This window comes from Bos javanicus, chromosome 1 (genome assembly GCF_032452875.1).
Source record: "Bos javanicus breed banteng chromosome 1, ARS-OSU_banteng_1.0, whole genome shotgun sequence".
Taxonomy (NCBI): Eukaryota; Metazoa; Chordata; class Mammalia; order Artiodactyla; family Bovidae; genus Bos; species Bos javanicus.
The window spans coordinates 70,188,111-70,325,785 of record NC_083868.1 but is presented as its reverse complement, the minus strand read 5'-3'; the positions used below and the strand labels follow the sequence as shown (position 1 = coordinate 70,325,785).

The 137,675-nt window shown below is 38.9% G+C and overlaps 2 protein-coding genes across 3 annotated transcripts; both read left to right on the top strand.

The window, feature by feature from the left end:
• Positions 1-9,620: 9,620 nt before the first annotated feature.
• Positions 9,621-10,941, top strand: LOC133244197 (transmembrane emp24 domain-containing protein 2-like). The gene has a single exon (XM_061411019.1). The coding sequence runs from the start codon at positions 9,636-9,638 to the stop codon at positions 10,239-10,241; it is 606 nt and encodes a 201-aa protein (XP_061267003.1). The 5' UTR covers positions 9,621-9,635; the 3' UTR covers positions 10,242-10,941.
• A 31,425-nt stretch (positions 10,942-42,366) lies between these two features.
• On the top strand, positions 42,367-134,222 carry OSBPL11 (oxysterol binding protein like 11). Of its 2 annotated transcripts, XM_061410965.1 has the most exons (14): positions 42,390-43,339; positions 69,813-69,881; positions 77,538-77,713; positions 78,534-78,613; positions 80,148-80,324; positions 85,648-85,731; positions 88,906-89,107; positions 91,452-91,597; positions 97,325-97,465; positions 103,964-104,462; positions 107,307-107,493; positions 118,790-118,972; positions 126,017-126,170; positions 132,528-134,222. In XM_061410965.1, exons 1-14 carry the CDS (start codon positions 43,143-43,145, stop codon positions 132,591-132,593), a joined length of 2,361 nt encoding a protein of 786 aa, XP_061266949.1. In that variant the 5' UTR covers positions 42,390-43,142; the 3' UTR covers positions 132,594-134,222. The 2 variants fall into 2 exon arrangements, with proteins under 2 accessions (XP_061266955.1, XP_061266949.1); XM_061410971.1 differs by lacking the exon at positions 85,648-85,731 and having other exon boundaries at positions 42,367-43,339.
• Positions 134,223-137,675: the final 3,453 nt, after the last annotated feature.

The window sequence follows — 137,675 nt, the reverse complement described above, 5'->3', positions numbered from 1 at the left end:
CCATAAATGCTATTATAGCACTTATGTTGCTGTCTTATTGTTTATTTTCATGCCTGTCTCCCTCTGATAGTGAACTACATGTAGTCAGGGTCATTACACGTTACACAAGAAAAGTGTGAATATGTTTTCTGTGTTAAATAAAAATTTTAAAAAATTACAGAGAAGGCTGAGATCCTCTTTGACCTACTTTTTGTTTAGCATCCCTGAAACCACTCACCTCAGACTTGATTTGAACCCATATGCCATTGTTGTTGTTGTTCAGCCGCTTAGTTGCATCCGACTCTTTGTGACCCCATTGACTGTAGCACATCAGGCTTCCCTGTCTATCACCATCTCCTGGAGCTTGCTCAAACTCATGTCCATTGTGTTGGTAGTACCATCCAACCATCTGGTCCTCTGTCATCCCCTTCTCCTCCTACCTCAATCTTGCCCAGCATCAGGGTCTTTTCTAATGAGTCGACTCTTTGCATCAGGTGGCCAAAGTATTGGAGCTTCAGCTTTGGCATCAGTCCTTCCAATGAATATTCAGGGTTGATTTCCTTTAGGATGGACTGGTTTGATCTCCTTGCAGTCCAAGGGACTCTCAAGAGTCTTCTCCAACACCACAGTTTACTAGCATCAATTCTTCAGTGCTCAGCCTTATTTATGGTCCAACTCTCACATCCATACATAACTACTGGAAAAACTATAGCTTTTACTAGACAGACCTTTGTTAGCAAAGTCTCTGCTTTTTAATATACTGTCTAGGTTGGTCATAGATTTTCTTCCAAGGAGCAAGTGTCTTTTAATTTCATGGCTGCAGCCACCATCTGCAGTGATTTTGGAGCCCAGAAAATGAAGTGTGTCACTATTTCTATTGTTTCCTCATCCATTTGCCACGAAGTGATGGGACCAGATGCCATGATCTTAGTTTTCTGAATGTTGAGTTTTAAGCCAACTTTTTCACTCTCCTCTTTCACCTTCATCAAGAGGCTCTTTAGTTCTTCTTTGCTTTCTGCCATACGGGTGGTATCATCTGCATATCTGAGGTTATTAATATTTCTCCTGGCAATCTTGATTCCAGTTTGTGCTTCATCCAGCTCGGCGTTTTGTGTGATGTACTCTGCATATAAGTTAAATAAGCAGGGTGACAATATACAGCCTTGATGTACTCTTTTCCCAACTTTCAGCCAGTCCACTGTTCCATGTCCAGTTCTAACAGTTGCTTCTTGACCTGCATACAGGTTTCACAGGAAACCTGTACTGGGTCTTGAACCCATGAGACCAGGACTCAAAGCCAGCCAAAACCCACAGTCTTCCTTTCAACTGAGATCACACACCTAATTTCAGAACCTAATGAACCTCAGCTTCTTGCTTTCTCATCACAGAAAGAATTCATTGAGAAACAAAGTGATAGGTAAGACGTGGATTTATTTAGAGAGAAACACACCCCACAGATAGGAGCATGGGTCATTGCAGGGGGTGAGTGCAACCTTAAAATGTGGTGTGGTTAGCTTTTATGGTCTGGGTAGTTTCACAGGTTAATGAGTGGGAAGATTATTCCAGCTATTTTGGGGAAAGGGTGGAGAGTTCCAGAAATTGGGCCATGGCCCATTTTTTGATCTCTGCTGGTTGGTATTGGAACTGTCATGGCACCTATGGGTATCACTTAGCTTGCTGATGTGTTACAGTGAGTGTATACTGAGTCTCAAGGTCTAGTGGAAGTAGACCTGGCTGTCACCTTGGACTCATTTGGTTCTAATCAGTTTATGTTGTGTCCTTGGGCTATGCCATTCTTTCAAAGGTCATGTCCTGCCTCATTGCCTCCTGTTTCATCCCCAATCCAAGTTTTCTCCTGGGGTGTAACCTGAGTTAGCAGGATGAATGGAGATATTTTTCTATGTATTTCAAATGAGTGTCATACATATATTTAGCTTACGCAAATTTAATTTCAGCCAAAACAGAACAAAACAAACAAGACTCTGAAATGGTAATTTAACTAGTGCCATTCCACCTACTGAGTCAATGGCCTGGAGAAGTGTGAGATGAATGGCAGAATCCTTCAGTTAAACCCAGATCCCTCCGCTGTCCTGGTGCTTCTTTTGGTGTGACCATTTCACCACCCTTGAGGACGATTTTAAATATTTTCAAGGGTATTTCTTTTTTTTAAAAATTATTGTTTATTTTTGACTGCACAGAGTCTTGGTTGCTGTGTGTGGGCTTTCTCTAGTTGCGGTGAGCAGGGGCTACTGTCTGCAGTCGTGATGCTTGGGCTTCTTCTGTTGCAGAGCACAGACACTAGGGTGCATGGGCTCGGTAGTTGTGGTGCATGGGCTTAGTTGCCCTGAGGCAGGTGGAATCTTCCCAGACCAGGAATCAAACCCATGTCCCCTGCATTGGCAGATTGATTGCCAGCCACTGGACCACCAGGGAAGTCCTTCAGAGGTTATTTCTGATAATACTTGATTTTTGCTTTAGACATTAACTTTTGGATCCAATCCGTATAAGAGGTATACTATATACACTCTTTCAGGCTCCATGTCATACCATGATGCCAGTGCCAGACCTGAAACACAGCAATACAGTTAATTCCTCTATCAGGACCCACAAAATGCAGGCTGCCCAGTGGCCCAGCCCTCAAATCTAAGCTTAAGTCAGCAGCACTTACAGGAAAGGCCTCACTGCCAAGGAAACCTAATACCAATTTCAGTCCTCCAGCTCAGATTTAGTTGGTTTATCCAACCCTAGAAAATAGAGCCTACTAGCCAATCATGCCTTGTTTCCACATTGCTGCTTCTAACACAAAATTTGCTCTTGTCAAAAATCCCTGGGAAGAGCCCTCCACTGCTGGTGAGGCCCTGTGGATTCCCCAGCCCATGGATTGCTTTCCCCTGAATAAAGGAAAGAACACTAACTTGTTTTTGCTTTTTTAAAAAAAAATATTTACTTATTTGATTGTGCTGGGTCTTAGTTGCACGGGGAGAATCTTCCATCTTCCTTGAGGCATGCAGGCTCTTTAATTGTGGTATGCAGTCTCTTAGTTTTGGCATGTGGGATGCAGTTCCCTGACCAGAGATTTAACCCTGGCCCCCTACATTGGGAGCTCAGACTCTTAGCCACTGGAAGCCACTGGACTTCCACCAGGGAAGTCCCAATTGTTTTAGTTTAGTCATTTGACTCTAGGAATGAATGCCCTTTAATTTTTTAGGACAGAGGAAAGGAAACTAGGGAGGATCCTGGAGTGGTGGTACCTTACAAAAGAAGAAAATCCTGGCTACAGATTATTCTGAGTAATGGCATTTCTGACTTTGTTGAGATGATATCCAGAGGGAACAACCACTCTGCTTATATGTAATATGAGTCTTAAACGGTCACCATTTGGAGGCTACCCTTCAAAGCAGCAAGTGTGGGCTTTCTGTTTTGAACATGGTATCATGCTAACAGGGCCCCCATCAGCAGTAAATACCAATGCGCTGACCCCTGTCCACATGAACTCCATGGTTACAAAACCTGACTTGAGCCAGCTATACTTTCCCTTCCACAAATGCACTTTAAAGAGAACCAGTCTGGCTGTTTTCTTTAAAAACCAGGGGAACTTTGGTCCTTACTCTCTTTACTACATTCTTGGGGGGCCTGGTCTCCTGGCAGGTACTTGGTGTTTTAAGGGTCCTGATTTGGTGATTGCTATCAACAAATCTCTCCCACCCACCAGCTCTTCCTTAACCCAGAGTTTCCCTTTACTGTCAGACTTACTGTCTTTTGGATATTCGGGGCAATGATTCCTGCAATGGGGATTTCCTTTCAAGGAAGAGAAGAAAAGTGGATGGCTGATTCTCACAATGTTAAAGATTGTCCTGGAACAAATAAAAATAGAAAGATTGTCCTGGAGTTGCACAACCAGCTCAGAACTGCCAGATAATATCCAGTCAGATCTAACCTTCCACAGGAAACAGCTGCGTTAGGAGAACATGCTAGCTCCTGCCCAGCTGTTCCGGGGGCGAGGCAGAGCTGGGCTGAGACCGTGTAGCTAAGTACCCACTGTGTAAGCCTTTTAGCCCAGCAAAGGCCCAGCAGAGTTGTTCATCCCTTCTAAGCAGGACAGAAAATAGGGATTAGAAGGGCTGGCTCCTAGAAATTATCTAATCCAGCATGTCATTTTAGGGTTTTTTTTTTTTTTTTTCAATCATTCAATAAACAAATGAAGAATTTGAGGCTCCAAAAGTGGAAGTGTCTGATTCAAGATCATGCATTTGCATTACTGGCAGAGAGGAAATGAGAACTCAAGTCTTCTGACTTCTCATTCAGTGTCCATGCCTCAACATTGTGCTTTGGAAGCCCTGAGTGAAACAAAATTAAGCCTTGTTCTTTAGCACTAGACATCTGAGCCTTTAATACGCTAATAAAGTCTTCAGACTTTCTCAAACTTTTTTGACTGGATTACTTTTTAATACAGTTTCCTATTTACATTTACAAAAGAGGATTAGAGGGAGGATTCCTCATAACAGTTGAGGAAATGCTGCCCTAGCCATGCAGTTACTGTTAAGTGCTACACCAAATAATTATTTACACATAATCCCTACAAGCCACATTATGCAGCGCTGATGCTGAAACACAGGATAATGAGCCAATGGCAAACATCATCTGTCATTCTAAAGCAGCCCTGAGCTCTGCATCTCCAAATGCAGTAGTGTGTGTGTTGGGGGAGGGGGAATATGGGCAGGACCGGGGCTAATGGTCAGTTCTTCTTTGACGTGCAGTCAGTTCAGTATATTGGATTTAGGGCTGTTCAGCCTCCATTCAGCATGCATGGTTGTGCTTCTGAGATGTGTCCTAGGTCCTTGCCCTCAAGGAGGTCAGTCTAGTAGGGGAACCAGCACATGAAGGAGTGAGCACTGTGATAATGCAATGACAGGGACTGTACAAGGTACTGAGGAGGGAGAGAGTGAAAGTTAGGCCTGGAGACACGGGTGGTGACTAAACAACTTCCCAGAGGGGTCCTTTCCACTGGGTGTTAAAGGTCAAGTAGGAATTCACTAGATGGATGAATGGGGTGAGGAAGAGAAAAGACAGCATATTAAAAAGCAGAGACATTACTTTGCCAACAAAAGTCTGTCTAGTAAAAGCTATGGTTTTTCCAGTAGTCACATATAGATATGAGAGTTGGGCCATAAAGAAAACTGAGCGCTGAAGAATTGATGCTTTTGAACTGTGGTGTTGGAGAAGACTCTTGAGAGTCCCTTGGACTGTAAGGAGATCAAACCAGTCAATCCTAAAGGAGATCAGTCCTGAATATTCATTGAAAGGACTGATGCTGAGGCTGAAACTCCAATACTTTGGCCACCTGATGCAAAGAACTGACTCATTGAAAAAGACCCTGATGCTGAGAAAGATTGAAGGCGGGAGGAGAAGGGGATGACAGAGGATGAGATGGTTGGATGGCATCACCGACTTGATGGCCATGAGTTTGAGCAAACTCTGGGAGCTGGTAATGGACAGGGAGGCCTGGTGTGCCACAGTCCATGGGGTTGCAAAGAGTCAGACATGACTGAGCAACTGAACTGAACTGAACACAGGCCAAGAGGAGAGAAACAACATGGGTTTGGGGGCAGTGAGGTCATTGAGTAGTGAGAAGAGGGGTATCATGGGGTATCTGGCCAGGACCTGAGTATGAATAGCCTTCCGCAACATGCTGAGGTGTTTGGACATCATCTGTGGATAACTGAAGGCATTAGGCCAGTCTCACTCTGTAATTACCAACCATTCTGTGACCATGAGGAAAGCCAGGGGCCTTTCAGATCAGACCAAGATTCCAAACTGCCTTGTCAGCAGATAGCCTTGAGTGTGGGGCTTCAGAAGAAAGGGGTTAGGTGGGGCTGAGTTTTATAATAGCCTTTTCTACTACAGACAATTTTAAAATGGAAGCTACCTGCAACTTAGAGAAGAGACACTTTTTGAGAAGGAAGACTTTAGAGTTAAATCTATCCTTATATCTCTTTTTTATGGTGAAGTGAAAGTTGCTCAGTCGTGTCCGACTCTGTGACCCCATGGACTATACAGTCCATGGAATTCTCCAGGCCAGAATACTGGAGTGGGTAGCTTTTCCCTTCTCCAGGGGATCTTCCCAACCCAGGGATCAAACCCAGGTCTCCTGCATTGCAGGCAGATTCTTTACCAACTGAGCTATCAGGGAAGCCCAAGAATACTGGAGTGGGTAGCCTATCCCTTCTCCAGCAGATTTTCCCGAGCCAGGAATCCAACCGGGGTCTCCTGAATTGCAGGCAGATTCTTTACCAACTGAGCTATGAGGTGATATAGCCAAAAGTATCAGAAGTAGAATGGATGATACCCTGTGTGTCCTGTATCTAAGACCAGGACTTTTTTATATATATATATAATTTGCAGTTAAGTTAGCCAAGTCAAGAGGAGCTTATCATCGAACTTGTGCCAATTTGTTTATTCAGCATCACTTATTCACTCTCCTCTATAAACCTGGTTTTAGAGACTGAGGATTCGTGTATGACAAGTACCTGTCTTAGAGGAGCCCAAATCAAAGGTGAGGATATCAGGCCATGGGAGGCTCTCATGGCTCTGAGGACTGACAGCATGTTGAGGGAAACAGGACCGTGTAGCTCAACAGGAAAACACAGTCACAAGGATAGCCTTGCCGCAGCCCTTGCCTGTCACACCAATTCCATTTCCTCAACAGTACTATTCCAACAATCCCTACCTTTGTGGATCTCACACACAATGCTGTTTCCCATCTTGATGCCTTTGCTACTGCTTCTCCTTCCCAATGCCCTGAGATGCAGTCTGTCCCTTTTTAAACCCTCCTTCACCAGGTTAGTGCCTGCTTTTTAATCATCTAAGATCCTCCTGACTCCCATGCTGGTTAAGTTCTGCCGTCTGTGCTCCTGGGATGCCCCTTCCATAAAATGATTACTCTGTTACCACATCAGTTGAGTTCAGTCACTCAGTCGTGTCCAATTCTTTGCGACCCCAGGGACTGCAGCACTCCAAGCCGCCCTATCCATCGCCAGCTCCCGGAGTTTGCGCAAATTCATGTCCATTGAGTCAGTGATGCCATCCAACCATCTCATCCTCTGTCGTATCCTTCTGCTCCCACCCTCAATCTTTCCCAGCATCAGGGTCGTTTCAAATGAGTCAGTTCTTTGCATCAGGTGGCCAAAGTATTGGAGTTTTAGCTCCATTATCAGTCACCCAGGGCTGATCTCCTTTACGATGGACTGGTTGGATCTCCTTGCAGTCCAGGGGACTCTCAAAAGTCTTCTCCAACACCACAGTTCAAAAGCATCAATTCTTCTGCACTCAGCTTTCTTTATAGTCCAACTCTCACATCCATACATGACCACTGGAAAAACCATAGCCTTGACTACACGGACTTTTGTTAACAAAGTAATGTCTCTGCTTTTTAATATGCTGTCTAGGTTGGTCATAACTTTCCTGCCAAGCAGTAAGCGTCTTTTAATTTTGTGGATGCAATCACCATCTGCAGTGATTTTGGAGCCCCCCAAAATAAAGTCAGCCACTGTTTCCACTGTTTCCCCATCTATTTCCCATGAAGTGATGGGACAGGATGCCATGATCTTAGTTTTCTGAGTGTTGAGCTTTAAGCCAACTTTTTCACTCTCCACTTTCACTTTCATCAAGAGGCTTTTGAGTTCCTCTTCACTTTCTGCCATAAGGTGGTGTCATCTGCATATCTGTGGTTATTGGTATTTCTCCCAGCAGTCTGGATTCCAGCTTGTGCTTCATCCAGCCTAGCATTTCTCATGATGTACTCTGCATAGAAGTTAAATAAGCAGGGTGACAATATACAGCCTTGACGTACTCCTTTTCCTATTGGGAGCAGTCTGTTCTTCCATGTCCAGTTCTAACTGTTGCTTTTTGACCTGCATACAGATTTCTCAAGAGGCAGGTCAGATTGTTTGGTATTCCCATCTCTTTCAGAATTTTCCACAGTTTGTTGTGATCCACACAGTCAAAGGCTTAGGCATAGTCAATAAAGCAGAAATAGATGTTTTTCTGGAATTCTCTTGCTTTTTCGATGGTCCAACGGATATTGGCAATTTGATCTCTGGTTCCTCTGCCTTTTGTAAATCCAGCTTGAACATGGTTCACATACTGCTGAAGCCTGGCTTGGAGAATTTTGAGCGTTACTTTACCAGTGTGTGAGATGAGTGCAATTGTGTGGTAGTTTGAGCATTCTTTGGCATTGCCTTTCTTTGGGATTGGAATGAAAACTGACCTTTTCCAGTCCTGTGGCCACTGCTGAGTTTTCCAGATTTGCTGGCATATTGAGTGCAGCACTTTCACAGTGTCCTCTTTTAGGACTTGAAATAGCTCAACCAGAATTCCATCACTTCTACTAGCTTTGTTCATAGTGATGCTTCCTAAGGTCCACTTGACTTCACATTCCAAGATGCCTGGTTCTAGGTGAGAGATCACAACATTGTGATCATCTGGGTTGTGAAGATCTTTTTGTACAGTTCTTCTATGTATTCTTGCCACCTCTTCTTAATATCTTCTGCTTCTGTTAGGTCCATACCATTTCTGTCCTTTATTGAGCCCATCTTTGCATGAAATGTTCCCTTAGTATCTCTAATTTTCTTGAAGAGATCTCTAGTCTTTCCCATTCTATTGTTTTCCTCTATTTCTTTGCACTGATCACTGAGGAAGGCTTTCTTATCTCTCCTTACTATTCTTTGGAACTCTGCATTCAAATGGGTATATCTTTCCTTTTCTCCTTTGTTTTTCATTTCTCTTCTTTTCACAGCTATTTGTAAGGCCTCCTCAGACAGCCATTTTGCTTCTGTGCATTGTTTTTTCTTCTGGATGGTCTTGAACCCTGTCTCCTGTACAATGTCATGAAGCTCTGCCCATTGTTCTTCAGGCACTGTCTATCAGATCTAGACCCTTAAATCTATTTCCCACTTCCACTGTATAATCATAAGGGATTTGACTATGCCAAAGCCTTTGACTGTGTGGATCACAATAAACTGTGGAAAATTCTGAAAGAGATGGCAATACCAGACCACCTGACCTGCCTCTTGAGAAACCTGTATGCAGGTCAGGAAGCAACAGTTAGAACTGGACATGGAATAACAGACTGGTTCCAAACAGGAAAAGGAGTACGTCAAGGCTGTATATTGTCACCCTGCTTATTTAACTTATATGCAGAGTACATCATGAGAAACACTGGGCTGGATGAAGCACAAGCTGGAATCCAGATTGCTGGGAGAAATACCAATAACCACAGATAAGCAGATGACACCACCCTTATGACAGAAAGTGAAGAAGAACTAAAGAGCTTGTGATGAAAGTGAAAGAGGAGAGTGAAAAGTTGGCTTAAAGCTCAACATTCAGAAAACTGAGATCATGGCATCCAGTCTCATCACTTCATGGCAAATAGATGGGGAAACAGTGGAAACTGGCTGACTTTATTTTTGGGGGCTCCAAAATCACTGCAGATGGTGATTGCATCCATGAAATTAAAAGACGCTTACTGCTTGGCAGAAAAGTTATGACCAACCTAGACAGCATATTAAAAAGCAGAGAGAGAAGGCAGCAGTGGCGGCAGTGACAACGGCAGCTCTGGAGGCTGCAGTCCCGGTCCTGGCTTTGGCCCCAGCCCCACCATGGTGATGCTTGCTGAGCTGCTGGTGCTCCTGGCCACCCTCCTGGCCACGGCCTCGGGCTACTTCATCAGCATTGATGCACATGTAGAGGAGTGCTTCTTCGAGTGGGTCACCTTGGGCACCAAGATGGGCCTCATCTTCGAGGTGGCCGAGGACGGCTTCCTGGACATCAACATGGAGATTACAGGACCTGATAATAAAGGAATTTATAAAGGGGACCGGGAGTCCAGTGGGAAATACACATTTGCTGCTCACATGGATGGAACATATAAGTTTTGTTTTAGCAATAGGATGTATACCATGACTCCAAAGATAGTGATGTTCACCATTGATATTGGGGAAGTCCCCAAAGGACAAGACATGGAAACAGAAGCTCACCAGAACAAGCTAGAAGAAATGATTAATGAGCTCACAGTGGTGATGACAGCTGTGAAGCATGAACAGGAATACATGGAAGTTCAAGAGAGAATACACAGAGCAATCAATGACAACACAAACAGCAGAGTGGTCCTTTGGTCCTTCTTTGAAGCTCTTGTTCTAGTTGCCATGACACTGGGACAAATCTACTACCTGAAGAGATTCTTCGAAGTCCGGAGGGTTGTTTAAAAGCCTTTTCCCCATAATCCCAAATTCATAATTCACTGTTTACCAAACATCTTGGTCATAATAATGTCATTAGTTTCTATGTTTTTATTTTCTGAACTGTATCTTCACAGCTTGTTTCTTTGTGATTAATAGATATTGGGGGAAAACACTTTTTTAGGAAAGCTATAGTGAAAATTTGACATTTGATTGGCATAAATTCATATTTGAATTCTGCCTCCATTATACAGGCCCTCCCAAAGCTCAAACACTGTAAGCCAGATATAGGTGTAGAGTCCTTAGGTTTCTTTCCTTTTATTTTCATTATAAAATACAGTTTGTTCAGGATAGTACTTTACTAAAATGACTCTCTTCTTGGGATCCCTTATCCTGCAGTTCAGGTCACTAGAAAGATTCATTTTGTTGAGAAACAACAATCTGAATCTTGACACTTTCTATCCAGCTTGATGGTAGAGCTCTGTGACTAGAGTATGTGACCAGGTTGGTACTTTTATACTTTGTCTATCTTATTTTTGCTTTAAAGATATGACTTAAACCAACAACCTTTACCCACCCCTCCAAAGTTTCACTTTGAACCTTAGAAGTCAATCACCTCCACTTAAAATTGTTGACACAAGCAGCTAATAACCATTTTTTGGTTTCTGCCTAACCTTGTAAGAAGTCTATTAAAGCCAATTCTCTTGGGAGTTTTAGCAAATGGTAGCTCTTTTTCTTTCTATGATGGCGCATCTACCTTTTCTACTCTTGGCATGTAGGAGGTATGCATTCATGTAACTGGAAAAATCTGGATTTCTGATGCCAAAGGGTTAAAGCCTCTTGGATTTCTTTGCAGTGATATACAGCCACTATTTTACTTTTGATCAGTGGCATTTTGGCCACTGTTTAATTAGGGTACTGAATATCACTGTCAGTACTAGGGTTTTTGTTTTTCTTGGGTCTTTCTTTTTTGGCACATGTGAATTTTGTTTTGTGTAGAACGAAACGACTTTCTTTTGGTCTCTGATGATGGGTTTAAAAATCAAGGAGCATCTGGTTTTATTGTGGGGATGATCCAGGATTATGTTGTGACTGATGTATATTGGTTACTTGTACATTTTTTTTTTTTTTGGATCTTTACAAGGGGAAAACTACAAGTAACGAGTTTTGTATAATTAAATTTGTTACAGGTTTTCATGTTCAGGGTACACAATTTTTCAACCTTGGGTGAAAATACTAGCAACAGTTTAAGGTAACTGAGTTTTACCTGAGGACAACTGTTGCATGCCAATTTGTGTGCGTGTGTGTGTGTGCAAAAACTTCAAAATTGAGTTAAAAGATGTAAATTTAAAATTGGTTGTGTATCTGATCTGCCCCAGGTTCAGTAAATAAACAGTTCTTTTTAAAAACAAACAAACAAAAAAACACATTAAAAAGATTACACACCATGACCAAGTGGGCTTTATCCCAGGGATGCAAGGATTCTTCAATATCCACAAATCAGTGTAATACACCACATTAACAAATTGAAAAATAAAAGTCATATGATTATCTCAATAGATGCAGAGAAAGCCTTTGATAAAATTCAACATCCATTTATGATAAAAAACACTCCAGAAAGCAGGAATAGAAGGAACATACCTCAACATAATAAAAGCTATATATGACAAACCCACAGCAAACATTATCCTCAATGGTGAAAAATTGAAAGCATTTCCTCTAAAGTCAGGAACAAGACCAGGGTGCCCACTCTCACCACTACTATTCAATATAGTTTTGGAAGTTTTGGCCACAGCAATCAGAGCAGAAAAAGAAATAAAAGGAATCCAAATTGGAAAAGAAGAAGTAAAACTCTCACTGTTTGCAGATGACATGATCCTCTACATAGAAAACCCTAAAGACTCCACCAGAAAACTACTAGAGCTAATCAATGAATATAGTAAAGTTGCAGGATATGAAATCAACACACAGAAATCCCTTGCATTCCTATACACTAATAATGAGAAAATAGAATGAGAAATTAAGGAAACAATTCCATTCACCATTGCAACGAAAAGAATAAAATACTTAGGGATATATATACATAAAGAAACTAAAGACCTATATCTAGAAAACTATAAAACACTGATGAAAGAAATCAAAAAGGACACTAATAGATGGAGAAATATACCATATTCATGGATCAGAAGAATCAATTGAGTGAAAATGAGTATACTACCCAAGGCAATCTATAGATTCAATGCAATCCCTATCAAGTTACCAACGGTATTTTTCACAGAGCTAGAACAAATAATTTCACAATTTGTATGGAAATACAAAAAACCTTGGATAGCCAAAGCAATCTTAAGAAGAATGGAACTGGAGGAATCAACCTGCCTAACTTCAGGCTCCACTACAAAGCCACAGTCATCAATACAGTACGGTACTGGCACAAAGACAGAAATATAGATCAATGGAACAAAATAGAAAGCCCAGAGATAAACCCACGCACCTAAGGACACCTTATCTTTGACAAAGGAGGCGAGGATATACAATGGAGAAAAAACAATCTCTTTAACAAGTGGTGCTGGGAAAACTGGTCAACCACTTGTAAAAGAATGAAACTAAACACTTTCTAACACCATTAGATCAGATCAGATCAGATCAGTCGCTCAAACGTGTCTGACTCTTTGTGACCCCATGAATTACAGTACACCAGGCTTCCCTGTCCATCACCAACTCCTGGAGTTCACAGAGACTCATGTCCATCGAGTCAGTGATGTCATCCAGCCATCTCATCCCCTCTCGTCCCCTTCTCCTCTTGCCGCCAATCCCTCCCAGCATCAGTCTTTTCCAATGAGTCAACTCTTCGCACGAGGTGGCCAAAGTACTGGAGTTTCAGCTTTAGCATCATTCCTTCCAAAGAAATCCCAGGGCTGATCTCCTTCAGAATGGACTGGTTGGATCTCCTTGCAGTCCAAGGGACTCTCAAGAGTCTTCTCCAACACCACAGTTCAAAAGCATCAATTCTTCAGCGCTCAGCCTTCTTTACAGTCCAACTCTCACATCCATACATGACCACAGGAAAAACCATAGCCTTGACTAGACGGACTTTTCTTGGCAAAGTAACGTCTCTGCTTTTGAATATGCTATCTAGATTGGTCATAACTTTCCTTCCAAGGAGTAAGCATCTTTTAATTTCATGGCTGCAGTCACCATCTGCCGTGTTTTTGGAGCCCAGAAAAAGAAAGTCTGCCACTGTTTCCACTGTTTCCCCATTTATTTCCCATGAAGTGATGGGACCGGATGCCATGATCTTCGTTTTCTGAATGTTGAGCTTTAAGCCAACTTTTTCACTCTGCTCTTTCACTTTCATCAAGAGGCTTTTGAGTTCCTCTTCACTTTCTGCCATAAGGGTGGTGTCATCTGCATACCTGAGGTTATTGATATTTCTCCCGGCAATCTTGATTCCAGCTTGTGTTTCTTCCAGTCCAGCGTTTCTCATGATGTACTCTGCATAGAAGTTAAATAAACAGGGTGAAAATATACAGCCTTGATGTACTCCTTTTCCTATTTGGAACCAGTCTGTTGTTCCATGTCCAGTTCAGACTGTTGCTTCCTGACCTGCATATAGGTTTCTCAAGAGGCAGATCAGGTGGTCTGGTATTCCCATCTCTTTCAGAATTTTCCACGGTTTATTGTGATCCACACAGTCAAAGGTTTTGTCATAGTCAATAAAGCAGAAATAGATGTTTTTCTGGAACTCTCTTGCTTTTTCAATGATCCAGCGGATGTTGGCAATTTGATCTCTGGTTCCTCTGCCTTTTCTAAAACCAGCTTGAACATCTGGAAGTTCACAGTTCACATATTGCTGAAGCCTGGCTTGGAGAATTTTGAGCATTACTTTACTAGCGTGTGAGATGAGTGCAATTGTGCAGTAGTTTGAGCATTCTTTGGCATTGCCTTTCTTTGGGACTGGAAAGAAAACTGACCTTTTCCACTCCTGTGGCCACTGCTGAGTTTTCCAAATTTGCTGACATATTGAGTGCAGCACTTTCACAACATCATTTTTCAGGATTTGGAATAGCTCAACTGGAATTCCATCACCTCCGCTAGCTTTGTTCGTAGTGATGCTTTCTAAGGCCCACTTGACTTCACATTCCAGGATGTCTGGCCCTAGGTGAGTGATCACACCATCATGATTATCTGGGTCATGAAGATCTTTTTGTACAATTCTTCTGTGTATTCTTGCCATCTCTTCTTAATATCTTCTGCTTCTGTTAGGTCCATACCATTTCTGTCCTTTATCGAGCCCATCTTTGCATGAAATGTTCCCTTGGTATCTCTGATTTTCTTGAAGAGATCTCTAGTCTTTCCCATTCTGTTGTTTTCCTCTATTTCTTTGCATTGATTGCTGAAGAAGGCTTTCTTATCTCTTCTTGCTGTTCTTTGAAACTCTGCATTCAGATGTTTATATCTTTCCTTTTCTCCTTTGCTTTTCACTTCTCTTCACAGCTATTTGTAAGCCCTCCCCAGACAGCCATTTTGCTTTTTTGCATTTCTTTTCCATGGGGATGGTCTTGATCCCTGTCTCCTGTACAATGTCATGAACCTCATTCCATAGTTCATCAGGCACTCTATCTATCAGATCTAGGCTCTTAAATTTATTTCTCACTTCCACTGTATAATCATAAGGGTTTTGATTTAGGTCATACCTGAATGGTCTAGGGGTTTTCCCTACTTTCTTCAATTTAAGTCTGAATTTGGCAATAAGGAGTTCATGGTCTGAGCCACAGTCAGCTCCTGGACTTGTTTTTGCTGACTGTATAGAGCTTCTTCACCTTTGGCTGCAAAGAATATAATCAATCTGATTTCGGTGTTGACCATCTGGTGATGTCCATGTGTAGAGTCTTCTCTTGTGTATTTGGAAGAGTGTGTTTGTTATGACCAGTGCATTTTCTTGGCAAAACTCTATTAGTCTTTGCCCGGCTTCATTCCGTATTCTAAGGCCATATTTGCCTGTTACTCCAGGTGTTTCTTGACTTCCTACTTTTGCATTCCAGTCCCCTATAATGAAAAGGACATCTTTTTTGGGTGTTAGTTCTAAAAGGTCTTGTAGGTCTTCATAGAACCGTTCAACTTCAGCTTCTTCAGCGTTACTGTTTGGGGCATAGACTTGGATTACTGTGATATTGAATGACTTGCCTTGGAAACGAACAGAGATCATTCTGTTGTTTTTGAGATTATATCCAAGTACTGCATTTCGGACTCTTTTGTTGACCATGATGGCTACTCCATTTCTTCTGAGGGATTCCTGCCCGCAGTAGTAGATATAATGGTCATCTGAGTTAAATTCACCCATTCCAGTCCATTTTAGTTCGCTGATTCCTAGAATGTCGACATTCACTCTTGCCATCTCTTGTTTGACCAATTCCAATTTGCCTTGATTCATGGACCTGACATTCCAGGTTCCTATGCAATATTGCTCTTTACAGCATTGGACCTTGCTTCTATCACCAGTCACATCCACAGCTGGGTATTGTTTTTGCTTTGGCTCCATCCCTTCATTCTTTCTGGAGTTATTTCTCCACTGATCTCCAGTAGCATATTGGGCACCTACTGACCTGGGGAGTTCCTCTTTCAGTATCCTATCATTTTGTCTTTTCATACTGTTCATGGGTTTCTCAAGGCAAGAATACTGAAGTGGTTTGCCATTCCCTTCTCCAGTGGACCACATTCTGTCAGATCTCTCCACCATGACCCGCCCATCTTGGGTTGTCCCACGGGCATGGCTTAGTTTCATTGAGTTAGACAAGACTGTGGTCCTAGTGTGATTAGATTGACTAGTTTTCTGTGAGTATGGTTTCAGTGTGTTTGCCCTCTGATGCCTTCTTGCAACACCTACGGTCTTACTTGGTTTTCTCTTACCTTGGGCGTGGGGTATCTCCTCACTGCCGCCCTTCCTGACCTTCAACGTGGGATAGCTCCTCTAGGCTCTCCTGCGCCCGCGCAGCCACGGCTCCTTGTACGTGGGGTTGGTCCTCCCGGCCACTGCCCCTGGCCTCGGGCATGGGGTTGCTCCTCCCGGCCACACAAAAATAAACTCAAAATGGATTAAAGATCTAAACATAAGACCAGAAACTATAAAACACTCTCCGACATACATCACAGCAGGATCCTCTATGACCCACCTCCCAGAATATTGGAAATAAAAGCAAAAATAAACAAATGGGATCTAATTAAAATTAAAAAGCTTCTGCACAACAAAAGAAACTATAAACAAGGTGAAAAGACAGCCTTCAGAATGGGAGAAAATAATAGCAAATGAAGCAACTGACAAACAACTAATCTCAAAAATATACAAGCAACTCCTACAGCTCAATTCCAGAAAAATAAACGACCCAATCAAAAAATGGGCCAAAGAACTAAATATACATTTCTCCAAAGAAGACATACAGATGGCTAACAAACACATGAAAAGATGCTCAACATCACTCATTATCAGAGAAATGCAAATCAAAACCACAATGAGGTACCATTTCATGCCAGTCAGAATGGCTGCGGTCCAAAAGTCTACAAGCAATAAATGCTGGAGAGGATGTGGAGAAAAGGGAACCCTCTTAACACTGTTGGTGGGAATGCAAACTAGTACAGCCACTATGGAGAACAGTGTGGAGATTCCTTAAAAAACTGGAAATAGAACTGCCTTATGATCCAGCAATCCCACTGCTGGGTATACACACCGAGGAAACCAGAATTGAAAGAGGCACGTGTACCCCAATGTTCATCGCAGCACTGTTTATAATAGCCAGGACATGGAAGCAACCTAGATGTCCATCAGCAGATGAATGGATAAGAAAGCTGTGGTACATATACAAAATTGAGTATTACTCAGCCATTAAAAAGAATACATTTGAATCAGTTCTAATGAGGTGGATGAAACTGGAGCCTATTATACAGAGTGAAGTAAGCCAGAAAGAAAAACACCAATACAGTATACTAACGCATATATATGGAATTTAGAAAGATGGTAACGACAACCCTGTATGCGAGACAGCAGAAGAGACACAGATGTATAAAACAGTCTTTTGGACTCTGTGGCGGGGGGGAGGGGGGGATGATTTGGGAGAATGGCATTAAAACATGTATAATATCATATAAAAAATGAATCACCAGTCCAGGTTCGAATGAGGATACAGGAAGCTTAGGGCTGGTGTACTGGGATGACCCAGAGGGATGGTATTGGAGCGGGGGGAGGAGGGAGGGGGATTCAGGATTGGGGAACACATGTACACCCGTGGTAGATGCATGTTGATGTATGGCAAAACCAATACAATATTGTAAAGTAAAATAAAAGATAAATAAAATGATTTAAGAAAAAAAAATAAAAAGCAGAGACATTACTTTGTCAACAAAGTTCCGTGTAGTCAAGACTATGGTTTTTCCAGTAGTCATGTATGGATGTGAGAGTTGGACTATCAAGAAAGCTGAGTGCAGAAGAATTGATGCTTTTGAACTGTGGTGTTGGAGAAGACTCTTGAGAGTCCCTTGGACTGCAAGGAGATCTAACCAATCCATCCTAAAGGAAATCAGTCCTGGGTGTTCATTGGAAGGACTGATGTTGAAGCTGAAACTCCAATATTTTGGCCACCTGATGCGAAGAGCTGACTCATTTGAAAAGACCCTGATGCTGGGAAAGATTGAAGGCAGGAGGAGAAGGGGACAACAGAGGATGAGATGATTAGATGCCATCACCGACTCAATGGACATGAGTTTGGGTAAACTCCAGGAGTTGGTGATGGACAGAGAGGCCTGACATGCTGCAATTCATGGGGTCGCAAAGAGTCGGACACGACTGAGCAACTGAACTGAACTGAACTGAATGGTCTAGTGGTTTTCCCTACTTCAATTTAAGTCTGAATTTAGCAATAAGGAGTTCATGATCTGAGCCACAGTCAGCTCCCAGTCTTATTTTTGCTGACTGTATAGAGCTTCTCCACCTTTGGCTGCAAAGAATATAATCAATCTGATTTTGGTGTTGACTATCTAGTGGTATCCATGTGTAGAATCTTCTCTTGTGTTGTTGGAAGAGGGTGTTTGCTATGACCAGTGCGTTCTCTTGGCAAAGTGCTATTAGCCTTTGCCCTGCTCCATTGTGTCCTCCAAGGCCAAATTTGCCTGTTAACTCCTGGTGTTTCTTGACTTCCTGCTTTTGCATTCCAGTCCCCTATAATGAAAAGGATATCTTTTTTGGGTGTTAGTTCTAAAAGGTCTTGTAGGTCTTCATAGAACCATTCAACTTCATCTTCTTCAGCGTTACTGGTTGGGGCATAGACTTGGATTGCTATGATATTGAATGGTTTGCCTTGGAAACAAACAGAGATCATTCTGTCGTTTTTGAGATTGCATCCAAGTACTGCATTTTGGACTTTTTTGTTGACTATGAGGGCTATTCCTTTTCTCTAAGGGATTCTTGCCCACAGTAGTAGATATGATGGTCATCTGAGTTAAATTCACCCATTCCAGTCCATTTTAGTTAGCTGACACTTGCCGTCTTGTTTGACCAATTCCAATTTGCCTTGATTCATGGACCTAACATTCCAGGTTCCTATGCAATATTGTTCTTTACAGCATTGGACCTTGCTTCCATCACCAGTCACATCCACAGCTGGGTGTTGTTTTTGCCTTGGCTCCGTCTCTTCATTCTTTCTGGAGTTATTTCTCTTCTGATCTCCAGTAGCATGTTGGGCACCTCCCAACCTGGGGAATTCATCTTTCAGTGATCTATCTTTTTGTCTTTTCATACTGTTCATGGGGTTCTCAAGGCAAGAATATTGAAGTGGTTTGCCATTCCCTTCTCCAGTGGACCACATTCTGTCCTCTGATTATATAATCTGCTTGGAGATCCTTTGTCTTTACACTGGAAGCTCTTGAGTACAAGGATGCTTCTTTTTCATTTCAGTATTTCTGGGGTTTATTCCAGTGCCTGGTAAAAAGCAGGGACTCACAAACATTTACTGAATAAATGAGTTTAACCACTTGGGAACTGTGCCATCTTAGCATATCTCTTAACCTTCCCCCGGAGTCTAAGATTTTATCTGTACAAGAAGGTAATGATACCTCCTCCCTAGAGCTCTTATGAGAATTAAGTGAGATAATGTGCATTAATGCATTATCATAGCACCTGGCTGATGGAAAGCAATCAATAATTATTTTTAGGAGAAAAGATTTAAGAAGTTATCTGTTCCAGCCTCCTACTTTCATTAAGCCAATCTCCTCATGCTGCAAGATCTAGATACTATTTTAGATTAAATGAAGAAGATAATAACCAGGTGCATCTCTTTGGGGATACACACTAGATTGGGTTTCAAAGAACAATCCTCTCAAGGGCAAGTTCTCCAGAGCACACTCTGCTTAAGCCACATCTAGGTAGATAATCAGGTTTTATATATGCAATATTCCTTTCATATGTAAACCAAGTCAAATACTCCTTTTACCCTGACTCTCATGAAACAGTAAACACTCCAGACTTCCACAACTCTTTATTACTTTATTTTATTTTTGGCCATGCCATGCAGCTTGTTGGGCTTCTTCCCTGGTGGCTCAGATGGTAAAGCGTCTGCCTGCAGTGCGGGAGACCCGGGTTTGATCCCTGGGTTGGGAAGATCCCCTGGATAAGGAAATGGCAACCCACTCCAGTACTCTTGCCTGGAAAATTCTGTGGACTGAGGAGCCTCGTAGGCTGGCTACAGTCCATGGGGTCACAAAGAGTTGGACACGACTGAGTGACTTCACTCACTCATGCAGCTTGTGGGATCTTAGTTCCCTGACCAGGGATCAAACTTGGGCCTTCAGTAGTGACAGCACAGAGCCCTAACCACTGGACAGCCAGGGAATATCCATACTTCCACTACTTTGAAAAAATATAATTTATTTATGGCTGTGCTGGGTCTTCCTTGCTGCCCACAGGCGTCCTCTAGTTGCAGTGTGTGGGCTTCTCATTGCAGTGGCTTCTCTTGTTGCAGAGCACAGGCTCTAGATTCATGGGCTTCAGTAGTTGCAACATACAGACTCAGTAGTTATGGTGCACAGGCTTTGTTGTCCTGCAGCATATGGAATCGTCCCAGCCCAGAGGTCAAACCTGTGTCCCCTACGTTGACAGTTGGATTCTTTACTACTAAGCCAGCATGGAAGCCCTCTGCTACTTATTAAATCAGGAAGGAAAAATGAAACAGAGTCAATGGTCCCAGACTATGTTCCAAAGATAAGATGTTATTCCTAAACTCTCACCCATCAATCCTTTTTACTTCCCATCCTTAAGATAATATCCATTTGCCTTTATAATTGGGCAAGAGTGAATAGGCATAGCAGAGAGGAAGAGAGTAGGTTGGATAGACTGCCAACTGTCTGTGCGTTGTAAGTTGCTTCAGTCGTGTCTGACTCTTTGCGACCCCATGAACTATAGCACACCAGGCTCCTCTGTCCACGGGATTCTCCAGGCAAGAATACTGGAGTGGGTTGCCATTTCCTTCTACAGTGGATCTTCCCAACCCAGGGATCAAACCTGCGTCTCCTATGTCTCCTGCATTGGCAGGCAGGTTCTTTACCGCTAGCACCACCCGGGAAACCAGTTGTTTCATTGTAATGACTGTAGAATGAAATCAATATATCATGTTAGTATCTTTTTCACACTTAAATTTGCCCTTGAAATAAGGGTGGAAGCTGTAGAAGGTCTTAACATCTGGACAGATGAGCCTCCCCAAGTTTTACTTAGAACCAGAAGTTTGCCTTTTTAAAGGTAAACCAAAGAAAGTTGCCCAAACCTAGAGTGCAGAGGAGCCATCCTCAGGGCGCAAGTCTTTGGACAGGTTGGACTGTCCAAAGTCAATCCAGTTCAACACATAATTAGTGCCTATTTTGGGCTAGGCACTGTGATAAGGGCTGGGGAGACATGTATTAATAAGACATGATGTCTGCCCTAATGTAGCTCCCAGGCTGGGGCCCCCTTCCTAAATGATGTCCAGGTCTATCAGTGGATGTGCCAATTGGGGATGACAGATATGCCATCTCCCCTCCTATGCCTACACTCATGCCCATTCAGCCCAATGCAGTCTCAGAATCGTTCTCAAGATAGCACATCTGACTGACCACCTGGCCAGGAGTTGACTCTAACCCTACAGTTGATAAAGTATGGGCTTTGGATAAAAACAACTCTAAATTCAAACCCCAGCTCCATGTGTGGCATTGGGAAAATTCCTTACTATTCCTTGAGCTTCAATTTTTCTCATCTGTAGAATGAGACAGACTTCACAAAATACTGTAAGGCTGGCACTAGTACTGTCCCCATTTTAAAGATGAGAAAAACGGAGGCACAGATAAGGTAGATAACTTGCCTAAGATCAAAAACAGGAAGAAGGAGAGCCAGAACTCAAAACCAGAGGTCTATTTCAGAGCCTGTTCTGGTAACTGCTATGCTACTTTCCTCTTAGGATGGTCAAATGCTCTCTAGGTGCCAAGAAGCACAGAACTGCCAGTCTCAGATGAAATATTCAATAGAGGGATTTGCTGCTACGTCGCTTCAGTCGTGTCCGACTCTGTGCGACCCCATGGACAGCAGCATACCAGGCTTCTCTGTCCATGGGATTCTCCAGGCAAGAACACTGGAGTGGGTTGCCATTTCCTTCTCCAATGCATGAAAGTGGAAAGTGAAAGTGAAGTCACTCAGTCGTGTCTGACTCTTAGCGACCCCATGGACTGCAGCCTACCAGGCTCCTCCATCCATGGGATTTTCCGGGCAACAGTACTGGAGTGGGGTGCCATTGCCTTCTCCGACAGAGGGGTTTACTAAGGGCCATTTTCCATTGGCTGAGACGTTAGCTCTGGTTGGAGACAGTATTTTGTCTTCAAGTAAAAAAGGCTGCGGTGGAGAGACCTGCTGGATTTGCAAATATAGAGGCTCACATCATATTTTAAACTATTTGGCAGAGTCTGACTCTTGAAAACAACTCACCTGATAACAGAAATATGAGAATCAGAGATCACTTGACACAGTAGTCCAAGGTCATCTGACTAAAAACTGTGCCTCCAAGAAACATTATTAAAGTCACCACGCATTTCTAAGATGATTCCACAATGACTAGGGCACAGGTTTAAAAGTAAAAAAGAAAATAAGCAAATCTTAACTCATAATTGAGCCCTAATAAATGGGCTGATATTTGTAGAACTCTTAGAACACTGTCTGGCACCTAAGTAAACACAAAGTGTTTTGTAAGTAAATGAAAAACAAACAAGTGGGCCTGGCAGAAGACCCGATCAGAAGCACCCGTGCTTGGGTGCCAGTTGATCTTTTTTTTTTTTTACACACTTCCCCCACTGGCTTTAGAAAAAATCTTTTCTGAACTTCAGTTTTCTTGCCTGTTAAATTATAACAATAACTAATTCAAGGGAATTGTAAGAACCAGATGAGACCAGTGAAATATAAAGATGAAAACATGTCAATTGTAAATGATAAAGCACCATACAGATGTCATTATTATTACTACTAGGACTAGAATGAGGTCCTAAGGCAGAGAATCAAATTTCTGGTGTTTGTGCCCAGGATCATCTGCCCTTCTCCCCAGTTCCCTCCCTGGCACAGCCCTCCACTAGCTGCTGGCCCTGCCAAGTAGGGAGTAGGGGAGAGCTGGGTCCCTGGCACCCGGGGCTGGAACACAGAGTGCCCTCTCTCCCGCTCTCCCCCTCTTGCAGAGTCAAAGACATATAGAGCTGTTGAGAGTAGCTGGATTTAATGTGCCAGGTTGGCCACATTCAGGAGTAGATAGACTTTTGTGGACTGCCCTGAGAACCCAGTGACCCAGGGTAGCCTCATTCCTGTGGGCACTGGTATTGTGAGTTTTAAATGACTGGCTTTGTAATTATACTTTGGAATGCATAACCTATTCCAGAAGTGGGGACTACTTGTGCAGAACCAAACTGAACTTTTTGAACTATGGTGTATCCTTCAGAAAACAGTACAAAGCCATAGCATTACCATAAGCTGTGAGAATTACCTCACAGGAAATTCCCTTTTCTTTCTCTCTCTTTTTTCTCATTTTCTTTTACTATTTGGGAGAAAACCATAATTACCCATTGATTTAGCTCTATGATTAAATCAAGAGAAAAAAACAAAGTGACTCCTCAGGAATATGTGAAAGACAAAACTTCATGGATGCTGTGTATTGGATTTAGCTACCTGGAAGGGCAAAAAGCAATATAAAGCCACCAAGGAAAAATGCAGCTGAAAGGTAATAAGGAGGAATTCTTATATGATCCATTAGTTCAATAGGGAAGCAGAAACCCACAGGCTGATGGGAACTCTTTGTAAATACAGGTTTTAAGCAACTCTCCAGTATGCCATCAGTAGCAGAGATCACATGATTTTTTTGATGTGGATCATTTTTTGAATTCTTTATTGAATTTGCTACAATATTGCTTCTGTTTTATGTTTTGGTCTTTTGGCTGCCAGGCATGTGGAATCTTAGCTCCCTGACCAGGGATAGAACCTGAGTCCTCTGCATTGGCAGGTGGGCTCTTAACCACTGGACCTCCAGGGAAGTCCCTAATTTTCTTACTATAAACCATGAACATGCTTGTGCAGCTAGTTGTTCAATAAATTACTTATGAGAAACACTGTCTCTAAAAAGCTAGATGACCATTATCTTATGGCTAACCTGATTTTTCCACGAGTTAAGGGATGTATTAAGATAGTAAGGTAACTCTTTAAGATTACTTCAAACCCAATTAATGTCAGCCAAAAAACAATTGAGACCAGAACTACAGAGACTACTACTCAGTCCATCAGAATAGAGTTTAAGGTAGAGAAGAAATCTTACAGCTCTGGTTCTCTGGTTCTGGTCTGAATGTTTGTGTCTTCCTCAAATTCATATGTTTAAACCCTAACCCTCAATGTGATGATATTAAGAATTGGGACCTTTAGGAGATGATTAGGTCTTGAGGATAGAGCCCTTGTGAGTAGCGTTAGCATCCTTATAAAAGGGACCCCAGAACCCTCTTGCCATTTCCACCATGTGAGGGCACAGAAAGAGGGAAGCTGGCATTTGTGAACCAGGAAAGCAGCTCATACCAGACACTGAATCTGCCACTACCCTGATCTTGGACTTCCAGCCTCTAGAACTGCAAGAAATAAACATTTGTTGTTTAAGCCACCCAGTCTGTGGTACTTTTGTTATAGCAGCCCGGACAGACTAAGACAGCTCTCATGGACATCCTTGAGAAGCAAAGGTGAACAGGACGAAAATGTGATTTATTTTTCCTTTGAGGCCTAGACCTAAAGAAGCAGCTGGTGACGAAGGGGAGAAACTGGGCTGAATGGAAGAGCCTTTCAGAGCAATGCAAAATGTGAAATTGATGGACCAGGTGGCATCCAGGAAGCAGTGTCCTACTGGGTCCTAGTAGGCAATTTGGACATTTGAGACTTAGAACAAATGCCCTCCACTCTTCCCTCTCTGTCATAGCTCTCCTTCTAGTGGTTCGTTAACACTCAAGACAACTGAAACCTTTCCAAGGTCTTGGTTAGATTTGTTTGGGGTTATACCTTCCTCAGGTTCTGTACCTGACAGATTGGTGTTAATTCTTTGCTGAAAGCCCTGCAGGGATCAAGAATTTCCAGTATTTTCCTTGTAGACTCGTCTCAGGATCCCCCATACTTTCATAATCAGAGAGACACCCCATGTCTCCCACCTAAAGTGGAGCTCAGTGTTTTTTACTTGGATTTTAGAGACAAGGATGAGAACAGGAGGTCGGTTGTGATGTCAGAGTTATGGCACTCAAGATGGGCATAGAGGCTTTTGAGTACTGGTCTAGGCTTCAGCCCTGGGATTACTTTGGAAGGAATGATGCTAAAGCTGAAACTCCAGTACTTTGGCCACCTCATGGGAAGAGTTGACTCATTGGAAAAGACTCTGATGCTGGGAGGGATTGGGGGCAGGAGGAGAAGGGGACGACAGAGGATGAGATGGCTGGATGGCATCACTGACTCGATGGACATGAGTCTGAGTGAACTCCGGGAGTTGGTGTTGGACAGGGAGGCCTGGCGTGCTGCGATTCATGGGGCCGCAAAGAGTCTGACACGACTGAGTGACTGAACTGAACTAGGCTAAAATGTCTGAAGCTCTGAAGTATGTGCAGATTTAGTAATGGTTAGTTTTCTTAACTAGTCACTTAGTAAAAACATTCTCTTACTTGAGAATGGGAACAAAGGAGTCCTAAGAACTGTCTTAAAACTGTAGTGGTGGATCCATTTTTGAATTATTTTTTCCTCCCTTCTTAAGCTCCACACAAGTGATGTGGATCACATCACTCAAAGTGTGTGTGATGCAGGCACAGGTGGGGAGATGTGGCTGAAGCCTCTTTGACCTAAGACCAGGCAGCACTTTAGTATGAAATTTTCCTTGTCGTGGATGCTTGAAACAAATGCCTTCTTTCTTGGCCCTCACTGCTACAAGACCATGGCCGTAAGGACTGTAATAGCCATCTGGCCCACATCTCTTGTTGGATGTTCCTTACGGCCAGTCTATGCCAACTGCAGCAACCTTTCTAGGAAGGAAATTTCACAGAGGCTGAGGAAAACTGTTTCAAATGACTAACAGCCCATACTTAAAGAAAATTTCATTTCCTCCATTTTTCAGAAATGAAAAATCATGGGAAAGGACATGGCATGCTCAAAGTAGATTCAGCCAAAGAGGCTTTTATATGCCTACAGCTCTGTTATTAAGTTTGAATCATGGACGGTCCCTCTAAGGTCCGTCCTTCTTCTTCTTTTCTTTTTTTAAAATATTTATTCATTTGGTTGTAATGGGTCTTAGTTGTGGCATGCAGGATCTTTAATTGCAGCATGTAAACTCTTAGTTGCAGCCTGTGGGATCAAACCTAGACCCACCTGTGTTGGGAGCTGAAGTCTTAGCCACTAGACCACCAGGGAAGTCCCAGGCCCTCCCTTCTTGTATCTCATGTTCTCTCTACTGATGGGGAAGAGAAGTGCCTGGTCCTCTTGACTGTGTCTCAGTTGTGTGTTCTCGAGATTTGGGATAGCAGAGACCACACTGTGTGTAGTCAGCCACTAACTTGTTGGGAAATTCTTCTTTTTTCTTTATTTTTTAATCTGGGTAATTCTTTAAAATTAAGGCTGCTAGAAGATAGGATAGAGAAATGTTGTGACCACAAAATTTCGCCAAATCTCTTATAACAGCCTTTCAAATTAGGAGTATGAGCTGGCTGAGGCACTCCACCACGCTGGAGGATTCTGATTGATTGGATCTATGTGAGTCCAGAGGGAAGTCTCTATCAGGCTCTGTCCTGGTCAGAATTTTGCCCATGAATTGGATGAGTACAGATGACAACTTGATGAATCTGCAGTGGACATGAAACCAAATTGGTGTAGTTCACGAAACCTACATATTAAACAATTTTTTGATAATTATTAGTTTTGTTTATTTAATTTATTTAGCTGTGCCAGGTCCTAATTGTGACAGGTGGGATCTTAGTTGTGGCATGTGGGAACTAGTTCCCCAACCAGGGACTGAACCTGAGCCCCTTGCATTGGGAGTGCAGAGTCTTAACCTCTGAACCACCAGGGAAGATCCACTTTTTTGAAATAGTGGTGAACATTTAAGACTTGAGGGGCTTTCACTTTAAAGCTCATATTTCTGGCTTCTCTTAGAAGATTTGGCTTCATTGGGCCTTGGGCCTTTCTGGCAAGAGTTTGTTGGAATGGAGTAGTACTTGTCTCTTAAGATGGAGCATACACTCTCCACTTAATACAATCCCCACCTGGCCTACTGCATTCATTTATCTGACCCTGTCCTGTGTCTACGACTCTTGTCAACTAAAAAGACAAAAAAAAAAAAAAGAAAGAAATAAACCTTTTACTCTGTACTCTGCAGAGTCATCACAAAATTCCCTGTTAATAGCAAGATACATATAATTACAAGTGTGATTATTTTCTATCACAAGTGTGATATAGCAAAGCCTATATCACATTTGGCTTTTTGGATCTTAATTAAAAGCTGAGCATGAAATAGCATGTTGCCATGAGAAAGGGTCATAGAAGCCTGAAGAACTTGGGCTTGGGAGGACTGGATACAGATCAGAGGACTACCTGACCTTGGCCTCTGGAAGCCTGACCAGACACTTCAAATAATTAGCAGCTTGGCCTGCCAACAGTACTGCTTTCGCAACGGGTACCTTAAATTGCCGAGAGCAACGAGGAATTGTTGGTGCAATCCCTCCAGGATTGAAAGAGCGTCGAATCAGACAGCTGGAATGACTGAGGACACTGTCTCTCTGCTATGCTTGAGATGAACTGATACTATTGGGCTGTGGTCTTTGTGGAATGCCTTTACCTGTTCTGTTCTGAGAACAGATGAGAGCTTGGTTTAAGCTCTGATCAGTTAAAATCTAAAATGTTGGGAATGGTTCAGAAGAGCTAAAACAGGTTTTGTTGCAGGTGAAAGTCATGAACAACTCTAATTGCCATTAAAAGTACAGCTTATGACGAAGCTAAAGTTGCTTTGGAAAATGGAAAGAAGGAGCAGAATGTCCCTGATGCTGTTGAACAACTTCTCACAAGGTTGGGTGGTTGCCCAGTACTACTTGAAAATCTATAGCCACAGTCAGGGGAAAAGAAAGGGACAACTAGGAGAGGACTCACATGCCTTTTTCTGGGCAAATGAGAGTCGGGAAATCAAGAAATGCAAACAGGTGGTAAAAGATCCATCACTTAACTCCCTCAGACACTTCAGGAAGAAGACATCCTTGCTGGAAGTTTCTCTCTGTATCTTATGGCTTGCAAGACCTGGCAGTGGAGCTAGGTGTCATTTTTCTACTTGAAATCCAGCAATGAGTAGGAACAGAAGTTTTCCTGAGAACCTAATTCAGGGCAAGAGTATAGTTAGGTCCAAAAGAAGCTAAGTCTAGAAAGAATGTCATTCTAATTTAGATGATCTAAATCTCCTCGTGTAATTAATTCCTTTGCTTAGAATCATTCAGTGACACTTCTTGTGTTTAGGAAAAAGTCTAAATTCCCTGGCCTGGCATCTGATCCCTCACTCCCTCCCTAGATTCATGTTCTGTTATACTCCTTTTGATACTTGGCCATCCTGGCCTTTAAGTTTCTCATATCTCTTCTCTCTCATCTTTGAACATGTTTTTCCTTCTTCCCAGAATATTGCCTCACTCTGTCCTCAACTCACGCTTCTAGTTTTAAGCTTAAATATCACTTTTCTCTGGACATGGAACAACAGACTGGTTCCAAATAGGAAAAGGAGTTCGTCAAGGCTGTATATTGTCACTCTGTTTATTTAACTTATATGCAGAGTACATCGTGAGAAATGCTGGACTGGAAGAAACACAAGCTGGAATCAAGATTGCCAGGAGAAATATCAATAACCTCAGATATGCAGATGACACCACCCTTATGGCAGAAAGTGAAGAGGAACTAAAAAGCCTCTTGATGAAAGTGAAAGTGGAGAGTGAAAAAGTTGGCTTAAAGCTCAACATTCAGAAAACGAAGATCATGGCATCCAGTCCCATCACTTCACGGGAAATAGATGGGGAAACAGTGGAAACAGTGTCAGACTTTATTTTTGGGGGCTCCAAAATCACTGCAGATGGTGACTGCAGCCATGAAATTAAAAGACGCTTACTTCTTGGAAGGAAAGTTATGACCAGCCTAGATAGCATATTCAAAAGCAGAGACATTACTTTGCCAACAAAGGTTCGTCTACTCAAGGCTATGGTTTTTCCTGTGGTCATGTATGGATGTGAGAGTTGGACTGTGAAGAAGGCTGAGCACCAAAGTGATGCTTTTGAACTGTGGTGTTGGAGAAGACTCTTGAGAGTCCCTTGGACTGCACAGAGATCCAACCAGTCCATTCTGAAGGAGATCAGCCCTGGGATTTCTTTGGAAGGACTGATGCTAAAGCTGAAACTCCAGTACTTTGGCCACCTCATGTGAAGAGTTGACTCATTGGAAAAGACTCTGATGCTGGGAGAGATTGGGGGCAAGAGGAGAAGGGGACGACAGAGGATGAGATGGCTGGATGGCATCACTGACTCGATGGACGTTGAGTCTGAGTGAACTCCGGGAGTTGGTGATGGACAGGGAGGCCTGGCGTGCTGCGATTCATGGGGTCGCAAGGAGTCGGACACGACTGAGCGACTGATCTGATCTGATCTGATCACTTTTCTCAAGAAGGCTTCTCTGATTGCTCCAATAGGTTAAAAAACCACCCATATACCCACAAACCTATTTCTCCTCAGGCTCCATACTGTATCTATCTTGACACTTCTCACAGTTTTTTAAAATTTCTTGTTTGAGATCTGTCTTCCCAGCTCTATACATAGACTTTGGGGCCAGAAACTATGTCTTATTTATGGTTGTTACCTTTGCAACTAGCAGAATACATGGCATTTAATTCATGTGCAATAAATATTTGTTCAGTTAATGACTACAGTGAAGGCTTTCAAAGAAGAAATAAGAAACAGTATTCATTGGCTTTGGAAATCTGAGATCATCTTATCTCCTTTTCTCTAGGCAGACTTCATTTCAAGTCAAAAAATGAGGAAAAGGAGAAACCATAACTCTCTTGATAGTTCATCTTTGGGCTGCACGTAGGCAACCTTTGAATAAATCTGACAATTACATTCTCTCCATAATCTTACCTTTTTCATACTGACTATGCATGTTACCAAACCTAGTCCTTTGCCAGTAAACTTATTATAGAAAGCTACTTTCTACATCACTAATCACTTGATCTTGCCTCTTTGTCCCCATCCCAGATAGCCATTTTCCATTTCCTGAACAACAAGCAGCTCTTTTCATTTGAACATTCTATCTACTAGTTTGATATTTAGAAAAATGAAAGTAATTATCAGCAGAATGCTGGTGGCTTATGTGCAAAAAGATATGAGGATTTGATCTCCAGGCCCTGTATGAGTGACAACATCATGTGCTATTTATCTATTTTACTCACATGCGTGCATGCTAAGTCAATTTAGTCATGTGTTTTCCCAACCCCATGGACTGCAACCCACCAGGATCCTCTGTCCATGGGATTCTCCAGGCAAGAATACTGGAGTGGGTCGCCATGCCCTCTTTCAGGGGATCTTCCCGACCCAGGGATGGAACTGTGTCTTTTTTTGCCTCCTGAATTTGCAAATGGGTTCTTTACCACTGGATCCCATGGAGGGAGGAGCCTGGTAGACTACAGTCCATGGGGTCGCAAAGAGTCGGACATGAAAGAGATACTTCACTTTCACTTTCTTTACCACTAGCACCACCTGGGAAGCTGTATCACAGTAAGTAACCTGCCCTGGAGGTGCTCATAGCCTGGGGTAGTGGTGGGATTGAAACAGTTCTTAAATGAAAGATATTACTTCTGTTCTTGCTTATCAAAGATTTACATCAAAAAATACGTGTAAATGCAAACATAGCTGCACAGAGACCTCAAATGCAGAATCCATAATAGTTATTCAGATTAAAAGACTGAAGGGGAAAAAAAAAGACTGAAAAAGACAAAAAAAGAGGGCCCAAGGCAAAACCATCAAATAAGCAATCCACTATCCACTTAGCCAAAGCAGGCCCAATTCCCTGTTGCCCCAGGCCTGTCATCACTGGGCTGATAACCCTGGGAGTTCACTTGCTCAGTCCTGTCCAACTCTTTTGACCCCATGGACTGCAGCACTCCAGGCTTCCCTGTCCATCACCATCTCCCAGAGCTTGCTCAAACTCATGTCTATTGAGTCAGTGATGCCATCCAGCCATCTCATCTTCTTGTCCCCTTCTCCTCCTGCCTTCAATCTTGCCCAGCATCAGGGTATTTTCCAATGAGTCAGTTCTTCCCATCAGGTGGCCAAAGTATTGGAGCTTCAGCTTCAGCATCAGTCCATCCAAGGAATATTCAGGACTGATTTCCTTTAGGATTGACTGGTTTGATCTTTTTGCAGTCCAAGGGACTCTCAAGAGTCTTCTCCAACACCACAGTTCAAAAGCATCAATTCTTTGGAGCTCAGCTTTCTTTATGATCCAACTCTCACATGCATACATGACTACTGGAAAAACCATAGCTTTGACCAGACGGACTTTTGTTGGCAAAGTCTCTGCTTTTTAATATGCTGTCTAGGATGGCCATAGCTTTTCTTCCAAGGAGCAAGCATCTTTTAATTTCATGGCTGCAGTCACCATCTGCAGTGATTTTGGAGCCCAAGAAAATAAAGTCTCTCACTGTTTCCCCATCCATTTGCCATGAAGTGATTGGACTGGATGCCATGATCTTAGTTTTCTGAATGTTGAGTTTTAAGCCAATTTTTTTCACTCTCCTCTTTCACTTTCATCAAGAGGCTCTTTAGTTCTTCACTGTCTGCCATAAGGGTAGTGTCATCTGCGTATCTGAGGTTATTGATATTTCTTCTGGCAATCTTGATTCCAGTTTGTGCTTCATCCACCCTGGTATTTCGTGTGATGTGCTCTGCATATAAGTTAAATAAGCAGGGTGACAATATACAGCCTTGACATACTCCTTTTCCTATTTGGAACCAGTCTGTCGTTCTATGTCCAGTTCTAACTGTTTCTTCCTGACCTGCATACAGATTTCTCAAGAGACAGGTCAGATGGTCTGGTATTCCCATTTCTTTCAGAATTTTCCACAGTTTATGGTGATCTACACAGTCAAAGGCTTTGGCATAGTCAATAAAGCAGATGTTTTTCTGGAATGTTCCTGATTTTTCTATGATCCAACGGATGTTGGCAATTTGATCTCTGGTTCCACTGCCTTTTCTAAATCAAGCCTGAACATCTGGAAGTTCACAGTTCACGTACTGATGAAGCCTGGCTTGGAGAATTTTGAGCATTACTTTGCTAGTGTGTGAGATGAGTGCAATTGTGCGGTAGTTTGAACATTCTTTGGCATTGCCTTTCTTTGGGATTGGAACGAAAACTAACCTTTTCCAGGTCGGTTTTCTGAAATCCCTAGCTCCCTTCTTGTTGCAAGCTTTCTACTACTTCACCTTTCCGAGTCTCCTCTCACAGATGCGAAAGCAGTTGAACCAAGTTCATTTGTACCAGGGTACTAGTACGGGAGTCCTTAGGATTCCCCCTCTCCCAGACAAGAGAGCATCTCTCCAGGGAAGTGCTGGGCCACCCACTGACCAGAGTAGGTAGCTTCTTGGCTTTCAGTAAAGCTCTGCTCTTCCAAGTCTTTCCAGAGTTTGCTGGAGAAATCCAAACTTTGTTGGACTCCTTTTCATTTGTTTCACAGGTTGGTATTATTTTTATTTGGGAATCACATATGAGAAACCCCATCTTTTCAATGCTTAGGACCTTGAAGTTGCAACTCCTTCACTGACAGGGGCTTTATGGGCACATCTGAGGCCCAGGGAAGCTATTTTTATGGTAAGAATTCTGAGCGGTGCAGAATCAGAGGAGGTTGTAGAGAAAAATGGTGCTAAAACTTGCAAAATAAGGTGAATTTAATCTGGGTGGGTTTCCTCATAAAATTCTACTTGCTTTCTAGGGGTATCCCAATCTTTAAACTTTGTGGACACTATTTCTGGGAGATGTTCTATGTAAAAAGAGTTCTGTGGTCAAATAATTTGGGGAAATATTGCACTTTCTATCTCCCTTTAAAAGATATATGATGTGCATTAATATATTAGATCCTCCAAGAAGTCCTGCAATAAAGGAACTGGTGTAACTTAAATGTATATAATCACAGCAAGAAAAAATTTAAATCAAGTAACATCTGTTAATATCCTGCAATATTGTGTGGCACACATATTGAAAAATGCTACCCAAGTATTTTTTCCTTTTGTGGGGGGAAGTTGGTGGGGGACACAGTGTTTTCAAAAGAGACTTTTGCACATATCCAATCAGGTAAATCAATGTTCTCTTGTCAACTGGGCAAAATGAAATGGCAACCCACTCCAGTGTTCTTGCCTGGGAAATCTCATGGACAGAGGAGCCTAGCAGGCTACAGTTCATGGGGTCGCAAAAAGTCAGACACGACTGAGCGACTAACACTTTCCTTTCTTTCTTGTCAGCTGACTTTTTGATGGGAACAATAAATTTGAGTGCTGATCCCCAGAATTCACACCCATGTGATTTCATGATAAAGCATTAGTTGGCATGCTTTAAAACATCAGTTAGCATTTCTTTCTCTCCCTCCCCAGGGTATTCACCAGTAAATGATGGCAAGGCCAAGTGACTCCTGTTGAAGGTGCATTTTTATGGGCTTCTGTCAGCAAAACATTACCTGCACTAGCCAATGAGTCTAAAAATGGACAAGCCAAACACATCATACTGAAAGAACATATGTTCTCATTTTATAACACAGCTTGAAGAGCTAATTTTACTGTCTACTGGTTATTAAAAAAAAAATACTTTCAGGTTCAATAAGGATTCAGGGGAGAGGTCTGGGAGAAGCAAAAAAAGGGAGGGGAAAAAAAAGTCATGTTATCAAAACTGATCACTGCTCTATTCTGTCTTCCCCAAGGTTCCTTCCTTCTCTCAAACAAAATCTCTGAGTATGTCTGCTTCTTTAACTCCCCCCAGGAGCTTGGCAGGGGAATATTTCCACTTTAATGCTCCCTACTTAAGCCCATCGTCAGAATCAGCCACAGTGGTCTGGGAAACTGATCAAGATTTCAGTCTAAACTGGAGGCAGGGAAGATGGGGCTCCTGGTTAATCAAAACTCTGTTTCACCAAAGTAGTAGTAACATCTATTGTGAATATGAACATTTTGTCCTCTCAGAATTGCTCTTTTTTTCTCTTTTCCTTCCTTCATTTGTATATATATATATAGAGAGAGAGAGAGAGAGAGAGAGAGAGGCATGTGGGATCTAGTTCCCTGACCAGGGATGGAACTTAGGCCGCATGTGCTTTGGGAGTGCAGAGTCTTAGCCACTGGGTCACCAGGGAAGTCCCCTTCATTTTTAAAAAAACAGAAATTTCAGGTCCACAGCCTTATTCTCACAGTGGCTCTCATGGGATTATTACTGCTCCCCGCTCCTCTGCTTCCCAATCCCCTCCTGTCCTGTTTCTCTGCAGCCTGTCAATCTCCTTATTCCAGCTGCTGTAGCTGCCACAGCCAGCTGCGGGCTCAAGGAGAAAGAAGGCCTCCTGTGCTTCTGGGAAATAAATTACCCTTCCCCTCCCTGCACACCAGGGTGAGAGAGAAAATGTGGCCAGCATTGGTTCAGTGTTTACTAGATGCCAGGCACTGTGCTAATAAGCACTTTTCGTATATTTTCTTATTTCATCCTATTTCCATTTTATAGATGAGAAAAGTCAGGTTCACAAAGGTAGTAACTTGCCCAAGATTACATGCTGAAAGTGACAAAGCCAAGATTTGAAGGCTGACGCCAATTTTATATTCCTAACCACTGTTGTAAATTCATTCATTCAACAAATGTTCCAGGCAGTGTTCCAGTACTGGGGGTGCAGAGGTGGGAAAAAAATAATTGACTCTTTCCTCATGCAGCTTACCTTTTAATGAGCAGACAGAAAATGCACAACAGAGCATATAATGTTAGGTGCTTAGAAAACGAAAGCAGGGTAAAGGCTGGAAAAATGGGGAGGAGCTGCTGCTCTGTACAGAGTGAGTGGTCAAGGAAGGCCTCTGTGAGTGGGCGACACTGAAGCAGGGATCACCTGGTGTGCCTGCCTTTTCACCCAGACACCCACACGCTGGTGATTCCAGGTAATGTCCTTAGGAGTATTTATCTCCATACCCTGACAAGTCTCTTTTGCTACCTCTGGAAACCTTCATTTCATCTGGGAGACAAAGCTGGCATTCTCCCATAGAAAAATGTGGGTGTCTTCAGAAATATGCTGGTTGGTGTGTCTTCAGAGCTGTCCAGGGGATAGGTGCCCTCGCCAAACACAGCCATTCACTGTATTTGTCAAGGAAACCCTATTCTTACAGTAACCATGGCTAACAGTTGCTAAGCACTTACCAAGTCATGTGCCAGATTTCACATGTGTCATTTCATTTAATGCTGATAACCACTCAAAAGGGAGATTGTCTTACCTTCAGCTGTCATCATAACAAAATACAGTATCTGAAAGTTAGAGTTCCAAGATCAAACTCACCAATTTCTAGTGAGAACTGTCTTCATGGCCTGTAGATAGCCTCCTTCTTCCTGTGTCTTCACAGGGGAGTTGGGGGCAGGGGCGGGGGTGGGGGCACAGAGAGAAAGCATTCTGGTGTGTCTTCTTAAAAAGGTACTAATCTCATCATGCGGAGAAGGCAATGGCACCTCACTCCAGTACTCTTGCCTGGAAAATCCCATGGATGGAGGAGCCTGGTAGGCTGCAGTCCATGGGGTTGCTAAGAGTCAGATACGACTGAGCGACTTCACTTTCACTTTTCCCTTTCATGCATTGGAGAAGGAAATGGCAACCCATTCCAGTGTTCTTTCCTGGAGAATCCCAAGGATGGGGGAGCCTGGTGGGCTGCCATCTATGGGATTGTACAGAGTCGGACATGACTGAAACAACTTAGCAGCAGCAGCAGCAGCAGTCTCATCATGGGGACACCAGGCTAATGACCTCATCAAAACGTAATAAACTCATAAGGTTCCTTCTCTACACATTGAGAATTAGATGAATTTTCAGGAGGCAAAATTCAACCCATAGCAGAAAGGTTATTACTCCCATTTTCAGGCAAGGAACAAGTATAAAGAATTTAGGTAACTCACCCAATGTCACATGCATGCAATCAGTAGTCAATCATGGTCAGTCTGACATATAAGTGCCACTTTCCACGTGCAAGGATGCACTGATCCATCATCACCCACCTGGAATCAGGGGAATGTACCTTAAACTCTTCAAAAAGATGAACATATCCTTCATTGAAGGCATTAAAAAAAGTGCCTTTATCTTCTTTGTTCAAATCATATGCCCTCTTTTCTCCTTAAACATTAAATGAAAGTCAGACTGATCAGACCCTATTGTACAACAACAAAAAATTTTTACTTAAAAAATAATAAAACACCTATGAATCAACTCTCCTGGCTCTGATTCCATGAGCATCATGTAACCTTCTGTTAATAATGTAGCTTTTCCTGTTGATTGTCTTTTATAGAAAGTGCTGATACCAAACTTGAGTACTCTGTATTGTATTTTTCATTGTTAAATAACACATCTTTCCAGTTGCTACACATCCATTTGTTGTTCATTTGGTTAGCATGGGCTAGTCCCCGAGTCTCATCACCATTGGGAGCAACAAAAAAATAGTTTATAGGTCTCAAAAGTTGAAAACTTTTCCAGACTCCTGTGCTCATGCTCAGTCTCTATGTCGTCCCTATTCTTGTTGTAGCATATATTAGCACTCCATTCCTTTTATGGCCAAGTAATATTGCATTGTGTGGATATACCACATTTTACATTTCCACTATCAGAGTATAAGGATTCCAATTTTGCCACATCCCTCATCAACACTGGTTAGCTTATTCTCTACCTTTTAGATATGTATTTATTTTTTCAGCCACACTGCACAGCATACAGGGTCTTAGTTCCCCAACCAAGGATTAAACCTGTACCCTTGGCAGTGAAAGCATGGAGTTCTAACCACTGGACTGCCAGAGAAGTCCCTCATTGTGGTTTTTTTTTAATGTTGTTTTATTTTATCTGTTTATTCATTGATGGTTGCACTGGTTCTTTGTTGCTGTGCACAGGCTTTCTCTAGTTGTGGTGAGAAGAGGCTACTCTCTAGCTGCGGTACACCGGTTTCCTATTATCATAGCTTCTCTTACTGCGGAGCACAGACCCTAGGCACTTGGGCTTCAGCAGTGGTGGCTGGAATGCTCTAAAGCACAGGCTTAGTTGTTGTGGTGCATAGGCTTAGTTGCCCTCCAGCATGTGGGATCTTCCTGGACCAGTGATTGATCTAGTGTCCCTTGCATATTGCAAGGTGGATTCTTTTCCATTGGACCACAAGGGAAGCCCTGTTCATTGTGGTTTTGACCTGTTTCCTTGGTTAGTAACGATGTTGAAAACTTCTTAATGTAGTTTTTGATCATTGCTATATCTTCTTTGAATAAATGTTCCATTCCTTTGTCCATTTAAAAATTTGGTTATTTGTATTTTTATTAATGAGTTGTAAGAGCTCTTTATATATTCTGGATATAAGTTCCTTATATATATGGTTTGCAGATATTTCCCCCCCATTTTATGGGTTGCCTTTTTACTTCCTTGATAGTATTGCTTGCAAAACAAGTGTTTTTAATTTTCATGAAATCCAATCTATTTTTTCTTTTGTCACTTATGCTTTGATGTTGTAGTCAAAAGGCTTTGCCTGACCTCTGGTTGTGAAGATTTATACCTTTTTTTCATTTAAGAGTTTTAATATTTTAGCTTTTACATTTGTGTCTTTGATACATTTTGAGTTAACTTTTGTATATGATGTGTAGGGTCCAATTTTATTCTTTTGTATGTGAATATCCAGTGTGCTAGGACCATCTGCTGAAAAGACTACAGAAATGGTCTAAAAACATAAGTCAGATCACAATCCTCCTTTATTAAAAGTCTCAATGACTTTCCATTGCACTTAAAATCCAAATTTCTCTGCCTATCTCTTCACTTTCATTTCACACCACTTTTTATTCACTGAGATCCAGGGTCCCAGGTTTCTCATTTCCCAAAATAAGTAAAGCTTGCTTTCCCCTTAGCTTCCTCTCCTTTCTTTATTCCCTCACTTTAAATGCCACCTCGTCATCAGATCAGATCAGATCAGATCAGTCGCTCAGTCGTGTCCTACTCTGCGACCCCATGAATCGCAGCTTGTCATAGATGACTTTTTTCAATTGTTCTTCCTAAAAGTAAGTTCTCTATTCCATCGTGCTTATTTTCTACATCATCTCCTTTTATTTTCTTCATGGCTTTAATTATCTGTATAACTATATCTATATTACTACTTTATTTACTTTTTTACTTTGAGACATCACCAGATGGTCAATACTGAAATCATATTGATTATGTTCTTTGCAGCCAAAGATGGAGGAGCTCTATACAGTCAGAAAAACAAGACCTGGAGCTGACTGTGGCTCAGATCATGACTTCCTTATTGCAAAATTCAGGCTTAAGGTGAAGAAAGTAGGGAAAACCACTAGGTCATTCAGGTATGACCTAAATCAAATCCCTTATGATTATACAGTGGAGCTGATGAATTAAGGGATCAGACCTGATAGACAGAGTGCCTGAAGAACTATGGATGGAGGTTTGTAACAGTGTACAGAAGGCAGTGACCGAAATCATCCCAAAGAAAAAGAAATGCAAGAAGGCAAAGTGGTTGTCTGAGGAGTCTTTACAAATAGTTGAGGAAAGAAGAGACATGAAAGGCAAGGGAGAAAGTGAAAGCTATGCCCAACTGAATGCAGAGTTCCAGAGAATAGCAAGGAGAGGTAAAAAGGCCTTCTTGAAAGAACAATGCAGGGAAATAGAAGAAAACAATAGAATGGGAAAGACTAGCGATCTCTTCATGAAAATTGGAGATACCAAGGGAACATTTCATGCAAAGATGGGCACAAAACAGGACAGAAACAGTAAGGACCTAACAGAAGTAGAAGATATTAAGAAGTGGCGAGAATATACAGAAGAACTATACAAGAAAGGTCTTAATGACCTGGATAACCATGATGGAGTGGTCACTCACATAGAACTGGGCAACCTGGAGTGTGAAGTCAAGTGGGCCTTAGGAAGCAATACTACAAACAAACCTAGTGGAAGTGATGGAATTCCAGTTGAGCTATTTCATATCCTAAAAGATGATGCTGTTAAAGTGTTGCACAATATGCCAGCAAATTTGGAAAACTCAGCAGTGGACATAGGACTGGAAAAGTCACTTTTCATTCTAATCCCAAAGAAGAGCAGTGACAAAGAATGTTCAAAGTACTGTACAGTTGCAGTCATTTCACATGCTAGCAAGGTTATGCTGAAAATCCTTCAAGCTAGGCTTCAACAGTACATGAACTGAAAACTTCCAGATGTACCAGCTGGGTTTTGAAAAGGCAGAGGAATCACAAATCAAATTGCAAACATTTGTTGGATCATGGAGAAAGCAAGGGAATTCCAGAGAAACATCTGCTTCACTATGGTAAGACTTTGACTGTGTGCATCAAAACAAACTGTGGAAAATTCTTAAGGAGATGGAAGTACAAGACCACCTTATTTGTCTCCTTAGAAACCTGTATGCAGGTCAAGAAGCAACAGTTAGAACTGCACATGGGAGGGTTTCTTTAAGATGGTTTTAAAAGGACTGCCTTGCTCTTAAAAGGACTGCCTTATTCGGTTAACACCCAGCATTTGGTAAGAAGGCAGATCCTAGAAAAAAAAAAAAAAAAAAAAGAACTGCACATGGAACAGCAGACTGGTTCAAAATTGGGAAACGAGTATGACAAGTTTTTTGTCGTACTGTATATGTCACCCTGCTAATTTAACTTACATGCAGAGTACATCATGTGAAATGCCAGGTTGGATGAAACACAAGCTGGAATCAAGATTGCTGGGAGAAATTATCAACCTCATATATGCAGATGATACCACTCCATTGGCAAAAGCAAAGAGGATCTAAAGAGCCTCTTGATGAAGGTGAAAGAGGAGATTGAAAAAGCTGGCTTGTAATTCAACATTCAAAAAACTAAGACCATTGCTGAATCTGAAGCTCCAATACTTTGGCCACCTGATATGAAGAGCTAACTCACTGGAAAAGACCCTGATGCTGGGAATGATTGAAAGCAACAGAAGAAGACATCAGAGGATATTAGATAACTTAACTGACTCAATGGACATGAATTTGAGCAAACTCTGGGAGATAGTGGAGTATAGAGGAGCCTAGAGTGCTGCAGTCCATGGGGTTGCAAAGAGTCGGAGAAAACTTAGTGACTAACAACAATACTTCTAGTGTTTCGCACATGGTATATGTTCAAAAGCCATGTTGTTAGAAACTGGAATTTACAATTAGAAAGAAAGAAAGTTTAGTCGCTCAGTCGTGTCCAACTCTTTGCGACCCTATGGACTGTAGCCTACCAGGCTCCTCTGTCCTTGGGATTTTCCAGGCAAGAGTACTGGAGTGGGTTGCCATTTCCTTCTCCAGAGGATCTTCCCAACCCAGGGATGGAATGCGGGTCTCCAACATTGTAGGCAGACGCTTTACCGTCTGAGCCACTAGGGAAGTCCTAGAAGGAACTTTAGAAATCACCTAAACGGAGAAGGCAATGGCACCCCACTCCAGTACTCTTGCCTGGAAAATCCCATGGACGGAGGAGCCTAGAAGGCTGCAGTCCATGGGGTCCCTGAGGGTCAGACATGACAGAGTGACTTCACTTTCACTTTTCACTTTCAGGCATTGGAGAAGGAAATGGCAACCCACTCCAGGTTCTTGCCAGGAGAATCCCAGGGACGGGGGAGCCTGGTGGGCTGCCATCTCTGGGGTTGCACAGTGTCGGACACGACTGATGCGACTTAGCAGCAGCAGCAAACATTCTGATTTATAGATACAAAAGTCTAGGCTTAAGGAGGATGAAAGAGTTGTCTGAGGTCAGAAAGAACATTGTCCTCAGTCCCTAAGTTGTGTCCGACTGGACTCTTTTGAGATCTCATGGACTGTAGCCTGCCAGGCTCCTCTGTCCAGGGGATTTCCCAAGCAAGAATACTGGAGTGGGTTGCCATTTCCTCCTCCAGGTAGTCTTGGAGACCCAGGGATCAAAGCAGCATCTCCTGCATTGGCAGGCGGATTCTTTACTGCTGAGCCACTAGGGAAGACCCTCAGAATAACTAGTTTTGATTCTGAGAGCTCTAATTTCCATGATAGTTTCTTTTTCATTTATAATACTGATTTGCCTTATGCCAATAAGGCTTTTTTTTTTTTTAAATTACTAACTCACCCTGCTTATTTAACTTAAATGCAGAGTACATCATGAGAAACGCTGGAATGGAAGAAGCACAAGCTGGAATCAAGATTGCTGGGAGAAATATCAATAAGCTCAGATATGCAGATGATACCACCCTTATGGCAGAAAGTGAAGAGGAACTAAAAAGCCTCCTGATGAAAGTGAAAGTGGAGAGTGAAAAAATTGGCTTAAAGCTCAACAACATTCAGAAAACTAAGATCATGGCATCTGGTCCCATCACTTCATGGGAAATAGATAGGGAAACAATGGAAACAGTGTCAGACTTTATTTTTTTGGGCTCCAAAATCACTGCAGATGGTGACTGCAGCCATGAAATTAAAAGACACTTACTCCTTGGAAGGAAAGTTATGACCAACCTAGATAGCATATTCAAAAGCAGAGACATTACTTTTCCAACAAAGGTCCGTCTACTCAAGGCTATGGTTTTTCCAGTGGTCATGTATGGATGTGAGAGTTGGACTGTGAGGAAGGCTGAGCGCCGAAGAATTGATGCTTTTGAACTGTGGTGTTGGAGAAGACTCTTGAGAGTCCCTTGGACTGCAAGGAGATCCAACCAGTCCATTCTGAAGGAGATCAGCCCTGGGATTTCTTTGGAAGGACTGATGCTAAAGCTGAAACTCCAGTACTTTGGCCACCTCTTGTGAAGAGTTGACTCATTGGAAAAGACTCTGATGCTGGGAGGGATTGGGGGCAGGAGGAGAAGGGGACGACAGAGGATGAGATGGCTGGATGGCGTCACTGACTCAATGGACCTGAGTCTGAGTGAACTCCGGGAGTTGGTGATGGACAGGGAGGCCTGGCGTGCTGCGATTCATGGGGTCTCAAAGAGTCGGACACGACTGAGCGACTAAACTGAACTGAACTGAAGATGAATTATTATTTTTTAATAATAATTCTAAATGTCATTTTAGAAATGACATTTTTCTAAGCTTTCTTCCTAAAATGCCTGGAATGGGCCCTCAAATGGAAGGCCTTGCCCAGGACAGGAAGGCCGCAAGACACCTTCATTAGGGCGCTAACTCCTTTTTTTCTGCCTGGTGGCTGGCCCACCGCTCATCCCCCAGCTGCCTGCCCCCTCCCTTTCCCCGTAGTCCACCGCCCCAGCGCCATGATTCCCGAGGCTCCGCCCCCTTCAGGGCCGCGCGCCCTTCTTCAAGATGGCGCCAGTGGCCTCTTCTCTGGGGGAAGTGAGCTCACGCTACTCCGGAAGGGAAGGCGGGGAGAGAGCGAGCGGGCGGGTGACCAGCTGTGGGTCTGTAGGGCTGTGGGTGGGGCGGTGGCCGCAGTTGTGGGTTTCACGTTTGGGCAGTAGCGAGGGTGAGGGACTCGTCCGCCGCTGGGAACCCGGTCGAGGGCTCAGGGCCGGGGGCGTTGGAGGAAATCGTCCCTAGCTGCTCGCCTCTGACTGGAGGCGAGGCGACCCTGGGAGCCGGCGTCCCGCCCCCGGCGGCCTCCTTCCCCGACCCTCCTCCCGGGCTGAGCGCGAGCCGTTCCAGCTCTGTCTCGAGAGCTGCTGTGGGAACCGCCGAGTGGGCTGGACTGAACCTTCCCGCTGAGGACCAGCTTGAGAAGAGGGAGCGAGGCGGGTCGGTCCGTCAGCCCAGAGGTCAGGCCGCGGGTTCCCGTCAGTGGACCGTACTTCGCCTAGCCCTCCTGGCTAGGGTCCGCGACCTCCTCACGCTGTTTCTGCTCCTCGTTTGAGCATGCCACCAAGTCCTCTGGCAGGGTGATGTTTTTTTTTTTTCCTCCTTGCTTTTGCCTGGAAGGAGATATATATTTAAAGGACATCTGCCCTCTTCGCTGTCCTTCTCCTCTTAAAAGTTTCCTTCAGGGGGAATGCTTGTATTCCTTCCCTGGACTATTTGATGATTACTGCTCCAGCCGCCGGCTAGTTTAGCAATTGGGAGCCCTTTCATATCAGATCTTAAATCTTATCACTTACAAAACTACTCTACAGAGTTGTTTCTCCCGCCCAAGAAGGGCAGATGGACTTTGGAGTTAAGATGCAGGGGGGTGAACCCGTGTCAGCAATGAAAGTCTCAGAGAGCGAAGGAAGGCTGGAGGGCCTGGCCACCGCGGTGACCCCGAACAAGAACAGCAGCAACAGCAGCTGTGGGGGTGGAATCAGCAGCAGCAGCAGCAGTAGCAGCCGAGGTGGCAGTGCTAAAGGCTGGCAGTACAGGTATGGCCCTTTCTTCAAGGTGATTTCCTGAGGAGGGGGTGAGTATGCTGAAGTCTGCATTCTTGCAGGTGTTGAAGGGTTAGGTTTATGCAGTAACTTCAGAAGTAGCTAATAACGTTTCATTTGGATCTGGGGGTCTCAACTTTCATTAGCAAGATTTAATACATTTATTTGTCCATTCAACAAGTATTTAGGCCTTTAGGAGAACACATAAATGTATCCCTTAACTCCCTCTACAACCGTAGAGTTAATTTTTCCTGTGATTTGAGTCTATACTCACTTTTGTTTTTTCCTATATTGTAATTTGTTTACAATAAGTCTACCTCCCTTTCTTGCTTGTGGAAGGCGGGGGACTGTTTAACTCCACTCTCCCCAGAGGCTAGCAAAATGCTTGGTGGTGAGAACTTGTTTGTCCAGTGATGGATGGAATCATTCAATCAGAGAAGATTCTTGCCCTCATAGTATTTGTGATTTAGAAAGAGAGATGTACATAAATAATTAAATACAGAGTGTGTGCGTGCTCAGTCTTGTCTGAGTCTTTGTTACCCCATGGACTGTAGCCTGCCAGGCTCCTCTGTCCACGGAATTCTCCAGGCAAGAATACTGGAGTGGGTTGCCATTCCCTTCTCTAGGGGATCTTCCCGATTCAGGGATCGAACTCAGGTACTCGACAAAAGTACAAACTCTACTCTACTCCGATACTCTAAACTAGTGAGATGTTTCAGTTTGAGTTGATTAGGTCACTCACACCCCTCTGTCTTTGAGAGATTCTACATTTATTAATTTTCATTGATATGAATGAAAAACTGAAGGAACAGAAGTGAGTGCTAGAGAAGTAATGGTAGTTTTTTGTTTTTGATAATGTATAGGATAGGTGAGCATAGCCATCCAGAATCTTTTTTTTTTAATTGAGAAATATTTGACATGTAACATTATATTAGGTTCAGATGTACAACATAAAGATTTGATATTTGTATGTATTGTGGAGTGATCACCACAGTAGATCTAGTTAATGTGTGTCCCTGCACAGTTAAATTTTTTTTTTTAATGAGAACTCTGTTAGCAACTTTCAAATGCGTGATACAGTATTATCAACTATAGTCATGATGCTGCACATTACGTTTCCACGACTTACTTATTTTATAACTGGAAGTTTGTACCTTTTGATCACCTTCACCCATTGTACCCACCCCGCCTCTGGCTGCCCTCAATCCGTTCTCTGTATTTATGAGTTTCGTTTGGTTTTTTAGATTCTACATATAAGAAGCGTTGTACAGTATTTGTCTTTTCTCTTTGTGACTTTTCTCACTTAGCATAATGCTCTCAAAGTACGTCCACCTTGTTGCAAATGGCAATATTTCCTTTTTTATGGCTGAATAATATTCCACTGTGTGTATATATACCACATTTTATTTATCTACTCATCATTGTCCATTTGATGGACTCTTTGGTTGCTTCCATGTTTTGACTTTTGTAAATAATACTGCAGTGAACATGAAGGTTCAGATATATTTTCAAATTAGTGTTTTCCTTTCCTTGGGATGAATACCCGGAAGTGAAATTGCTGGATTATTCAGAATCTTAAGAATGAATGAATGAAATTGTAATATCCTTTGTTATCGGAACTATAGGAATGAATTCTTAAATTTTGGTCAAGTAATTGCCTTGTGCCTAGCTCTAGTCCTTTTTAGCCTTTGTGATGTTTGTAGTTGTGAAATTTGTATGAAATTTGGAAGAGATTAAAATCAAGATTTTGTGAAGGCCATACATTTATCATGAATAATATCCATATATGTGAAATATGCTTGGCTGTGTTTACATATAGAAATGTAGAAGATTATAATTTTTTATTGGTAAGTGATTATGAAAGGAAAGTATAGTTACTGTGAAATGTCTAGGCTCAGTTTTGGAATGCATGATACTTGTGTGTGTGTGTGTGTGTGTGTGTGTGTGTGTGTGTGTGTGGTTTAAGACTAACCATATAAAATTATCAATAACTTGGCAGGGTTATTTTGCTATAACTTAAGGAAGCAAGATCAAGTAATATTTCATGTAGCCAGAGGTCAGTCTTCTGACATCTTCAACTGTTTGAACCCCAGTCTTTAATTGAACTGAAAAGTGAAACAGGTTTCTTAACACTGTCATAAAGCCATATACTTTATTACTATACTTTGATTCAGGATTCTATTATCCCTTACTTAGGGTATTATTTAATGGTTATATAATTTTAAACCTAGAATCTGTTGAAAGCACAAAGGAAAAAAGTTATCAGGAAATGGCAGCTGACAGAACAGTCAAAGACTTGAAAAATTAACATGCAGATTCAGCTATATTACTTCCTATTAATACAATTATAGTTACAATGACCTTGTCATCCAGGAGAGTACAATATGTTTAAGAAGGCAGACAACTGTATCATATGATGATGAACAATTTCAAGGAAAATGACTAAACTAAAAAAAATGCTTGTGTTGGCTAATTCAGTTATGTGGAACTCTTCCCCAGTGATGCAGATACATAGCGCATTACTGCATTTACATACGGACATATACTTTTACTTACATGAAGCTTGTTCAAAGCTAGTCTTTCAGCCTGTTTCTCAGTTGAATTTATCCCTTTATCCTGTAGGACATTAGTCAAACAGTTTCCTTCATTGTCTTGTGTTACTTCTTCCAGGCTTCTTCCTCTGAGGCCCAAAGTCTCTAGATTTAAAAAACAAAAACAATAATGAAAACTAATCTAAATCCTTTCCTTTTAAAAACAATTTACACTCAACTGCTTCCATTTCTGTAACTCTTATTTATTGCTCAACCCATGACAGTTGGCTCTGTCCTTACCAAGCATATGAATAAAAAATGATGAATATTTTTAGATTCTTATTCCAACTTTTTAAGATATATGATATCTTTATAAGTGTATCTGTTACTATTCTTTTCTTGCCTTTTTTGACATTACTTTCTCTTAATTTCTCCTTTATTGCTCTAAGAGAAAGCACCAAGTCATGTCCGACTCTTGTGACCCCATGGATTGTAGCCTACCAGGCTCCTCTGTCCATGGGATTCTCCAGGCAAGAATACTGGAGTGCGTTGTCATTTCCTTCTCCAGGGGATCTTCCCGACCTAGGAATTGAACCCAGGTCTCCCTCATTGCAGGCAGATTCTTTACTGACTGCTATGCTGGGAGCCCCTTTATTGCTCTGTTGTCTAATTAATTGCTCCTTTCTCACTTCTTTGGTTGGCTCTTTTACTTTAGAAGCTGATATGTTGCTTTATCATCTCCTCTTAAGCTCATGTTTTCTGTTTTCTGTCTCATTCTCTTCCATGGCCTCACCAGCCCCCTCTGGAACTTTAGAGCCATAAATGCAACTGTGCTTACCTGTAACTTGCTACTATCCCATTTTAAAAAATGGAGATTTCAGGTTATGTCTTAGGGAGTGGTTGAAATTCAGTTAAGACTATGTGATTCAGTTGCTTCCCAGGTGGCACAGTGGTAAAGAATCTACCTGCCAGTGCAGGTGACACAGAGATGTGGACTCTATCCCAGTACTGGGAAGATCCCCTAGAATAGAAATGGTAAAACACTCCAATATTCTTGCCTGGAAAATTCCATGGACAGAGGAGCCTAGTCTGTGCTCATGACTGAGCAGTTGAGCACATGCACTTGTGTTTCAGACACTGGGCTTTGGCTTTGCAGACTTAGAAGATTAATTGGCATAATGCTTTCATGGGTCATATATGTTGTAGCATATATTGTTACTTTATTCCTTTTTGTGGCTGAATAATATTTCATTTATGAATACACCACATTTTGCTAATCTTTTCAGTCAGTTTCCATGTTGTATATTATGAATAATGCTGCTTTGAACATTTGTGTTCAAGTTTTGTATGGACATGTTTTCATTTCTCTTGAATATATACCTAGGAGTAGAATTATTGGGTTATAAGGTAATTGTTTAACTGTTCAACTGTTTGTGAACCTCTTAGACCATTTTCCAAAGCTGCTGCACCATCTTATCTTCTTATCAGCAGTATATTAAGGTTTTAACTTACTTGACATTCTCATCAACACTTGTTACTGTCTGTCTTTTTGGTTTTAGCCATCCTAGTGGCTATGAAATGGCATCTCATTGTGGTTTTGAATTGCATTTCCCTGATGACTAATAATGTTAAGTATCTTCATGTTCTTACTGGTTATTTGTCTGTCTTCTTTGGAGAAATGTGTATTCAGATCTTTTGGCCACTTTTAAAAAGTTGAACTGGATAGCTGGTTTACAATATTGTGCTAGTCTCAAGTATACAGCAAAGTGTCAGATTCTTTTCCATTGTAGGTTATTACAAGATACTGAGTATAGTTCCCTGTGTTATGCAGCAGGTCCTTGTTGTTTATCTGTTTTATATACAGCAATTTGTACCTGTTAATCCCAAACTCCTAATTTATCCCTTACCCCTTTCCCCTTTGATAATCATAAATTTGTTTTTAGTGTCTGTGAGTCTATTTATATCTTGTAAATAAGTTGCTTTGTGTCTTTTTTTTAGATTCCACATATAAGTGGTATATGATATTTGTCTTTCTCTGACTTATTTCACTTACTATGTTAAAGTCTAGGTACATCCATGTTGCTACAAATGGCATTATTCTTTTTTTGCTGAGTAGTATTCTATTGTGTGTGTATGTGTATTACATCTTCTTTATCCATTCATTTGTATCAGTGGACATTTAGGTTGCTTCCATGTCTTGATTATTATAAATAGTGCTGCTGTGAACATTGGAGTGCATCTGTCTCTTCAAGTTAGAGTGTTCATCTTTTCCAGATATATGCCCAGGAGTGAGATTGCTGGATCATATGGTAACTCTATTTTTAGTTTTTTAAGGAACCTCCATACTGTTTTCCAGAGTGGCTGTACCAGTGTGTATCCTTACCAACAGTGTAGGAGGATTCCTTTTTCTCCACAGCCTCTCCAGCATTTATTATTTGTAGACTTTGTTGATATCTTTGGCCATTTTAAAATTGGATTATTTATCTTTTGATTATTGAGTTGTCAGGGTTCTTTGTGTATTATGTGAACAATTCCTTTATCAGATATTGATTTGCAAGTATTTTTTCCCACTCGTGGGTTGTCTTTTCACTTCTTTTTTTTTTTTCGGCCAAGCCTCAGGGCTTGTGGGATCTTAGTTCCCCAACCAGGGATTGAATATAGGCCCGCGGCAGTGAAAGCACGGAGCCCTAACCACTGGACCACCAGGGAATTCTGGTCTGTTCACTTTCTTGATGAAATTATTTGTAGCATAGAAGCTTTTAATTTTCATGAAGCCCCGTCTGTTTTTTCTTTTTTTGCTTATACTTGGTATCACATTTAAGAAATCATTGGCAATGCCAAGGTTGCAAAGATTTGCACGTATATTTTTTTCTAAGAGTTTTAAATTTTTGAACTTACATTTAGGTCTCTGATCCATTTTGAACTCATCTTTCTTTATGATTAATTTTATTTTTGCTCATGTTAAATATCTGCTTATATCTTTTCATTTTTTTATTAATATATTTGAAGTTTATTTTAAATATTCCATGTTAATACTTTTGCTAGTTAATATTTTTAACATCAGTAATACTGTAAACTATTATTACTTTGTTGATAGAAGAGGGATATACAGTGAAATGTTTACCTTACATACTTGTCCCAGCCACCCATGTTCCCTCCCTGGAGGCACTACCTTTTACTGATTTCTTCACTATCATTTCAGAAAATTTATATTAGTTTTTTATGTAACAAATATGTAACTACATATATCTTAATTTTGTATGGTTATAAATATTTTTCTATACTTGCTGCAAAGATTTTCCTGGTCTTTATATTTTAATCTATTACATTTTTCCAGTCATATAGAAAACCTGTATAAATCAAACTCTTACTCTTTTTTCTTTCACTTCAAATTATAGAAATTATTTTTATAAATATTTGTTTTCATGTAGTTTTAAGATAATTTGGTAGTTTTATATTTAATTTTTTAATCTTCCTAGAATTTATTTAGAAATATGAGACAGTGTGTTTGTTATCTATTATTGTGCTACAAATTATCCCCAAATGTAGTGTATTGAAACAGCAGTGTTTTTTTAATCTCACAGTGTCTGTGGGTCAGTAATATTGGTGCAGTACTGCTGGGTGCTCTGGCTCTGGGTCTTTCACAAGGCTATAGTCATTTTGAGGCTCAGCTGGGAAGGATCCACATCCTGGCTCATTCATGTTTTGGCACAGTTCATTCATTTGGCACAATTCATGTTTTGGCACAATTCATTTATTTTGGCTTGTTGGAAACAGACCTCAGTTCCTCACGAGATGACCACTGGTGGCCTTCTTTGGTTCCTGGCCACACGGACTTCTCCATGGAGTGTCTTACAACTTGGCAGCTTGTTTCGTCAGAGTGAGGAAGTGAGAAGAGAGTGCTAGAAAGAAGGAAGTCAGTCTTTCGTAACCTAGACATGGAAGTGAAGTCACATCACTTTTCACTATTCATTAAGAAAAAGATGAGGTTTAGCCACACAAAGGTTGGATACCAACAGGTAGGGATCAATGGGAGCCGTGCAATAAGGTGCACGTCATAAATGTTAATATGAATGGATTCAAGATCGTCATCTATGATTGAGATAGATTTGACAGCTACACTACTGGAAGTTTGTCTCTAAAGCTGAGAATTGGGGGCTGAATTTGATCTTTGGGGAATAAGAGGAACTACTTGGAAATCAGTTGTCATGACCCAGACATTTGATAATAAGGAAAATGTGCCAGTAGGCTGAAAAAGAAAGAACTCATTAGAGGAAGAGTGACAGGGCTTGGTGGTTGACTGGGTGATTAGGTGGAAGGCAGTAGAGGGAAATGAAGTAAAAATTGACTTTGGTTATCCAGATTCAAAACTTTGAGAAGTCTGTACTAGGAGAAACAGATTTTTGAGAGTCACGTGCTACATTTGCTTTTGGGTAAATTGAGCCTAAGTTGCCAGAATGTTTAAGTGACTTAGAGCTATGGGGCATTAGAAATGTAGATAATTGCCTTTGTAGTATCCAGAATGTTCTCTCGTTTATTATCACGTTCAGTCCTCTTGGACGAAGAGAGAGAGTCATTATTCCCATTTAGATTACAAATGGTTGTTCAAGTTCCTACGAATGCCACAACCTCCTCTACCTATTACTTGGGGCCCCTGGATCAGAGACCCTCAATATGAGGGTTAGGAGAATATGCTGCCTCAACAATTTAGGGACAATGCCCCTTCCCAGAAAGTAGTCTAAATAAGTTGGCCAAGGTTATATAGCTAGTAAATGAGAGAATTTTATTCCCAGGGAGCTGTTTGCCTAAAGATATTAAAAGTAGATGAGCTCTCTAAAGGAATGAATAATTATTGATGAAGAATTAGTTTAGGACATGGAAGCTTCTTCATTGCCTTTTCATATTGCTCATGGGGTTCTCGTAGCAAGAATACTGGAGTGGTTTGCCATTCCCTCTTACAGTGGACCACATTTTGTCAGGACTCTCTACTATGACCTCTCTGTCCTGGGTGGCCCTGCACAGCATGGCTTATAGCTTCATCGAGTTATGCAAGCCCCTTCGCCATGACAGGGCTGTGACCATGATGCAAAGAGCTGCTCATTGGAAAAGACCCTGGTGCCAGGAAAGAATGAAGGCAAAAGGAGAATAGGGCAGCAGAGGATGAGATAACTGGTTGGGTAGCATTACCAACTCAATGGACATGAATTTGAGCAAACTCTGGGAGGTAGTGAAGGAAGGACAGGGAAGCCTGGCATACTTCAGTCCATGGGGTTACAAAGAGGTGGACATGATTAGCAATTGAACAACAACAAAACTTTCATTATTTACTAGTGTTGTAACTCATGCAGCAAATAGTTTGAGTCTTTTCCATGTATGAAGCTCTCTGTTAGTTAATTCTAAAATAATGTATACTCTCAGAACAGTGGAAGTAGGGACCCCAAGGCTTATTTTGGGAGGATCATGAAAAAGGATCAGAAAAGGGAAGAGCCTCAACTATATTTGCAAAATATTAATGTATCATGATGAACTTTTTTAAAACCAAAGCTGAGAAGTGTGTTTATTAGTCTTAAAATTTCTTTCCAGGGTAATTTATATGCATATGATTTATATTCACTATTTAAAATGAAAATAGATTTCTTAATTCTATATCCTTCCTTCCTTTTTCATAGTAAATGTTCACAGTTTATAAAATGTGCATGTTTCCATTATTTTTCTTCTTGCCAGCTTTCAGAAAAATTTACAAATCTGCAAATCTGCCACTTTTTTGTTTAAAATGGAGAGAAGAGAACTACCCAGAGGAGGAACTTAAAAGCAAATTGGGGCATATGACGGGCCTGCTTTTTCTTATTTTGGACTCTGTGCTACCTGCTGCTGCTGCTAAGTCGCTTGTCGTGTCTGACTCTGTGCGACCCCACAGACGGCAGCCCACCAGGCTCCGCCGTCCCTGGGATTCTCCAGGCAAGAACACTGGAATGGGTTGCCATTTCCTTCCTGTTAACAAACAGATCTCTTTGTTAGAAAAGAGTATGCTAACATTAGCAAATAGTATACATTTCAGTAGATTGGGTAGACGTCTGCAAATGCATAGAAATAATTTTTGTGGTCAGATCTGGTGTCTTGCACTCTAAATACTCTGTTACAGGGAAAAGTACCCATTTGCAAATGGGGAAATGACATCTGCCTAAATATAACCTGGTGTTTGCTGTCTTTGAGATTTTTACCACTTTTGAGGTTGATTTGAAGAAAAAGTCATAAACGTTTGCTTTTTTTCTCTAAAGGTTAAAGGAAAGTTGAATATGTATTTCTGTACCCTAGTATTTGTTTTGTTTTGTTTTCCTTAAGTCTGCTACAGCTGATAACAAGGGGAAGACAGCTTATAGGCATAAAACTGAAAACAATAATTTTCTGTTGCAGAAATCTAGTGAGAACCCTACCAAGCTTTGAACAAGATTTGGTTATAGTATACTGTGATTTCTTATATTTTTGCTTTATGAGTTTAAATATAGTCTATTTGAGTTCATATTTCTCGAGAAGTTATACTTATTAAAACTGTACAAACAGCTTAATGTTAGAACACACAAATTAGTCTTTTTAGTATTTTCTGAATGTCATGTAATTTAGGTTCCAGAGGTAATTGCCTGTCAAATAGACTTGTGGGAAATTATGTCTTTTGTTTTTGCTTTTGAAAATGGTAGAGAAAACAGGCCCCATGGTGTAATGGTTAGCACTCTGAAAATAGTGGAGAATATTCTTAATGTAAGTTATACTACTTTGAGAGAGGGAATGTCTTTCCTAGCTAAGAATCTTCCACTGTACTCATTTTGTTTAATCAAATAATTTGTGTTCAGACTTGTTCAGGTTTAACTTAAAACTAAATTGCCTAATTTAAAAAGTTGCATTAGCGTTTTGACATTACTATCTGGGTTTTAGGAAGATTTTAGAGCAGTTTAGTTTCTGGTGAAAAAAAGATTTTCTTTTTGGTTAATTAGGTATTGTAACAAAGCATGATTTCCTATTCAGAGTCTCCCCGTACTTGAGTTGCCCTGCTTTTGCAGTTTGCTTCCATTGCTATTCTTGAGGTTGGCTGGAAAGTCCCTGGAGGGGTAGACTGAAGCCTGTGGTTGCTACTGGCTGTATCTGGAAACCCTAGTCAAGAGGGATAGAAGGAAGAGAAAATTAGAAATAGAACAAGAGGTAAAACAGGGATGGAAAAAGGACATAGAAAAGAGAGATAGACCGAGGGAGAAAGAGGGAGGGACAGAATGAAAATGATGTAAGGGATGAGATGAAATGCCACCAACAGTTGCTTCTGAAACAGGTTTCCTATCCTTGATACAAGAGGGCTTTTTAATGTAGTGTCGGAGCCTATACTCTCAATTCTATAAAGAATAAGGTGTTTATCAATTTTGTAGATATTTCACATATTTATAACTAACATAAATGAAAAATATTCTAAATCTAATTTTGGAGAATAGGTAATATGTTCACTTGATCCAGAAGAAAAACAAGATTTGTAATGAAAATCTTTCCACCTGATCTCTACCTGCTTAGGACTCCTCTCACCTACAAATAGAGGGGATACACTTGGTTTTTTGTCTTTCAGAGATTTTTTTTTTTAAGAATTAAGTAAATACAATATACATTTGCTCCACTTTTAATTTTACTACAAATGGTATCAAATTATGTATATGTATATAGTATTAGTTTAGGCTTTCATAACAAAAATGCTGTACTCTGAATGGCTTAAACAACATAAATTTAATTTCTCACTATGAAGGCAGAAAGTTTTGAGATCAGGGTGCCAGCATTGTCAGGTTCTGCTGAGGGCTCTTCTCCAGGTTTTCAGGTGGTCTTCTCAATGTGTGCTCACATGGTAGAGACTGAGGGGTGGGAGAGAGCTCTCTGGTGTTTCTTTTAAAGGCACAAATCTCATTATAGGGGCCCCAGTCTATACCTGCTGCTGCTAAGTCGCTTCATTTGTGTCCGACTCTGTGACCCCCTGAGTATCTCCCAAAGGCCCCATCTCTGAAAACCATCACAGTGGGGGTTAGGACTTTACCATATGGATTTTGGAGAGACACAATTCAGTCTACCTTTAATAAGCTCCCTATTGATGGACATTTGTTTTCCAAAATTTTGTTATTATAATGTTGTAGTTAATAACCTTCCACACATGTCATCTTGCAAGCATATGAATATATCTGTGGGAAAAAATACCCAGAGGTTGGACTTACTGAATCAGTAAGTATCAAAATTGTAATTTTGATAGTAGTTATTACCAGATTTCTCCTCATTGGGGTGTACAGTGGCAGTGATTGAGTGCTTGTTTCCCATCAGCCTTATCAGTGTAATGTGTTATTAGACTGGCAAAAATCTAAAAGTTTAATAGGTTAAAAAATGGTATTTCAGGATAGTTTTAATTTAGTTCTTTTTTATAAGGAGTGAAGTTTAGCATGAAATTCTGAGTGGGATTTTATTCTGTTTTGCTATCATTGTAAATAGTGAATCAATTTATTAATAGATCAGCAGTTGGGAAAATTCTGTACAAAATATACTTATGCCTTTAACATTTTTGTTTTTATTATTATATTCTTGGTAACCAGAGACATGGTTTCATTTTAGAGTATACTTTGTATATTTTGAAGTTATATTTTTAAAATTTCACATGATTTTATAGCTATACCAGATAACAGAATCATTTGATTATGCAAATTTGTAATTGGAGGTGATCTACTTCCTAGAAATGGGAAGCTTGAAGATTTGCTACCGAAAATTATGATGAAACTTATAAAAAAAAAAAAGATTTCTTTTTTTGGCCTCTCCATGAGGCATGTGGAATCTTAGTTCCCCGACCAAGGATCAAATCTGACCCCTTGACAGTAAGCGTGTGGAGCCCTAACCACTGGACCCCCAGAGAATTCCCAGATGTTTCTTTTATTTCTGTAATAGAGTGAGCTTTAAATTTTTCTGTGTTTTTTTTTTTTTAATAACTTACAGGTTCTTTAAGGTAAAAAAACTTGAGAGTTTGAATTTGTCGTTAAGTAATGTAAAATTTTCAAAAGAATCAACTCTTTAGTCAGGTTATATATATATATAAAAAAGAACTTTGCTTGGAGCTTCTTGTGTGGTTGTCACCTTTTTTCTCCTTTTTATTTCAAGTATGGAGGAAGGGAAATGATTTTCTGTTATTTCTTTTTACATTCAATTTAGAAAGAATTAGCACAAGGGAAGAGGAGAAGGCAATGGCACCCCACTCCAGTACTCTTGCCTGGAAAATCCCATGGACAGAGGAGCCTGGTAGGCTGCAGTCCATGGGATTGCTAAGAGTCGGACACGACTGATCGACTTCACTTTCACTTTTCACTTTCATGATTGGAGAAGGAAATGGCAACCACGCCAGTGTTCTTGCCTGGAGAATCTCAGGGATGGCGGAGCCTGATGGGCTGCTGGCTATGGGGTCTCACAGAGTCGGACACGACTGAAGCGACTTAGCAGCAGCACAAGGGAAGAATGTATTCTTTCTTGAATTATGCTGTACAGGCAAAATTTAAATGTTACTGTAAATGTGTTTTGGAACTAAAGCTAGAGAGAGGTACATAACAAAAGTAGAGAGAATAGATATTCAGTTAGGGAGACGATAGCAGGGAGTTTTAGTATCCTGCTGTTCTCTTGTTCTGTGGTGTCCAAGTCTTATTGAAATGGCTACTATGAAGACTTTTTGAGAGTATATGGGGTATAAGTAAATGCTACTATGTGAACAAGATATTGTGCTAGAAAAATATGTCTACTTTTCTCTAAAAATTTTAAATGTGAAATATGTTGCTCTTACATGCAAACTTTACTTTTGAAATAACAATTTTCTGTTGAGAAAAACCTTTGGAATTTTGAGTGATGAGTAATGTACACGCATTTTAGATTGAAAAGGTCATCTAATACATGAGAAAACTGACAGAATTTAAGTGATTTGGCCAACGCCAGTCGTGGCATTAGTCATTGGGAAAGTCAGAACTTGATCATGTATCCCTTTCAGGTGTGCATTCCACAGTATATATTACCTCACGCTTAAGCTTTAGAAACTTAATTTTTAGTATAAAGGTATTGAAAATCCTACTAGTAATTTCTGAAATTCCTGTTTATAAGTAAAGTCTTCACCCTATTTTTGTTGGCAGTGGTGCTGTAGGTTGGTGTGAGGAAACTGGCTGTTTTTGTATTGAAAGGTGGGAGTTAATATTGGTTGCAGCCTCTTTAGAGAGTAGATTGACAATATATAAAAATTAAAAATGCATATACATTTCAAGGAACAAACTTGAGTCAGTTGAAGTGAGGTGGATGAACCTAGAGCTTGTTATAGAGTGTAGTAAGTCAGAAAAAGAAAAATATTGTATATTAATGCATGTATATAGAATCTAGAAAAATGGTACTGATGAACCTCTTTGCAGAGGATGGAACGAAGTTGAGAGAGTAGCATTAACATAAATACACTACCATGTCTAAAATAGATAGGCAGTAGGAAATTGCTGTATGACACAGGGAGCCTAGCCTGGCGCTCTGTGATGACCTAGGTGGGTGGGAGGGAGGTTCAGGAGGAAGGGGATATATGTATACATATAGATGATTCACATGGTTGTACAGCAGAAACCAACACAACATTGTAAAGCAATTATCCTCCAATTAAAAATAAATTTTAAAAATGCATATCCTTTTCGCCTAGGAATTTCACTTTTAGCAAATATATACAAAGATATGTATAACTTAGTTTGTTATAGTATTGTTTGTAATAATAAAAGCCTGGAAGCAAATGTCCATCACTAGGAGGATTAGTTAAATATATAGTAATACTGCTGTGCAGTGGGTTTCTATGCAGATGCTAAGAATGAATTAAATCCATATGTGTCAAAATGAAATCATCCCTAAGAAAATTGTGAAAAAAGCAAGGTACAGGGTATGTAGTAGCAATCATTTAAAAAAATTTAGTGAGTGCACACAAGTGTGTGCACACACACTTGTAGGTACATAGACTGTCTCTTGAAGAGATGATAAAAAGTTGAGGGAAGTGCTTATCTCTGAGGAGGGGAATTGTTGGTGGAATACAAGGTTGGAAAGAGACTTTTCACTGTATATGAATGTAGCTGCTGCTGCTGCTGCTGCTAAGTCGCTTCAGTCGTGTCCGACTCTGTGCGACCCCATGGACTGCAGCCTACCAGGCTTCTCCATCCATGGGATTCTCCAATGATGTAGTTAGGGAACAGTTATTAGGAAAAAGTTCTTCATGGGATTCTTCATGGGTCGCTCATATTTCTGCTTCCCTTGTGCATTGAGGTACTGACTCTCCTTTGTTCTTTACTGTTTTTTTCAAAAAATATTTGTATAGCAAAAAGTCTTAGAGGATAGAGATAATATCTCCCTCCTGAGCAAAAGTCAGGTTTGTTTACTGTCCAATATAATAAAGATAATGTCTCCTTGCCATGGAGGTCAGATAGACTTACTGTTCTTAAAAGAGTTGGGTTTCCTCCACTCAAGGTTCCTTGTCTGTACTGCAGCCTACCACATGTGCAGGCATCTCCTGCCCTCTGCATTGCCCCATGTGACTGGGCTGATAATCTACTGGTATTGCTGTGACTACTGAAGTCTTTGGTCTCTGACGTACGAGTTTAATGTATTATGCCAGCATCCAGGAAACTGTGGCAAGCTAATTTGTTGGCTTGCAAATAGGGTGAAAGTGGAAACAGTGGCAGATTTGATTTTCTTGGGCTCCAAAATCACTGCAGACGGTGACTGCAGCCATGACATTGAAAGACACTTACTTCTAAGAAAAACTACGACAAACCTAGACAGCGTATTAAAAAGCAGAGAAATCACTTCGCTGACAAAGATCCGTATAGTCAAAGCGATGGTTTTTCCAGTACGGATGGCTGAGCACTGAAGAATTGATGCTTTCAAATTGTGGTGACTGGAGAAGACTCTTGAAAGTCCGATGTACTACACGGAGATCAAATCTGTCAATCCTAAAGGAAATAAATCTTGAATATTCATCAGAAGAACTGTTGCTGAAGCTGAACTTCCAAACTTTGGCCTCCTGGTGTGAAGACCCGACTCATTGGAAAAGACCCTGTTGCTGGGAAAGATAGAAGGCAAAAGAAGAAGAATATGACAGAGGATGATGAGGTGAGGTGGTTGGATGGCATCACCAACTCAATGGACATGAGTTTGAGCAAACTCTGGGAGACAGTGAAGGACAGGGAAGCCTGGCGCACTGCAGTCCCTAGGGTCACAGAGTTGGACACGATTGACTGAACAGCAACAAAATAGGATGATGTCTCAGACCCTTCATGGTTCTTGACAAGATACCTAGTGGACAAAAAAATTATCTTTTTCAAATAAAAGAAGTGGGAGACTCAGAGCTTTTTAGATCCCATCATTCTGACTTGAAAATGTCAGTCTAACAAGTAAGACAGATCTAGGGAACTGATCTAGAAAATGAGCCCTTTGTCTGAAGAGGAATCGACTCCCTTAAGTGGGAGAAAACCAGTATTTCCTGGGCGTTCACCATATTGAAATGCACTTCAAATATATTTGGATTAAAATATCTCTTCTTCATTCCTCATTATAAATCTGAAGTTAGGTTTTTTAATTCACATTTACAGAAAGTTATGACCAACGTAGATAGCATATTGAAAAGCAGAGACATTACTTTGCCAACAAAGGTCCATCTAGTCAAGGCTATGGTTTTTCCAGTAGTCATGTATGGATGTGAGAGTTGGACTGTGAAGAAAGCTGAGCGCTGAAGAATTGATGCTTTTGAACTGTGGTGTTGGAGAAGACTCTTGAGAGTCCCTTGGATTACAAGGAGATCCAACCAGTCCATTCTAAAGGAGATCAGTCCCGGGTGTTCTTTGGAAGGACTGATGCTAAAGCTGAAACTCCAGTACTTTGGCCACCTCATGTGAAGAGTTGACTCATTGGAAAAGACTCTGATGCTGGGAGGAATTGGGGGCAGGAGGAGAAGGGGACGACAGAGGATGAGATGGCTGGATGGCATCACCGACTTGATGGACGTGAGTCTGAGTGAACTCTGGGAGTTGGTGATGGACAGGGAAGCCTGGCGTGCTGCAATTCACGGGGTCGCAAAGAGTCGAACACGACTGAGCGACTGAACTGAACTGAACTGAACAGGTAAAGATACAGGACCAGATTTGTTACTTGCCTAAGGTCACACTGGGATTCAGACTTGTGTTTGTCTGGGTTAAGCTCCTGCTCTTCACATTATAGTAAACAACTTCCTAACTTTCTGTAGGAAAGTTGAGAGTTGACTTTCTACTTTTTCGTGTATAAGTTTCTTCTTTCCCATCTTCAGATGGCTGGTTATCTGCATGAGGGATTTAGTTGTCTGTAACTATAGGATTATATATTGAATTTTTCTTTCTGTTTCCAGTCTGTATAGGCAAATGTTTTACAGCTGTGTTTCTCAAACTTCCTTTATGAAAGCTCTCTTAATTGTGTAAGACAGTCAGTGCAGTTTGTGATTTAAAGGAGCCCATGACTGATGTAACTTTATGATCTTCGAAATTCACGAGGATTTATATTCTACCCTATAACATATCTGTTACTGGGTTTTTCAGAAATAAATAAATAACATCATGAGTTCAGGACCAGTTGAGAGGACATAAGGATCAGATAGGATGCAGTCAAATTATCAGGTTATTTTTTTATTGTAAAATGTACATATCATAAAATTTACGACTTTAACCATTTGTAACTATTTATAAGTTCAGTGGCCTTAAATATATTCACATTGTTATTGCAGCCATCTCCACTATTCATTCCAGAATTTTTTATCATCCCAAACTAAAACTCTATAACTATTAAATAACTCCTTACATCAGCCCCCGCCCCAACCACTGTTGTACCTTCTGTCTCTGATTTTGACAAATCTAAGTACCTCATGTAAGTGGAATCATAAAATACTTGTCATTTTGTGAGTAGCTTATTTCATTTAGCAGTGTCCTCAAGATTTATCCATGTTGTACCATGTGTTAGAATTTCCGTCTTTTTCTTTTAAGGCTGAATAAATATTCCATGTATATATATATATACACACACACACACACACTACATTTTATTTATCCATTCATCTGTTGATGGATACCTGAGTTGTTTCTGCCTTAAAATTTTTTTTTAATTGAAGTATCATTGATTTACAATGTTGTGTTTAATTTTTGCTCTACAGCAAAGTGACTCATATATATATTTTCTTTTTCATATTCTTTTCCATTATGGTTCACAGGATATTAAATGTAGTTTCTGGTGCTAGACAGTAGGACTTGTTTATCCATCCTATGTATAATAGTTTGCATCTGCTAATCCCAAATGCCCAATCCTTCCCTCCCCCAGCCCTATTCCCCCTTGGCAATCACAAGTCTGTTCTCTATATTCGTGGGTCTGTTTTTGTTTCATAGATATGTTCATTTATGTTGTATTTTAGATTCCACATATAAGTGGTATCATATGGTATTTGTCTTTCTTTTTCTGCCTTAACTTCACTTTGGGCGAACCTAGAGGTCCATGCATATTGCTGCAAATGGCACTATTTCACTCTTTTTAATGGCTGAGCAATATTTCCTTTGTGTGTGTGTATGGAAAAAGCAAGAGAGTTCCAGAAAAACCTCTATTTCTGCTTTATTGACTATGCCAAAGCCTTTGACTGTGTGGATCGCAATAAACTGTGGAAAATTCTGAAAGAGATGGGAATACCAGACCACCTGACCTGCCTCTCAAGAAACCTGTATGCAGGTCAGGAAGCAACAGTTAGAACTGGACATGGAACAACAGACTGGTTCCAAATAGGAAAAGGAGTACGTCAAGGCTGTATATTGTCCCCCTGATTATTTAACTTATATGCAGAGTACATCATGAGAAACACTGGGCTGGAAGAAGCACAAGCTGGAATCAAGATTGCCGGGAGAAATATCAATAACCTCAGATATGCAGATGACACCACCCTTATGGCAGAAAGTGAAGAGGAACTAAAAAGCCTCTTGATGAAAGTGAAAGTGGAGAGTGAAAAAGTTGGCTTAAAGCTCAACATTCAGAAAACGAAGATCATGGCATCTGGTCCCATCACTTCATGGGAAATAGATGGGGAAACAGTGGAAACAGTGTCAGACTTTATTTTTGGGGCTCCAAAATCACTGCAGATGGTGATTGCAGCCATGAAATTAAAAGACGCTTACTCCTTGGAAGGAAAGTTATGACTAATTTAGATAGCATATTCAAAAGCAGAGACATTAGTTTTCCAACAAAGGTCCGTCTAGTCAAGGCTATGGTTTTTCCCGTGGTCATGTATGGATGTGAGAGTTGGACTGTGAAGAAAACTGAGCGCCGAAGAATTGATGCTTTTGAACTGTGCTGTTGGAGAAGACTCTTGAGAGTCCCTTGGACTGCAAGGAGACCCAACCAGTACATTCTAAAGGAGATCAGACCTGGGTGTTCATGGAAGGACTGATGCTAAAGCTGAAACTCCAATACTTTGGCCACCTCGTGCGAAGAGTTGGCTCATTGGAAAAGACTCTGGTGCTGGGAGGGATTGGGGGCAGGAGGAGAAAGGGATGACAGAGGATGAGATGGCTGGATGGCATCACCGACTCAATGGACGTGAGTTTGAATGAACTCCGGGAGTTGGTGATGGACAGGGAGGCCTGGCGTGCTGCGATTCACGGGGTCGCAAAGAGTCGAACACGACTGAGCGACTGAATTGAACTGAACTAATGTATGTATGTGTACCACATCTTCTTCATCCATTCATCTGTTGATGGACATTTTGGTTGTTTCTATGTCTTGTCTATTGTAAATAGTGCTGCTATGAATGTAGGGGTGCATGCATCTTATTTTGTTTTGTTTTTTTATAGTAAGTTTTAACATACTGGAGAACAATTACTGAATAATTTTAAAATAAGTAAAGGTTATTAATATCAGCTTAAAATAAAATTTTAAGTAACATTTATCTGTCATTAGATAATTCTCTAATAATTAGCATCTTTTCATATGCCTGTTGGCCATCTATATGTTGTCTTTGGAGAAATGTCTGTTTAGGTGTTCTGCCCATTTTTTGCTTGGGTTGTTTGTTTGTTTTTATTATTGAATTGTAGAAGCTGTTTGTTTGTTTTGGAAATTAAGCCCTTGTTGGTTGCATCATTTGCAAATATTTTCTCCCACTCTGTAGGCTGTCTTTTCACTTTATCGTTTCCTTTGCTGCGCAAAAGCTTGTAAATTTGATTAGGTCCCATTTGTGTGATTTTACTTTTATTCCTTGGGAGACTGACCTAAGAAAATATTGGTACTGTTTTTGTCAGAATGTTTTGCCTATGTTCTTTCGGAGTTTTATGATGTCTTATCTTACATTTAAGTCTTTAAATCATTTTGAGTTTATTTTTGTGTGTGATGTGAGGGTATGTTCTGGCTTCATTGATTTACGTGGGACTGTCCAGAGTTATTTCTACCTTTTGGCTGTTGTGAATAATGTTGCTATAAATATTTGTGTGCAAATATCTGTTGGAGTTCTTGCTTTTATTCTTTTGTGTATCTACCCAGAAGTGAAATTGCTGGATATAGTAATTCTATATTTAACTTTCTGAGAAATGATTATACTGTTCTCCACAGTGGCTGCACCATTTTATAGTCCCACCAGCAACGCACAAGTGTTCTAATTTCTCTACATTCTTACCAACACTTGTTATTTTCTGTTTTGTTTGGTTTTATTTATTTATATTTTTGGCTGCACCACACAACATGTGGGATCTTAGATCCCTGACCAGGAATCAAACCCGTGCTCCCTGCAGTGGAAGCACAGAGTCTCAACCACTGGACTGTCAGAGAAGTCCTTTGGTTTTGTTTTTGATGGGTAAGGGCTTCCCTGGTGGTGCAATGGTAAAGAATCTGCCTGCCAATGCAGGAGGCACAGGACACTTGGCTTGGATCCCTGGGTCAGCAAGATCCCTTGGAGTAGGAAATTGCAACCCACTGCAGTATTCTTGCCTGGAGAATCCCATGAACAGAGGAGCCTGGTGGTGTATAGTCTGTAGGGTCTCAGAAGTGTCAGACATGGCTGAGCACTTACACACACACGCGCATTTACATATCCACCTCGTTACAAGCAGCTTAGAATATTCAGGTCCTATCTCTGTCAGAGCAAATGAGACTATGTTCTCTGGGTAGATAGTCTAGGATACAAAAAAGCGTGCCCAGAAGGGAGTGAGCTATTCATGCCTAGCTATGGAAAGAGTGAAGGGAAAGGGGAAGGCTGGGAGAGGAGGACAGGAGCTCTCTGGTGAAGTCATCATCATGAAAATACATGAGCAGGGAGTTAAGTTTCTTAACATTTATGTGAGTTTTAACATTAAAAATGCTTTTAATTTCTTACAGTCAGATAAGTTGGCTCTAGAAATATAGCCTTGTTTTACCCTGTTCTCCTAACCACCTAGCCCAGTTTTGGGTATGTGTAACCTAATTTGAGAATTAAAAGCTTATAGGAACATAGTTTTACATCCCAAAAAAGCAATGCTCATAGGGTCACATTGAAAAGTTTTTAAAAATTTAATCCATTCCTATGTTAATAAGTATAAATAGCTCTGTGTCTGGACTGTCCCACCTAGTCAATATGATTGAACATTTTAAAATGTTTTACTTGGTTATAAAAATAATGTATTAAAATTGAAAAATGTGAAACAGTAAAGGAAGCAAATTAAATCAACCATAATTCTTCTATCCAGTGATAATCACAGTTACGATTTTGTGTGCTTTTGTTCTGTGCATATATTTTACACACTATATGAAATTCTGTAATCTGCAATTTTAGGCTCTTGATAAGTGTTTCCCCATGTTAAAAACTCATAAACATTTTAACTGGTGAATACTATTCTATATTAGTTCGTCATTTTCTTAATTTCATTTGTTAGTTTGTTTTTCTTTGTTTCCTTTTCACTTCCTTTTTTTTCCAATCTATATTTTTTACTATTGTAAATAGTGCTGCAATGGACATATTTGCACATTATGTTTGTCTACATTTCTGTTGTCTGTCAGGATACCTAGAAGTGAAATTCTTAGGCCAAGGAATATTAACATTTTTAAGACTCTTTAGCAGAAAGGTGAGCATCTCCCTTGACTGTATACTTTTTGGTATAGATTAAGATAGTTGCAATTAGAATTTGTTTTATCTGGGATTTATTTCAGTATACAGGCTGTGAATTTAATTTTTTTCTGTTTTTTTGCAAGCTTCTCAGTTGTCTTATGCTTTTATAGGAAAATTTTGCTTCTGTCTTCTCATTGCTTAATTCATTCAACAGAGATGTAGTGAACACCTGCTTATATCCCAGACTATGCACTAGGTGCTGCACGGGCTGCTAGGATGAGTGAGAAGCAGTCACTGCTCTGTGGAGTATCTTTACAGCAGAAGGACGCACGTGTGTTGCAATCATTCCCATCTGTTGTCAGTGGCTTTTCCCTCAACTAAGAAGGCGGCTCCCTCCGTTCATGCTATTTATATTATCAAGGGAATGAACCAAAACTCAGCCTTTTTGGAGGACAGTTTTTGCCTAGTAGAAAGTAGGAATATTGAACTGTGGCTGACTGGCACTTTCTTTACTACAGCTTGCATAAATTTCTGCCCATAATTAAGTGTCCTAAGGTATCTGATGCCAGTTCCTCTACCTGGGCTCTGGAGCCCCCTCTCTTCCTCATTTCCATCTCTATTCTGAGTTGTGAGCCTTTTTCTCTTTACTGTATCCTACCCATTAGGCACTTTGAACTACCCCTGCCTTAAGCCCACATTGCCTTAACCACTTTTCTTTCTCCCAGTCTTTCTTCAGTTCATTACCAGCTAGCTCTGCCTTCATCATTACATTGAAGTATTATCTCTTGGTTGTTAAATCTTTTTTTTTTTTTTTGGTCATGCGTTGTGGCTTATGGGATCCTAGACCCCTTATCAGGGATTGAACCCAGGCCCACACAAGAGAAAGCACTGATTCCCAGCCAGTGGACCACCAATGGATGCCCTTGGTGGTTGACTCTAATAGAAATTGCTCAATCTTCATCTTCGTTTACTCCTCAAATACTATTAACATTCTTGACCAAAAAGTTACTTGAAATGCTCCTGGTTTTCGTCCTACTATTCAGCTACTTCTTATCTCCTCTCTGTATTCCTCTTGCCTATAAAACTTTTCCCTAGGGTTCTCTCTTAGAATATGTCCCTTCTCTTGTCATTTAAAAAAAAAAATTTATTTTTAATTGAAGGGTGATTACAATATTGTATTGGTTTCTGCCATACTTCAACATGGATCAGCCACAGGTATACATATCTCCCCTCTCTCCTGCCTCCCTCCCACCTACTACCCCTTGTCATTTTATATAATTCCTAAGTGATGTACCCTCATGGTTTCAAATACCAGTTATATGCTTATGTGCTGATTACCACCAAAACCTGTGTGTTCAGTCCAAATCATACTACCTTATTGGGTATCTCCTTGTGTTATGTCTCACAGGTCCCTTAAAATCACCATGGTAATTTGGAACAAATCCAAAACTTCTTTTATCATCCCCAGTGCAGTGAGGGTGTTCATATCTACACAGTTGTGCCAGCTGGAAATCTGGGTTTTTGCCTTTGTCCCTTCTCTTATTCTCACTCTCATTCCACATCTGATAAGTCCTGTCACTTCAACCTAATCACCATTGAATCCTGTATCTTTGTTTAATGAATACTGTATCTTTAACAAGCTATCCTTTGCATTTGTATGACAGCTAAAAACAGAGTTGCTGTGGGTCATTGTCTTTTCTTCAAGAAGATGTTTTTCTTATATTTGGTAATGAATTTGGATGGAAAGGTATAGCCTTCTTTACTTCCCTATCCTTTTCAGTGGATTTTCAGAGTGCGTTATATTTAGAAGGTACTGAGCAATTGTGTTGAACTGAAATAAGAGGATTTGAAACTGTTTAAAAAGTAGCTTAATTTAGAAGCTTCTACATGTTTTCCTTAAGTCTGATGAAGAAGAATTAAGAAATGTGTGTTATAATAGTGGAGAATTAGAAATTGAAACAGTCATTATTAAGCTACTTGGGAGGTGGTGAACAAATTAAATAGAATAATGCTGCTTGACATATAGTTCAGTTCATCAGCTGTGTTTAGAGATTATCAGCTTCTAGCTTGATTTCAATGAAATGTTAACAAGATCAGAATGTACCAAATTTAAGTGGTGGAGTTGCTGAAGGACAGAAGAAGAAATTAACTTTTTTATTGCTTATTTTTCATTGTGTTAATCTTTTGGACCATCATCTCTACTTCATAGGAAAAATATTAGTATGCTATAATCAAATATGTGGTATATTCCCACTTTAACAACTAGGTTTTATTCATACTAACAGGTAAATCTTCAGTTAAATTCACATATTTTAATTGGGAGCAAACCATGAATGTTAGAGGTACTTCATAATAACTCAATTACAAGGAAGTAGAAGAAAGGAGAGTGAACGAAGGACGTTCACTCACAGAGCTTTTTATGTGGGCCACCAGATGGCACAGTGGTTCCACATCAGCTGGTTGCACTGAGAAGGGGAGGGATGAGAGAGGGACAGTGTCACCAGCTGTTCAGGGATGGGGTGTTCTTAAGTCGGTTCTTTGTAACCTCAGATGTCTGTTTTCTGTGGTAAAAGCAGGCCAGCAGCTTGTTATTGCATGTTTGAATTTGTTTCTTTTGAAGTTGGCTTTATGCTACTACCAAATGAACCATGTCAGTATCCCTATTGTGATTTTTGTGAGAAGGTTATTAACTTTTTAGATACAAGAATCAAAAATACTAAAAACATTAAAAATTGAACATAAAGCATTACTATGCAGTATGAAGATAAACTTTCGTTGTTTAGTGAACAATGCTACTGAAATTATACTCTAAAAAATTCATTGATATTCATTAAATGACCAATATAAATAACTTACGACCCAAATAAGGAATACCTTTAATAATATGAGGGACCAAACAAAGGTAAGGAACAGGAGCCCTCATTGCTTTGAAATGAAGAGTTTTGTTTTTCTTAGTTGTTGATAGTTTATTTGAAGTTTTAAGACAGATTTTCTGCACAGTTCATATATTCATTTGAAGAATATATATAGTCCTAGAACCAGAGGAAGTGAACTATAATTGAATTGTAATGTTTTTATTACATACCAATAGCTATGAAATGATTCTTATTTAGTAATGAAAGCTTGGTGTAGAGAACCTAGATTAAAATGGAAAATAAAAAATGGTGAATTATGGACTATCTGGGTACTTTAGGGAAATATTTAATTCTGGTTGTGTGACACCTTACTCCTCTTGTGGGTTGATACAGAATGTAATTAAATAAATATTGAGGTTATAAAGCCACAAGAATAGGCAAAGAATAAGGTTTTTAAAACTTTGGATATAATTGTCATGTAACATTACTTTTAGGTATATGGTGATTTTTTTATATGTTGCAAAATGATCACAAGTCTAATTAACATCTATCACTACACAGTTACACTTTTGTTTTCCTTATGATGAGAACTTTTAAGATCTATACTTAGCAACTTTCAAATACACAATATGGTATTATTAATTATAGTCACCATGCTATAAACAACATCCCTGCTGCTGCTGCTAAGTCACGTCAGTCGTGTCCGACTCTGTGTGACCCCATAGACGGCAGCCCACCAGGCTCCCCCGTCCCTGGGATTCTCCAGGCAAGGACACTGGAGTGGGTTGCCATTTCCCTCTCCAATGCATAAAAGTGAAGAGTGAAAATGAAGTCGCTCAGTCGTGTCTGACTCTTCGCGACCCCATGGACTGTAGCCTACCAGGCTCCTCCATCCATAGGATTCTCCAGGCAAGAGTACCGGAGTGGGGTACCATTGCCTTCTCCGAATAACATCCCTAGGACTTACTTACTTTATAACTGCAAGTTTGTGTCTTTGGATCACCTTCACCCATTTTGTTCACCTGTCACCTCTGGCAGCCACTAATCTCTTCTATGAGTTTTAGGTTTTTTTTGGTGGAGGGGGCATTATTAGATTCCATATATAAGTGAAGAAATAAGTTTTGAGGATGAGAACTATTCAAGACAGCTAAGCTATATGTGAAATATCAAAAACAGACGAGGAACTTTTTGTGAAATTATTTTGGGACAGAGTCCAGGGACACTGGGACTCCTGTGGCCCCAAAACGCTGTTTGAAGCCTGGGAAAAATTTGAGAGCCAGACTAGAGGAGTATCTCTCTGCCTTTTCAAGTACCAATGTAACTGAAAGAAGTACCTCTGCTGTGACCTAAAGATGGAAATAGGGCAAAAATCAAATAGGTTGAGTTTCAGAGAAGAATCCTTCCTCTAGATACGGGCTTTAGAATATACTGAAATGAGAATTCAAATGGTACTGTCAGTTTTAACATGACAGAGCACATATATAATTATCTTAACTTTGGGTTGGCATTTTAGAAGTTGACAGCCTTTACCTTCTTGAGATTACTGACCTTATAAAACCAAAAGGGCTTGAGTAGTTTCATTTAATGTTAGTGAATAAATGGTGTTTTTTGCTAATCTTGGATTGGAAGAAAAATATAGAAAAAAATAATATATTTTTTGAACTGGGGTCAGTTCTTTACTTTCAGATTTGATCTTTATTTCCAAGCACTCTGAAGAAATGAGGTTAGAAAGGCATCCAACACTGAGTTTATTCCCCAGGCATCCTCCTACTTGATCTCCAGTAGTAATAATGCCTAGCTAGACTCTTATAGTCATTTTGTTGTGTGTTTACACGAGAGTGTCTTTATCTTCATCTCTTCATTTGTCATTCAGATCAATCTAAATCTTTGAAAAATTCCGTTCTGTTGGTTGTGTCAGCTCTCTCTTGATTTTACTTTTGATGTCCATGTTTTAAAGGTTGTCAGTTGTCTGATACTTTCCATTTCCTAAATGCTGGTTAGCTGAACTTTTACCAAATAAGTTCTGCAATTCAAGGATAGTAGAGAAAATAAATGTTTAGTATTAGTTGCATTTTATAGTGTAAAGTTAAAACTTCAGAGGAGTTTAAAAGGAATTCTTTTTTTTATTTATATCTCTTTAATCTCCTTTTACTGGAGGAATTCTTAATGTAAATTACAAAATAAAAAATGAAGCCTGTATGTCAAAAAGATATATCAATGTAGTTGTAGCTTTGATATCTTTTCATAAGTATAGGGAATCTTAAAATATTGGAAAAGAAGTAGTGAGGAGATCTGCATTTTCTATGAACCACTATAACAGAATATATCTATTAAATAGAAAGAGGGGCAGAAGTAAAGGAACTCAGTAGTAGTAAGGCTCAGTCTTGCCAGTGGCAAGATTTGCAGTGAGCACTTTGCCTCATGCCTGTCTGGGATGGGGGAGTGGGAGTAAGGTGTCACAGACATCGAAAATCAGGATCGTCATTTTGGAAGCCCAAAGATTGAGAGACATAATGTGTCCCACCAGAGTGAGGAAGCACTATTCAGCCTAGAGATTTTTTTAAATTTATTTTGGAACCATAAAACTGGGTTGTCTTTGTTTAGTTTTGAATTAGGTTATTAAATGCTTTTATTTATATTTATAGTATATTTGTTTCATATTTATGTAATTTTATACTCATATAATGATTTTATGTTTGAAATACCCAGTAATTTATGGGGTGATTACACTTGTTTTAAAGAATTCTGATAAAATATATAGTCCTTTGGATATGAAATATGGAGGATTAAATAAATAGCTCTATTTGTTAACCTATGAATTTTACTTCTGAAGTAAGTTTGAGACATTTATAGAAAAAAGTATGTTTCTACAGCTATTTTTTCAACTGTACAGTTAACTTCCTGGAATTTCTTCTAATTTTCACTGATTTTGGCACTTTCTGATCTTTTTGAAACAGTGACCACATGGAAAATGTGTATGGCTACCTAATGAAGTACACCAACCTCGTCACTGGGTGGCAGTACAGGTAAGTGTGAGTATTCTGTCGCTTTCTCTCCCAAGAGAACAGAAATGGGCATGATGATTTTATAATTGATGTTACATGACTGGGAAGCATGTTAGAGAAAGACTTACCATGTTTTCTATAAGTCTGATGACTTTCTTTTTCTATTTTTAGGGGGTAAGAGGAGTTAACATTGTCCAAATTGCAGCCTCCAAATACGTCAGAAGTTACTGTTACGTCAAGATTAGTATCATTTATCAACTCACCTTGGGCTTCTTATGTGTACTTCCAGTGGTTAGGCTTTTTGGGTGGTTTAGAGACAGCAAAGAGATTTGTGTTAGGTGCCTGTTGAGGATTTTTGCTTCTTTTCATTGTTGAGGATTCTTAAACTCTTCTGGGATCTTGAAAAGTTTAAATAACCAACCTGAGGTCACACAAGCAGTCAAGAAGTAGCACAGCCAACTGTCTTAAATACTTTGTGGAATTGATATTTGTGGGGCAGGGGACTAAACTTTTATTCTTTTATTGTGGTAAAATATAACATAAAATTTACCACTGTAAACATTTTTTGGTATGCAGTTCAGTGGTATTAAATACATTCACATTTTTGTGCAACCATCACCCGCATTCATCTCAGAACTCTCTGCATCTTCTCAGACTAAAACTGTACCCATTAGACAATAATTTCACATTTTCCTCTCCCCCTGAGTCCTTAGGCAACCACTGTTCTACTCTCTGTCTCTATGAATTTGACTACTCTAGGTACCTTATATAAGTGGAATCATATAATATTTGTCCTTTTGTGATTGGCTTATTTCATTTAGTGTAATGTTCTCAAAGTTCATCCATGTAGTGTGTGTCAGAATTCTCTACCTTTTGAGGGCTGAAAAACAGTCCCTTGTAAGTGTATACCACATTTTGTTTATCCAGTTATCAATCAGTGGACATTTGGGTTGCTTCCATCTTTTGGCTATTGTGAATAATGCTGCTTTGAGTATTGGTGTACACAATATCAGAGTCACTGCTCTCATTCTTGTGTGTGTATACCCAGAAGTGGAATTGCTGAATCACCTTGTAATTCTATGTTTAATTTTTGGGGGAATCTCCATACTGTTTTCCATAGCAGCTGCACTGTTTTACATTCCCACTAGCAGTGTACAAGGATTCCAGTTTCTCTACATCTTCTCAACAGTTGTTACTTTCTGTTATGTCTATGTGTGTGTGTATAATAACCATCTTAATGGGTATTGAGTGTTATCTCATTGTGGTTTTTTAAAACTATTTAAAAAAGTGATAAAGCTAGAATCTGAACCCAAATAGTTCTGACTCCAGGTTGGTATTTTCATTATAAATACTGCTTCTTATTCACATGTCATTTGGAGATCTCTGATTTTGGTTATGATGGAATAATAAGCTGATTCTGCCTTTCTACCTTAAACAATTAGAAAATGGTACATAGTATATGAAGGAATGTTTTTCAGAATTCAAAAAAGAGTTGAAGCATTGTAATGAACATGTGATTGCTTAAAAGAGAAGGCAGTTTGGGATATGTTTAATTTGAAGTAACAGTAGGACTTTCACATAAGAGTGATACGCCAGAAGTTGGAGGTCATATGAGAGGTCAAAGCTGGATATGAAATTATAGAAGACAATCATTCCTGTTAAAGTGAAAAGGGTAGTTCTCTAAGGTTCCCACCCTTTATTTTTTTTAAGAAAGAACAAAGTCAGGGGAGCCTTTTCATTTTGCATTTTCTCACCTCAGTTTTTATGTAATTTTTTGAAGGCTTATACATTTAAATGACATATAAAATATTAAAAACAATTTTATGTCACTTTGCTTTTAGCACTGTTTTTTGTTCTTTTTAAAAAGGGAAATAGGTTAACTTTTCTCCCCCATTCATTCAACTAATTTCATTCATGTTATATTATTGAGTATTACTGAGAAATTCTCAGAAGTGGAATAGAGTAGGAAAGCTCCAAAGTATCCCCAAGCACGTAAGATTAAGTATATGTTAAACATGGCATTTCAAGTTAGTGGTGACTTGAGGCCATGGGAAGAAGGGGCATGTGTTTGTATCCTTGTGTGGGGGAGCATACTAAAAAGATCCATTGGCCACTGGTTGCCCAGGAAATTAGCTAAGAGATCCAAGCAAAGTTCTAGCATAGGGAAAGGCATGGCTTCTACCCTTGCGATTCTTCTAGCTGTCCTAGAGGCCAGTTTTAGCAGCAAAGAAAGTGTGGGAATGAAGACAACACATCACCATTTGCCACTGAGAACACAACCTTTTATCCGCTTGTCCCATCAGAGAGGTCTCAGGTTGTCAACTGGTTTACTGCAAGCTCGTTTTCTCTTTCCTGCCAGACTGCCTGGAGGCTTGTGGCACAGCAGCGATATCCTGGGTTCCCAGCATGAATTGCAGATTGAATGATAAAAGAGGAACAGAAAGGTTCAGTTCAGTTCAGTTGCTCAGTCGTGTCCGATTCTTTGCGACCCCATGAACCGCAGACGCCAGGCCTCCCTATCCATCACCAACTCTTGGAGTCTACCCAAACTCATGTCCATTGAGTCGGTGATGCCATCCAACCATCTCATCCTCTGTCGTCCCCTTCTCCTGCTACCCTCAATCTTTCCCAACATCAGGGTCTTTTCAAATGAGTCAGCTCTTTGCATCAGGTGGCCCAAATACTGGAGTTTCAGCTTTAACATCAGTCCTTCCAGTGAACACCCAGGACTGATAGGATGGACTGGTTGGATCTCTTTGCAGTCCAAGGGACTCTCAAGAGTCTTCTCCAACACCACAATTCAAAAGCATCAATTCTTCTGCACTCAGCCCTCTTTATATTCCAACTCTCACATCCATACATGACTACTGGAAAAACCATAGCCTTGACTAGATGGAGCTTTGTTGACAAAGTAATGGCTCTGCTTTTTAATACGCTGTCTAGGTTGGTCATAACTTTCCTTCCAAGAGTAAGCGTCTTTTAATTTCATGGCTGTAGTCACCATCTGCAGTGATTTTGGAGCCCCCAAAAATAAAGTCTGTCACTGTTTCCCCATCTATTTCCCATGAAGTGATGGGACCGGATGCCATGATCTTCGTTTTCTGAATGTTGAGCTTTAAGCCAACTTTTTCACTCTCCACTTTCACTTTCATCAAGAGGCTTTTGAGTTCCTCTTCACTTTCTGCCATAAGGGTGGTGTCATCTGCATATCTGAGGTTATTGATATTTCTCCCAGCAGTCTTGATTCCAGCTTGTGCTTCATCCAGCCCAGTGTTTCTCATGATGTACTCTGCATAGAAGTTAAATAAGCAGGGTGACAATATACAGCCTTGATGTACTCCTTTTCCTATTTGGAACCAGTCTGTCTGTTCCATGTCCAGTTCTAACTGTTGTTTGCTGACATGCATATAGGTTTCTCAAGAGGCAGGTCAAGTGGTCTGGTTTTCCCATCTCTTTAAGAATTTTCCACAGTTTATTGTGATCCACACAGTCAAAGGCTTTGGCATAGTCAATAAAGCAGAAATAGGTGTTTTTCTGGAACGCACTTGCATTTTCAATGGTCCAACGGATGTTGGCAATTTGATCTCTGGTTCCTCTGCCTTTTCTAAAACCAGCTTGAGCATTTGGAAGTTCACGGTTCATTACTGCTGAAGCCTGGCTTGGAGAATTTTGAGCATTACTTTACTAGCGTGTGAGATGAGTGCAATTGTGTGGTAGTTTGAGCATTCTTTGGCATTGCCTTTCTTTGGGATTGGAACGAGAACTGACCTTTTCCAGTCCTGTGGCTACTGCTGAGTTTTCCAAATTTGCTGACATATTGAGTGCAGCACTTTCAGAGCATCATCTTTTAGGATTTGAAAGAGCTCAACTGGAACTCCATCACCTCCACTAGCTTTGTTCATAGTGATGCTTCCTAAGGGCCACTTGACTTCGCATTCCAGGATGTCTGGCTCTAGGTGAGTGATCACACCGTCATGATTATCTGGGTCGTGAAGATCTTTTTTATACAGTTCTGTGTATTCTTGCCACCTCTTCTTAATATCTTCTGCTTCTGTTAGGTCCATACCATTTCTGTCCTTTATTGCACCCATCTTTGCCTGAAATGTTCCCTTGGTATCTGATTTTCTCGAAGAGATCTCTAGTCTTTCCCATTCTGTTGTTTTCCTCTATTTCTTTGCATTGATCACTGAGGAAGGCTTTCTTATCTCTTCTTGCTATTCTTTGGAACTCTGCCTTCAAATGGGTGTATCTTTCCTTTTCTCCTTTGTTTTTCATTTCTCTTCTTTTCACAGCTATTTGTAAGGCCTCCTCAGACAGCCATTTTGCTTTTTTGCATTTCTTTTTCTTAGGGATGGTCTTGATCCCTGTCTCTTGTACAATGTCACGAACCTCCATTCACAGTTCATCAGGCACTCTGTCTATCAGATCTAGTCCCTTAAATCTATTTCTCACTTCTACTGTATAATCATAAGGGATTTGATTTAGGTCATACCTGAATGGTCTAGTGGTTTTCTCTACTTTTTTCAATTTAAGTCTCAATTCGGCAATAAGGAGTTCATGATCTGAGCCACAGTCAGCTCCTTGTCTTGTTTTTGCTGACTGTATAGAGCTTCTCCATCTTTGGCTGCAAAGAATATAATCAATCTGATTTTGCTGTTGATGATCACCAAATTATCATCATCTGGTGATGTCCATGTGTAGAGTGTTCTCTTGTGTTGTTGAAAGAGGGTGTTTGCTATGACCGGTGCGTTCTCTTGGCAAAACTCTATTAGCCTTTGCCCTGCTTCATTCTGTACTCCAAGGCCAAATTTTCCTATTACTCCAGGTATTTCTTGACTTCCTACTTTTGCATTTCAGTCCCCTATAATGAAACGACATCTTTTTTACGTGTTCTAAAAGTTTTTATAGTCTTCATGGAACCTTTCAACTTCAGCTTCTTCAGCATTACTGGTCGGGGTATGGACTTGGATTACCATGATATTGAATGGTTTGCCTTGGAAATGAACAGAGATCATTCTGTCATTTTTGAGATTGCATCCAAGTACTGCATTTTGGACTTTTTTGTTGACTATGAGGGCTACTCCTTTTCTCTAAGGGATTCCTGCCCACAATAATAGATATAATGGTCATCTGAGTTAAATTCACCCATTCTAGTCCTTAATTGCTGATTTCTAGAATGTCGACGTTCACTCTTGCCGTCTCCTGTTTGACCACTTCCAATTTGCCTTGATTCATGAACCTCACATTCCAGGTTCCTATGCAATATTGCTCTTACAGCATCGGATCTTGCTTCTATCACCAGTCACATCCACAGCTGGGTGTTGTTTTTGCTTTGGCTCCATCCCTTCATTCTTTCTGGAGTTATTTCTCCACTGATCTCCAGTAGCATATTGGGCACCTACAAAAAGGTTAAGACCATGTTAAAGGAACTTAGGCTTAGAGCTCAGTTCTTTTGGTAGACTTAGCCACTTGGTCCCTGAAGTGTGGATAAAGCTTAAGTAACAAAAGCACTGTACCTGTGCCAGGTATTCAAGGTGGTCTCCTGGCAATCTATTTCTGTTTGACTAAGAGCAACTGAGAGAAGCTTGGAGAAATCCACCATGAGCATACTCTGTAAATAATAAACTGCTTGTTTTGAAATGTGGTACCCTAAGAAACAGCAGGACCCTCCCTTGAATGTACTTCCTTTCACTTTGAATTAGCATTCATGAAGAGGAGATCTCTTCCTACTCAGAAGTTCTGTACATGGTCAGCACTGAAGCCTAGGATGGTCAGCACAAAGCATATGCGTGTCTTTCCATCCAAAATCTTCCCTGAAGTTGGCTATTGCTATCATAAGACATACTTCCAAGTCAGAATATTTTTTAAAGTTCCATTCCAAAATACTTCATTTTAAGTTGTCAGCTATTCTGAGGATTAGTCATTTTCTCAAACTTGCAGTCTTTATTATTTTGAAATTGCACAAAATAAATAATTATTTAATTTTTCTTTTTAACAATGTGGTGACTTTTCAGCATATAAAGAAAGATGCTGAATCTTAAGCCTTTTTTTCTATGTTTCTTTAGCTCCTAGGTTAGACCAGCTTGCTAAGAATACTATAATCAAGAGTCTAGTCCTCTTCTGGGCAAAATAGCTTTCAGTTTCCTTGCTATGTGAATTGTCTCTCCATCTCCAATCTGCACATCTTATACATCTCCAGAGAAAGGGTGAAGGAAGAACATTTGGGTTAATTCGTGTATAATGAAAGACAGCATACAGTGCGTTATTGGTGCCACTGGGTCCATAGCATCATCTTGGTATTAGGTAATCAGTTTTTGACTCAATTCTATCATTTTACCAGTTCCTCCTCAGTATTACTTTTGTATATCTGGGTGAGTGCTTCCCATGTTGTAGATTTGTGGTAATGCTTTTGGGATAAGAAATACATGTTCCCAGTAACTTGAGATTTCCAACATTGTTCTCTAAATTTTCTTTGAATTGACTTCTTAGAAGAGACCAGTCTTCTTTCTTTGTTTGGAATAATTGGGCTTATTGCTTAGACTAGGAGAAAGAGATTTCTTTCCTTATTTCCTTCATTCATTCCTTTCCTTATTTCTTGTTTGTCTGTTTGTTCAGATTTGTCTGAACCACCAGGGAAGCCCCTTTAAAAGTCACAAGCATGCTAAAGATGAATGAGAAAAACAATAGTCTTGCTTTTCCAGCTCCCTTTTCAGGTAGCTGCTTTCAACTTCTCTTATTTGCTTCTCATTATTTCTTTTTCTTTCCCTTAATAAAAGGCCAATTGCATTCTCTCCCAGTTTGGTATGATTGATATAGTTGCCACGTTGCTTAAGATAGTATCTTCTAGGAACTTGAACTGGATCAAATTGTCTGGATGTATTACAGAATGCATTAACATGTAGAATACCAAATTGCTGTAAACCCAAACATTAATTTTTTGGAATAGAGACTTTTTAGATTTTTTTCCTAAAGAAAAGAACTATTGTACTACTTAAATTGGAATCCAAATTAATATATTTCCCAAAGTAGTTAATCTAAAACCAAATCAGAACATCAAATTCTTTTCCAGCGTGTTTCATTGTATCATCATTTAGTTTCAAGTTCCTTATGGTTCTGCATCTCTAGTTGCAGCCTTTTCATTTTAAAACAGAATAAGTAATCTTTAGTTGTGACCTATTTATAATGTGTTCACAAAGTCTTGCTACTTTGGCATTATTCATATTGTTTATTTCACTGGTTAAATCTTAAATCATATTCATTTCTTACCTAGCATTTGTTAATCCCAGAGCTCATGCTTTGATTTGTTCCCAGTGAATTTTAAATAAAAACTCTCCCTACCATTTGTCTTTGGGAACTTACCCTGTTAATGAATTCTGGAGAGAAATCTTCCTCTGAAGGATACTGTATTTTTGTTTCCTTTCTGCATTGTCTTGTATTCCCTATTAAATGCCTCTTTCACAGCTGAAGATTTTATATCTTTTATTAAACTCATTCAATTCTTCAGTAACATTTACTACTAGGAAATTCAGTCTAGTGTTTCTAAGTACTTCTTGAGATGCTTTTGAATTTTATTTTTTTAATAGCAAAAACTCAAAAGTATGTGATTAAAATTTGGATTGCTCTAGTTTGACTAGGGGAAATATTTTAAAAGTATGACCTTTTTTAAAATTATTGCAGGTTTTTTGTTCTAAACAATGAAGCTGGGCTGTTGGAGTATTTTGTGAATGAACAGTCTAGAAATCAAAAACCCAGAGGTACTTTGCAGCTTGCAGGAGCTGTAATATCACCCAGTGATGAGGACTCTCACACCTTCACTGTAAATGCTGCCAGTGGGGAACAATATAAACTCAGAGGTATGGCTGAAATATGAGAATTAATAGTGTGATTTTCTTCTTCCTTGAGAAGTTGATATACTTCCCTCCTTTCATTTAGGTTTTGGAAATAGAAATTACTATCATTGATACAGAAACAGTATTCTACACCTTGTAATTGTTTTAAGGGTTTATGAGATCTGTTTTAATTAATGACTTTTAAGTTGCACAGTGAGTAAGTCTGTTTAAAATTGACCCCTCTAAGAAATTTGTATAGATGAAATACTGAGAAATCTAAAAACATAGACTTGTTAAAAATGTTTTGTCTTCCACAGATTTGTATTTTATTTCCTTTCTTAATTTAGTTGATATGTTCTCTTTGTGTTTTTTAATGATTAATGTACATAACTGGGATTTATGAAAATGCTTGTATTCAGGTATAACATCTGTTTAGATAAATATAATTTGTATAGAGGTTTCTATTTTTAATTAATACACATAAAGTATGATGTTAATCCTAATTGATCATGCTAGAGATCTGAAAGAATATATTGAGTACACACCAAATGCTTAATAAAGGATATTTATTTGAAGAAGAGCATATCTTTAAGCGAAAGTTAGGACATGTCAAGTTCCATCTACCCACCGAGCTATATGTCATTTATCCTCCCTAGGAAATATCCACATCCAGCTATGGTGTTACCTAACAAGGTTGATGCTTTGGCCTTTTTCCTACCTCGCTCTGGTCAGGGAGAGTGGGAACATGCCCTGATTTTCAGTGATCCATTCTTCATGCTATAACAATTAATTGTATTCTAAAAATAAATGAAAAAGTAAATAACTTGTAGATACTTTTTATCAGCCACAGATGCTAAAGAGCGACAACATTGGGTTAGCAGACTTCAGATATGTACACAACACCACACTGAAGCTATTGGCAAGGTATGTGGATTCATGTATGATATTAATGCACGGAAATGGGGAAAGATCTTTTTAACTTTATTTTTTTGCATTTTAAAATTGAGATTCACATACCATAAAATTGATCCTTTTAAAGTGTACAATTTCATGAGTTTTATTAATATATTCATAAGATTATATAGTTGTTGCAACTATCTAATTCCTGAACATTTTCATCACCTTCCAAAAAACCCGTATCTGTTTAACAGTCACTCCCTATTTGAATCTCTTTTCCCAGTCCCCTGGCAAAAACTAACCTATAGTTTCTGTTTCAATAGATTTGTCTATTCTGGGCATTTGATATAAATGGAATCATGCAGTATGTGGTGTTTGTTTGTTTGTTTTTGTCTGGCTTCTTACGATAAGCATAATGTTTTAAAGGTTCATCCATGTCATTGCATGGATCATACTTCATTCCTTTTTAAGACTGAATAATCGTCTTTTATGGATATACCACATTATGTTTATCCATGCATCAGCTGATAGGCATGTGGATTGTTTACATGTTGTGGCTGTTATGAATAATACTTCTATGAACATTTGTGTTCAAATTTTTGTATGAACATATGATTTCAGTTTTCTAGGTTATTCCTAGGAGTGAAATTACTGGGTTATATGGTAGTTGTCTGTTTAACTATTGAGGAGCTGCCAAACTGTTTTTGAAATTGGCCAAATTATTTCCCATTCTCACCAGCAATACACGAAGGTTCCAGTTTCTCCACATTATTACTGATACTGTTACTGTCCTTTTTTAACAATTATTATGGCCATCCTCGTGGTTATGAAGTAGAATTTTGTTGTGGTTTTAATTTCATTTCTCTAATGGCTAATAAGGTTGAGTGTCTTTTCATGTGTTTATAGATAATTTCTGTATCTCATTTGAAGTGTTTTCTTTTTTAAAATGAGAAGGAGGGTCTTAGTACTTGAAATCTGAGGTTAGAAATGTCTAAAAATTAATATGTGGGAAGCAGAGTTAAAGGATTTCCATACCTTTTTGTTTTCTTTTTAGTGTTCCTTCCCCATAGCTAAATTTTTTAAAATTGTGATTTAGGCCTGCAGTCTTTAAGAAATCCAGCAAAAAACTTTATTCTTGCTGCAAGATTCTAATCTTTGGCAGTGACCAGAAAGTGCTAGTTTGTTTCAAAGATACTTGAATGTTACACTAGAAAAATTATTATATTGAATATTGATGAATATATTTTTTGCTTCAATCATGATGTTTAAATATCTGAAATTAGAAATTTCTTGTTATTTTAATATATGTCTAATGTAAAAAAAGAATTCTTGACAGCACACACCTGGAATTAATTTTCTGAATAAATTACCAGTTTACTATGGGATGTGTGAAATTCTTAAACTTTGAAGGTTTTAAATTTTTCCATCTTCAGAACTATTCTTGTAGTTAATTCTGAGGTTAACCTTATTTTTAAAACTGTTTGTGTGTAAGCCTCCAGTATATTATAGGTTGAGAGTTTACCTAAATTTTAAAAAAGGAATTATTTTCTTTGTCTAATAGAATAATCCTCCTCTGAAGTCACGGAGCTTCTCACTTGCATCTAGTGGTAATTCTCCTATATCCCAGAGGAGACCAAGTCAAAATACCATTTCCTTTTTTAATGTTGGACATTCCAGACTACAATCAGTGAGCAAAAGAGCTAACTTACCTCCAGACCATCTTGTGGAAGTCAGAGAAGTAAGTATGAATTGAAATCAAGTTAAAATGCATAAAATAATATTACCAGCTTGATTTTGTCACAAAAAAATTTTTAATCCTGTTTGTGTCTTCTGGGGGCCTCAATGTTTAGGTCATAACAATTCCCTGATTTTTTAGGTGTCCTAAGTTTCCGCAAGTCTGTCAGCTAGGTTCTGTGTACACTATCATATTTTAAAAATCTGTATCTTTTATTTCTCAAGAGAAAGTATAGACTCCTTTAATGTAAAATTTATGATAAAAGGATTATTAAGCCTAGTGGAAAGACTGTGTGATCAAACAAGTGACCTTTTTTTTTTTTTTTAACTGATACATGTAAATAGAGAATTTCAAACATACAAAGATAGAATAGTTAAATCCTTGATGTTCCCTTATCTCACCATTTTCCTTATTCTCTTTGAAACTAAGTACCAAATAATTCTAGTTAATAAAGAATGCAGGAGAGGGAAATGGCAACCCACTCCAGTATTCTTGCCTGGAAAAGTCCATGGACAGAGGAGCCTGGCGGGCTGCAGTCCATGGAGTTACATGACTGAGCATGTGTGTATAAGGGTGGAGGATGATGGGTTGGTAGCAATAAACTGGTAGAACTAAAAAAATAAAATAAAAATAAAGAATGCAGTTAGGTTCTTAATAATCCAGGTGTTGTTTACTGAGTTAATTTTGATAGAGCTCATAGATACCTATGTAGTGGATTGTGGATTATAAATCACACCCAAATGATTTAAGGCAGGAAGCTGGGGAGAATGTTCCCTCTATCAGGTTATTTTAGGTTGTATTTGTAGGTGAAGAAATTGAGATTTGAGTGAAATTATACATTCCTGGGAAAGATATCCTTGAAGATATGTATTGTCAGTACCTATATCAAGGAGTTCATGATATCAGTATGTTACTGGTAATGTTCACCTTGATCTCGTGGTTAAGGTAGCTTCTGCTTGATTAAAGTAGCTTTCCTCCACTGTAAAGTTGCTGTCTTTTTCTCTGTAGTTAATAAAATATCTGGGGAGCTTCTTTGAGACTATGTATTTCCTTTTTCTTTTCAAAGACATTGAGAGAACTTTTGTTACTATACTGACCATGGTTCCCGGTGGGTGTTCTCAAGCTTTTTGTGGCCTTGGTATCTGTTTCACTCTTAAAAATTATTGAGGAACTCAAAGAATTTTTGCTTTATATAGGTTAAACTTACCAATATTTACCTTATTAGAAATTGAAACAGGTATTTAAAAAATGCTTGTTTTTAAAATTTACCTTTCAATTTTATGTTTTATTATTTTAAAATAAAAATTAATAAATTCATACATATTAACATAGATAACATATTTTTATGTCAAACAGCTATTTCCCCCCCCAAATAAACAAAATAATTGCACTCAATGCAATTATTGCAAACTCAATTTACTGCAAATGTGTAGTTTTAGTTGAACTATATGAACTATATGAAAAAAACCTTTGTGGTTGGGGAAAAAAGAGAAATGTTTTAAAATAGTTTTTTAAGGTAAATGTGGCTGTTCTTTGATACTCCAGTAAAAGTGGACAGTGACAGTTTCTTAAGTGTTAGATGCAGTGTGGAATCTAATATGTATCAGTGGACTTTTCAGGTTCTGTTTCATGACAGTACACTGGTTTGCCTTGCACACTGAGTGGATGTTTAACTTATGCACGATTTTGTAACACTGCATTAGTCATTTGGAAAATGTTAGTTCGGAGTTAGGCAGCCCTTACAGATACTGGTATACAATATCAAAAATTCACAATCATTAACATCCGTACCAACTTCATCAGAAAAGGCTTTCAATATTGGGAAACTGCAAAGCTTATGGTGACTGATACAGGTTTTCCAAAATTGTAATTTCATTTTAAAGCTCATATTTTATCAGTTCAGTTCAGTCACTCATTCTTGTCCAACTCTTTGTGACCCCATGAATCACAGCACGCCAGGCCTCCCTGTCCATCACCAACTCCCGGAGTTCACTCAGACTCATGTCCGTCGAGTCAGTGATGCCATCCAGCCATCTCATCCTCTCTTGTCCCCTTCTCTTCCTGCCCCCAATCCCTCCCAGCATCAGAGTCTTTTCCAATGAGTCAGTTCTTTGCATGAGGTGGCCAAAGTACTGGAGTTTCAGCTTTAGCATCATTCCTTCCAAAGAGATCCCAGGGCTGATCTCCTTCAGAATGGACTGGTTGGATCTCTTTGCAGTCCAAGGGACTCTCAAGAGTCTTCTCCAACACCACAGTTCAAAAGCGTCAGTTCTTCGGTGCTCAGCCTTCTTCACAGTCCAACTCTCACATCCATACATGACCACTGGAAAAACCATAGCCTTGACTAGATGGACCTTTGTTGACAAAGTAATGTCTCTGCTTTTCGATATGCTATCTAGGTTGGTCATAACTTTTCTTCCAAGGATTAAGCATCTTTTAATTTCATGGCTGCAGTCACCATCTGCAGTGATTTTGAAGCCCAGAAAAATAAAGTCTGACACTGTTTCCACTGTTTCCCCATCTATTTCCCATAAAGTGATGGGACCAGATGCCATGATCTTAGTTTTCTGAATGTTGAGCTTTAAGCCAACTTTTTCACTCTCCACTTTCACTTTCATCAAGAGGCTTTTTAGTTCCTCTTCACTTTCTGCCATAAGGGTGGTGTCATCTGCATATCTGAGGTTATTGATATTTCTCCTGGCAATCTTGATTCCAGCTTGTGCTTCTTCCAGCCCAGTGTTTCTCATGATGTACTCTGCATATAAGTTAAATAAGCAGGGTGACAATATACAGCCTTGATGTACTCCTTTTCCTATTTGGAACCAGTCTGTTTGTTCCATGTCCAGTTCTAACTGTTGCTTCCTGACCTGCATATAGGTTTCTCAAGAGGCAGGTCAGGTGGTCTGGTATTCCCATCTCTTTCAGAATTTTCCACAGTTGATTGTGATCCACACAGTCAAAGGATTTGTCATAGTCAATAAAGCAGAAATAGATGTTTTTCTGGAACTCTCTTGCTTTTTCCATGATCCAGCGGATGTTGGCAATTTGATCTCTGGTTCCCCTGCCTTTTCTAAAACCAGCTTGAACATGAGGAAGTTCACGGTTCACGTATTGCTGAAGCCTGGCTTGGAGAATTTTGAGCATTACTTTACTAGCGCGTGAGATGAGTGCAATTGTACGGTAGTTTGAGCATTCTTTGGCATTGCCTTTCTTTGGGATTGGAATGAAAACTGACCTTTTCCAGTCCTGTGGCCACTGCTGAGTTTTCCAAATTTGCTGGCATATTGAGTGCAGCACTTTCACAGCATCATCTTTCAGGATTTGGAATAGCTCAACTAGAATTCCATCACCTCCACTAGCTTTGTTCGTAGTGATGCTTTCTAAGGCCCACTTGACTTCACATTCCAGGATGTCTGGCTATAGGTGAGTGATCACACCATCGTGATTATCTGGGTCGTGAAGATCTTTTTTGTACAGTTCTTCTGTGTATTCTTGCCACCTCTTCTTAATATCTTCTGCTTCTGTTAGGTCCATACCATTTCTGTCCTTTATCGAGCCCATCTTTGCATGAAATGTTCCCTTGGTATCTCTAATTTTCTTGAAGAGATCTCTAGTCTTTCCCATTCTGTTGTTTTCCTCTATTTCTTTGCATTGATCACTGAGGAAGACTTTCTCATCTCTTCTTGCTATTCTTTGAAACTCTGCATTCAGATGTTTATATCTTTCCTGTTCTCCTTTGCTTTTCATTTCTCTTCCTTTTAAAGCTATTTGTAAGGCCTCCCCAGACAGCCATTTTGCTTTTTTGCATTTCTTTTCCATGGGGATGGTCTTGATCCCTGTCTCCTGTACATTGTCACGAACCTCCGTCCATAGTTCATCAGGCACTCTATCAGATCTGCTGCTAAGTCACTTCAGTCGTGTCCAACTCTGTGCGACCCCATAGACGGCAGCCCACCAGGCTCCCCCGTCCCTGGGATCCTCCAGGCAAGAACACTGGAGTGGGTTGCCATTTCCTTCTCCAATGCATGAAAGTGAAAAGTGAAAGTGAAGTCGCTCAGTCGTGCCCGACTCTTAGCGACCCCATGGACTGCAGCCCACCAGGCTCCTCCATCCATGGGATTTTCCAGGCAAGAGTACTGGAGTGGGGTGCCATTTCCTTCTCCTCTATCAGATCTAGTCCCTTAAATTTATTTCTCATTTCCACTGTATAATCATAAGGGATTTGATTTAGGTCATACCTGAATGGTCTAGTGGTTTTCCCTACTTTCTTCAATATAAGTCTGAATTTGGCAATAGGGAGTTCATGATCTGAGCCACAGTCAGCTCCCGGTCTTGTTTTTGCTGACTGTGTAGATCTCCATCTTTGGCTGCAAAGAATATAATCAATCTGATTTCAGTGTTGACCATCTGGTGACGTCCATGTGTAGAGTGTTCTCTTGTGTTGTTGGAAGAGGGTGTTTGCTATGACCAGTGCATTTTCCTGGCAAAACTCTTATTAGTCTTTGCCCTGCTTCATTCCATATTCCAAGGCCAAATTTGCCTGTTACTCCAGGTATGTCTCTACTTCCTACTTTTGCATTGCAGTCCCCTATAATGAAAAGGACATCTTTTTTGGTTGTTCGTTATAAAAGGTCTTGGAGGTCTTCATAGAACTGTTCAACTTCAGCTTCTTCAGCGTTACTGGTCGGGGCATATACTTGGATTGCCATGATATTGAATAGTTTGTCTTGGAAACGAACAGAGATCATTCTGTCGTTTTTGAGATTGCATCCAAGTACTGCATTTCGGACTCTCTTGTTGACCATGATAGCTACTCCATTTTTCTAAGGGATTCCTACCCGCAGTAGTAGATATAATGGTCATCTGAGTTAAATTCCCCATTCCAGTCCATTTTAGTTCGCTGATTCCTAGAATATTTTATAATTGGCAACAAATGCTGTCAGTTGTTTTTCTTGAAGTGACAAATCATTTTGTTTAATTTTGAAAGGATGTCTACCACATACTCCCAAGCCTGAAGAGCTATAGTTATTAGCAATCATTCTGTCAGGGAAAAACAACACTCTTGTGCTTCTCCTCTATGCTACTATAACACCCCATACTTCTGTATCCAGTCACCAAATGTGTGGGGGTTTCCTTCACACTAGGTAATTCTCTGATTCTTGGCAGATTCCAGCTAGGTGTTCTACAATTTAGTTCAGTTCTGACACCATTTAGCTGAGATAGTATCAGATCCCACAAAACTGCCCTCATTTCAGATGCCCTTCCCAAGTCCAGGTTGTCACCTGTGTTTCTGAACAACCAATGTAATCACGTTCTTTCATGTCAGGTGGTGATCTGTGAAAATAAACTGCTTGTTCAACCTGTAACTCAGTCTCGCAAGTGCTTTTCCTTGGGCAACCACAGTGCTTTGGTATGCAACAGTATTGTACATTTTTTTTTTTTTTTATGTACGATAGAAGTGTGCTTCTCATTTTTCATATAGACAATTTTAAATATGTGTACTCAAGAGTGGATAAAGTAAAACTAATAATTTTTACTGATTTTTCAGAAATATTAACAAAATTGGCTGTCTTTTCCCCAGCCCCCAATGCTTACATGGGGGTGAAGTGCATGGCAGTGAAGAATACAATCGTGACACTGTTGTATCAACTGCCATGATTCTAAGACACCAACAGTTTTACCTACCATTGCTTTTGCACCATCTGTGCAAATGCCACCAAGTGAAGAAGGCAAATTAATTTCCTAGAATTATTGTGAAAATAATCTTGACTCCATAGACCCCCTGAAAAGAGCCCCATAAGAATCTGGAGAGCACTGTTTGAGAATTGCTATTCTATAGTGATCTAGCTCCAGTTGGTTATAATGCAAAGATATAATTCAAAGTGAGTTTGAAAGGAGTATTTTAATCAAAGTCCATGAGTAAGTCCAGCAATAAATGAAGTAACAGTTGGCAAAAGCAACTGACTGTTGAAAATCGAGTCATATTGTGGCTCTGTGGATTTATTACTGAAGTGTTAAAGTGATCTATTTTAGTATTTACTAATTACAATAAATTACTAATTTACAATCCATCAATCACTCTATTAATCAGTGCATGCTTCTTGCAGGTTACTATGCTCTGCCTTGGGAGAAGCTAACATCACCAGTCTAGTAAGGGAGACACATTTAAAATACAAGCGATAAAATCATGATTCTCATCTGATTTTCAGACAAACTATATGCCACATAAGTGATGTTCATTATCATCGTATTTGTCATACCTAGCTGCAAAACACAGATTAAGCAAGTTTTCAGCTTTCATGATGGTTTTTCATTCTTAAGGAACTGGTTTTACTATTGTCAGGAACAGTCACTAAAACAGCTTCACAGAATCAGTTCTATTTCATTGTAAATATATGGTCAGCCCATTTGTTTGCTTTGGAAAGAACCATAACCAAATTTTATTCTTTGGCAGGAGGAAGGGGGCATGCCATGCAGCTTCTGGGATCCAACTGGTACCCCTTGCAGTGGAAGCACAGAGTCCTAATCAATGGACCACCAGGGAATTTTCAGATTTTAACATTTGCACTCTAATGATAATTTAAATTTTATTTTTTCCAGTTAAGAGCATCACTTTCTTAAGCCTCTTCACTTTTTTATTTTAATTTTTTTTTTATAATTTGTTTATTTTATTTTTTGGTTGTGCAGGGTCTTCATTGCTGCCTGCAGGCTTTCTCTAATTGTGAAGACGGGGATTCCTCTCTAGTTGTGGTGTGGGAGCTTCTCATTGTGGAAGCTTTTCTTGTTGTAAAGCATGGGCTTCAGTAGTTACAGCATGCAGGCTTAGTGGCTTGAGGGCCCTAGAGCTCAGACTCAGTAGTTGTTCGAGGCTTAGTTGCTCTGCAGTATGTGCAATGTTTTCCAGACCAGCGATTGAACCCATGTCTCCTGCATTGGCCGGCTGATTCTTAACCACTGGACCACTAGGGAAGTCCTTAGGTCTCTTCACTTACAATATCAAAACTAGCAAGTGGCTTTTTTGGGCCGTTTGTATAAAGAAACACTTTTCTTCTTTAATGTTATATTGTGAGAGCTGATTATTCATATTGTCGATATCCTGCTTATGATTTTTTCCTTTATTAAACTTTTATTGGCTTATAACATAATATAGGAAAGTATGCATAATCTTTTTTTCCTTTGTGTTCTCTGAAGAGTGTATTCAAGTGAATAGGTGTTTTTTTTAATTTGAATGTCCAGTTTTTCAAATGTTTTTCTTGTTGTAAGAATAAGAAGTTGTATTCTCTTGAGTTCAAAGAAGAAAGTGAAAAATAGTCTCTTGTTTGGCTCTAGATTGAATCTCTTAGGAAGTAATGTGGAGCCTGTTTAACCAACTCACTTCACTCATTAGCAACTCTGTTTCACTGTGCTTCCTTCTGAATGTTAGACAGTCCCTAAAGACCATACTTCCTCCACGCTATTACTTTTGTTGTAAAGTCAACCCATCCTTGAATGTTGTATGTCCCCAAGAAGTTCACGTAAGATTAGCTATTTGATTTGTTCTGGAAGGACAGTTTTCCCTTGTCTGGAAAGTAATAAATTCATCTTGGTTCAGATATACTTGAGTAGTAATTTTTTCCCTCAACATTACTAGCACTTGTGACTTGTTTAAAAAATCTGACAAGTATAAAACTTAGTATTTGCTTATAGCATTGTTAGAAACAGAGGAGAAGAGCAATTATAGTTAGGAAACCTAGACCAGTGGGAGATGCAAAAGAGGCATAATATAAATCCCATTTATATATAATCCCATTTCTAATTTCATGCCAAGAAGTTCTTGTAAAATGAAGAAATAGGGTAAGTATATAATTTGGCCTTCAAGCTGTAACAGGTTTAGACATAATTACAGCAGGACTCTAAGCATGAATGGGGATTGTCCCTGGATATGTGGGGCTTATGTATCAACTAATTGTAGAATTTTGTCTATAATTTCTTATCTGGCTTTCTGTTCTGTTTAATTAATCATGGAAGTTCTTTTCATTAGACCAGTGGTAAACCTAATGGATCTGTTTGGCCGCCTTCCCTTGGTCTCCATCCCAGTTCTTAATTAACCTTCTCAGCATGTATCCTTGTATAAAAGAACCTGATACACAATGTGCATCTTGTAATTTTAACGTAACTACCTCCTGGATCAAAAAATTAAATATTACCAGTACCCTAGAGGACCCTCTCATGCCTCTTCATCATTATACTGTCTTCACTATCCTGACTTCTAATGTGTAGAGGTTTCCTCACCTATAAACCATAGATTTATTTTGCCTGTGTCTGAAATTTCTGAACTGAATCGAGTAGTATGTGTTTCTCTGGGTATGGCTTCTTTTTAGTCAGCATATGTTGGAGATTTACTTATGTGTTATCATTTTTTGAGTAGCACTATTAAATGCTTATTGAGAATAGCCAAACAAATTTAAAATAGATTTCTAGGCTGAATATATCCTAAAAATGACAATTGTATGTTACATGTTATACAAAATATGGTAATTAAAGTGGCAACTGTATGCTATACAGAGATCATGAGTGAGACACATAGAACTGTTATTTTCCATAGATGATGTCTCATGCTGAAGGACAACAAAGAGACTTAATTAGAGGAATTGAATGCCTTCCTGCTTCTGGCCATCTTAGTTCCCTGGACCAGGATCTGTTAATGCTCAAGGCTACTTCCATGGCAACTATGAACTGCTTAAATGACTGCTTTCATATTCTCCAGTTACAGCATGCATCACATCAGAAGGGCTCATTGCCTTCAGGTAAGTTATTGCTTAAAGGTAGGACTGAACATTGCAGGTCAAAACATGGAAATAGTAACTGCATTCTTTGTAATTCTGCTCCAGAAAATCTTAATCAAAGCAAGACAAACAGAAAACCAGCTAGCTTCTTGGTTTTTATTATCATACTAATGTTATGCAAAATCTCTTTTACTGTGTCCTTTTTCAAATCTAAAACCATTTTAGGTCTCATATAATTAAATATTCATTTAGAGACCTCAAATTAAACTTGTCAAAAACTGAATTAAAAATTTACATCTTCTGTATTTCTATTGAAGTTGATGGCATTACTCTATCCAATCAATCAAAGTAGAAACATTAGAATCATTCCTTGGTTGCTTTAGTCCACTATTCACTATTTCCCTGTTGAGATACATATATATAAAAGTCTATCAGTCACCTTTCAGTTTGAAAAATAAAGATATACATCTAGTATTTGAGAGCACCTATTTGTTGAAATTAATTTACTGGGGAAAACAGCGTTATTGCATTATTTGTTATTGCATAACAAAAAATGAATTTTTCTATTAAATGAGATTAATAAACTCATTTAAAAATTGAGATATAACTGACATATAGTGCATATAAAATGACATTATATATAATTGACATGCGAGTTTAAAGTGTTGATTTAACACATTTATATATTTATATACCACCAGAGTGTTAGCTAATGTCCCAATCATATCACATAATTGTCATTTCTTTTTTTCTCTGCCCCTTCTTGGCCTGCCCTCCCCCCACCCCCAACACATACACACACACACACATACAGACACACAGAGCTTGTGGAGTCTTAGTTTCCTCGGCCTTGGCAGTGAAAGTGCCAAGTCCTAACCTTTGGAACTAAGGAATTCCCTATTTTGTAATGAGAACAATTAGAATCTAGTCTCTTAGCAACTTTGAAATATTTACTGTAGTACTGTTGACTCCATTCACTGCTGTGTATTAGATATACAGGACTTATTCGTCTTCTAGTTGCAAGTCTGTACCCTTTAACAACATTGCCCCAATTTCCCCACCGCCATCACAATGAATTAATAGTAGTAACTTAGTATTCCCAACACTCATTGTTTTCTGATTCAATGAACTCCTCTTGCTTGTGAAAGAAAGATATTTTAGAAAGAACTGATTTAGAAGGACCCTGAGACCAGATGATTTGTTTGCTAAAGAATTTTGTTATGTGAATCATCTGTGAAATATCTGTGAATAATCTCTTAAAACAAATCTCTTAAATTCAGTGTTTATGTGCATCTTATTTCAAGAAGTAGGGGAATCTAGATGCTGATATTAAAAATAAACATATCAAAGTAGAAACAAAGAGCTTTCATTTCTTTGGAGTTTTGAAACAGGCCCCATGAACTTATCCAGGGCATTCCCCCAATTGTGAATCCCCCTCAGTGAATCTGAACTAAGTGCCAAGGCAAGATGCTCTGGAAGCCTGGTAGGTACTTTGTAATGTATTCCTCTACTGAAGTCTAGGATTTTTATAGACTAAGTAAATTCCATACTCCTTTTAAATTTCTGGTGTAGTAGTCTGAGTATCCCTTAATGTAACACTGTATAACCAAGCTTCTGTGAAACCTAGATCAGCCTCTGAAATCAAATGGAACATTTTCCATTATTGATTAGGCATAGAATCCACTTTGTTAAACTAGTTGAGGGTAATAAGAGACATTTGAGTCATTAACTGAGAAGATGACAAGTCTCTAAATGTGACCACTGTCTTTCATTAGGTCAGCTATTATTTATTCAGTAGAAGAACCTTTCAGTTTAAAAGTATATGGAGCCTTTTTATATGATTGGAAAGAAAACCATAATGGACATGGATCTGCAATTCTTAAATTAGATTGTGGGGTTATCTTGATTGGTTAGAAAATTGGTACTGAGAATAAGGTTCAACCCCAAATTGAAGTAGATTTTACTGTTTCACAATCCCAGGCTATTCCTGTAATTGTGATTTCCTCAAGTCTAACTGCATACTTCTTATCACTAGAGGGTCAAGATTCATGCAGAAAGGTCAACTATTGGGGTGAGAATACACTTAATGATTCAGATTTTCCCAGGAAGTGAGTTCACTCCTATTCAGGGTTGATTCACTTAAATGGTATCTGATTACAAGTTGCAGGTTGCTCTGTTGTAAAATAACCAATCGTCATGCTCATGCTAATGAGATACAAGTCACTGTCTTGCAGAGTCTCTTAACAGGTTTTGAATTGCTTTTAGCCTTGTAGATGCAAAACAAAATCGTTTAATAAAATCCACATTTGCTGAACTTTCCAGATTATGAGCAAGTTTCAGCGAAAGTTTTCTCTTACTTCATCAGGAACGACAATCGAATGGTTAGAACCAAAGATACCATTATCAAACCACTATAAAAATGGAGCTGACCAGCCCTTTGCAACTGAGCAAAGTAAGCCAGTGGCAGTCCCAGAAGAGCAGTGTGTTGCAGAATCTGGACTATTAGCAAGGGTAAGGTAATACGAAAATACAGTTTTGGAGTAAAAATTAGGAATTACTGAAAAGCACCTTTTCATTGTCAGGATGTGCATACTCTAGAGAGCTCACTCTAAGAGTTGTTCTACTTTGAACTGCATTGGCTTTGGAAGGGCTCTATTGTGTAAAACTTGTACATACTGTGTTTTCCAGGTTAAATTATGTGTCCTTCTTAGTTTTAGTTTACTTTTGCTTTATATAAATGTATTTAAAATTTACATGTTTTTCTTTTTCTGGAAAACAGCTTTTCTAATGGAAGATTATTTGCGTGATATTTATCTCATAGATTTCTTAATTTAACATTATTTAGTAGGTGTTTGCTATTAAGTTTAAAAGTTTGCTATTAAGTTTAAAAGTTTACTATTAAGGTTTTTTTTGATAGTAAGCACTGTACCAAACCAATTTTTATAAGTGTTAGTCTAAAAAAAAAAAGAAAGTGTTAGTCTACTTAAAATAGCACGCAGTCTTAGAGTTTAATATTTTAGTAAAGTAATGTTCGTTGCACATTTCCCAGAAGCTAAACAGGCTCTCTTCTATTCTTAGTTCTACCTCTGTGACATATCATACTGTTTTTTTGCCTCTTGAGTTTACATCTTTTATTTTTATGGTTATCATAATTACATAGATAGTTTTGTTTTAAGCTCTTTTTACTTGATACTTCTCATAAGTGTTTTTATATATTATTCTGGCCTATATAATTAAAAATTTTAAAGGTTGAAGTAGGCTATTGAATGTCTAGGTTGTTATTTTTTTTTTGTTCTTATAAATAATGCTCTATCATTTTGTCTACTGTTTTATTTTTTTTTCTCCCCTTTATTTAGATTATTTCTTAAGTTATTCCCAGCTAAAATTACTGAGTCAAGAGTCAGGCGTGGTTTATGGTTATATATATATTAGTAAATTACTTCTTGAAAGAAACATATAACACAGGGACTTCCAAAGCTGGCAAAGGTTTTGACTCAAGGAGGCAGGCAGTGGCAGCAGGGTGACTGAGGAAGAAGAAAAAAAAAAAATCCTCTTTTTCTTAGTTTCTTAACTAATTCATTTGTGAAGTCAAGCAGTTAGTAAGTATTCATTAAGTTATATTAGTATATGACAAGTCCAATGTTAAGAATTAGAGGAGACACAAAAATAGAAGACCGTTCTTTCACTGGAGAGACTTAAAATCATTTAGAGTTCCTACTTACTGTGGGGAAGGCTTGCCTGATGCTGGTGAACCTGGGTCCTGTCATTTACTAACATGTGGGCCAACTCATTAACCATGCTTAACTTTCTCATTTGTAAAGTAGGGGTAATAATACATTATAAGTTGTTATTAAGATAAAGTAAATTTAGCAGAGCACCTAGTTTATGGAAAATGACCCCAGGGTTGTTGGATTTTACAAATCCAGATGGCCATTCATGTTGCATTCTTTGTGGAATAATTATTCCTGGAACACTGCTACACAGAATACAGTGTAAAATCAGGCAGAAAAATTTAGTCTTACTGTGACAGATACTGAGATCATGAGCATGAGGAGGGATGCAAAATGTATAAGAAGATTGGTGTATCATATGACTTGGAATTGAAGTGTGGATAGAAGTCTGTGGAAGTAGGAATGAAGACATGAACAGGTAATATGCATTTCAAATAAAAAATCAGTTGAACTTGTGATTGACTGGATATAGGGTTGGATCACAAATGACTTCCAAGTTTTTGAGCCTAAATTGAGATTAAAATTAGGGTCCCATTCACAAAACCTAGCAAAATTAGAAAGAAAGCTTTTTAAGAGAAAAGGTTTAGTATAGTTTATAAACATGTTGAATTTTATGTGGGAAGAGGATGTATGATTGTTAATGTACATGAAAAACAGTTTGGAAATGATGAAACCAAAGCTTTGCAGAGATCAGGACTATAATTTTTTGTGAAAAATTACAAACAATAGGTCATATACTCCACAACATTTTTATTCTTCTAAATGAGAATACAAAACATGTTGGAGATCAGGATAGAAACATGGTAGAGATAGGGCACAGGGATGTGGGGGAGAGGATTGTTGAATTTCTAAACCTTTTGAAATGAGTAGCCTAGTGTATGACCTAGTGCAAACAGAAAAAACTCTAAGTGCATAGATTCTTTTTTTTCAGTTAACAAAAGATTTTAGACTCCACTCAAGCTTTCCTGGTGGCTCAGCTGGTAAAGAATCTGCAATGCGGGAGACCTGGGTTTGATCCCTGGGTTGGGAAGATCCCCTGGAGAAAGGAAAGGCTACCCATTCCAGTATTCTGGCCTTAAGAATTCCATGGACAGTATAGTCCATGGGGTCACAAAGAGTCAGACACAACTGAGCGACTTTCACTTTTAAGCATACAAGAATAGACCTGAATTGTTTGAAAATTTCACCTATGCCTTTTTTGGAATATAAGTGTCAGTGCAAGCTGGAAACATGTACTATAGTGGTGGAAATGTTGCTGTCAGGTGATAGAGAAGATAAATGCTAGAGGCTAGAATGAAGCCCACAGTTCCTTAGTGCCCAAGTCAGAAATCAGGAAAACAAAAAATGGCATTGGTATGAGTTTTGTGGAATTTCCTTTTGCCATGCAATCTCCGGATATTATGAATACCTAGAAACTCAACTGCTTTTGCCACTGTATTTACTAGTCATTCTGAGTTTGTAGGGATTTTATACATTTGAGCAGTTTGTTTGAATTTTGGTAATGCCTTTTTTTTTTTTTTTAACCTTAAGCTTTTGTTTGAGAAAGGCATGATCTCTAAGAAGAGGCATTTCAAAAAGAAAAGAGAGCTTCCAGAATCTTCCATCCATATCATACTTTAGAATCAGTATTTATTCGCGAATGTAATTCCTTTTTTTTCTATTAAGTGTTTGACTATTTTTATAAAGATAACAAAAATATGTTCTTTAGCTTTTCTGTCAAATTTGTTTTATCTCTTTAGTTTAATACTATTTTCATTAAACTACACAATAAACTTTGGGTATAACTGTATAATAATGTTAAGGATATATTTGCATTATTAATCTGTGTCCTAGGTTCTGACCTCAAATGTAATAGTACCTTTCAGAAGCTGAAGGACATTATTTAATCAAGATCTGTATTTCTCCCCCCTTGACATTTCTCAAATGAAAAATTGTTATATTTAGTATTGTATATAGAAAGAGGAATGATCAGTTTTTTTCTCTGATTTATAATAAGTATACGTTCACAAATATACTTAAACTGTATTATGCAACTGACTTAGGGTAGATTACAGGAAGTACTTCCTAACAGACTTACTAGCCATAGAAAAGGGAAATTGAGAAATTGGCCTTTGGGAATCTCTCCTTAAGGTCGTAAAAACAAATAATTGTGGTATATACAAGCAATTGTTGTATTTGGTCTCTGAAGAAATGAATTGGACTCAGTTCAGTTCAGTTGCTGAGTCGTGTCTGACTCTTTGTGACCCCATGGACTGTGGCACACCAGGCTTCCCTCTCCATCTCCAACTCCTGAAGCTCACTCAAACTCATGTCCATCGAGCTGGTGATGCCATCCAGCCATCTCATTCTGTGTCGTCCCCTTCTCCTCCTGCCTTCAGTCTTTCCCAGCATCAGGGTCTTTTTCAGTGAGTCAGTTCTTCACATCAGGTGGCCAAAGTATTGGAGTTTCCGCTTCAGCATCAGTTCTTCCAATGAGCATTCAAGACTGATTTCCTTTAGGATTGATTGGTTTGATCTCCTTGCAGTCCAAAGGACCCTTAAGAGTCTTCTCCAACATCACAGTTCAAAAGCACCAATTCTTCGGTGCTCAGCTTTCTTTATAGTCCAACTGTCACATCCACATGTGTGACACTGGAAAAACTATAGCTTTGACTAGACGGAGCTTTGCTGGCAGAGTAATGTCTCTGCTTTTTAATATGCTCTCTAGGTTGGTCATAGCTTTTCTTCCAAGGAGCAAGCATCTTCTAATTTCATGGCTGCAGTCACCATCTGCAGTGATTTTGGAGGCCCAAAAAATAAAGTCTGGCACTGTTTCCATTGTTTCCCCATCTATTTGCCATAAAGTGATGGGACTGGATGCCATGATCTTCGTTTTCTGAATGTTGAGTTTTAAGCCAACTTTTTCACTCTCCTCTTTCACTTTCAAGAGGCTCTTTAGTTCTTCTTTGCTTTCTGAACTGGACTATTAATTGATTTGTCAGAATTTGATATAATAAGGATTTTACTGATAGAAGGGATGATAGAAAGGAAGAAGAAAAAAGAGAACAAAGGCAAAAGAATGACCAGAAATTCATTATTTTTCATCTCTATCACCAAGTTTTGTATTTTGTTTTTAATATTTTAAGAATATTAAGTTCTTGATTTTATGCCTGATTAGGATTGGTTTTCTTTGTCTAGCTACAGAGAACAGATGGGCTTCTTATTTGATAGGATTTGTTTATGGGAATAGAAAATTAAAAGCGGAGACATTAACAGAATCATTTCTTTTTTAAAACCCTCATAACTTAAAATTTAACACATTACCAAAGATAATATACTCATGAAAGCTCTCTTGCACAAAGGTAATGAAAAGAGGTACCCCTGAGAAAGATCGTATTCCATCCCCACATAAACATGGAAAGTGACATCCAATAAAATTATTTAGAATTTTGGGATTTGAAACTGTTACTTGTTGTTTAAATAAAAATAGGAAATTAGATTTCTCTGACTTCTCTGGTGGTCGGTCCAGTGGTAAAGAATCCATCTGCCAATACAGGGAACACAAGTTTGATCCCTGGTCAAGGAAGATTCCACATGCCACAGGGCAGATAAGCCTTTGCGCCACAACTACTGAGCCAGTGAGCTGCACCTGCTGAGCCAGCTAACTACAACTGCTGAAGCCCACGTGCTCTTGAGCCTGTGCTCTGCAATAGGAGAAGTCACTGAAATGAGAAACTCGTGCACCACAAATAGAGGGTAACCTCCTCTTGCCACAACGAAAGAAAGCCCATGTGCAGCAACAAAGACTCAGCACAGCCAAAACTAATAAATAAACCTAATTTAAAAAATGAAATGAAATTAGATTTCTTTTAAGCAGTTATTTGGAGGAGGAGGGTAAACAATTTTGGCTTTTCAAGGGGTTGTTTTATTGATTGATTGAAAAACTGTACAGAGAATGTTTTGTAGTCTTAAGACTGCATAACCAACTACAGGGTTTCCATACCTGCACCTGGAATTCTCTTCATCCCCACAGTTTTTTCCTGACAACTCCAAGGATGAGTAAATATCTAAATACAGATTACAGAAGTTAGACTTGATATGTACAGTCACTTTAAAATTTTACTTTGACAGTATTAGCTTAAAAATGGGGCAAATATTTAATTCTCAAAACATCTTGAATTATAGATAGTAGTAGGGCCCCTAGGCAGGTGGAGAAAGCCTTCAAAGCCTAAGTTTCAGATGAGACATTTTTCATTCTTCCTGAAAAATCCTATTTTCACAAAGCATATGTATTTTATGTGTGATGCATATGACAAAACAACAGTATGTCCAATGTCAGTGATAATGCGTTCTTTGAAGCAAATCTATTCCATGGCCAAATGATGTAAGTTGTATTTTCTGAAAGATTTTTGTCTGCTCTCAGTTTCGTTTAGGCCCAATATGTCATCATCTGATGTTTATACTTTTATTCTTAGTGCATATTGATATGCACTTGTAACAATAGACTTTTGCTTTATTTTGCATCAAGGAACCTGAAGAAATAAATGCAGATGATGAGGTGGAGGATACTTGTGACAACAAGGAGGATGACCTGGGAGCTGTGGAAGAGCAACGCAGTGTTATTCTACATCTCTTATCACAGCTCAAGCTGGGCATGGACTTAACAAGAGTAAGTAATGGGATAAACAGTCTATGAAGATCATTTGGTCAGGACTATACCTATAATTGTTAATGCTGTCAGGGCTTTTTAATCTTTATGAGTTGGTTTCTTTTTTTCCTGATCAACATTTCTTATTTTCATTAAAAATGTGAAGGTTTTTTGTGCAGATTAAGTCACATGGCAACTAAAGACCTATAGTCTTGTTTTTGTGCAAAATAAAAGAGTCCATTGGAATACAGAATTGGAAAATCTAAAGAAAAGGATTTAATCCCATAAAACTATTAAAGTCATTGATCCTGCTGCTTTATTCTTATTTCATGTTTGATAGTACATTTTGGGTATTATCTGTAACAGAGGTCAGCAAACATTTTCTGTAAAGTATCAGATAGTAGATGTTTTTAGCTATGTGGGCATAGATCTCTGAGGTAGCTGTAGTTGATTCTTGAACAGTGTAGGGGTTAGGGACACTAGGCCCTCATGCAGTTGAAAATCCACATATAATTTTTGAAATCCCTCAAAGCTTAGCTACTAATTTATTTACTGGAAGCCTTACCAATAACAAAAATACTCAGCACAACTTTTGTTTATATGTATTACTAATACTAGACATCAAAAATGAAAAGAACATGAAAAATATTCATGTTTATTTACAGGCATAATAATTTATGCATTGATAATGATGAAGCAGCAACATGATTGTTTTATGGTATCCTAGGCTTCATGGTAGCCTAGCCTATATACTAATGAATATTGTTATAAGATTTTTGTGACGTGCAGTATTACAGTCATATTCATGATATAATATAGGAAACATTGTTCAATTTTTAAAAATCCCACATACCTGTGATAATACACAGTTTCTTGCCTTATGAGAGAGGTATGATAGTTATGGTAATATAATTCTTTGAAAGCAAAGTTATGAAACAGTAATAAAACTAACATATTCATTTTATATTATGTATTACTCACCTTAAGCCTATGTAAAGGTGGACTATCCACCTCAGTACAAGTCTTGCACATGATGTTCTACATGTATATTTTGTATGTTTATTGGAAAAAAAAATCCATGTATGAGTAGACCTGCATTTCAAACCCATATTGTTTAAGGATCAGCAGTATTCAACTCAGCCTTTGTAAAAGCAGCCAGGATAATACTGGGTTAACCAAAAGGTTCATTTGGGTTTTTCCGTGTAATACCTTACAGGCAAGCAAGTAAGCAAGTGAAGTCGCTCAGTCGTGTCCAACTCTTTGGGACCCCATGGACTGTAGCCTACCAGGCTCCTCTGTCCATGGGATTTTCCAGGCAATAGTACTGGAGTGGATTGCCATTTCCTTCTCCAGCGGATCTTCCCAACCCAGGGATCGAACCCGGGTCTCCTGCATTGTAAACAGACGCTTTACCATCTGAGCCACCAGGGGAGTCCGTAACACCTTACAGAACAAACCTTTTGGCCAACCCAATATGTTAGATTGGAATGAGTGTATTTCCACACAAAACTATTACACAAACAGGAGGCCAGATTTGACCTGAAGGCCATAGTTTGCACACCCCTGGTCTGAAGGCTTGCTACTTTAAAAATGTGGCATGAATTAATTTGACGGTGGAAGTCCTTTTACTGTGTGCTGTGCTTAGTTGCTCAGTTGTGTCCGACTCTCTGTGACCGCATGGACTGTAGCCTTCCAGGCTCCTCTGTCCATGGGGATTCACCAGGCAAGAATACTAGAGTGGGTTGCCATGCCCTCCTCCAGGGGATCTTCTTAACCAGGGACTGAACCCAGGTCTCCCACATTGCAGGTGGATTCCTACCATCTGAGCCACCAGGGAAGCCCAAGAATACTGGAGTAGGTAGCCTATCCCTTCTCCAGGGGAACTTCCTGACCCAGGAATCGAACCAGGATCTCCTGCATTGCAGGTGAATTCTTTACCAGCTGAGCTACCAGGGAAGCCCCCTTTAACTATATATGTGTATATCAAATCACTACAAGGTACACTTTAAATAACTTATGATTTTATTTGTCAGTTATGCCTTAGAACTGAAAGGAGAAAAAAAATCTGAAAGTCAGTATCATTACCATCACCTGAGAACTTGTTAGAAATGTATAATCTCAGCCCCAATCTCACAGTTAGAGAAACAGAATCTGTGTTTCAATAAATATGTATATATACATTAACGTTTGAGAAGCACTGATGTATAATTTTTAATTTTAGGCCCATCTTCTCCATTCCCAGTTTATCTAATGAGTGTGCCTTTATTTGTTTTAACAATTAATCCATGACGTTGATTTAGAAAGTCAATGAGGTTCAAAACCTATGTATGTTAGACATTACTTACTGTAGAATTATATATTTTGAATCACTACTAATGCTACTTTGCATTAGTTTGGAATTTCAAAATTGACTTCAGGATGTATATTTCGAATTGAGGTTTTCAATGCTGGTGAGGTAACAGAAGTATAAATTAAAAGATTGTTTGATTCCAGTGAATTACTTACCTGAAAATGTAACTTAAAAGCATTTTGCTTTTAACATTCACTTTGAAGTATTTCAAAATCAAAAAACATATTTCTCTACTTATATTTACAGTAATTATAAGAAAGTTTGTAAGTTGGTTAAGTTAATAACCTACTAAGAAGCAGATATTTTAGGAATAAAGAAAGCCATCTAACAATTCATCTTTCATCTAATCTTAGTATTTCAACTGAGTATCATTTTTATTCTAGAAATATTTTTGTATTAGTGGTTCAGAAAACACTAGCTTTAAAATTGGTTAAAATGAGCAGTAGGTATAGAGTTTATTTGGTTATTGTGGTGTTTACTGTCTTCTAGTAAATGTAGGTTTGTAAGTCATAAGAACAATGTTGGGGTTTATGAGGTATTCAGTTCAGTTCAGTTCAGTCGCTCAGTCGTGTCTGACTCTTTGCAACCCCATGAATCACAGTACACCAGGCCTCCCTGTCCATCACCAACTCCTGGAGTTTACCCAAACTCATGTCCATCAAGTTGGTGATGCCATCCAGCCATCTCATCCTCTGTCATCCCCTTCTCCTCCTGCCCCCAATCCCTCCCAGCATCAGGGTCTTTTCTAGTGAGTCAACTTTTCGCATGAGGTGGCCAAAGTACTGGAGTTTCAGCTTTAGCATCAATCCTTCCAATGAACACCCAGGACCAATCTCCTTTAGGATGGACTGGTTGGATCTCCTTGCAGTCCAAGGGACTCTCAAGAGTCTTCTCCTCTTGTTCAAAAGCATCAATTCTTCGGCGCTCAGCTTTCTTCACAGTCCAACTGTCACATCCCTACATGACCACTGGAAAATCCATAGCCTTAACTAGACAGACCTTTGTTGGCAAAGTAATGTCTCTGCTTTTCAATATGCTATCTAGGTTGGTCATAACTTTCCTTCCAAGGAGTAAGCATCTTTTACTTTCATGGCTGCAGTCACCATCTGCAGTGATTTTGGAGCCCAAAAAATAAAGTCTGACACTGTTTCCCCATCTATTTCCCATGAAGTGATGTCAGGCCACCTTATATTCCAGACACTGTTCTAGGTACTGTGACTACAGCAACAAAGAAGGTCCTTACTTGCATATTGTGAATAAGTAATAGCCATTTCCTCCATTATTTTGTTCTTTTAAAAATAGTGTCATGAAAAAAAAAAATAGTGTCATGAATTTAGTATAAGCTTTTAAAAGAAAGTTTTTGAAAAATGAAAGGAAAAAATCTATAATTCTACCATCCTAACAACACAAATGTTACTTTTTGTGATTTCTTTTCAGTTTTTCTTTATATAATTATATTTTATATCCAATTTTATAACGTTTCCATTTTTTCAGTTAATATCTTTTCTTTGTGAAGTGTATTGTACATATAGAAGTACATGGCTTAGAGTGCATAGAAACAGTTCAGAAAACAATGGTAAAACAAATACCTGTGTACTCACCTCTGATTAAGTTACAGAACATTGCCAGATCTTGGAAGCTCTCTGAGTGCCCCTTCCAGCTGTAGTCCTCTGTTTTCTCCTGGATGTAACAACTTAACTTGTCTTTTGTGTTAATCATCCCCCTACTTTCATTTATAGTTTTACCACCTATATATGTACCCTGTAACAGTGTTACTTAGAGGAAAGTGAATAGTGAGTACAATCTTGGCTGTATATTTTCTTTATATTTCTTAGGAGAGGTATTCTTAGAGATCTGATGTTTCTTGGATTTCCACTCATGTTTAAGTATAGAGGAACTAAAAACCTGATTTTAAGTTTTGAACATGTGAGTGGAGCCTGTGCTTTTCAACATTGAGTAATCTGAATTTGTTGGGGAACCTGATGTTAGTATCATTAGATTTTTCCTCTATGGTTAGTCAAGTTCCCCTAGAAGAAAATTCTTCTAACTTCTTGCTTAGGTAGGTAAAGCAAGTAGGAGTCAGGGAGGAGAAGAGGGCTAGGTGGGAAATTGTCTTAATATCAATCATTTAATTTATAGAGGGTTACTTTGTACCCTTTTATCATATCACTTAACTAGACCCAGAGTATTCTGGAGCATCCCTGTGGCTCAGCTAGTTAAGAATCCGCTTGCAATGCGGGAGACCTCAGTTCGATCCCTGGGCTGGGAAGATCTCCTGGAGAAGGGCATAGCTCTTCTGCAAACCCATTCCAGTATTCTTGCCTGGACAGTCCCCATAGATCGAGGAATCTGGTGGGCTACAGTCCACGGGGTTGCAAAGAACTGGACACAGCTGAACTGACTAAGCACAGTACAGAGTTAAAAACATAGACTGTTTTAATTTTATTTTCACGTTTCTTACTTCCTAAGACTAGATTCTTCAAAGAATCATTATTAGGCTAAATGGATACGAAATCTTCAGGCTCTTGAAAAAATGTTGCCAGATTGTTTTGTCACAGAGTTGAACCAATTTCAGTGCTTCTCCAATTCTGCTTTAAATAAAATGTTTAATCTTCCTACTATTTACCTGGCTTTAAGTATCAAAAGGTCTTTTCTTAGAATTAGTCTTCTTGAGGTTAAAATTAAATGTAAATTACCATTCTCTTCCCTTATGTCTTTCCCCTTATGATACTTTTATCCAATCTAGGAATTTGAAGTGGTTGTTTTTTTTTTTTTTAGTTGACCCTCTTCAAGTGCTGAATTGATTGTTTGACCTTAACCATTTGGAAAGGCTATTTCCTTTTAAGCATGCTTGTATTTTTAAATTTATTTTTAATTGAAGAATAATTGATTCATAACAATGAGCTTGTTCCTGCCATACATTAATATGAATCAATCATAGGTACACATAATGTTCCCTCCCTCTTGAACCTTCTTCCCACCTCCCTCCCCATCCCACCCATCTAGATTGTTGCTGCTGCTGCTACTGCTAAGTTGCTTCAGTCATGTCCGACTCTGTGCGACCCCATAGACTGCAGCCCACCAGGCTCCCTCGTCCCTAGGATTCTCCAGGCAAGAACGCTGGAGTGGGTTGCCATTTCCTTCTCCAATGCAGGAGAGTGAAAAAATAAAGTGAAGTCGCTTAGTCGTGTCCGACTCCTAGTGACCCCATGGACTGCAGCCCACCAGGCCCCTCCGTCCATGAGATTTTCCAGGCAAGAGTACTGGAGTGGGGTGCCATTGCCTTCTCTGCTCTAGATTGTTACCTACAGCAAATTCCCATTGACTATCTATTTTACATATGGTAGTATATATGTTTCCTTGCTACTCTCTCCATTAGTCCCACCCTCTTCTTCCATTCTATGTCCGTAAGTCTCTTCTTTATGTCTGCATATCCACTGCTGCCCAGTGAATAGGTTCATCAGCACCATCTTTCTATATTCCCTGTATATGCATTAATATACCATGTTTGTCTTTCTGACTTACTTCACTCTGTATAATAAGCTCTGGGTTCGTCTACCTCATTAGAACAGACTCAAATGCATCCCTTTTTATGGCTGAGTAATATTCCATTGCATATATGTACCACAACTTATTTATCTGTTCATCTGTTGATAGACATCTAGGTTGCCTCCATGTCCTAGCTCTTGTAAATAGTGTTGCAGTGTACATTGGAGTACGTGTGTCTTTTTCAATTTTGATTTCCTCAAAGTATAACACGCTTATTTTTTACTGACACAAATTACTTGTCTTTTGTGACTCTGCTTTTAATACCCATCTAGAATGAAATATTTTCAGGGAAATAAGAATCATTCTCTACAGATGTATCAGGTCTTTGAGAAGACCTCTAATTAGGAATATAAAGACCAAAATAAAGAAACAGACTTGAAAGAAGCAGAAATCTCATAGGAGAATAGAGGACCAGACTAGGAAGGTCCTCACCTTTATCTTCTAACCATTCTCTTGAATTTTAATTTTTCCTATCATGTTTTAATTTTTTCTGAATTTTCTTTTTCAGAAAGCATTCTTGTTTCATGTGTATAATATCATCTCAATTCTCTGAAAGTATTTATTACTGTTTTTTTGTACTTCCCTCTTTGGTTGATTTGTTGTTGTTATTGTTGTTTTAGGTGGTGCTTCCTACATTTATCTTAGAGAAGCGATCCTTGTTGGAAATGTATGCAGACTTTATGTCTCATCCAGACCTATTTATAGCCATCACTAATGGAGCTACAGCTGAGGACAGGATGATTCGTTTTGTTGAGTACTACCTTACTTCATTTCATGAAGGCCGTAAAGGAGCCATTGCTAAGAAACCATACAATCCTATCATTGGAGAAACGTTTCACTGTTCCTGGAGGATGCCCAAAAGCGAGGTAGCATCCAGTGTCATTAACAGCTCTTCTACCCAGGCCATCACAAATCATGTACCTCCATCAGAGGAGGCTTTGAACCAGATGGGTTCAGACTGTTACACAGTCAGATTTGTTGCCGAGCAGGTTTCCCATCATCCTCCAGTCTCAGGATTTTATGCTGAATGTGCAGAGAGGAAGATATGTGTAAATGCACATGTCTGGACTAAGAGCAAATTCTTAGGCATGTCAATAGGCGTGACAATGGTTGGGGAAGGTAAGTAGAAAAAATTATTCTCCAATTTTTCACATCAAACTATAGCCTTAAATTGGGGGAAGCTAGATAAATATTAATTGTAAATTTGAACTGTATGTGTACTACTTTTTCCCCCAATTCCTAGTATGTTTTAGAATGTTGGTAGAGGGGAGAGGGTGAATCTATCAACAAATAAAAATTTCTTTTGCAATTATTTTCCTGATTTTAAAAGTAAATTATTTTTATTATAGAAAGTTTAGTAAACTTAGAAAAGTGTCAAGGTGAAAAAGTATGTCTAATTCCTTCATTCAGAGATAAATAAATATAGCTAGTATTTTGTATTTTTTCTATGTGTGTGTGTTCATACTTTCAGTTTTATAAAATTAGGATTCTCTCTATGTAGTTGTGTCCTCCTTTTTTGCAGTGAATATTTTCTCAAGTTATTGATAATGCTTTAAAACATAAAACATGTTTTTATTATAAATAGCACTCAAGAAATATTTTCTAGGTAAATCTATGTCTGTATCTTTTATATATCATAGGAAATATTAATAAAATATTTTAAAATATACTGCCAAACTTTAAATCTATTCCAGCACAAATGATTATAACAATTAAAAGAAATTGTTTTTAAAAGGAATTGTTTTCTTTTAATTTCTTTTAACAATTAAAAGAAGTTCTGTGTTTTTTGGCTAAGAATACAAAAAACAGATTAACAACAACAGACAAGTCTCCACAGAAATCATTGCAGAGTTAATGAAAATATAATGGAAGAAAAAAACTCTGCTATTTTAATGTCAAAGGAACACTCCTATGCGTGAGAAAATTTGTTTTAAATATAAGCATGGTGTAGTTAAGCCTGTGACCCTAACATTTTGAGATTGTGTTTTTTTAGCCCTGAAGAAAATATTTTATTCCCCTTACAAGCATTCCTCATCTTTAACACCTGTTGTATGAGTCAGTTTCCAAGTAATGTTTCAAACTAATCAAATTTTTTATAACATAGTAAGATATTGTATTAAAAAAAAAAAAAGAGTTGGCTAACTCCATTATAAGGTCTATCACATTAACCTTAGGCTCTTCACAAAGCAGTTTACTTATTTTAGAGATGAAAAACCTGAAGTCTGGTAGTGATGGAATGTGTCCAGAATCATAGAAATTAAGGCATAGTCAGATTAAGACCCTCATTCTTTGGCACACTCTCCCCAAGGCCAGTTACTCTTACCAGTTCATGAGACAGATAGTATCTGGTGGCTTCTCCCACTCTAAGAAAGGAAATACCTCAAGAAATGAGGAAAAGCATTAATAGCTTACTCATGTGTTAAATGAGAAGGTGGTATTGATATTTTTTTATTATTATTTAAGTGCTGGTTGTATATTCATAGATTTGTCTTTTTAAAATTAAATTACCATTGACACCTTCAACAGAAGGTAAATTAAATCAGAGAATGGAACTTCTCACAATTTATTTTGCTCCTGTTAGCAGCTGTTTTTCTTTTAAAGTAGGAGGAAAATGTGTTTAATTATTAGATAAATGAGATTTTAGGATTCTTTGAATTTCAGTTATCCTAGCTAGTCTTATTTTCCTTTTCAATAATTACATATTTCTTGGACCTTAAATTCCATAATGAATGTTAACTTTTGTTAACTATATTCCTAGAAATAAAAGATCCTGAATCCAATTTATAAGGCCAAATGTTTTTAGAAAGAAACATGATTTCCTTTCCAACTTAGAATTAATCAAATTATTATCAAATACTTGAATAACCAAATATATATATGTCTCTGACAGCTCCCATTATATATAAATATATACAAAACCATGTTTCTTTTCATGTGGCTCAATTTATTATTGCCCTGTGTGAAAACTACTACAAAAAATAGTTGCTGTTGCTTTATGTAAAGTAGACTGCTTTAGAATTCAATCTATTTGTCCTAAAAATTTGACTATATGAAAATATAATTTTTGCCCTTTTTTGTGAACATTAAGAACACAGTACTTCATGAGCATTTATTAAGAGAGAGATATCCTCAGAGTTCAAACTAGCAGTACATATCCAGTTCAGTGTTTATTTTGATGGTGAACTAGGTAATGAGCTTAGGTTAGTAATGTAATTAGCTCAAGTCTTCTCAATGTCTCTTAATCATCTGTGATAGATTGATTATTCATTAATGTAATTCCCTTTTTCCCCTGTAACTCTCTTTCATATATGTTTTTTAAAGTCATCTTTTAATATACTATCATTTAATATGGAACAAGCCCCATTAGAATATTGTTTGAAAACTGCCATTTCTAACTCTTGTAGCTTTGCCTTAAATATTTCAGAATTTGGCAAGCAAAATTACTATGATGACATTAGTTTATATCATAAAATAACTTTTTTCTATCTTAATATGCATAGAATAAAATGACGAACTCCCCCCATGTTGTTTGAGATTAAGTTCTATGTTATGTTAGATATTTAGTTGTTCTAAAAACTACTTTAAAAGTTATTAGTACTAGCTAAAGATCAGATCTTAGGATGATACAGTCTAGCATGGACTTAAATTCTGACTTGAAGTTTTATTTTATTTTTAGGAGCATTAGAGGGAATTTTGTTCCATGAACCCAAAGGGATAATAAGGTCATTATGAAAGTAACTTTGATTAACTGTTACCATGAATTGTTGTCAAATGTAATTGTAAATGAATCCAATTTCATCCAAAGCAAAAAGAAAATTAAGCAAAATTATGATGTTCCTTTACCAGGCAGAAGAAAATCCTAATATGGATTTTTCATAGCTATCTTTTTTTTGTTTGTTTTTTTTGTTTGTTTGTTTGTTTGTTTTTTAAACATACTGTCCACCTTCATGTTTTCACATTCAGGTATTCTCAGTCTACTGGAGCATGGAGAAGAGTATACGTTTTCTCTGCCTTGTGCATATGCCCGGTCAATTTTAACTGTTCCTTGGGTAGAACTGGGTGGCAAAGTCAACGTCAACTGTGCAAAAACTGGGTACTCAGCCAGCATCACATTTCATACGAAGCCGTTTTATGGTGGCAAACTGCACCGGTAAGAATATTTTAGTGATATCTGGCTCTTATCAGTTTAATCTTGTATTATAACTCATTCATTTTCTGCTTTGTTTTTTGTGAAATGAGGTTGGATTTCTTTCATGTTTATTTTTTTAATATATTTCATCTTTGAAGGAATTCTGGAAATTATGATCTGATTTTAAAAATAGTGACAGATCTTTCTACTCTAATAAACTAGAACTCCTAACAAATGGTACGTTGTTTCTGGTCCAATTTCTGCTTTTAAAGTGATTCAGATTTGGACCGAGACTTCAGTAGAGGTAATATTGCTACAGATTAGGAAGAAAATATAGCTACTAATCTATAAAGAATAATTCAAGAAGCACAATGATGGAAGTCAATATCTTCAGGCACCAGTACTGAATAATGGCTTTGTTCTGATTCCATCTAGGAATGGGCCAGTTATTATACTCCTTAATGGTTTGTTGGTCTCTTTAGCACTCGTCCAGATCACCCAACTACATGAAGACAAGTTTTCTAACAGGATCCTCAAAAGAATACCCCTTGTTTTAGCTTTTGATGTCTATTCTGATTATTCTGAAGTAGGGATAGTTTTCTTTACAGTTTGTATTAAAGAATAACATATAAAAGTATGTACGTTGATTTTGGGCCATTTCAAATAGTGTTTCTAGAACATTGGTGAATGTATGAGTTTATGTTTGATAGATATCTAGGAGTGGAATTGTTGGGTCATAGGGAATGAAAATTTGACTTTATTATTGCAAAAAGTTTTCTTACATGGTTATACCAGAATGCACTAGCTTCGGTTATGTATGAAACTTTCAGTGTGTATAGCTATTTTATGTCTTTACCAGACAGCTAGTACTGAACAGTCTTAGAAGTGGAAAGATTTATTGACTCCCAGGCATTGAATGGGCCTTAAAAAATACGAATTTCAAAATACTGAAGCACAGAATTAAAAAAAAAAATCACTCAAACAGAACCACTGGAGATTATCAAAATAGTTGTCCTTTATCCTCAGAGAAGGTATTATTATGGTTCACATTTTGTCGATGATTTCCTGCCTTTGCTTTATGTTTACTGGTGAGCTTTCCCATTCATAACTTCCCTGGTGGCTCAGCTGGTAAAGAATCCACCTGCAATGTGGGAGACCTAGGTTCGATCCCTGGGTTGGGAAGATCTCTTGGAGAAGGGAACGGCTACCCACTCCAGTATTCTAGCCTGGAGAATCCATGGACTGTATAGTCCATGGGGTCGCAAAGTATTGGACACCACTGAACGACTTTTACTTTCACTTTCCCATTCATAATCTTTTTTTGTTTCTAGTTGTGGCCTTTTCTGCCTAGAGAAGTTCCTTCAGCAATTATTGTAAAGCTGATTGGGTGGTGCTGAATTCTCTTAGCCTTTGTTTTTCTGTAAAGCTCTGAACAAGAGCCTTGCTAGGTAGAGTTTTCTTGGGTATAGGTTTTTCCTTCTCATCACTTTAATATATTGAGCCTGCAGAGGTACAATATATCCTAGCTTGCAAAGCTTCTACTGGAAAAAATTAGCTGATAACCATACTGAGATTCCCTTGAGTGTTATTTGTTGCTTTTCATATTTTCTCTTTGTCTTTAATTTTTGTCAGTTTGATTAATATGTATCTCAGTGTGTTCCTCCTTGGGTTTATCCTGTATGGGACTCTGTGTTTCCTGGACTTGGGTCGTTATTTCCTTTCCCATATTAGGGAAGTTTTCTGTAATCTCTTCAAGTATTTTCTCAGGCCTTTTCTCTCTCTCCTCCTTCTGTGCTGTGCTGTGTTTAGTCACTGTCATATCCCACTCTTTGTGACCCCACCAGGCTCCTCTGTCCCTGGGGATTCTCCAGGCAAGAATACTGGAGTGGATTACCATGCCCTCCTCCAGGGGATCTTCCCAACCCAGGGATCGAACCCAGGTCTCCTGTATTACAGGGGAATTCTTTACCATCTGAACCACTAGGGAAGCCCTATTCTCTTCTGGGACCCTTCTCCTTCTGGGACCCCTATTATGCAGATGTTGGTGCATGTAATGTCCTAGAGGTCTCTTAAACTGTCTTCATTTCTTTTCATTATTTTATCTTTATTCTGTTCTGCAGCAGTGATTTCCACTACTCTGTCTTCCAGCTCACTTATCTGTGCTTCTGCCTCATTTATTCTGCTATTGATTTCTTCTAGTGTATTTTTCATTTCAGTTATTATGTTGTTCAACTCTGTTTGTCCTTCGTATCTTCCAGCTCTGTTAAACAATTCTATCTTCTTATTCTGTGCCTCTCTTCTTTTTCTGAGGTCTTGAGTCATCTTTACTATCTTTACTCTGAATTCTTTTTTCAGTAGATTGCCTGTCTCGTCATCACTTAGTTATTTTTCTGGGGTTTTTTTGTTTGTGTTTCTTTGGATACTTGGAGATTTTTTTGATATGATAGTGATTGTGACAAGGGTGAGGTAATATCTTACTGTTTTTTGATTTGCATTTCTCTATTGGTTAGCAGTATTGAGCATCTTTTCATGTTGATGTTAGCCATCTGTATGCCATCTTTGGAAAACTGTCTATTTAGGTCTTTTGCCCACTTTTTGATTGGTTGTTTGAGTTTTTTTTGATACTGAGTTGTATGAGGTGTTTGTGTATTTTGGATGTTAACCCCCCCCCCTTTTTATTGGAGGTTAATTGCTATACAGTGTTATGGTGTCAATCCCTTATTGATCAAATCATTTTCAAATATTTCTCACGTTCCATAGTTTTTCTTTTCATTTTGTTGATGGTTTTGTTTGCTGTGCAAAAGCTTTTAAATTTAATTAGTTCCCATTCATTTATTTTTGCTTTTGTTCCTTGTACTAATCCAAGAAAATACTGCTACAAGTTATGCTAAAAAGTGTTTCTCCTATGTTCTTCTCTAGAAGTTTTATGGCTTTAGGTCTTTAAATCATTTTGAGTTTATTTTTGTATATAGTGTGAGGGAAATACAGTAAGTGTGAGTTTCTTTCTTCTTAAAGATACAGTCTTATCCACCCTGTCAAATTATAGCTTTTCCCAATGATGTTTTGATCTGCTACTGGTTAACTTCTGTATGAGCCCTTGAATTTGATATTTTTGGAGCTTTGTACAATTGATACTCCCTTTTTACTCTAGGATAACCTTTCAGAAGTTTGAAAACACCTGTTGTGCACTCTCTTCATGTTTAATAAATTGAGAGTTACACCTACATATTGGCTGTATGTATAGAATTTCTCCAGGGAGAAATCTTTAATATTATAAGGTTTTTAATAGTTATTGAAGACTTTCCTTTATTCATATTATTCAAGGTGTTGTTCTCCAGTGAATTCTCATGTTTTACAAGTGTTGCTCAATGAATAAAGAATTTCTCACATTCATTTAATTGAACTTGTATCTGCTCTATGAATTCTCTGGTACTCATCAAGAGTCTCCTGTTGAAGACTTCTTCCCATTCATTATGTATATAGGATTACTCCCCAATATGAATTGTCTTCTGTACATTGAGGCCAGAGCTCCAGCTAAAGGGTCTCCTACATTGATTTCAAAAATAGCATTTCTTCCTCGGAGTTCTCTGATGTCAATTAAGGTAGAGCTCTGGCTAAAGTCTACATTTACTGGCCATTTACACAATTACTACATTTGTAAATTGTGTAAATTATCTTGTATTACCTGAGTCAAGTAGTGATGAAAGACTTTCCCACATAAATCTCATTCATACAGGGTTTTTTAATATTTTTTTTTTTGGTATGGACTCTTTCATGTCGTTTAAGGAGTGAATGATTATAGAGAGTTGCCTCACAGCATTTGTCTTCATATAATTTTCCTCTTCTTTGTTTTCTCTTGTGCTATTTAACATATGAATGACTAATAAAGATTTTTCTCCAGGGTGAGTTCTCCCATGTCTATATTGAGTAAATAATGACTGGACTTCTTTTGAAATCATTATTATTTATCATAAGGCTTCTCTGTTCTGTGAACTCTTAACGCTCAGCAATACCCACTCTTCCTGATGAAGTCCATAATCATGTCCTTTGACTTCCTGTGTCTGTATTTTTTAAAACTCAGCTGTTGTCTGTCTCACTCAGTATTCCCTGCTAGGAGCAGGCAGTAAACAAGCAAAGTAGAGATGTGCTGACGAGCCTGATGCCCACCAATGGCTGAATCTCCAAGGGCAGCTTCAGAGAGCAAATCAGCTGGATTAGGATTCAGGTTGGCGAGTGGGAGGAAAGGTGGCTAATTTTATAGTTCCTTTTTTCTCTGTATGTAATTTTCATAGCCCTTCTATACAAAAATAGTTTCATTTATTTAACTACTTTGTAGCCACAATTTTGTTGATAACAAAATCTATTTTAAAAGTTAGAGGGACTTTAAAAGATAGGGCATGTTCAGCCTTCCTTTTATGATTTAACATTCCTATCATTATTATCTTTAGTGATATTTTTGTTGACAAATTCAATATTTATTCTGAAGGCAGTGGGAGCCAATGAAACTTTCAAACATTTAATGATATATTTTGTTTGTTTTACTTATTTTTATCTTTTCTTTTGTAATCATTTCAAACCCACAGAAGAGTTATAAAAATTCTCATGTCCCGTTTGCCTAGATTTCCAGTTGGTAACATTTTGTTACAACAGCCTTATCAAAATCTCTCTATATTTATACACACATACTTTATTGTCATTGTTGTTTTATTGTTATTATTATTCCTGAAACATTTGAGAGTTAAAAACATCGTGACACTTTACCCCAAGTATTTCAGCCAGAATTTCCCAAGAACAGGAAAATGCTCTTACATAATTACTCTGTCCATGATATTCTGGACAAGAGTACTGGACTGGGTAGCCATTCCCTTCTCCAGGGGATCTTCACAACCCAGGGATTGAACCTGAGTATCCTGCATCGCAGGCAAATTCTTTACTGTCTAACCACCAGGGAAACCAACATAATCACGAATGTTGTCAAATTCAGGAAATATAAAATGATACGATACCATTATCTAATATATGCTACTGCTGCTGCTGCTAAGTTGCTTCAGTCGTGTCTGACTCTGTGCAACTCCATAGACAGCAGCCTATCAGGCTCCCCCGTCCTTGGGATTCTCCAGGCAAGAACACTGGAGTGGGTTGCCATTTCCTTCTCCAGTGCATGCAAGTGAAAAGTGAAAGTGAAGTCACTCACTCAGTCGTGTCCAACTCTTCTCGACCCCATGGACTGCAGCCTACTGCCTGGATGGAAAATCTTCTGTCCATGGGATTTTCCAGGCAAGAGTACTGGAGTGGGGTGCCATCGCCTTCTCCAATCTAATGTATAATGCATATTAAATTTTTGTAAATTGGCCTGATAATTAGGGATGTATTCTCTCCTGACCCAGGATCATGCATTACATTTTCTTGTTATATCCCTTTAGTCTCATTTAATTGGCAATATTTCTTCAGCCTTTCTTTGTCATTTATGACATTGACATTTTTGAAGAATACAGGCCGGTTTTATAAAATGCATCTCTTTAATTTGGGTTTGTCTTTTGTTTTAGGTTCAGGTTATACATTTTTTATAAGAATACAATATGAACAATGTTGTATCTGGAAGTGGTATGCTTCCCATCAATAAAAATCAATTTGGTGGCAGATAAAGATTAGATTAGGTGTGTGTGGGGGGACATTAAAAGTTGGGAGACCAGTTAGGCATTCAGAATGGACAGACTTCAAGGAGTAACTGACTGTTATAGGGGAAGCCAGTATATCTAAGATAAGTTTGGATGATGACCTAGTTATCTATGGATTTTAATAAACCTCTCTAAAATTTAGTGCTGAAACAGCAATTTATTATTATCTTTATAGTTTTGTGGATTGGCTATGCTCAGTTAGGTGATTCTCACATGGCATCTTTCATGTGGTTGTAGTTGGGCCTTGATTTGGCTTCAGTTACCTACAGGCTTGAGCCAGCTAAGTATCAAAAGCATCTCAGTCACATGGGAAGCAGGAGAGCTGGCTGTTGACCAGGGCCTCAGCTGGGGCTGTAATCCAAGGGGGACTGCATGTGGCCTTTCCACATTATTGGAGCTTCTCTTATCTTGACATCTGGGTTCCTAAGAGGGAAGGAGTATCCAAAACCAAGAATTTCAAAAGCCTTACTGGCTTTTGATACCTGGTGTTCATACTTTGACTTTTTGAAGACTTCTAATAATTTTAGATAGATATCCTTGGTTTGTTAATGACCAATCATTATATTTGCCATCTTATTTCTTTTAATATTTTACTTAAGTTGGCTTCTTTTCTCCTTTTGTATCTTTTAACCTGTCCACAAGGCCTTTTTGTTACCTGGAAGTATACTTTGGTTGACTCTAGAGTTTCCTCATTTTTTCCACTGAGATTTCACTTAAAACCAATGATTTCACTTAATTTTGCATTTAAAAGATTAATATTAGAAACAGGCTTCTCTATTTTGATATCTTTTCTTTGATTTTACAGAATATTTTAACTTAGGCTCTCTTTGGTGTCTTTATTAGCCATGCCTCCCTCCTCAGACATAGCCTAGTTTTTTACTGCTATCTGCAATCAAGCAGACACATTATCTGCTGTCTGCATTTGGTATAAATATATTATCTTCCACTTGCCTTTCCTTACTCCCTCATTTTCCACAGCTATCTCTGATGGAGCCAAACAGGCCTAGTTAACTGTTCCTCATGCCCTTTTCCATATCCTGATCCCATTTTCCGTTTTAAAATATACGTAGTGGTATAATGTCATTAAGATTGTGTCAGCTAACTGCTAAGTGGCACACTGAAGATATAGAAAAGAAAAAAAAAAAACAACATCTGCCTTCAAGAAGCTTTTGTTTTTCAGTTGCTAAGTTATGTCTGACTCTTTATGACCCCATGAACTGTAGCACACCAGGCTTTCCTGTCCTTCTCTATCTCCCAGGGTTTCCTCAAACTTGTGTCCATTGAGTTGGTGATGCCATCTAACCATCTCATCCTCTGTTGACCCTTCTCCTGCCCAGTCTTTCTCAGCATCAGAGTCTTTTCCAACAAATTGGCTCTTCACATCAGGTGGCCAAAATATTGGAACTTCAGCTTCAGCATCAGTCCTTCCAGTGTATACTCAGGGTTGGTTTCTGTTAGGATTGACTTGTTTGATCTCCTTGCTGTCCAAGGGATTCTAAAGAGTCTTCTCCAGCCTCACAGTTTGAAAGCATCAATTCTTCGGTATTCAGCCTTCTTTATGGTCCAGCTCTCACGTCCATACATGACTACAGAAAAACCATAGCTTTGACTACACCTACACAGTCCATATGTGGACTTTTGTCAGCAAAGTGAGGTCTCTGCTTTTTAATACGCTGTCTAGGTTATCATAGCTTTTCTTCCAAGGAGCAAGTGTCTTTTAATTTCATGGCTGCAGTCATAGTCCACAGTGATTTTGGAGCCCAAGAAAATAAAATCTGTCATTGTTTCTACTTTTCCCCATCTGTTTGCCATGAAGTTTTGGGACCATATGCCATGATCTTAGTTGTTTGAATGTTGAGTTTTAAGCCAGTTTTTTTCACTTCACTCTTTCACCCTCATCAAGAGGCTCTTTTTAGTTCTTCTTTGCTTTCTGCCATTAGAGTGGTATCACCTGCCTATCTAAGGTTGTTGATATTTCTCCCGGCCATCTTGATTCCAGCTTGTGAGTCATCCAGCCTGGTATTTTGCATGATGTACCCTGTATATAAGTTACATAAGCAAAGTGACAGTGTACAGCCTTGACATATTCCTTTCCCAATTTGGAACCAGTCTGTTGTTCCATGTCTATTGCTTCTTGACCTGCATACAAGTTTCTCAGGAGACAAGTAAGGTGGTCTGGTATTTGAATCTCTTTCAGAATTTTCCAGTTTGTTGTGATCCACGCTGTCAGAGGCTTTAGTGTAGTCAAATGAAGCAGAGGATTTCTTTTGAATTCCCTTGCTTTTTCTATGATCTAAAGGATGTTGGCAATTTAATCTCTGGTCCTGCTGCCTTTTCTAAATCCAGCGTGTACATCTGGAAGTTCTCTGTTTACGTACTGTTGAAGCCTTGAAGAATTTTGAGCGTTACTTTGCTGGCATGTGAAATGAGCGCAATTGTATTGTAGTTTGAACATTCTTTGGCATTGCCCATCTTTGGGATTGGAATGAAAACTGACCGTTTGCAGTCCTGTTGCCAGCAAATTTGGAAAACTCACAGTGGTACTCAATATATCAAGAAGCTTAGACATTCTAGTATTAGAATTCAGGACCCTATCTTTGGAAAGCATTTGTAAGGCTTTTAGAAAAAACTCATGTATAACAGACAGTTAAAAATAATATCTGTTATTATAATAAACATGGTGATGGAAAAGGATGAGTATTCTCATGTAGTGGCATTAAGTAACGTGATAGGACAGTGTGTCCTGTAGTTGTTCTGCATAAAATATAATTATCTTTCATGTGGTGTTTCTTATATACATATCAATAAAACCCAAAGCTGAAATCTTAACTTTCAGTCTTTAAATAAAAGCTTCCTGTATGAAGCCAAGTTAATATATCCAGTGATTTTCTAGTATTCTATGGGCTTCCCAGTTGGCGCTAGTGATAAAGAACCCACCTGCCAGTGTAGGAGACATAAGAGACAGATTCAATCCCTGGGTTGGGAAGATTCCCTGGAGGAGGGCATGGCAACCCACTCCAGTATTCTTGCCTGGAGAATCCCCTGGACAGAGGAGCCTGGCAGGCTGACGTCCATAGAGCTGCACAGAGTAGGGCACAACTGAAGCGACTTAGCACGTGTGTATGCATGGCCTATCTCTAGCATGGGCAGTTCTTGTTCCCTGCCCCATTTCTTGTCATGATGATCTTGCTATGTAACTGCAGTAAGGAGCAAAGATTCCATGTAACCCAGCATGCTTGTTACTTCTCAAGTGGAAAGGCTTGTGACAGAGATAATAACTTGAGAGATTGTGGCAATAAAAGAAAGATCAAGTGAGAAATGGATTATTATCCCTAAGTTTGCAGAATATAGTTTTGAGTGTGTCTGGTTATAAGATGGAAGAGGTAAGTGTTTAGTGCCATTTCTTTATATCCTGTTTGGTTAGATATACATTTTCAAGGAAGGAAACAATGTTGGCAGATAGGATCAGAGAAGAAACATGGATGTCACAAAAATCAGGGAAAACCCCTTAGCAGCATAGTTATTTAAGTTCATATGCTTTGAATTATAACCCAGAGTTCCCACTTCTGCTGTAATCTAGCAGACTTAGTGTTCTTTGTGTCTGCTGCTGCTGCTGCTGCTGCTGCTGCTGCTAAGTCGCTTCAGTCGTATCCGACTCTGTGCAACCCCATAGACTGCAGCCCACCAGGCTCCCCCGTCCCTGGGATTCTCCAGGCAATAACACTGGAGTGGGTTGCCATTTCCTTCTCCAATGCATGAAAGTGAAAGTGAAGCCGCTCAGTCATGTCCGACTCTTAGCAACCCCATATCTGGTAGCCCACCAGGCTCCTCCGTCCATGGGATTTTCCAGGCAAGAATGCTGGAGTGGGATGCCAGTGCCTTCTCCATCTTTGTGTCTAATTAGCTACAGTTATGCCTAGGTATTTATTTTTTTCTAACTTTTGATTTTTGATGTTTGGTCTGCTCTTGGATTCTAAACCCTAGTACACCTTCATCTCTAAGATCTGGTTCATTTGCTTATTGGCTCCTGTGCTGTTGTTGATGTTGTTGACGTTTAGTCACTGAGTCAGGTCTCATCCTTTTGCCCCGCCATGAACCCCATGGAGCCTGCCAGGCTCCTCTCCATGAGATTTACCAGGTGACAATGCTGGAGTGGGTTGCCATTTCCTTCTCCAGGGGATCTTCCTGACCCAGAGATCGACCCAGTGTCTTATGCACCGCAAGCAGGTACTTTACGACTGAGCCACCAGATAGCCCATTGGCTCCTATACCTCTGCCTTGAGTTTTGAATTTGTAGGCCATTCACTTCTCCTGATTAAAAGCTTTGGATTCCTTAAATTCAACATATCCTTCTGGTTCCCAGGCCCTTGACTTATATCTGACAAATGCTACTTCGGGTTCCTGAGCTGTCACCTGAACATGGGCTTGGGTCCTTTGGATTCCCTTTTGAATCCAGATAAACCATAATCCCTGGTACACTGACCAGACCCTAATATTTGCTCACTATTCTTTGAGTTCTTAATCTTTGTCTAGTCTTACCCTGTTGTTTGTGTCCAACAGTGAACATAGAGTACTTCATTAAAAATAATTAGACCTGTTTTCTATTCCAACCTTCATTTGAGCTGCATCCTATCTGCCTGTTGATAAACCAGCCAGATAATCCTTCATTAAACTTTCAACAGTAGTGCTTGAGCACTCTCAGAGTTTTGTGTTGCTGGCAATAATTTTTGTTTGCCAGTGCTCTTTTTAAGAGAATTATAAAATTTTTAATATATCTTATTTTTTCTATCTCTTATTATCTGGTTTCTGTATTTAACTTAAAATTAAGCTTATGTGATTTTATACAGAATTTATGTATTCAGAATTTCAAATTTTCTAAACTTTATTTTTAATTTAAAAATTATTTATTCATTGATTTATTTTTGGATGCACTGGGTCTTCATTGCTTTGTGTGGGTTTTTTCCTAGTTGCAACAAGTTGGGGCTACTCTTCGTTGTAGTGCATAGTCTTCTCATTTCAGGGTCTTCTCTTGTTGCAGAGCACAGGCTCTAGGGCCCAGAGGTTTTAGCAGTTGTGGTGCGCTCTGTGATATGTGAGATCTTCCTGGGCCAGAGACTGAAGCCATGTCTCCTGCATCAGCAGGCAGATTTTTATCCACTGCACCACCAGAGAAATCTAGGGACTTTAATTTTTTAAATAAATAGGACTAATTCTTTTTAAAAAAATGTTGAATAAGCTATAGTGTTGTAACATTTTTTTTAACCCTGCCCCTAGTGTTTTAACATTTTTGACTGTAATAAAAAAAAAGTTAATATTTTTCATATTCCTACTTAGTTTTAATGTTATAATAGTTGTTTGTAGCAGAAATTAAAATATCATACTTTGTGATCATTTATGGTAAGTCTAGTTTAATTCCCAGTATTCTTTCTAAAATTAAGTTAATATTATTTGAAAAAATTATCTTAGAAACTATCATGGATTTACAAAGACCCTGACTTTGGCACTGACAAATTGAAGCGAATTGTGTAACTATTTTAAGCAGAATTCACAAAGTACATTCTTGGGGTTTTAAAATCCCTAAGAAACAAGCACAGTATTACTTACTAAAGCTTTTTTTTTATTTTCCTGCCTGCTTCTAGGGTTACAGGTGAAGTAAAGCACAACATCACCAACACTGTTGTATGCAGAGTGCAGGGGGAATGGAACAGCGTTCTTGAGTTTGCTTACAGCAGTGGAGAGACAAAATACGTGGACTTGACTAAGTTGGCAGTGACGAAGAAAAGAGTAAGACCTTTGGAGAAGCAGGATCCATTTGAATCCAGGTGTGTCATCCTTGCATCCATCAGGAAAGAGTCAGAAAGTCTAGATCTTAATTTAAGCTTTTTCACTAATATCTAACCCTTGGCAAGTCACTTCACCACTTTAGATAAGCTTCCTCATCTCTAAATTGAAAGTATTGGTCTGATCTCATGGTTGTAAACACTGTACCAGCTATGACATTATGTGTACATAATCACATTTTAGTAAAAATAAAACATTTGTAAACTGGACAAAAGTACTAACTTTTAGCAGTTAAAGGATCACTATCTTTGTCATACAAACTCTTACAAATTATTAATAAAAAGAGAGGTACCCTAATAGGAAAATGGGCAAAGGCATAAAGAGGTAGTTCACAAAAATAGAAGAAAACAATACCCACTAAGAAAATGGAAAGTTGTTCATTATAATTAGAATTCAAAGAAATACAAATTAACAGAAAGACAAAAAATTTTTTTTAAATAGTATCTTTTTTGGGAAAAAGTGAATAGACATTTTCGTATTGTTGGTTAGAGAGGTAAACTGATACAACCTTCCTAGAAGGTATTTTGGAAATATATGTCATAGGCCTTTAAAAGTAAATTGGGGCTGGTGCACTGGGACGGCCCAGAGGGATGGTATGGGGAGGGAGGAGGGAGGAGGGTTCGGGATGGGGAACACATGTATACCTGTGGCGGATTCATTTTGATATTTGGCAAAACTAATACAATTATGTAAAGTTTAAAAATAAAATAAAATTGGAAGAATAAAAAAAAAAAAAAGTAAATGAAATGGGGGACTTCCCTGGTGGTCCAGTGACTCCATGCTCCAAATGCAGGGGCCTGGGTTCAGTCCCCAGTCAGGGAACTAGATCCCTCATGCCACAACAAAGATCAAAGATCCAATGTACTGCAACGAAGACCCATCACAACAACTAAGTAAATGAATAAAAATAAATATTAAGAAAAAAGATAATGAAATGGAGCTTCCCTGGTTGCTCAATGGCAAAGAATCCTCGTGCCAATGCAGGAGATAATGGGTTCAGTCCCTGGTCTGGGAAGATCTCACATGCTGCAGAGCAACTAAGCCCATAGGCCACAACTATTGAGTCTGTACTGTAGAGCCCAGGAGCCACAAATACTGAAGCCCATGTGCTCTAGAGCCCATACTCCACAACAAGAGAAGCCACGGCAATGAGAAGCCCAAGCACCGCAACTAGAGAGTAGCACTCGCTTGCCGCACCTAGAGAAAAGCCCATGCAGCAATTAAATAATTTTTCTAAAAAGTAAATAAAGTAGCTCTATATGTGTTAATAAGGTAGTCTCCAGAATGTATTGGCAGTAGTTGCTTCCAGAGAGGAATACTGGGGTCTAGGCTTTCCAGGTGGTGCAATGGTAAAGAATCTGCCTGCCAATGAAGGAGATGCAGGAGATGTGGATTTGATCCTTGGGTCAGGAAGATTCCCTTGAAGAGGAAATGGCAACCCAATCCAGTATTCTTGCCTGGAAAATTCCATGGACAAAGGAGACAGGTGGGCTGCAGTCCCTGGGGTCACAAAGAGTCAGACACAACTGAGCCACTTATTCATCTCTCTGATAAGAAACAGACTTACTCTTCACAGAATGCCCTTTTGTACTGTTTAAATTTTATATCACATGTAAGTATTACTGTATCAAATATAAGGAAGCATTAACCATCTTAAATGAAGTCGCTCAGTCGTGTCCGACTCTTAGCGACCCCATGGACTACAGCCTACCAGGCTCCGCCGTCCATGGGATTTTCCAGGCAAGAGTACTGGAGTGGGGTGCCATTGCCTTCTCCAAAGATCACATAAATGGAACCAAACCATTTATAAGCAGATGTTTAGTACCCATTATGCAAAAACTCAGGTTGGTTCAAAAAATAAAACAGTAGTGATTGAAAAAAAAATTCTTATTTAGGATTTATTTAGGAGCATGCATCAAGGTTTGGTTTGTGGACCCCTGGGGCCCTTGATATTTGTACCAGGTGTTTACAAGTTGAGAAAGCTTTCTTAATAATGCTAAAATATTATTTGCCTTTTTCACTCTGTTGGCACTTGCATTGGTGGTACAAAAGCAGCGGTGGGTAGCACTGCTGGGCCTTAGCACCGTTCAAGGCAGTGGCATCAAACTGTAAAAGTAATGGTGGTATTCCTTGCTGCCCTGCAGTTTTTTTTCTTTTCTACGTTGCAGTTTTTTCAAAGCCATTTTCTTTTAAAAATGTCCTTGAAAAGCAGTACAGATTATTAGTTTTGTTAGATCTGGAACATTCATTACCTACCTTTTTAAAAAATATTCTTCATGACACATTTGGAGTATACATAAAGCACTTGTGGGAGATTATGAAGTACACTGATTATCTGAAGGAAGAGAACTTGTGCAACTGATGGAGTTCCAACCAAACTACCCTTTCTTGAAGCACCATTTTTACTTAGATGATTGACAGACAGATTAAGACTATTATAATTTTAATATTGGGAAGACATTTTTCTTGTAAATGAATGTTGTAAACATGGCATTTAAAGGAAAACAATTGGCAATATTTTTTTTTTTGCTAATAATAAAATTTAAATGGAAACAACCTAACCATTCATTGACAGATAAATGGATAAGCAAGTTGTGATGTGTATTTATAATGAAATATTATTAAGAAGGAAAGGAACCCCACCATTTGTGATAACATGGACGGACCTTGAGGGCATTATATGAAGTGTCAGAGAAAGAGCAAATACTCTGTGGTCTCACTTATACAATTGTTAGTATTTTTTTTTGTATTGTATGATAATACTCCCAGTATTTTTATAATTGGGAGTATTATTCAACCATAAAAAGAATGAAATCTTGCCATTTGAGACAACATGAGTGGATCTGGAGAACATTATGCCAAGTGAAATGTCAAATATGTAAAGACAAATACTGTATGATATTACTTATATATGGAATCTTAAAAAAAAAAAAAGCTCACAGATACAGAAAACAGAGATTGGCATTATTGCCAAAATGCCAGAGGTGGGCACCTGGGCAGTGAGAAATGAATGAAGTAGGTCAAAAGGTACAAATTTCCAGTTTTAAAATAAATGTGATGAGGACATAATGTACAGCATAGTGGCTATAGTTAATACTGTACTGGATAATTGAAAGTTGCTAAGAAAGTAGTTCTTAAAAGTCTTCATCACAAGAAGAAAATGTTTTTGGTAATTATGTATGGTGATGGAGGTTGACTAGACTTATTGTGGTGAACATTTCGTAGTAATACAAATACTAAATTACTATGTTGTATACCTGGAACTAACACGGTGTTATATATCAACCATATATTTCAACAAAACTTTTTTAAAAAAATTCTTAGAAAGGAAGCCAGATTGTCGTTACCAGAAATGTGGGGTAGGGAGTTAAGGAATTGGATGAAAGTAGTCAAAACATACAAACCTCCAGTTATAAGATAAACAAGTACTGGGGATGTAACGTACCTCATGATGATTGTAGTTAACACTGCTGTTTGGTATATTTGAAATTGGTTGAGAGAATAGATCCTAAGAGTTCTCATCTCAAGAAAGAAAAAAAATTTTTTCTGTTTCTCTGATTTTGTGTCTATATGAGAGGATGAATCTTAACTTATTGTGGTAATCATTTCACAATATATGTAAATCACATCATTATGCTGTACTCCTGAAACTTATACAGATCTGTATGTCGATTGTATCTTAGTAAAACTTGAAGGAAAAAATGAAGCTTTTAAAGGCAAATATCAAAATTTTAGAAAACTTTTATCTGTCGCAATGAATTGAAAGCTTCCCTAGTAAAGAGTTTTCTGATGAAATTAGTGATGAAACTAATGAAGGTGATTTTTTAAAATATGACATAATAAAATATGTCAACATCTGGAAGATAATTTTTTTCAGATGATCACTGCATGATAATTATAAAATTATGCATGGATAAAAATTCCATTCAAGATACAAATTAAACCAATGGATTTTCATGTATCAGAGTATGAAAAATTCATTGACATTTTTCAGTTTCCACATTGCAGCTAATCTTTTAAGAACTACCACTTTCTGAGTTTTAATATAATAACAAAGAATTGAGTTATTTGAAATAGCTATTAAAATACCCTTCCCGTTACTAACTATATATCTTTGAGAGGCCATATTTTCTTTATATACTTTAACTGAAACAATATATATCACAATAGATTGAATGTAGAAGCAGATATGAGAATCTGGCTGTTATTGAACCAGGTGTTTAAGAGATTCTCTATGCTAAACTTGTATTATAGATTTTTTTGTCTGCATTCCTGGGGGTTATTGGTTTTTTGTTTTCTTTGGGAGAAAAATTTTAACCACAAATTTAGTATCTTTAGTACCTAGGGCTACTGAGGTTATCTGCTTCTTCTTGAGCAAACTTTGGTAGTTTTTATATTTGAAAGACTTGGTTCAATTTTTCAAATTTATTGATATGTATTTCATAATATTTGCTTATTTTTTAATGTTTGTAGGCTCTATCGTGATGATGTCACACTCATTCTTTGTATTCATGATTCTTTTCTTGATCAATGTGATTAAAGGTTCATTAATTTTACTTAAAGAACTAGTTTTTGGTTTCATTGATTTCTCTCTATATTTCTGTTTTCTTTTTCATTGATTTCTGCTCTTATTTCCTTTTTTCTCCTTATTTTATGCATCGTTTGCTCTAACTTTTTATAGTTTCTTAAAATAGAAGTTAGGTAAAGGTCAGCAAACTTCTTTTGTTAAAGGCTCAGTTCAGTTCAGTCGCTCAGTTGTGTCCACCTCTTTGCGACCCCATGGACTGCAGCATACCAGGCTTCCCTGTCCATCACCAACTCCTGGAGCTTGCTCAAATTCAGTTCCATTGAGTCAGTGACACCATCCAACCATCACATCCTCTGTTGTCCCCTTCTCCTCCTACCTTCAGTCTTTCCCAGCATCAGGCTCTTTTCCAATGAGTCAGTTCTTTGCATCGGGTGGCCAAAGTACTGCAGCTTCAACTTCAGCATCAGTCCTTCCAATGAATATTCAGGATTGATTTCTTTTAGGATTGACTGGTTTGATCTCAGAATGAATATCTTAAGCTTGATGGACTAGATAGTCTCTACCACAGCTCAGTTCAGCCATTGTAGCATGAAAATAGCCATAGACAAAAACAGATAGATATTGCTATATTAAAACAAAAGTCTGCTTACAAAAATGAGCATTAGACCATAGTTTACTCCTGGTTTGGCTTCCGGGATAGCTCAAATGGCACCCCACTTCAGTACTCTTGCTTGGAAAATCCCATGGACGGAGGAGCCTATTAAGCTGCAATCCATGGGGTCGCTAAGAGTCGGACACAACTGAGCAACTTCACTTTCACTTTTCACTTGCATGCATTGGAGAAGGAAATGGCAACCCACTCCAGTGTTCTTGCCTGGAGAATCCCAGGGGCAGGGGAGCCTGGTGGGCTGCCGTCTATGGGGTCGCACAGAGTCGGACACGACTGAAGTGACTTAGCATAGCATAGCTCAAATGGTAAAGAATCTGCCTGCAATGTGGGAGACCTGGGTTTGATCCCTGTTTGGGAAGATCTCCCGGAGAAGGGCATGGCAACCCACTCTAGTATTCTTGCCTGGAGAATCCCATGGACAGAGGACCCTGGTGGGCTACAATCCATGGGGTCACAGAGAGATAGGACTGAAGCGACTTAGCATGGACACACCACTGTGAATATTCTTGTGCAAATATTTTTGTGGACATGTTTTCATATCTCTTGGGTAAAACACCTCAGAGTGGAATTGCTGGTTTGTGTGGGTTTTATGTCTAACTTTTCACATAACTGCCTAACTGTTTTTCAAAATGGCTGCACCATTTTACATTTCTGCCGGGAACATATGAAGGTTCCAGTTCTCATCCTCGTCAACATTTGTTATTGCCTGTCTTATTTAATATACCCATTCGAGCTGGTCTGAAATAGTATCTCACTGTGATTTTAATTTGTATTTCCTTAATGGCTAATGATGTTGAACATGTCTTTATGTGCTAGTTAGCCATTTGTATATCTTCTTTGTTGAAATGTGTACTTATAAATTTTGCCCATTTTTAAAATTGAACTGTTTGTCGTCTTATTGTGTTATAGGAGTTCTTTATAAATTCTGGACACAATTCCTTTGTTGGGTATGTGTTTTGTAAATATTGTCTCCTCATCTCTTGCTCGTCTTTTCATTTTCTTAATGGTGTTTTTTTCAGTAATAAGTTTTTATTTTGATGAGGTGAGACTATCAATGTTTTCTTTTATAGATTATGGTTTTGGTGTTGTAGCTAAGAAATCTTTGCCTAACCCAAAGTCTCAAAGATTTTCTCTTATATCTTCTTCTTAGTTTTATTGTGACATGAGAGTCTAAGGTCACATTTTTGTACGTGGATATCCAGTTTTTTCAGCACCATTTGTTGAACAGACTATACTTTCCCCAAGAATTGTCTTGGCAGTTTTCTTTTGCTTGAAGTCTGTTGAGCTTCCCCTTCCCTGTGCTGTGCCTGCAAATGCTCTCTAACTAGTCAGTTGGAGTGCTCGTAGGGTTCCCCTCATTAGTTTGCCTGCTCTCAGGAATCACTGTCCTGTGCTGCCTTTTGTTCAATATCTGAAAACCATTGTTTCAATATATTTTTGTCTAGTTTCCTAGCTGATTAAAAGTGGGAGGGTAAATATGGTGCCCCTTATTTCATCATGTCCAGAAGCAGAAATGGTGTCTTCTGTTTCAGCTTTTTAAATATTTATTTCTCTTTTTGCTTCTTATTTCCTAAATTTCTTTAAAATAAAATCTTGGTTATATAACTTGGGAAAAAATACATTATTTTTAATTTAAAAAGAAGCAGAAACAGCAGCATCTTGGACATTAACATCAGCAACATAGTATGTATTCTTATAACTCGTGTGAAATTATAGATATGATTCAGGAAATGTAATTTATGAAAATTACTGTTAACTTTGCAGGTATCCATTCTTTTTTTTTTTTTTTGAAGAATGTTTGTAAAGCATGTGGTTTTCTAATTTCAGGCGATTGTGGAAAAATGTGACAGACTCTCTGAGGGACTCGGAAATCGATAAAGCCACAGAGCATAAACGTACCCTGGAAGAACGCCAGAGAACTGAAGAAAGGCATCGAACTGAAACAGGCACACCTTGGAAAACCAAATATTTTATTAAAGAGGTATATGTCCTATATGCCTTCAGACTAAAACTCATTATCTACATAATGAGAACTTTAACTTAGGAGGCTTTTTTGGCTTAATAACAGGTACATATCTTTGTTTCTAAAAATAGTCCAGCTTAACCATGAGCTTTTTTGTGACCTTTTTACAATTTGTCAGAATAGTTTACCAGCAGTTCTGAAGTAGATTTAGGGATTTAAATTCGCCACAAAATACTAAGATTAATCTTTAATCTTAATAATGAATACACAGTTAAAAGTTTGTTGCCATTGTACCACAACAGTGAAATTTTTTCACTTCTAAAGATCACATTTTAAGGGATACATGAAAAAATTAGCCACACAGAGGATAGTGAAGGGGCTAAAATCTTTACAGTGCTTAAGGATAAAAGAATGAAATGGTGAGTGTTTAGACTGAAAACAGAAAATTGGGGCCGTTTATTATAGCTTTCTTCAAATATATATAGGCTTTCACATAGAAGTTTTTTGTCAACTTGGATGGCAGACTTGAGCCAGGCCTAGATCTAGGAGCTTAACATAAGAAAGAATTGTTTATCAATAAAAATATCCAATAATAACAAGTGTACATTTTATAGTAATGTGTTCCCATCACTAAGCTCATATAAGAGACCAGAGCTTATATAGAAGAGTTTAATTCACTGGTTTTGCAGTTAAGACTAAATGATTTCTAAAGTCTTTTCTAAATTTAAAGGTTTTGTTTTGTTTATTACTGTTTGGTAGAACTCAGAGTAAGGTGAATAATGGACCAGAGCCAATGCCAAAAAAAGTTTTCTTGTCCGTAGCCAAGTCTAAGGAAACTCATTGAATTTCAATTGGTCTGTCAGGAGAAAATCGGGAAAGATAATTTGAATATGAATTTTGCATAGCTATTACTCTTAAAAGCACATCATTCATTATAGTAATTTCATTGCTTTAATTTTTCTCATCTTTGGATATCTGATATAAATACCAACTGTTTTCATGGATAGGAATTGAAGGGAAAGTCCTTTTCATCTATTTTTATATGAAAAGATAAAACCATTGTAATTACTCTGCAAGATTGAAGTTTGGTAACCTTGGATTTTTTTCATTTCAAGCTCACTAAGAAAGCAGATATACCAAACACAGGAAAAATTTTCTAAGGGAAGATTTCTATAAATCATTAAAAATGAACTCTATTGGCTAAGAGCAAGACACTGTAATGATAAAAGATGCAACCAAATTTAAGACAGGCCTCCTGTATCTTTCAACTAACATGACATGGAAACATGCTACTTCTTATTCATTCTTTATTTGACAGATTATTATTAAGAGCCTACCACTTAATACCATTATTATATTTTATGATGTTGAATAGACAGATGTAGAAAGTGGTAGCAAGATATGGCAATTGTCCAGTAAAATAGTGATTTTCTTTCCACCTAAGTAATCTTAACCAGCTGCTTGATGGAACAGTAAATTGGAGATGCTGACTCACATTTGGGCCCCTTCAGGTGGTAAGATGTAAGATGACTTTCTAAATGGTGTGCCATGGCAGGGTGCTACAAAATAGATACGTAAGATTTTATGACAAATATTGATTGCCTAAACTCACGGAGAAGAGAAGTGAAAGGCAAAGGAGAAAAGGAAAGATATACCCACCTGAATGAAGAGTTCCAAAGAATAGCAGGGAGAGATGAGATAAAACCTTCCTTAGTGATCAATGCAAAGAAATAGAGGAAAACAATAGAATGGGAAAGACTAGAGAACTCTTCAAGAAAATTAGAGATACCAAGGGAACATTTCATGCGAAGATGGGCACAGTAAAGGACAGAAATGGTATGGACCTAACAGAAGTAGAAGATATTAAGAAGAGGTGGCAAGAATACACAGAAGAACTAAACAAAAAAATCTTCATGACCCAGATGATCACAATGGTGTGATCACTCACCTAGAGCCAGACATCCTGGAATGTGAAGTCAAGTGGGCCTTAGAAAGCATCACTACGAACAAAGCTAGTAGAGGTGATGGAATTCCACTTGAGCTCTTTCAGATCCTAAGAGATGATCCTGTCAAAGTGCTGCACTCAATATGTCAGCAAATTTGGAAAACTCAGCAGTGGCCACAGGACTGGAAAAGGTCAGTTTTCATTCCAATCCCAAAGAAAGCCAATACCAAACAATGTTCAAACTACCACACAATTGCACTCCTCTCACACACTAGCAAAGTAATGCTCAAAATTCTCCAAGCCAGGTCTCAACAGTACGTGAACCGTGAACTTCCAGATGTTCAAGCTGGTTTTAGAAAAGGCAAAGGAACCAGAGATCAAATTGCCAACATCCATTGGATCATCGAAAAAACAAGAGAGTTCCAGAAAAACATCTGCTTTATTGACTATGCCAAAGCCTTTGACTGTGTGGATTACAACAAACTGTGGAAAATTCTTAAAGAGATAGGAATACCGACCACCTGACCTGCCTCCTAGAAATCTGTATTCAGGTTAAGAAGCAACAGTTAGAACTGGACATGGAATGACAGACTGGTTCCAAATAGGGAAAGGAGTACATCAAGGCTGTATATTGTCACCATGCTTATTTAATTTATATGCAGAGTACATCATGAGAAATGCTGGACTGGATGAAGCACAAGCTGGAATCCAGATTGCTGGGAGAAATACAAATAACCACAGATAAGCAGATGACACCACCACTATAAAGAAAGCTGAGCACCAAAGAATTGATGCTTTTAAACTGTGGTGTTGGAGAAGACTCTTGAGAATCCCTTGGACTGGAAGGAGATCCAACCAGTCCATCCTAAAGGAAATCAGTTCTGAATATTCATTGGAAGGACTGATGCTGAAGCTGAAACTCCAATACTTTGGCCACCTGATGCAAAGAACTGACTCATTTGAAAAGACCCTGATGCTGGGAAAGATTGAAGGTGGGAGGAGAAGGGGACGACACAGGATGAGATGGTTGGGTGGCATCACTGACTCAATGGACATGAGTTTGAGTAAACTCTGAAAGTTGGTGATGGACAGGGAGATCCAGCGGGCTGTGGTTCATGGGGTTGCAAAGAGTCAGACACAACTGAGCAACTGAACTGAACTGAAGCTCATGGAACAGTCAAGTCACATCCTGTGTATGACAGGACCATGGCTTGTGCTGTGAGAAGCACTGCAGAGTATAAATGAGGCTGATGAGCTAGCTGAAGCTGGTACCCCAAGGTTCATAACAACTTTGGAGCTCTTGCCATCAGGTATGGCTCTTTGCTAAGAAAAATCATATTACTGATAAGTCTGTTTTGTCTTCCTGTGGTCCTAAACAGAATGCTAGATACATAGTAGGTGTTTCATCCATATTGTTATGAGTAACAAGAGCCTTTTCATTTGTTTTGTACTTTCATCATTGCTGTCAGACCAATTACAGACCAGTTTGAAATTGGCTTTAGATGGAGTATGGAATAGAGTCTCTTGGTATAGAACAAGGAGAGAGAGTAATCTGAGAAAGTATAGGTGAACTTAAGTGTTTCTAGAATCATTTGGTAATACCCACCCTTTTTTCCTAACCATTTTTCATTGACATTTAGTTTATTAGATCTTCTTTGCCTTTGTTCAGTCGCTTAGTCATGTCCACCTCTTTGTGACCCTATGGATTGCAGTACGCAAGGCTTCCCTATCCTTTACTATCTCTTGGAGTTTGCTCAAATTCATGTCCATTGAATCAGTGATGCCATCCAACCATCTCGTCCTCTGTTGTCCCCTTCTTCCTGCCCTCAGTCTTTCCCAGCATCAGGGTGTTTTCTAATGAGTCAGCTCTTCACAACAGGTGGCCAAAGTATTGGAGCTTCAGCTTTAGCATCAGTCCTTCCAATGAATATTCCGGGTTGATTTGCTTCAGGATTGACTGGTTTGATCTCCTTGCAGTCCAAGGGACTCTCAAGAGTCTTCTCCAGCACAACAGTTCGAAAGCATCAATTCTTTGGTGCTCAGCCTTCTTTTATGGTCCAACTCTCATATCTGTACATGACTACTGGAAAAACCATAGCTTTGACTCTATGGACCTTTGTCGGCCAAGTGATGTCTCTGCTTTTTTTTTTTTTGCTTTTTTTCCCCAACTCTTTGCAGTGCCATGGAGTATAGCCCATTATGCTCCTCTGTCCATGGGATTCTCCAGCCGAGAATACTGGAGTGGGTTGCCATTCCCTTCTGCAGGGATGTCTCTGCTTTTTAATATGCTGTCTAGGTTTGTCATAGCTTTTCTTCCAAGGAGCAAGCATCTTTTTATTTCGTGGCAGCAGTCACTGTCTGCGGTGATTTTCGAGCCCAAGAAAATAAATTAGATCTTCTGTTTCCTCCCTTTTGTGATTATACACATCCATCAGAATCTGTATCCTCTTAAATGGATGTTTAAAATTTCTTAAGATGTGTATAAATGCAAACAGGAAGGCTTTTACAGAATAGTGGGCCATATTGGAGTCAGATGTGCTAAGTTTCCACTCCAGCTCATACCTTGGATAGTTTATTTACCATTTCTCACTTCAGTTTCCTCACCTGTAAAATGTAGGTAGGTGCTAAACTTCCGTGGTGGCTCAGTGGTAAAGAATCCACCTGCTAATGCAGGAGACACAGGTTCTATCTCTCATCTGGAAGATCCCACATGTCACAGAGCAGCTAAGCCCGTGCACCACAACTATTGAGCCTGTGCTCTAGAGCCTGGGAGCCACAACAATGGAGCCCATGGTGGGTGCCACAACTGCTGAAGCCCACGCACCCTAGACCCCAAATGCCACAACAAGAGAAGCCACCACAGTGAGAAGCCTGGGCACCACAACTGGAGAAAAGCCCATGCAGCAACAAAGATCTGTCACAGCCAAAAATAAAAATAGATAAATAAAATTATTATTTTTAAGTGTAAGTAGATATACAAAAGTGGTACTGGAAAGAACACTGTCCCTTCCTGGGTGAATTTGGGCTGTTCATTTCACTTCTCAGAGCCTCCATTTTCTCTTTGAAATGAGATGGTCAGATGGCACAGGTTAACTTGTAAACCTAGCATTCTGTAATGTGATTAAATGACATCAGAGTATTGCAATAGAGGAGGAAGATTGAATTCAACACTGAATATGGGGCTAAGTAGGAGTTATACCCAGCATGTACGATGAGGGAGTGGATGGAAAATTACCAAGAGACCTTGGTCACGTGTCAGTGATGGTGGATCGAGGGAGGCTGTGATTAGATCAAAGGTGGGAGGAGAGGAGTTTCATTGGATATCAAAGATGAGAGGATTCTTGATAAACTGGTTCATTGGGATTTTTTTTTTGGCTAAAACAGAGTTCAGCAGGCCTAGAAGGCTGAGGCAAAACTGGAGACTAAGGAGTCTTAACTTGAGAGTCTGGTCACTATGAGCCACATAATTGCTGACCATAAGTTATTTTTGGGACAGGGTATTGTAAATATATATATTTTTTAATTTAATGCAAATATATTGAAGTCGATATAGGGATTATGGACAGAGGTTCAAATCTGACTTACCTAACCTCATTGCCAGAGAAGGCAATGGCACCCCACTCCAGTACTCTTGCCTGGAAAATCCCATGGGTGGAGGAGCCTCGTAGGCTGCAGTCCATGGGGTCACTAAGAGTCGGACACGACTGAGCGACTTCACTTTCACTTTTCACTTTCATCCTAGGGACGGGGGAGCCTGGTGGGCTGCCATCTGTGGGGTTGCACAGAGTCAGACACGACTGAAGTGACTTAGCAGCAGCAGCAGCAACCTCATTGCAGAAACACTAAATTTCAGTCTTAGCTACTGTGACCTCAGCTCTGCTTTTACCCCAGTATGCTGTTTCACACATTCTTGATGGCACTTTTTTCCTCACTTGGTCTTCTCTTGTCTTTAGTAAACTCTTTGACTGACTTTATCTCCTTTTGGTAACCTCCTGTTCACAGGAACCAGGGAAAGCTAAGGGGTAGAGTCAGGAAAGAACTAGAAAACAATACTCAGCTACTAGAATGCCATTTGCCATGTAGAGAACAGCTGGTACCTTGGTGACCGTTTTTCGTGCTCCACCTGCTGCCTGTCACTCCGTGGGTGAGGCTGTCTGAAGCATCTTGGCAAAAGTAGCAGAATTGCTACAGATGACTTCCATGTGGAGCACAAACTAGGTCTTCCCAGACCAGAACTTCTCACCTAATCCTAGCTAAACCACACATACTTTCTGATGTCTTAAGCAAAAGAGATCTTTTCTTTAAAAACTTTTGTGTTTAAATGTGAAAATAGAATTCCATTTCAGTAAAAGCATGGCATCTAGTTTTGGTTACTGATTCTGAAAATACTAGAGGAATGGTTCTTTAATTTGTTTTTCTGCTTGTTTCAGGGAGATGGCTGGGTTTATCACAAACCCCTTTGGAAAATAATTCCAACAACACAACCAGCAGAGTGACATATACTATCTAAGACTCAACTAAATGAACTTCTCTGTTTACCCTAAACCCTCCCAGTATGGAGTCATTGCACTGAGTGACCTGCTTCCTGATTGCACAGACTGAAGCTAATCACACACGAATGTACCGATAGGGCACCGTAGAGCTGCAGCACGACCAAAGTGTTGAAGAAGCACGGTGGACTTCTCACCAAGCTGTTCATGTGATATGAGCAATATCATCTGAAAACCTTTCACCTGAATTATTAGATGATTAATCTCTTACCCAGTTTCTGCTCCAGATTGAATCCCCTGTTTTTGCATGGGGGCAGCAGATAAACACAACAGTGAGAACTCAGTGATTTTAATTTCTTTATAGTGAAAATTGAAGTCTCTTTTAGAGTTTGTGCTTTGCTTTCTGTTAGTAGCTGAAGTATTCGCTACTCTTACAACAAACCAAGAGGAGGAAGAAGATGACCCAGAAGTGGCTTCAGCCATTGTGCCTGAAATCAGTGTTAAAAAAAAATCAACCAGGTTGTCATAACAAGGCATTCTGTTCCTTCAAAGAGACTGTGTGCCTGTGTCTGAGGAACTTATCCATTATCCACCTCTGTTGGAACTCTCTTTTAAAAAGTATATTTATAAATTGATTAGAATTATAACCATGGAGAATTTTTTCTTCTGAGCATTTTAATATACTTGAAAACAACACTGACTTGAAAAATTTCAGAACATTTTTCAATACCTAGTTTTATTAAATATTATACTTGAGAGACAATTTTTTAAAATGTGTTCATGTCAATATGATGAGATTTTGGCCTTTCTCAAGAACTGAGGCATTAAAGAACATAGCAAATATTTAAAAATAAAACTGTTACTGTTTTCCTTATCTTTTTTTCATTTGTAGATTAATATCCAGTATTATGTGCTATCCCTCTGGATAAGTATGCTTTATTTTACCTCCGTTCACTCAAAATTTAAAACAACTATTCCTATTTGTCAGTAATTCAGAATTTTAATATGTGACTAAGTGCATGTATGATATGGTTTTGCTTTCTTTTCAAGGAAACTAAAATGCTGAAGAAAGAGTATGAAATAAAAAAGATACCAGGAAAAAAGGTATCAGGAAGTTGTATTCAGGTACAAATCTTTTTTTTTTTTAAGTATTTTATTGAGGTTAAAGAATTACTGACAAAAGAATAGTGCTAATTATGGCTTTCATCATTCATTCAAGTATTTATTGAGCACCTGCTTATGGTACTCAACACTTGTTTTACTGCAAGCTACCTTAATTTTTCAAGAGTGGTGCCTTACTCTGTTTCTCCTGATGTGGTCTTCCAATCAGTGTGTGTAACATATAGCTATTATTCATCAGCCATTGTAGGTAGCTGTATCTGTTGCATCAACATAAGATGTTTAAGCTTTGTGCGCTGATAAATTGTGTTTTATTGAAGGGGGTTAATAGAATGAAAACAGCAAAATAATTTTTTCAACAAATTGTAAGTTGTAAGAAAATAATTGGTTTATGTACAACCATTTTAATGATTCCCTTGTTCATTTTTGCTGTGAAATGCACTGAAAAAAATCTCAAAATGAATTATAGTTCATGTGTTGGAAAGATTAAAAAATAATAAAACTGGACAACAGTGATGCCTTTGTCTATTTTATGAGTGGAGAGAAATAGAAAGTTGAAGTTACTGCTCTATTCATTTGAGAAGGGCATTTATTTTATTTTTTTACATGAAACTTTTAGTATTTTATTCATTTTTCATAGTTCTACAGTATTAGTAAAAATAATGGTCATTATAAATAAGTATAAAATGGAAGTTGATGAAAAACTAACCCAAGTTGATGAAAAAATAACCCAAGTCTTCCTTGACTCCCACCCTCCCCCAAAGAAACTAGCTGCTGCTGCTAAGTCACTTCAGTCATGTCGGACTCTGTGCGACCCCATAGACGGGCTGCCCCACCCCTGGGATTCTCCAGGCAAGAACACTGGAGTGGGTCGCCATTTCCTTCTCCAATGCATGAAAGTGGAAAGTGAAAGTGAAGTCACTCAGTCGTGTCCGACTCTTAGCGACCCCATGGGCTGCAGCCTATCAGGCGCCTCCATCCATGGGATTTTCCAGGCAAGAGTACTGGAGTGGAGTGCCATTGCCTTCTCCGAAGAAACTAGCTAGTATATGGCAAATATCCTTTTCACATGTTATCTCTAGGCATGTATTCACTTTGTGGTGGTAGATGGTTTAGTCACTAAGTTGTGTCTGATTCTTGCAACGCCACGGACTGTAGCCTGCCAGGCTCCTCTGTCCATGGTGTTTTCCAGGCAAGCTTACTGGGGTGGGTTGCCATTTCCTTCTGCATCTTTTATTTTTTTTTATTGGAATTAGTTGTTTTACAATGTGCTGTACAGCAAAATGAGTCAGCTGTACATATATATATATATATATATGTACACATACGTATATCTGTGTATATGTGTACATATATATATCCTCTCTTTTGGATTTGAGAATGATGTGTACTTTTAAAAAAATTATTTATTTATTTTTGTCTATCCTGGATCTTCATTGCTGGGTGGGTTTTTGTCTGGTGGCAGAGAGCAGGGGCTACTCTCTAGTTGCGGTTTGCAGTGGCCTCTCATTGTAGAGCATGGGCTTCAGGGTGTACAGGCTTCAGTAGTGGCTCAGTAGTTGCGGCTGCCGGGCTCGAATGCAGGCTCAGCAGTTGTGCCACAGGAGCTTAGTTGCTCCACGGTGTGTGGGATCTTCCCAAATCAGGGATTGAACCCACATCTCCTACACTGGCAGGTAGATTCTTTACCACTGAGCCACCAAGGAAGCCCAGGACATTGATTTTAAATCCTTACCTTCAGGAATCTTTTGGGAAGATAAGGGAGTAAACTTAGTTGTGTGTTTTTTTTTTAATGAAATATTTTAATTTTACTACTTAAGTAAATTGGAATAGAAGTTTTTATTTTGTTCTTTGAACCATTTGAATGCTCATTTATTTCTTTGAATTTTTGAACCATTTTAAGAATTACTGAAATAGGATTTTTTAAATTCTTGCTAAAAATACATTTAAAGTAATTGAAATCTCCCCATGTTGACAGAAGTGAAGTAATACCACTTTAGGGTAACTGTTTTACCTTGTCCTTTTAAAAAATAATAATAATAACCTATGAGTCCCTTTTTAAAATATATTATTCATTTATTTATTTATTTTTGGTTTCTCTCCATCTCCGTGGCTGTGCATGGACTTTATCTACTTGGGGCAAATGGGCACTACTACTCATTGTGACGCCCGGGCTTCTCGTTGCAGTGACTTCTCTTGTTGTAGAGCACAGGCTCTAGATGCACGGTCTTCCGTAGTTGAGCACGTGGGCTGCTGCTCGTGAGCTCTAGAGCTCGGACTCAGTGGTTGTGACACAGAAGCTTCGTTGTTCTGCAGGATGTAGGACCTTCCTGGACCAGGGATCAAACCCGTGTCCCCTGCATCACCAGGCAGATTCTTATCCACTATACCACAAGGGAAGTCCCTGTCCTTTTCTTGACATCTACTGCAGCTTACTCACCTAACAAGAGGTCGAGGCCTCTTCTGGTTTTTGTTTTGTTCTTTTAGTCTACACCTTCTTAATTGGTCAGGGAAGCAGTTTTTGTAGCAATTGTGTCTGTCTTTTGGGCCAAAGTTTTAAATATACACTTTTGTTCTGGCTATGAGAAATTGTGTGTTAAGAAGTCCAAGACTGGAAGTGACAAAAAGTAGGTATTCTGACTTTTAGGTTATGTATTGGGTGAGGTATGGCAGCTATATGTTGATTCACTGAACTCTGCAAGTTGTAACCATCAACTGTAATACCTACTTGTCACTAAAAATAAGAAAAAAGTATTGAGTTCCTCACTCCATAATCCTCATATATTACTCTCACTGTAAATATCTGATACTTGATGAACCAACTTCTACAGATGGATTCTTCAGTTCAGTCTCTTAGTCATGTCTGACTCTTTACGGCCCCATGGACTGCAGCACGCCAGGCTTCCCTGTCCATCACCAACTCCCAGAGTTTACTCAAACTCATGTCCATTGAGTCGGTGATGCCATCCAACCATCTCATCCTCTGTCACCCACTTCTCCTCCCACCTTCAATCTTTCCCAGAATCAGGGTCTTTTCAAATGAGTCAGCTCTTCGCATCAGGTGGCCAAGGTGTTGGAGTTTCAGCTTCAATATCAGTCCTTGCAATGAATATTCAGGACTGATCTCCTTTAGGATGGAGTGGTTGTATCTCCTTGCAGTCCAAGGGACTCTGAAGAGTCTTCTCCAACACCACAGTTCAAAAGCATCAGTTCTTTGGCGCTCAGCTTTCTTTATAGTTCAATTCTCACATCCATACATGACTACTGGAAAAACCATAGCCTTAACTAGATGGACCTTTGTGGGCAAAATAATGTCTTTGCTTTTTAATATTCTGTCTAGATGGATTCTTAAGATTTATTAATTAATTTGGTAAGTCTGAAATTTTGTTAAAAATATTGCCTTAAGATGAAAGCTAACTTCTATTCAATGTGTTCCCGTAGAAAGGCAAATTGGTGTGATTATTCCAGAATCTACACTTTGGAGAGATTCTTTTTAGCTGTTACAGTGACTGGAAACTGAGTGATGATTCACCAGAGATAGTAGAAAAGTTAATATAAGATGATTCTACCACGTGTGTGTTAGTCACTCAGTCATGTTCGACTCTTTGCGATCCCATGGACTGTAGCCTGCCAGGCTTCTCTGTCCATGGAATTCTCCAGGCAAGAATACTGGAGTGGACTGCCATTCCCTTCTCCAGATTTTACCATATGGGGGATAGAAAAGACAAAGCTCATACACATGAAAATTCTAATAAAATATATATTCTAGTGGCATAAACAACAACAAAAATTCCTATTTGGTCCAAAAACCAAATTGCAAAGGAAATTCTTACAAAACATTTTCACTTAATGTTCAAACAACCCTGTGAAGTTGTAAACTCAGGGATGGGTGTTCATACTGTACAGATGAAGAAATTATTGCTCAGAGAGTTTAGTGCTCACTTCAGGTCACTTAGCTAGAGTTTCATT

What these genes read in the sequence shown, in the direction of transcription:
- OSBPL11 (XM_061410965.1), top strand. Translation starts at nt 43,143, where the DNA reads ATGGACTTTGGAGTTAAGATGCAGGGGGGTGAACCCGTGTCAGCAATG. An exon ending in TGGGCAACCACAGTGCTTTG is followed by an intron (nt 85,732 to 88,905) that starts GTATGCAACAGT and finishes TATTTTCCATAG; the next exon opens with ATGATGTCTCATGCTGAAGG. An exon ending in CGTGACAATGGTTGGGGAAG is followed by an intron (nt 104,463 to 107,306) that starts GTAAGTAGAAAA and finishes TTTCACATTCAG; the next exon opens with GTATTCTCAGTCTACTGGAG.
- LOC133244197 (XM_061411019.1), top strand. Translation starts at nt 9,636, where the DNA reads ATGGTGATGCTTGCTGAGCTGCTGGTGCTCCTGGCCACCCTCCTGGCC.